Below are 144,179 nucleotides of genomic sequence, written 5' to 3' on the forward strand. Positions count from 1 at the left end.
TGTCATCTTGCTAAAATGGCACAGTCCTCTGGGGCACACACTGTTCAGCTTCTATCCTGCCTCCAGTACTTGACTCAGGGAGGGGACCCAATGAATCCTCAGTGATTGATTCTTCTTGTTGGCAAAAAACCCTGGCTCAGCTTTTCCAACATCCTCCCTTAAGATCTTTTCAATAAACTCAGGAGATGCTGACAGAAGCTGGCAGGCTGGTCAGAAGTGAGAAAAACAGCAGGAAAACCTAGGGCATAGGGACCTGTGTGTCCAGCAAGAAAAGCACATTGGGTTTCCTGATTCCCGGAGGAGGCCCCTAGTGCTTTGGTGTTTGGCCTTGAAAAAATCTTTCTGAAATGTACTAGCTCTGCCATCATTTACCAAAAAACAATTTTAAAAAATGGAATCAAAAGCGTCCATAGGAATGACTTTGTAGCAAAAGAGCAAATTGTTTCCCCAAAAAAATAAAAATAAAATTAAGGGAAAATAAGACAATTGGACACACAGGTTTGTGGTGGGTATATATTGTTAAGCTATTGATCAGAAGACACAGGCCGGAACATGAAGAAATACATGTATAATGATTACAGCTTATTGGATACTTACGGCCCATGTACTAAGCAAAATGTTTGACCTACATGACCTCATTTAATCCTTACAACCTCACAATAATACAACAGGAATGACTCTCCCCCCAGCTTACAGGCTCAGAAAGGTTAAGTAACTTTTCCCAAGATCATAGAGATGAAAATGGAATCCAGGTCTAACATTAAGGCCCGAAGTTTACTTAATATTAACTTTTATTCTTTTATATTATATTTGACTAAATATTGTTTTTTTCTATCTAGCATTAACTTTGGTTAGTTTTAATTTCTTTCTATTGAAATACAGCTAATATACAATATCATATTAGTTTCAGGGGTACAACATAGTAATTCACCAATTATACACATTATGAAAAGCTCACCACATTTAGTTACATGTCTCCATACAACGTTATTACAATATTACTGACTATATTCCTTATGCTATACTTTTCTTCCCTGGGATTTATTTTATGATTGAAAGTTTGTACGTTTTGATCCCCTTCACCAGTTTCACCCACCCACCCTGCCCCCTTCCCCTCTGGCAACCAACAGCTTGTTCTCTGTGTTTGTTTGGTTTGTTCATTTTTTAGATTCCACATGTAAGTGAAATCATATGGTTTTTGTCTATCCATCTGGCTTATTTCACTTAGTATAATACCAAAAAAAAAAAAAAAACTTTAGGTCCATCCATTGTCGCAAATGGCAGGATTTCATTCTTTTTTGTGTGAGAATAATATTCCATTTTGCATATGTACCACATTCTTTGTCCACTCATCTGTCAGTAGACACTTAGGTTGCTTCCAAACCTTGGCTACTACTGTAAAGAATGCTTCCATAAGCACAGGGCTGCATATGTTTGAATTAGTGTTTTTGTTTTGAGTAAATACCCAAATGTGGAATTACTGGGTCATAAGATATTTCTAATTTTTTGAGGAACCTCCATACTGCTTTCCACAGTGGCTGCATCAATTGACATTCCCACTAATATTGTAGGAGGTTTCCTTTTCTTCACATCCTCACCAACACTTGTTTTATCTTATCTTTTGGATAGTGGTCATTCTAGCTGGCGTGAAGTGTTATCTCATTGTGGTTTTGACTTGCATTTCGCTGATTAGTGATGTGGAGCATCTTTTCATGTGCCTGTTAGCCATCTGTATGTCTTCTTTGGAAAAATGTCTATTCAGGTCCTCTGCCCATTTTTTAATTCGATTGTTTCTTTGATGTTGAGTCATATATGAGTTCTTTATATTTTGGCTGTTAGCCCCATATCAGGTACATAATTAGCAAATACAAATCCCACTCAATAGGTTGCCTTTTGTTGATGGTGTCCTTCACTGTACAGGAGCTTTTTAGTTTGATGTAGTCCTACTTTTTATTTCTGCTTTTGTTTCCCTGGCCTGGGGAGATGTATCCAGAGAAAAATGCCTGATGTCCAAGAGTTTATTGCCTGTTTTCTTTTAGGAATTATATGGTTTCATGTCTTACATTTACATCTTTAATCCATTTCATTTTTGTTTGGTGTGAGAAAGTGTTCTGGTTTCATCCTATTATGTATAGCTGTCCTGTTTTCCCAACAGTTTGTTATTTGACTACATTTTTCAAATTGCAGTTAAATATAATTTCTGCCTTAGTACACAGGGTATGCAGAACATGGTTGGGTCTGAAGGTTCCAGACCTCCCAGGCCTCATGGCCCCAGTACACAGGCCAGCCTGGAGCCATACACTAAGGATACTGGACCAGGCCCATCCTGAATGGCTTTTGCTTTGTATTTAATAAACCCGAGCCATCAGCTTACTCTCTTATGATTTAGCTCTTTTCCTAAAGTCCAGTTAATGATACAGCTCAAAGGGCTAATTTCTTGGATCCAGTCATTTCCTAAGAACCAGTAAGAAACAGATTAATAATCTAGTATACTTAATGAGCCAAGGATATTCATAGGTAGCTCACAGAAAAGGAAATATGAATGGTCCAACTTATTTTTTATGTTTATTCATTTATTAGAGAAATGCAAATTAAAACTATAGGGACACCACTTTCCACCTGTTAGAACAGAAAAAATCAGAAAGCTTCATAACCCGTGGAAAGTCCCTACACACTGGTGGCTGTGACAACTGATAACTTCCTCACTGGAGAGCAACTCGCCAAGGCCCATCATTTTTCACACACTCTTTCACTCAGGAGCCCCACTTTTGGGAACCTATCTTTAAGCTGACTTGCAAGTGAAAAAACAACCCACATACACCATTTATTGCAGTAATGGTTGTAATTTGCAAAGGATTGGGAACAACCAAAATACCCCTTCATCCAGAGGGATCTGGTTAAATAAGATCATGGCACATCCATATATCCATGAACAAGCCAACCTAAACAAGAACACAGAAGCTCTGCAGAATGGCTGGAACACTTCAAAATACTGTTAAGTAAAAAAAACGAGAAAAACACAAAAGAAACTGAAGATAAAAGGCAGCCTCTGGGGAGGGGAGGCGGGCTGCTAGGATGGGAGACTTCACTGTACACCCTTTAGTACCTTTTGAATTTTGAACCTTGTGAAATGTTATTCAAAAAAACAAAACTAAAATACCTACACATTTTGAAGCCTTCCTTGTTACTAGCTCTGGCTTAGCTCCAGCTAAGTGAGTTACTGTATTCTCTCCTGCAGTATACCCTGCCTTCTGGACTCTAGAGCAAAACCACGGGGACTGCAGAAACTAGTCGGGTGGGGGCTCTGCCCTCTGTCAGCCCTGGACCCGGGAGGGAGATTCCTAAGGGTCACCCAGGCCTGCACTTCCTCCCTCTGTCCACAGGTGGCGCTATGAGGCCTGCTGCCCTGCAGGTGGCAGTGGCTTGGGCAGCCGTGGGGCCCAAGCTGCTGACCAAGAGGCAAAGAAACAGGCTGGCACAGATTAAGTAACATAAAATAGAAACTAACTTTATTTCTCTGGAAGCAGGTATCCATAGCTGGGGCAGCAACTTTGGCGACAAAGGCTGGTGGGAAAACACGGACAGCACAGGGGAGGAGCTAGGTCAGAGTGTCCCTCCCGGGCAGCTGCCCCCTTGGTCTCCTTCCAACCCAGGGGCTCTGGGCCCTGGTCCCTACCAGAAAACAGTCTGGCACCCTTGCTCTGCTTACTGAGCACCTCAGGCTATTTCCAGACACAAGGTCCTACAACCAGCCAAGTCCCATAATGTGTCCATGACAAGGTGACAAGTCACATTCTGTCTGAAACCCCAACTGCCCACCAGGGGCTCCCTGGAAAAGGGCTCAGCCCTGAGAAGGGCCCGCTGGGTGCTGGTCCACCTTTCTGTGTGGCCAACACATCCTCCCTGTCCGGGTCAAGCCCACTCCTTCCCCGCCGGCAGGGCCTGCGGACACACTCCAGACACAGGCCCAGCCAGGGACTAGGGCCAGAGGCAGGTCAGGTGCAGGGCCTGCCAAGGCCACCCGTAGGCCTGCCTTTCTGGGGCTCCTTCCCCCACTTGGCAGGGGGCACCGAGGGCTGAACTGACATCGCAGGGACAGCACTGGGGGAGGGAGGGACAGGCAACGCAGGGCTCCCAGCCTCCTGCTGCCTTGGCTTCACTGTGCCACTAGGAGCAGCAGGGGCAGCAGGTCCTCCAGGCCTGGGCAGGGCATCTCCCACCCTTGTCAGATGCACAGGCTCAAGTGATTCCTTCAGGGCAGACCCTCTGGCTCTCCAGACATCTCAGCGCCTAAAGGACAGGAAAAAAGCAGAAAGCCCTTCTATCAACAGGAGCCAGTGCAACAGAGTATGGGATGTCCAGTGTGAGTGGGCACGAGAGGTGCCAGGAAAATCAGCTGAAAACTGGTAGTTCTAGGCAATAATTTTGGAACTTATCCTGGGATGGCTTTTTTTCTTTACGTGAATAAAAAAATAAGACAACAGCAGTATTGTATATTAGAAGGGTAGAGAGTGAGCAGTAGAGTAAAGCCTAAGTTTATCTGGATGCGTACTGGTAAGAACAGCCACGAGGTAATAACACCGAGCAATGGCGTCCCAGGTGCCAGACACTCAGTGTGAGCTGACAGATGAATCCCTCATTAATTCTTCTCCTCACTCCGTGAAGTCGCACAATACTACACACATTTTACAGGAGGGACCCTGAGGGATCAGGAAACGTCCCTAAGCTGACACTGTGCATGAACACAGGCCAGGCTCTACTGTATTTACACCATACAGCACTGTATATTACTTACATACATGTTTTGTTAGATGAATTTTTTACAGGAAAATAGTGGTATTTTCTGGTTAAACGTTCCCTTAAAAAAGCATTAAAACTTTGTTACTTTAACCTGAAATATGAAATGAAGAGGTGAAAAATACTCGTTTTAACCACTGGCCCTAAACTGCTGCTCCCTGGAGCGGGCTCAGGGGCTCCTGTGAGGGCCTAGGGAAGCACGCCCCCTGCAGCCATGGAGGCGCCAATTCCCTTTCACTCAGTTCACTTGAACCAGGCGGCTGAAGAGTCTAAAAAGTACACTTAGGAAAAACAGTTTTCACTCAGAATTGTCTGCGTCCTGGGATCAGGGCTGCTGGGTTTTTCCCTAGAGTGGCGTGCTCTGGGACACCCCTCCGGGGACAGGAAGGTGGCAAGGTGTGGGCCTCACTCACTTGTGGTGGGCAGGGCCGCAGGAGCCCAGGAGGTGGCAGCCAGCTTGCTCCAGGTTCCAGTCAAACATCTCCAGCACTTTGTGGCACTCGCTTCGTGGCCGTAGACCCAACCCAAAGAGCTGCTCTACCTGAGGAGCAGAGGGTGGTATCATGGGACACACCAGGCCCGAGAGGCACCAACGGGGTGGGGACACAGGAGAGCCAGAGCCGGGGTGGGCTTGGGGGAGAGCAGCAGAACCAGTCCTCAGGGTCCCTGAAAACCAGAGCAGGCAGGAGGTGTGGTACCTTCAGATACTGGGCAGCCCTCTGCATGCTCCAGCTGTGGCTCTGCAGGGCCGCCTGGCACTCCTCTGTGGTCACCCCATGCACCATAGCCTGCAGCTGGGCAAACCCGCCCACCCATCAGCACCACTTGGGCCCTTGGGCCTTTGCCCCTCCTTGCCCAGCAGCCAGGCCTGGGGCTCACCATCTGGATCTTGTCTGCTGGCCGCGCAGCCTCTGGCCCGTCCCCGGGGCAGCCCCTCTGTGGCAGCCGAGCGGTGGCCCTCAGGGCTGGTGGCCGGGCCCCTGGGTTGCTGTTGGTGAAGTTGGCCTTGGGGTCGGGGGAAGCCTGGGGCATCGGCCGAACAGTGGCTGTGGGGGCAGCAGGGGCTGGGGTGCTGGGTGGGGGCAGTAGCAGGGGCCCAGGCGGGGGGGCAGGCTCCTCGGGGCTCTGGGTCTCACGCAGGAAGCGCTGGTAGCGCTCCAGGTAGGACGGGCGCTCAGGCAGCAGGTAGTAGTGGGTGCTGCTGACCTTCTTCCCATCACGGACAATGGGCAGGATACAGGGGCTGGGCCGGGGGCCAGGAGCCTGGATCACCTGGGGTGTGGCATACTTGGGGTCTGAGGCAAAGCTCTGGGTGGTGGGCATGGTCTTCCCAGGTGAGCTTGAGAGCCGGAGTGACAATGGGGAGCTGCCCGGTGGCACCAAAGGGCTGGGGGTCCTCGAGCCTTGAGGGGACAGGGGCTCCCTGGGGGGCACCTGCGGAGGGGAGGCAGGTCCAGGCCATCGCCCCACCTCCTCCTCAGCTGAGGGGGCTGGAGACAGCTCTCCCCGAGGGCGTGTGGGCCTCGGGGGAATGGGTACCCGAGGGGGCACCTGGGGCTTGTCATCGCCCAGCGGGCTGGGTGGAGGGCCCAGTGAGCCAGCTGGGGCCTGCAGCTGCCGCATGCACTCCTGCTGCAGCGCCTGGAAGATCTCGGCAGTCTGGGCAGAGGTGGGCGTCTTGCTCGCACCCTGGGGCCGGAGGAACAAGTTGTCCTCTAGTGCAGGGAGAAGCTGTGCCTGCTCAGGCACAAAGGCGTAATTGGTCTCACCCTGGCTGGGCCCAGCAGAGACTCCTGCACCCACCAGGGTGCTGTTGATGGAGCAGACCTCAAAGTCATCCTCGTCCTGGGCCACATCATCGTAGGCGGGAGGTGGGGGCAGCGGGCGTGCATCCCAGTCCACCACAGGTGTGGGGTGGAGAGGCCGGGGCAGTGCCCGTGTGGGGCTCTGCGGCGGGGTCTTGTCCAGCAAGGAGCAGGCGTCCATGGCCAGCTGCGCCAGGGAGGGTGCACAGGGCCGTGGAGCCGGAACCACGAGCTCCTCACCGAAGTCGATGAGCGTGACCTCGCCCTCGCCCCCGCGGCCTGCCTTGGTGCCTGGCACCCGAGCTGAGGGCTTCGCGAGCCACAGCCCACGGGGCAGGCCTGGCTTCCGGAGGCCCAGCCTCTTGAAGTCACTGGACGGAGGGTCTTGGTCCTCACTCACAGGATCATAGGTTGGTTCTGCGGTGGAAGGGGAGACCCCACCAGGGAGGCAGTGTCACACAGGGGATGGGCAGGTGGGGTGTGGGGAAGACAGCCAAGTATCCCTACCAACTCCCCACTCCCAATTCCCCCAGAGGTTAGCCCTCAGCTGCCAAAATACCCTATTCAAACAGGAAGGCAGAACCTGCTTGAGGGCTGTTAGCCTCTACATGGGCTGTGAGCCCCTGCCTCCATCTCAGCCGGAGCAAGCAGTACCCATACCCACCTGCCTGATGCCCCCTCCACCAACACAAAACCCCAAATACCCTTGCTCCTGGGCCCTGGTTCATAACCCCTAATCCCCACCCCATGACAGCATGCCATTAGTGCAGGCACGGAGCTGTGGGCAATCCCCACAGCCCAAGAGAACAGGAGCTATCCTTGGAGAGGCCAGAGCTGCTGACCAACTGCCATGAAAGCCCAGCCACAGCCTCTGTGGGTCCCAAAGGGAGCGAGACTGGGCCAGGCAGTGGCGGAGAGGAGCAGAGGCGGCCACCAGGGCCACACACCTGACCCCGAAGCCCAGGCTGGGGGAAAGGCAGGCATGCTGGGCCAGGTCAGCAGCAAAAGCTCACAGCACACCCCCACTTTCCCCCCCGATCCAGCCCACCAGGGCTCTGTACCTTCCAGGAGGAGAGGGATGCGAGGAGAGAGGGGGCGGGGGCCAAGGCATCCAGAGCAGCCCCACTTACTCTGAGCGAAGAAGGCAGGCTGAGGTGGGCGAGGTGGAGGCTCCCCTGCAGGAAAGGCCATGCGGAGAGGAGAAGGGGCAGAGCAGGAGAGACCGGGCAAAAGGCGGAGACAGAGCCGGATGGAGCGGGAGCGTGGAGAGAAAGAGAGAGAGCAGTGAATAGAAGCGAGTGAGCGCACGCACCCCGCAGCAAGAGGAAGCAATGGACAATGGACGGCAGGATGGGGAAAACTGTGTTCCGGAACAACAGGCACGGGATCCAGGAGATGGATGAGGCTCCTGGCCAGGATGAAGCCCGTGGGGTGGTTTTGGCTCAGGAAAGGAGAGCGGGATCAGGGGAATGAGGAAAGCCAGGATCTGAGCTTGCGGGAAGGAGGAGGGAGGGGGGAAGCTGAGGCAAGCAGGCCGACGCAGGGCCAACCGAGGACGCCCACCTCGGCGGATACAGCTGCCTCTTGTCTTCCACCCCACGCCCAGCCCAAGCCAGGGACACAGCTGTGTCCCTGCAGCCCTGACCCACCCATCCCACAGCCAGAAGGGCCGGCTCAGGGTGGCCTTCCTGGGCAGCTGATTCACTAGGGGGCGCTAGGGAGCTGGGCTCTTACTTTTCACCCTTCCCAGATGCTGGGCGGGCTGGGAGATGCTCAGTTCCACACTTAAAAGGTCGGGAGGGTCCATTGGGTTTCCCAGATAGAGTCTGTTGGGAGAGAACCAGGTCAGAGGGGAGGCGGGAAAGGGTGTGGAGAGGTGGCAGTGAGGAAGCCGCTGGAGGAGCAGTTAAGGCTTGCCACCTGGGGTCAGGCAGAAAACAGAGCCGTGAATGTGTCCAGGGGACCATCTCATCCAGGCCCCTTTGCACACGGGTTTGGAGCACTGAACTTTGGACTCCCAGAAGCTCCCTTCTGTAGATCTAAGCCACAGCCACGGGAGAGTAACATGGAGAGAGCACAGAGAATCAGCTCCTGGTCACAGGCTGGGAAGCAAAGGCTGCACGGGCTCCAAGAACACCTGCCAGGGCAGGGCCGGCCCCCTGCCATCCCCACAGCACCCAAGCCACGCCTGCCAGCCCCCTACTGGCACATTCTCTTCTCTCCTGCCAGGTCCAGAGGCATCTGGGCCTCACATCCAGGTCAGGGCGGGCAGGAGGCATCTTTCTGCCCCACTGCAAGGGTGAGGGGGGCAGGGACTGGGCCTGGCTCCAGGGACCTGGGACTAAATCACAGGAGCTGATTAAAACCAGGAGGAATGGGTGCCGGGCCCCACCACTGAAAGCCACCCAAACTCTCTGAGGCCCCCAGCTGGCTCTGGTGAAGCAAGAGGTATAAGGCAGTGGCCCCCCTGGAACTTAGTGTTCTTGGCGGGGCTGGGGAAGGGGGAGGGTAGGCCTGCTTCACCAATCACCTTAGTGTGTCAGGAGGTCCGAGGAGAAACGGCTGCTGAGAGTGGCCTGGCAGGCCTGGGGCCAGCAGAGGCACAGAGGCCTGGGCTGAGGAGTTGCCAGGTGACTCCCAGGGGCGGGGCACCCAGGAAGTGACTAATTCTTCTCCTGTGTCCTCCCCAGATGCCCCCCAGTGACCTCATGCTTCCCCTTAAAGGAGACCAAACTGCCCTCACAGGTACCCCGTGAGCTGCTGCACAGCCTCTCCCTGCAGCCCCCCACCAGGCAGCTCCTACTGTACTCCCCTCTGGGAACACCAGCTCACCCAACCCCCAGCCTGGGGGCCTGGTACTGCCAGCAGGGGACAAGTGCTACACGAATGCGGGGCACACGAAAGGAGCCTCCTGCAGATCTGCTTGCAAGGCTGTTCCCAAGTTCTTTTTCCAGAGGCCAGTATGCCCAGGGGCCTTTCCACCAAACAGAGGTATGGCTCCATCCTCTGAAGCTCTTAACCCCAGTTTTGCCTACAGGGAAAAGCTGCTGGGTAATGAGAGGCCTACTGCTCCACAGCTGGGAGGTCCTTGGAAGCCAGCAGGGTCTGTGTGCCCAGGGAAGGACTGGAGGCCTGGCCACAGGTGGGCCCTGCCTGGTACTCACTCGTCAATCTTGTCGGGGAAGCCCCAGCAGTGGCGGGGGTCGCTGTCGCCATGCCCTGTGTGGATGAAGCTATTCTGCAGAGGCTGGCTGATATCCTGGGCCGACAGGCCGGCCACGGAGGTCACCACATTGCGAGGGAAAGGCCCCACACACAGCGTCCGTGTGTTCTGCCCACGCCACCAGTAATTCTCAGCTCTGCCAACAGAGATGACATGGTGAACACCAGGGTGTGGTGGACAGCCCCAGGGAGTGGGACCCTTTGATACCACGCTCTCTCCAGCCACATCTGACCACCTTGGCATGAGAGCTACAGCCCCAGGACTAGGGTGGTCCACCATCAGCCACCTCCTCCCAGCAGCCCCCTGACCTGCCACACCCCCAGTAAAGGGCCTGGTTATTTGCACACAGCCTTACACTAAGCTACCTAGGTGGGTCAGACAGCTTTTCCTATAGTTTACAAATAAGAAAACAGGTTCAAACAAGTGACATGACTTGCCTACAGTTACCAGAAAGATCACAGCAGATGTAGGATTCAAGTCTAGTTGTTAGTCTGCAAAGCCAGCACCTTCTCACAATGCCATACCACCTCCCTCCTACCCTGGCAAGGCCTGGGCCCCATCCACTTCTGGCCACTGCTTTCACTCTTTAGCCTAGTTCCAGACATCCCAAGCTGCCAGGGCCCAAGGGAGCATGGGGTCTTAGCTCGGGGCCAAGCCCTGAAGCCACACGCCTCCTGCACGCAGCCCTTCACGTGTCTTGGGGTGCCACACCTTCATGTCCCTCCCTCCAGGGCCTTCCGCCACCTCCAGGAGGGGCTGTAGGGTTCTTGCCCTCACCCCTCTCTATCTCCTCAGGAGCTCTTCTCTTGTCTTAAATGGGTCCAGAAGAGAACCCAGCCTTCCAGCATGGCTGGACTGTGGAACCCCCAGCCCCTCACTCTGATCACAAATACAAAATCTCTGTTGACACAGCCATGCCCAGGCACAGCCTGGGGTGAGGTAGGGACAGGCAGGTGCCCTTCTGGACACTTGGAACACCAGAAAGCCCCAGCAGGCCACAGGCTCCTGCATCTGCCCCGGGATCATGCACACCCAACGATGTGGACAGAATCTGGGCAAACGCAGAGGTGGTGACAGCCTCATGCTCCCATAGTGGACACATGGGGCACCAGGCTGCATATGCCCTGTCAATCCCCGTCCGTATGTCACCTGTCCACAACCAACAGCTTACAGAAAGGTGGTCTCCACACTGCAGTCGGGCCGGAGGTGGGGAGACTGGCGGTGGGAAGGTGGAGATGCCTGAGCACCTGGACCCCCCTCCCTGAAATGATGCTGCCCACTGGGGCAGTATGACCCCCAAAAAGCCTGTTCCCAAGACCAAAAGTCCAGGCCCACAAGCACAGTTCTTGGGAAGCCAGGAGGTAAGACAGGGGAGGGGCAAGAGCCCAGCCTCCTGGCAAACAAGGTGGTGACCAGCCCACCAGCAGACACAGCAAGCCTGTGATCGCCACCCTGCCCTCCCCATGGGAAGGGCAGGAAAGGAAGGAAGATGGGAGGACAACACCCAGGAAAGGACAAGGCCCATCCCCAAAGAGCAAGGCCATTCCAAGGAGAGAAACACGCCCTGGACCCCTTCCTGCCCAGGGCTGTGAAGCAGGGTGGGGAGGAACACCTGGCGCCAGGGGACCGCCCTGCTGCTGTCCCGCGTGCTCCCTGGGCTCCGTGTGCCCCTGCACATCACTGTCTCAGACGTCAACCCCAGGGCTGGACACTGGACTCCCCTCCCCACAGCTCTTCAGAGGTGCTCGTGAGCTTGCTGAAAAATACAGCTGCAGTGGAGATGTGGGTCAGAGTAGAGCAGACTCTCGCTCAAGGCCAGGAGTTCCCTGGGACTGCGCCCTCCCTATGCAGGCCCTGAGCAGGGCCAGGCTGGCAGGAGGTCGCTCCCCCACCACCCCCTTTTGCCAACACAGCCCAGCTCCTCACACAGAAGCCTCCTTTGGACCCACTTCCAACAGTGGAAGACAATGTCAGGCCCACCTCCATTTATTACAGGTATGGCGGAGCAGGAACCCCCTCGACTGCTGGGAGTCCTGACCCCACTTCTGAAAACCATCTTGCTTGTAGGGCAGGGAGAGTGGGGTGGGGAGTGTGTGCAAGGGAGGCGCCCGAGGCGCCCTTGGGAACCGCATCCCGAGTGCCCGAGGGAGCAGAATCCCTTCCCAGGCCCACACGGGGTCCCGAGGCGGCCAGCACTGCACGGTGCTGCTCCCCTGCCCCCTGGGCCTTGCTGGGGCCGAGGTGCCAGCGGCCCAGAGTGGACTGAGGTGAGCCATGCCCACCCAGCCCGCGCCAGCCACACCCTCGTCCCCCTCCACGAACAGGCCAGAGTCTCCAAGCAAGGGCCACCCGGCAGTCACAGGCAGACAGACAGACAGACAGGCAGTCCTTGGGAGTGAGAACAGGGCCCAGCACCTCTAGCACCGGCCTCCTATTTCCTGCTGCCTGTCAGCGTCCTGGACAGCAGGATGCGAGGCAGCCCCCAGAAACGCAGGCCTGGGCTGTGAGCTGCCTAAGGCTGCCCTTGCCCCACGGGACCAGACCCCAGAAGCCTCAGCCCCTTCCTAGTCCTGGCCTAAGTCAGTCAAGAAATGGCTGACAAGTGTTGCTTAAACATTCAGCTCAAAACACCAACCCACCCACTTTCCTCAGGTTTTCCAGGCAGCCCCTGGCCTCAGGGGACAGCCCAGACCCTTCCTTCCCCCTCCCCAACCTACCACCGGAAGCAGAGGCTCCAGAGACCAGGCCAGGCCAGGCCAAGGATCCTCAGACAGGTTTCAAGACCTCTGTCCCCTTTTTCTAGTTCTGTAAGAACCGAACACGAAAGTGCTACCACACCAGCCATCCCAGCCTCCATCTAATGCCCCCTGGAAAAGACCAGTCGCTCTTTGTCCCTGGGTCTAGACAGAGCCTCCCAAGTTCAGCGCACAGAGCGCTCAGGGGTCCTCCCTCCACCCACTGCTAGGGCCCGAGAAGCACTGAGCTGCAGAACCAGTCAGAGCTACGGGTAAAGGGACTCCTGAACAAACACTGGAGACAGCTTCAGGGGGCAGCAATCCAAGGCTGACAGAACGGCAGGTTCAGAGAGCTGAGAACCAGCCTACGAGGGGCGGGAGGAAGACAGAGGCCCACGGGGCAGAGAGCCCACCCCCACAGAGACATGGAGACAGAGTCAGCCAAACACACCAGGACATCTGGGCACCCAGAAAACAAGGGGCAGAGTTAAAGCCCTGGTACCACCGACACACAGGCCCTGTACCGAAGCCTCACCGGCTGTTGTGCCTCCTGTCCCTCACCTCCCACCTCCTGGGCAGCTCCAGGGACCAGGGGCTGGCACTGCAGTCCAAGCCGGGCCAGCGGCCCTGGAGGAGGAGCCCGGCGGGCCTGCACTGGCAGGCAGCCGTGGAGCAAGCAGCTGGGGCCAACTGCAGACTGGGACACAGGGGCAGGCAGGGCACGCCCACGGTGGCCTCCCAAAAGGAGTGGCTCCCCTGGCCCCACCTGCCGCCTGCCTGGCTCTGGTGTGAGCAGGCTGTCACCTCCAGAGACTTACACTCCAGAGACACATGAAGCAACCGAGTCGCCCCCTGGGAATACGGGGCCCACCCTGAGAGCAAGGGACGAGGGAGGTAGAGCCGCAGGGGTCACAGGGCACTGGAGGGGTCAGATTTAAGGAACTCTGGCTCCTGAGGGTGGGAATGGCTGCAGGCCCAGAATTCTGACTTGAGTCCCTCCCATAGACCCCAGAGGGGCCCTCACTCTAATGTTCCTATTCTCAGAAGGCTCCCCAGAAAGCCATGCCTACATCCCTTCCCTGGCGCCTCAGCTCCAAACCCCCAGACTCTTCCTTCCTGTCCCCCAGGACAGTCCCCTTCTAGAAGCTTCCTGCTTGTATCCACCACTGACTCCCCAACCCCCAACTCGGAAAGCTTGCTGGTATGTCGTTCTTATTCCTAGATACTGGGTTCCCAGGCTCCAGGGGCCCTGGCCTGGGGAAGTGGTGCCGGGCCACATCAGAGCGGGCATGTCCCCCACAGCGAGCCTGGGCCCCCGGGCCCGCCCCACCACTGGGCCTCAGCCCACAGGCCCTCCCCTCTCACCAACTCTCCATGAGGCACGACTCTTAACCAAAGACCCAGGCCTCCAAACCTGAAGTACAGGTAGGAAGGGCTCTGAGGCACGCAGCCCCACGTTCATCCGTGCCTGGTTCAGCATCCAGCTGGGAATGCAGGGAGTTTCCTCTGCCCGGCTCCTCTTCCTCTTCCGTCACCCCCTACCTCAAGCCTGCACTGCCCCAACCAGTTCCTCAGCCACCCCAGGGATCAGATAACAGAGGGCGGGGTGAGTGGTGGGCGGGGGCTGCAGGTGGGAGCAGCGAGCTGACAGGAGATGCTGCCTGTAGGCTGAGGCACGAGTTGCCAGGCACGGAAGGGGCCAGGAATGGAGGGCCCTGAGAGGGGAGACTAGGGATAAAGGGGCCAGGTGGGAGGCCAGGCACGATGGAGGGGAGCCCAGGAGGGCGCAGTGGGCCCAGAGGGAGGCAGAGGCTGCCGGAAAGGCGGTGGGTCTGCTCTGGAGTACTGAGCGGCACCGGTGGGTAGCCCTCCTGGGCGGGAGTGGGAAGGGAAGACTGGAGGAGAGATGTTCAGGAGTCCCCATCTGTGGCCCTGAGGCCAGGCTGACCCACCTCCTACGCCTGGCCAGAATGGCATTTTGGCTCTGATCCACACAGCCAGGGCAGGAGCCGGCTGGGAAAGGGTGACCTGGCAGCGGAGGCAGGGAAATCTGCACAGCAGCATCTGGCACTAACCCCACGCACTCAGGAGTGGACCCAGGCCTGACCTCCCTTCTCGCTGCAGGGTTCAGGCCTCCGCCTTCCACAGCTGGTGCGCCCCCAGGGGACCCTGGAGTTCTCTGCAGCAGGCCCCTCACCCTGGGCCCTTCGAGGCAGTGCAGGTGCAGCCCTGGGCTCCCTACCTCCCCTCGATGACAGTGATGACATCATTCATCTGGATGTGCAGCTTGTCTGGTTCCTCAAAGTCCTGAAGGGCGCGCATGTCAGTGGGCTGGGCCTGGGGACAGAGACAGATCACTGCCTACCCGGGGAATGAACCCTGCTTGCATACGCAGGCTCCCATGGACCGACCTGCCCTCACCTCCAGCAGGAAATCCCTCAGGGCCAGAAAGGTGGGTCTGTCTTCTGGCTTATGAGCCCAGCACTGAACCATGACGTTGTAGATGTCCTGAGGGCAGTCTTCTGGCCGCGGGAGACGTTCCCCCTCTTTGTCAATCTTATGCAGGATCTAGCAGTGGAGAGGTATAGTTTGAAGACAAGTAGAGCGCCCAATTCCCCCCTTCCCACCTTCCCTCCAGACCGTGGAACAACTGGACATGCAGGCTGCCGTGCTAGCACCCCAAAGAAGAGGTCTGCCTCTGGGGACCTCTGGTCATGTGGCCATGGTAAAGAGCAAGAATATGAATAAGACCCAGCCTGTCCCTTTCCTGACCACTGGGGCCCCTCTCAGGGCTCAGCCATCTGAGAGGTCATGCAATTGTGGAGTGCAAGGCAAAGGGATTCCAGCAGGTGCGTGCCAGTTCCGGTGCCAGGGACCAGGCTGGGCACCAGGGATCCAATCGACACCACCCACCGTTTGGGAAGCACATGCCCAGCCCCTCACCTGGCTGCCATTGAGGCCAATCCAGGGCTCCTGACCATACGTGAACATCTCCCACAACGTCACCCCAAACATCCAGGTGTCGCTAGCATGGGAGAAGGTGCGCGTCTTCAGGCTCTCAGGGGCACACCTGGCAGAGACAGGAGTAAGCAGAAGGCCTCTCAGTGCCCGCATTCACATCAGCCCAGTGGACATAAAGAACTCATTCAACAAGCGAGCTGTTGCCCATGTGCCAGGCTCGATGTAGGTGCTGGGGTCACGGTACAAAGTGGACAGGGGCACGGCTTCTGGACTACGGTACCCGACTTGGAGGGAATCATCTGTGCTCAGGTCTTCTGTTCACATGCAGCCTGAGGCAAGAAAGGATGAAGCTCGCAGGTCAGGGAAGCAAGGAGGGAAGGAAGGTCAGAGGCTCCAGGAAGGGGCTAGGGAGCAGAGCTCAGACTGTTCTCTAAATGTGGTGGGAGGCTGACAATTTCCAGATTTCAGGCAGCATCCTGGGACTTGGGCTATTTCAGCAGGAAGGTGTGGGTGGGAAATCTGGATAGGGCCTGGGGAAGAACCAAAATGGGCGGAAACAGTCACAGTGGCTCCACCCAAATATCCCCACACTCCCTCTAGGACTCTGTCTTGGGTGAGGAAGAGAAACACCATTGCCATTGCTAGCAGAAGCTAGCGGGGGTATTCCAGGACCGAAGTGCAGCAAGGAGGACTGCAACCTGGATGGATAATCAGAGGCTCGCTCTCTCTGGAGAGCTGTCCCTGCCCCCGACAAGGGTGGGACCCAGGGAAAGTCACTCAAGATCTCTAAGTTTCATGTCTCTCATCCGCAAAACAGGAGGAACAGTAACTGCTCACCTCACGGTGCTGTTTTAAGGTGGCTACATAAAAGGTGACCTTATAATTTACCATCCAAACAGGATGCTTGAGTATAAAAGGGGTGGTACTATTAATTACTCCAGGACAACAGACATAACCCAGCATGTATGGTCACTCTAGGTATAAAATCAGTGATTAATTAGGGGGACTCTACATCCTAGACTAGAAGGGTTTCTGGTAAGCAGAACTGGACCGACTCCTTCCACCCAAAGGCAAGACAACCACCTGCTTTGGGTGTCTCCAGCACCAGAGGACCATGATTGTCTCAGCAAAGGATAAGCTCAGAGGGGCTGGAACAGGGCCAGACCCACTCAGGGTGCAGGTGAACATCCCTGGCCACAGTCTACAAGGTGCAACATCGTCTGGCCCTGCCTGCTGCTGGCTCTACCTGGAACACGCTTACCAACCAGTCTGCCTGGCTAAGTTCTGATATTTCAGGAGCTTGGTACTGAGTCCCCCCAGGAAGCCTTTATGAGTCCCCACGGGGGTTATGTACTTATCCCTATACCTTCCAGAACCTGGCACATGGGTCCTGGAGAATTCCTGGATGGATGAGTGAACCGATGGGCACATAAGAAGGGCACCCCAGGGCGGGAAGAGACAAGGGCTACTGTAGATACAGAAGGCCTGGAAGCTCTGAGGCCCAGGTGTGCAGGGACCAGGGCAGGGCAGGGTGGGGTCCAGGCCCTACGAGCCAAAAGCAGCTGCCCCTCACCAGGCAAAGGGCACCTTGCGATGCTCCTGCATGACATAGTGGTCATCATTCTGGGGCAGTGCCCGCATCAGCCCGAAGTCCCCAATCTTCACCAGGTCGCGGGTGGCCAATAGCAGATTTCGGGCAGCCAGGTCACGGTGAATAAAGCGCTTGGACTCCAGGTAGCCCATCCCCTCAGCTACCTGCACGGCGTAGCGGCTCAGAGTGCCCAGGAGGAAGTGGCCCTGATGCTTGCGCAGCCGGTCCAACAGCGATCCCAGAGGTGCCAGCTCTGTCACCTGGGGCCGCAGAGGAGGCGGGAGGAACAAGCCTCGCTGAGCTCTGCCCCTCACTCAGCACCCATGCTGGGCTCCCAGCCCCTCTTCAGAGGCCTCCCCCAACCATGCTCGCTGCTCCTTCCTGGCCTGTCCTCCGGGAACCTCCAGGAGTCCTACAGCTCCCAAGCTCCTCCCTCCAGGCAATGTGGGAAACTGAGGGCCAGAGAGAGGCAACCTTAAGAGGCTAGGGTTAGAAATTCTAACAACTGAACTTTAGGGCTGCCCCTTCTGTGGGTACAACTCTCTACAAATGAGCACAAGCAAAATCCAGAGATGGACACAGGATCCTTGGACGGAGAACCAGACCAGGCCCCTGTGAGCCCCTTTGCCACGTCAGCAGTGGGGCGAATCCAAAGCAGGCTCTGGAAGACTTCTGACCTCTGTCAGGATGGAGGGAGTAACCACACCAGTGGCAGGAAGAGGGGCAGACCTGGGGGCCCAGAGACCACAGGCTTCCCTACACCCGCCCCTCCTCCTGCCAGCGGCTCACCATCTTCATGGGCGGCGTGAGCACCACACCATACAGGCGAATGAGGTTTCGGTGGTCAAGCGAATGCATGGCATTGACCTCCCGGATAAAGTCGTCCATGGCCTCTGGCTGGCTCAGCACATCGGGCTTCAGGCACTTCACAGCCACATTCACCTGCCCAGAGAGGGAACTAGAGGGGTCGGGGCAGGGGGCGGGGGGCGGGGCCCCAACACTCTGCACCCACCTGCTCCCTCCATCTCCGCTCAAACATCCCTACCTCAGCTCTGCTCATCTGCATGGTGAACACACAGGTGCCTGTGGCCTGGCTGGGGGAAGGCAGCTGGCTGACCCCCAGGGGCCATCAGGTGGGCCTCCCCTTCCTGGGAACAATGCCCAGGTTAAATAGCAACCATTAGGTAAGAGATGACCAGTATGATAATAGGGTATTAAAATGTTAAACTGAAATACAGTATTAAAACAGTTTTGGTATAGAAAGCCATTAAATAAAATGTTAAAGAAAAGGAACGTCATTAAGTAAAATGTTAAAAAACTAATCTATGATGACCAAAGTCAGCATAGTGGCTTCCCTTGGAAGAAAGGGGTGCCCAGCGGAAGAGGCCTGAGGAGCCTTCTGTAGTGCTAGGAAGGCTCTCACCATCATGGGAGCCCTATTACATGGGCCCATGTATATTCGAAATTCACTGACTGTACATTCAAGAACTACATGCTTTATTGTATATGTACTATCTATCCCCACGGGGAAAAAAATTTTAAATATAATACTAATACTGAAAGGGCAAGATTTAAACAGTTGTATCCAAAATTTTACGTTAACTAAATTCAACACAATACCTGAGCTGGAAGAAAGGCAGAAATGCTAACTCTGCTCCTCTGAGTGGAGAGATTGCAAGCAAACATTTTTCTTATTTTTTGAACAGTTTCCAAACTTGTATAGTAAATAAATGATTTATATAACTGGAAAAAGAAACCGGTGTGTCTAAACTTGAACATGAACTCCCAGGCAAGCCACTTTGCAATGTCTCCAGCCCTATTCACATCCCAGCAAAGGGTACAAATCCACCTCAGAGGGTCTCTGCCAGAATCTCTTAGGGGCCTATCCCTCTGCCATGCCCCATAGGACCCAGAAAGCTCACCGTCTTCCCCGAGGGGGCATCCCACTCGCCCCTGCGCACCACACCAAAGGAGCCATCTCCAAGCTTCTCGAAGAGATGCAGGTCCTTCTCCCCAATGAGGCAGGTGAGGCTCTGCAGAGGCCCCTCCCCTGTTGGGCCCCCCGGCGTGGGCGAGGTCTTCCGGAAGGTGCTCTGAGAGTGATGAGGGGGAAACTCAGCCTCCAGTCGCTTTCCACTGAACACCTGTTTGAAGGCAGCCAAGGGCCAGATGGAACCCTGAGGCCCCGGGCCACTCACTCAGTTCTGCCCCCAGGGGTCCGGGCTAGGCCTCCAGAGAGGCCATACCTTTGCTGAACTGTCAGGGGGAAGCCTGGCTGGAGGCCCATGTCCCCTCCAGACCACACCCCAAAATGGAACCCACAGCATCAGTGTGGCCTCAGGGTGTGCACCAGGAACTGACTGATAGGCATGTAGCCTGTGGCTGCTGTGGCCCCACACCCCAGCTATGGGGTCAGGGACAGCCCACAGCCACTCCAGACCCACTCCGGCCCCACCCATCCCTCCCTGTACTCCCTACTCAGCAGAGACCCCAGCTCCTAACCGAAGCAGATGGGCAGGAGCCTGGAAGGCCCCCCACAAGCACCTCCCTATCCATTTTTAGCCCTGGACCCTTCTCTGGCTGCCCATTTGGTGCTGTCTGTCTCCACCCTCCCAGAGTCAGCTGCCCTTCATCCTGCCAGCAGAGAGAATAATTTGAGCCTGAGGTCGGGCTGTGAGTGTGGGGGGGTGCAGATGAAGCGCGGCCTTGCTGGGGAAGGGCCTGGGTAGACAGCTGGGCTTCTGGAGGGACGCCGAGAGCTGAGAGCTGAGAAAGAAGGAAGACTAAAGGGTACGTTGCGGTCTGGGCTGGGGAGGGAGGGACCAAAGGTCAGGGGACAGGAGGAAGAAGGCCCCACCACTCTGACGAGAACACCCCCACTGGGGCATCCAAAACCTTGACTTCAGGCTGCAGGCTCTGCCCAGTTGGGCCCCTGCACCCACAGGCTGGCGAAGCCTTATTTGTATGGGGTAGGGGGCATCTGCAATCTGAGGGCCTATTCTGCCTGCTGCTTCCTTTCTCCCAGGAACCGGAGTCCCTTATGATTGCAAGCAGGGTTCAGCTGACAAGACCCTTCACAGCCTTTATCTCAAGGGACCCTCTCCACAGCCCTGAGGTGAACTGGCCAGGTGTGGCCAGTGCTGTTTAACTGAAGACACCCCTGAAGTCTGGAGAGGTTCACGGACTGGCCCCAAACTCCCGGTGTGGTAGATCCAAGACTCCTGGGTCCTGGCGCACCACACAGCTCTTCCCTATCTTCATCTGCCCCAGTACACTCATCCTGCCCCAAAACCTGGGCAGGGGCCAGGACAGTGTCCCCAGAAAAGGCCAGAGGATCCCAAGAGACAGCTCCTTTGCCAGACTGCAGCCAGCAAATCTCTGCTGCCCAATCCCAGTTCAGCTGTTCGGTCCACCCCCCCACCAACCGAGCCCTGAGGCCAGAAGTGGGGAGGGAAGGCCCTGGCTGGTTCACTTCCTCTCCCATTGTCTTCCAGACAATGGGCAAAGTTCCACTGAGTCAGACCAAGGACTCACCACTCCAAAGACCCAAATTAGGGCAAAGGGGAGAGGGGCAGACTGTGTGGAAGGAAGCTGTCAGCAAGGCCAGATAACCAGAGATACCTCAGCAGACTGGGGGGTGGGGGAGGAAGGCAAAGACATCCAGGGTCCAGCAGCCCCTCCCCCCAAACCCCCACCCCGGGCACTGGCCCTGGTACTCAGAGCAAGAGCTCGAGTTACAGTGCACTCGTCCGTGCCCAGCACCACAGCACAGCCACGGCTGCACACGGGCCACTCACGTGCTATCTCTCACAGACACAGACACTTAGCCAGGCAGTCCCCCAAGTACCCTGCCGGATAAGACACTGGAGGAGGGAGGTCTGTACAAAGTGTGAGACTGCACCTGCCTGGGAATGGGAGAGTCTCCTAGGACTGACACCACAGTGGTGTCCCCGCAAGGCTGCCCACCCCAGCTTCTCCTCGTCCACCCACCTTGCTCATCCAGGACTTGCGTTTGCACATGGCCTTCCTCCTCTTCACAGCCTCCCACAGTCGCCGCTGGCCTGTGGGGAAGGAAGGGGAACCTCATGCTGCTAAGGCAGCCCACAGGCTCCGGGGAGGCTGCTGCCCACCTGCAGGCTTCCTTAGTCCCCCTGGGGTGGGGCGACCACCAGATACTGCCCAGCACAATGACACCGAGAAAGAAGCCATCGTGACCAAGCAGGGGCTGCCATTAACCAGATGGTCACTGCATGCCACTTATGAGCAGTGCTTTTCAAACTGGATGGAGGTGTTTGACCACCAAAATTGAACAGTAGAGCTCTTCCAACTTTTAAGGAAAGAAAAAAAAAAAAATCAAAGTAATGAATAGAATTTTCCCAATTTGAGTTTTTCCCCCATAAAATTTTATTATGTCACTGGCATCAGATTCCAACTATCCAGGCCAAATGTAGCATATGTCAAAGTCTACTGAGCACATTATACTTATTTAGCTATTTTCAGCTGAATGCACTAATAAGTTTCTAATGTTCTACAAGGAACACCATGACTTCTAGATGCTACCACCATGGATGGCTTTTAGGATAAATACATAGAAATGAGTCCAATTTATAAAGCAGATCTTTGTACATGGGAAAAAGAAAAAATGAGTTAAGCTTAGAGCAGATCTTTGTGAGACAAAGAAAAAGAAAAAGATAGATTAAGGGAAATTAGCACACCATCTGAGGTCTTTCTGTTCCGTTCTCCACACAGAGCTCTGGACATTGACCCCACTGGTATTCAGAACGGTGAACTGAACAGACTCTGTTCCACATTTATAGAGGAGGAGATAGAGAAATACACCCTGCAAATGTCTGAACAAAAAGGAGTGTGTTTTTAATCCTGAGTAGCCAGAGCTTTAAGTAAGACTTTATTCTCCTCAAAATCCAATTCACCTTTACAACCGCAAACCATTCTCATGCACTCACTGTGCACAAGTGTGATGCCCTTCACCCTGCCTTCGGGACTCTTGGACAGGTGGCGGTAACACCCAGCTATGTCCCAGCAGAGGGCTCTGCCATGTGGTTGGCAGTCCTGAGGATAGAGGTAAGCAGGGAAAACGAAGAGCAAGACAATGTTCCCACCTACCAGGCCGGCCCATACCAATCTTCTCCAGGTCCTCATTCTTGACATACTCAAAGTGGGACAGGCGGGTGACGTTGAGATCATCGCGAAGCCTCAGGAAATACTGTTGCAGCTGCACCTCAGAGAGCAGCTCCAGCAGCCAGCCTGTGCCCTCCTCTGGCTGCATGCCGCTGCTCCCTAGCCTCTGTGGGGAGGGAACAAGGCTCAGGGACCCAGGAGATGGGGCGGCCACAGGGAACCCTGCCACAAGTGCCCTGGCTCACCCACATCCTACTGTGCTTCATGAGGAAGGACTCCACCACCTTCCTGTTCCCCGAACAGCTGTACAGAATAGCCTGCACCCACCTGCCCACTTCCTACAGCAACAGGTAGAATTAGGGGAGATGGGATACAGCCCAGGTCATGGAGTCAGGGTCTTAACTCCCCAAATCTGTGATCCGCAGCTGAGAAGCCTGAGATCAACCTCTCTGTCTGCAGGTTCACCATTCGCTCTTAAACTCCCGGAGTCACAAGCCCTTTGAGAATCTAATGAAAATTGTCAATTGTATCTCCAAAGAAATACAGTCTCACTCATATTTTAACACAAAATTTTGGGGGGTGCAGTGTGCCTTGAGACCCATCCATGGGTTCCCCAGACCTGATAGGCTAGCACAGAAAGAGCTCGGGACTAAATGAGCTCTTGCTAAATTCCTCCCCAAACCCGGTATGGTCAGAGTCTCTCCCCCGATCCGAGCTCCATTCCACGGGCCACCCTGAAGTGCCTTCCGGACCACAGCAACTGGGAGACCTGGGCCAGAAGGGAGGCTGGGGTGGGCTTTCTGATGCTGGCTCAAAGAGGCAGTGCCACTCAGCAATTTTATCAACCGTTGTTACAACAGACTGGCCCAGCATTGACAAAACTTCCCATTTTTTAAAAGAAATACCAAAAATCCGAATTTCTATGTGAAATCTTGTCATTAAACATTTTTGTTAAAAGGTTATATGTGCACATGTAAAATATTCAAAAAGCACATGGGAGCCATAAAGCCTCATCCCTCCCCTACTGCACAGTCACCCAGCTCCCTGTGCCCGAAGCCCCCATGCCCAAAGCCCCATGCTTGAAGCCAGCTCCCCACGCCCCAAGCCAACTCTCCATGCCTGAAGCCAGCTGCAGTTACTGACTTAGGGATGCTTCCAGACTTTTTTTCCCCCTTGTTTCCACTGAACATTGTATCTTTCTTTTGACTTTCTAACTATGCAAACCAATTCAAGTTTGAAATAAACTGGGCCCTGTGCACACATGCGCATACACTGTGCTGGCCAAACAAAACACATGTGCAGACTTCCATCAGCTAAGGGGCCGCCCATATGTAACCTGTGATCTACATTGTCAGGGGCCCAGATGAAGAGGCCAGTGGACCCCCAAAGCTAAGCACCAGACTCAACGGACAAGCCATCCTCGTCCCAGTAAAATGCCTCAGAGCTTAGGGAGTGGGCAGGCCAGGCCCTGACCCATGTTTAATCCCTGCTGAGAAAGACACACAGGAGGGAAAAGGCCAGCTGCGCCATGACCCCCACCTCAAAGGCCCCCAGCCCAGCTCTCCTCACAGGTCACACTAAGAAGAGAAGCAGGCACTTGCAGCCCAGGCCCAGCGTGAGCCTCCAGCCCCCACAGTTCCCAGCGGCACTGCCAGCCCAGTGCCAGGATTCAGACTTTCCCAAGCAGCTCAGGGAAGTACAAAGGATGGCACAAATAGGAATGAGAAGCCTCAGTTCTAGCCCTGGCTCTTCCCCAAGGCGGCTGGGCCGGAGGGAGGTTTCTAAACTGTTTCTAAACCCAGATGGTTCTCCCAAGGGAGGTACAGTCTCCTAGGGAACATTTTGGTTGTCACAATGTTGGGGGGCCACTAAGTGGCATTTAGTGTGTGACTAGGGAACAAGAACACAAGTTATCCTGTAATGCACAGAACAGTCTTCCACACTGTCCCAAATGCCACACAACTTAAGTCATGTGGGTAAAGCATGTTTATAACCATTTGAACCTAGAATCGAATTTCATTTTACATATGAACAAGAAAGTCTTTTTGTAATTTTAATAAATGTTCCTGGATGGAAGTACTGTGTAACCTGAGGGGAAACTGGCCTTTACTTTGTTCAGAACTTAGCAAAAGTTGTTCACTATTAAGAAAACCCACCTTTATTCTCCCCAAATTCCCCTCAGCACTTGCAGATGCTGCCGTTGCAGGGCTTCCGCCTGATGTCTTAGCACCTGAGTGTACTGACATATCAGAATTCATGAAATGTTTCCTTTTATTTCTCCTTTACATTACAGGTGGCATTCTGTTGACTGACTATATATACACACAGTAAACAGGTTATATTTCTATTAATTTTATTTAAGAAGAATAATGATAAAAAGGACTCACACTTCAACACTTACTATATGTTGGGCACAGTTCTAAGATTTTAGCTGTATTAATTCAACTTATCCTCAGCAAAACCATCTATTTCACAAAGAGTAAGAGGCTGTGGGCTTAAGAAGATAGAGCACCACTGCTTTCCAGGAGAAAGCCCCAAAGGTGCACCGTGAAAATCACTGACCTGGGCCTGGCCTCCCCCATCAGTACCCTACCCCTGGGGCAAGGTGATCCCACCAACCACACGGATGGCTCAGCCCCAGGATGAGAAGACCTCCTCCTCTTCTTCTCCAGTCCCCAGGTCCCAGGGCTCCAGATGCCCCATTCCCACCCACCCCTGGAGACAGCTGCTCCTGAGAACAGCTCAAAGCCATGCCCTGGTGGTCAGGGCAGGGGAGACCCAGAGGCCCCTCCCCGAAGGCTGCCTAGAAAGCAGTCACCCTGTTCCTTTTCCCTGAAACACCAGCTAACAAATCTCTCTGTCGGCGGGACACTCCCCTCCCTGCTCCCTCACCCAGGAACAGGGCTGCCCTGCGTAGGGGCTGTGGGAAGACTGGGAAGAACACTGGGACCCCAGTTAGAAGAAAGCAACCAGGGTTCTAGTCCTATCTCTACCCCTCGGCCCAGGGTGACACCGGTCAAGCCCCCTTCTCTCGCCAGCTCCCACCCCCCAGCCCTCGCTTCTTTGTTTGTGAAGCACAGAGCACTGCGCAGCTCCCCCAGCTGGCCTGGCTCCAGTTCCGTGTGCCCGGCCCCCAGCACAGCCCACAGTCTGCACACCTGTGTCTGACACGTGGAGCTCTCGTGGCTGGCATGCACACTTCCTGCACACACTTTTCTAGCGCACTCGTCAACAAGAATGCAGCAGCCGAAGGGGAGAGACCGCCTGGCCCGGCTCCAGTGTCCAGCCCACCACCCTTCCCAGACCTGTGCTCAGCCCCTCAGTAAAGTGCTGGCTCCGAGGAGCTGATCCAGTCCCCAGCCAGTCCGACCCCTGCCCCCAGCCCCCACTCACTGTGTATAGTCGTCGCCGTAGTCTGGCCAGGAGAGGGAAGGAGAGCTCTAGGCCAGGGAACCGACGAGCTGCTGGCATCTCCACGAGCTGGACCCCCTGCTTGGGTCACTGGGGCTCTGGCCCAAAATGTGGGGGGAGCAGGGGCCTCAGCTCCTGAATTTCAGGTTCTGCCCAAAAGGGAAGGTGGCCAGCGGTCTGCCCCAAGAGACCCCAAAATCCCACACCAGGGGTGGGAAATGGGGCAGAAGAATAGGGTGGGCCCTTTTCTTTGCTGCACAGCTGTTTCCACAGCCAGCCCCTCAGGCAGGGAGCAGGTTAGCTCTCTTCTCTGGGCGGGCTGCAGCCTGGGGCCTCTGTCCTGTGTCTCTGTCTTCTCTCCAGTGCAGTGGTCACAGCTCCAACCCTGCTCCCTGGCTCCCCCACCCGACTGCCCGCCAGCCCTCCCTTCTCCCCTCCTCCCTCCCTACCCAGCTGAGCAGCTCTGACACTGGCTGAAAAGGGACCTTTCTGAATCCCTGCCAAGAGGGTGGTGGGAATGGGGGGACTCTTCCTCCTAGCCACCCACACTGACCCCCTGCTTCCCCATACACAAGGCCCCCTGTCTCTGGCTTCCATCCCAGCCCCCACAGTTGCAGACAACTCCTGGGATTTTAGAGTGGGGGCTACGTGTATCAAGCAACAATGTGCAAGAAGGGGATACCGGCCCCCACAGGGGTTTTTCTGGGGCTGTGGTGGGTAGTACACAGCCTGAGTTGGGGGCTTAGACCCCAGAGTCATTCCTGGACCCTGCAGGCAGACCCTTCAGAGACCACCCTCCCCCATCTTCCAGTCCCAGCCTTGGCTGGGCGTCTCCTGGCTCAGGCCCTAATGTGGCCCTGTTACCCTGGTGCCCGACGGAAATAGGAGGCCGGCAGCCTGCCAGAGTGGGGCAGTCTAGCCAAGGGGGGGGGGATCTCCACCCCCTCCCCTGGGGTTGCCTTGTCTGCTGCCCACAACAGCCAGAGTGCCTCCTCCCTAGACCAGCTGGCCAAGCTCCAAAACCCCCTCAAAACAAACAAATATGCCCCTAGACGCTGCTGGGATGCCCCCACCCAAAGCTGCAGGATTCCAGGCTATAGTATGTCTCTTGTATAGCACTCCCCACACAGACAACAGCTCCAGCTAAAGGGAACTAGAGACACTCCATCAAGCCCCTGTGGGCCCCCCACGTTCCTAGAGCTGACAAATGATCCCTCTGCTCCTCCTCAAGGGCACCAGCTGCTCTTACACACCCCTCACTACAACCCCCAGACACACCTGACAGCTGCAGGAAGTCCTCTCAGGATCCCTCAACACCCCCTCCAGCAATACCCAGGGAGCCCCTGTTTCATGCACACTACTCTCTTGTCCCTATCCAGCTGGCCACCAACCAGCTCTGGGAGCCCCAGCTGGCTGGTGGGGAAGCAGCTGCAGTGAGGGAGTTTTGGGGAGTCAACATCCCAGGATCTCTTTCCTTGACCACTCTGGCAGGGAAGTACCTGAAGGGATACCGATTTCCTGGTCTGACCCTGGGGCAGGGACTTGGGGGGACACCCCCACAACAGTCCCTCTTCCCATCCTCATCATCCCAAAGCTTACAGAGAGAGCCATGTGCAGCCTCCCTGAGTCTGAGTGGTTCATCAGTCTGAGGCTTGGGTCAGAGCTAACGGACAAGATGAGGTCGGGTTGAGGTCACACTGGAGCTGCTTTTTTCCCAAACCCCAGCAAACAATGTCCACAGCTCAGAGCAGCTTACTGTCCACCTCCCACTGGGCACCACCCTGAAGGAGACCCAGGAATTGACCTCAGGGGACAATTTAAGCAGGATTATTCCCTCTACTGCAAGAGGGGGGCTGCTAGATTGGAATGGCAGGTTAAAAATTCCAGCCACCCCTGAAGGATGCTCCCAAATCTACCAGAACCCCTTGCCTGGCTCTTCCTTTGGACTTTGGGTAATAACAAGACTCTGTAGCTTGCTTAGCAATCCAGCTGTGGGGGCTGTGAGGAAAAGCAAAGTATGGTCAGGGGTCAGAGCTCAGACCAGCCTGGACCCCCTTCTCCCACCAGCCCTGGAATACAGCCACCATCTTCCTGCCCGATTTGTCCTGTCAGCTGCTGCCCTCTGCCGGCCAGGAGAAAGTGCTTGCTGTCTCAGGAAGGAGAGCGCCCCCATAAATACGGTGATCATATTTTCCAAAGCAAACAGGGACACTTGATTTGACATGCACGTTTGAAAGGCGAATAAGGAGGAATGTCCAGGGCACAGGGATGCAGTGCCCGTAAGACTAAACCCAAATCCTGGCAGTGCTTCCGGGGTTCCCATGGGGCACTAAAGAAAGCCCAAAGGGCAGCCTAATTGGGTCCCAGGGGACTCAGAGACAGACGTCAGCATCAGTAATTCACTAACTCGCCCCACCCACAGTGACCTCCCACACCCACCCACCACTCCTCTTCACCCAGCCTCTCTGCCCCCTTGTCCCGGGGCCCAGGCACCCCTCACTCTTGAGAGGCGCTGCAGAGAGCAGGGCTGCGCCCTTAGCTCACCCGCAGTTGATGGGGTCTAGGGCCCAGCTACCTGGCTCCCCACCCCGCGTCCCCCGTTACCTGCTGTCCCTCCTCACCCCAGCCAGGCCCTGATATGCAGATCTCTCCCCCACAGAACCCAAACTCCAGCGTTAGGTCTACGGAGGGGCGCAGAGCCCTCCCGCGGCCACCTCCCCCACCCCCTCCAGCGGCACCGGCAGCGTCACTGCCCTGCGTCCCGAGGGGCCGGGCCTCAAGCATCCTTCAGGAAGGCGTGCGCTGCTAAAGCACTCTGCCCGGAAGGTCGATCCGAGCGCCACCCCCCCACCCCACTCCATGCACCCTACAGCCTCCTATCCCGCCAGGGCCGGCCGCGTCTCTCCTGCTGGGGCTGCGGCCCGCCCCTCCCCCGATCCTGTCCCCCTCCTCCATTCCAAGGAGCCGCAGCCTCTCTGCAGCGCTACCGGCTGACCCCCAGAGAGAGGGCCAGGTGCTCGGGCCCACCGTCTCTGACCACGGAGCCACAGCTCCCGTCAGCTGCCTCCAGGACCCCAGGGCTCCACAGCCACCAATCAGGTCCTGGGGATTCAAGGGCAAAGGGGTGCATCGAGAAGCCCACAGAAGAGAAGCCCCCATCCTGCCCCGACTTGAGATCTCTCCTCTAGACATTGGGCCTGCAGACTACCCCTCTACCAGCCCAGCTTCCACTTGGCCCCAAGAAGGCGCCCACCTGCCGGGCTCCCTGCAGCTCCACTCCGCACTCCGCGCTCGGCTCGGCGCCCGAACCTGCCCACCCGCTCCCGGCCCAGCCTGAAGGCCCCGCCCCGGCGCCAGCTCCGCCCCCTCTCAGCCCGGCCTTGACACCTGCCTGCAGGCCCCCTACACTGCACCCGGCTGGGCTCAGGGGGGCGCTAAGGGCAGGGCAGAGCATGCGGCTAACTCTCTGGCCTTAGAAAAGTGCCTCGAGGAGCCGCTCCAACACGTGCCCACACGGGGCTCTGCCACCTGTCACGGAGGAAGTCTCTCTGCAGAAGCTCCTCCTCTCCCTCCAGCCCCAAGGGCCCAGGGCGCCCCACGCACACCCTCTCATTCTGATGGCATCTGAAGCATCCACAGGTATTAAGGGCTGAGCTTAGGGCACCCTCACCCCTTCCGGGGCTGGGACAGAGGAAGAGGGAGATGCTGTGACACCCCCAAAATGCGTGCGCGCGCACACACACACACACACACAAAACCTCAAGGCTGAGGAAAGAGACCTCCAGGAGGGCCCTAGGTGGGGTCCCAAGAGGCTCATTCTCTGCAAATCCTTCTCCACCTTGAAGCATGCGGGGTGAGGAATGACCCTGCCAGGCAGGGGGTCTTATTCCCAGCAGAAGCATCTCTACATCCTACTGCTGCTATGTCAGAAACTAGTTAGGGGAGCAGCTGCAAGAACCCCAAGTCAGGAGGCTCTGCAGAAGGAGAGGCTGAAAATTCCAGGCCCACATCTTCCCCTAGTTGCATGAAGGGTCTGATCCAAACCATTCCTCCTTGCTTTCTCCCTACCTCCTCCTCCCATACGCCCCTGACTCCTAATGCCGCCCGACTATAAAATGTCCACAGGATCCGAACTGCTTCTAGGATTTGCGAAACCCACCTGACATGTACAACCCTCTGGTCTATAATTTGCCCCCAGATCTCTAAAGGGAGCTGGCAGCAGCCAAGAACCAGCCTGCCTCTGCTGTCCACTCCCCTCCCCCAGCCTCTCCAATGCCACCAGTGAAGTGACAAATCCACACTGAGCAGCAGACATGACATGTAATTTCCGGCCAAAAAGATTTTTCCAAAACAATCTACCGTATTCTCAGGAATAGATGCCAACCCCACCTCCAAGCCAGCCCTCTCCCACCACTGCCCTCCGTCCTCTCCAAGCCCTGAAGGGAAAACAACATAGTGTGGGGCAGGAAGGGGGCTTACAGCTCGTCTCCCAACCAGAGGATTATCTTGCCTCTACTCACCAGCCCCACCAAGCCTACCCAGCCTCAACTTACCCTCTGTATGCAGGGGCCAAGCTTCTGGACGGAGGCCAGGCTGGTTCCCCTTGGGACCTCATCCCAGAGGGAACTGTACCAGGCAACCCACACCTTCAGGTCTGGGGAGAAGCCTGGCCAGGGGCCAAGGGAGAGAAGCGGGTGATTCAGACACATACCGTGGCTGTGCACACCCTCTCCATCTCCAGGACACAGACTCCCTCCCCAGGAAGCTGGGCAGCTGAGGTCCTGAGGACAGGCAAGGCCGAGGCCAGTCTGTCAGTGATACCAGGCGCACAGGCCCCAATGCCAGCCTGGAGGCCTCTTCACCCTACTTAACTGCTGGTATTTCCTAAGACTTTTGAACTCACCCTTCTTTCTCTTCTCAGTGAAAGGTCCACTCCGTGGGAGTCACTTCCCCTCCTCCCAGGGCTCCGCTTATCACTACGTGCTGTCTGTCTCCATTCCTGAGCTCCTGAAGCTCGAGCCCACGTTTCCCATGTACAGAACAACTCCACCAGGGGGATGCACAGGTACCAAGAATTCTGCACATCCAAGCTGAACTCATCACCACCCCTTCCACCCAGTCAACGCGTACTCCTGCATCCTGCCTGAAAACATCACCAGCCAATACCAGCCACTCCAGCCAGAAACCTCACTCCTGGTCCCCAACTGTAATTTCCTACCTTCCCCCTGGGGCAGGCTATAAAATCTTGTCGTCTCTGCCTCCTTGTTCTTCCTCCCATTAATACACCACTGGGATCAAGAGTCAGGCAGACCTGGGCTGAAATGTTAGCTCTGTCACTTTCTACTTGGGCAGCTTCTGGGCAAATGACTTAACTTCTAAGCCTCAGGGTCCTCATTTTTAAAATAGGGTAAAAAGTACCTCTTCCACAGAGTGCAGATTCAATGAGATAATGAATCGCAACTATTGTTATTATTGTCATCTAAAGTCTCTCCGCTACTCACAACCTTCTGCAACTCCTCACTGAACCAAATACCAGGCTGACTTTCAGGATCTGCTCCTCGCCTATTTGCCTACTTCCATCTCTTATCATGTCCTTCAAATGTCTCCATGTTTCAAACAAGTGAAATATTTCCCTAGACACATTCTCTTCTTTAATTTAATGTCTTTGAGCTATTGTGATAGTCCTCTTCATTTACATCCCTCAAGACCCAAATCAAGTACCATCTCCTCTTTCCATTTCCTACTTCCAAATGGTTATTTTTGCCATGTTTCCCATGTTATTTTGTTCAAACAGTTTTGAAAACAGGATGATATAAACATTTAACAGTACATGTGGGAAATAGCCAAAACAATTAAAAAATTTCAAATTCCATCATGTTCTGATCCTTAAAGGGTCACTACTTCTGTAACACTGTATTAATACATAATTCTGTTGAGGGACCCTATACACACACACCTCTACTGTGGTTTGTACATTGTAAAGTAACCACCTGTTTATATCTGGCACCCTGTCAAGAGATTCTGAAGAAATGAACTTCAAGCCTTTGTGATGGGCACTCTGGGAAAAGGAGGCCTGCCTCTTCTCCAGTGAGCTGGTGCCACCTTACTTCCAGGGAGTACCAGAAAGAAGCCTGGTTGCCCCCCCAGCTCTGGCTTTGCTCCCTCCCTCTTCTTTCTAATCCAGAAAAGCAAGCTCCTTCATGGGAAAAGGGGCTGCCAATCCTATTACAGCCATTCCTGTCCCAGACCCACTAAGCTACTTTGCTCCCACAAAGCCATTTCAACCCCAGGGCAACAGAGCTGGTCCTTAAAGCAGTGAGAAACCTTGAGTCGGACCTCTCCATGAAGGCTGCCTTTTCATGGGGTTCTGGAGGGAGAGCTGGGGTACAGGACACCACAGGGTTGGTGGGAAGGAGGTCACCTAGAGAGAGAGAAGGACAACAGGGGAGGGACAGGATAGGAAGACAGGGTGCAGGAGCAGGGCAGACACACCAAGATACACTGTATACATCTGGCCTATGCCTCATCTTCCTCGACGCAGATGGGGAAGGAGGTGCAACATTCAGAGAAGAAAGGAAGGAATCTGACTAAACACCATGACACAGACCCATGCTGAATTCAACACCTCCCCGAATGTACCAACTTGGCCTTGAAAATATTTTGTAGCTTTCATGTGTGCCAACCCTGACATCCAGGACAAGACCTAGAAAGCTCTAACACATTCCTGGAGCAACCCCCCTGCACACCATCCACTCATGTGTGATAGAGGCTCAACTCCTGCAGCCGTCTGGGCCTCATGCACATGCACACCACGCATGCCCAGCTACCAGGCCTGGGATGCAGGGTACTGCAGAGAGATGCCTCTCGCCAATCCTCTGGCCCAGGCATCATCACGGCACCAAGGCCCAGCAGTGACTTCCGGGAAGGATGCATTCTGGCTCCCAGCTGCCAGTCACTCAAGGAGCTATTCCAGGGCTGGGAGGGGCTGCCCAGCTGGTCATCCTGCCTCGCTGCTCAGGCCTCACCCCATCCCCACCCCCTCGGCGGGAGCACAGAGCTGAAGGGGCCTATTGTTGGGCCCTGGAGGTGGGGTGGGAAAAGAAGCCAGAGCTGTGAGCTGTAGAACATTTACTCTGCAAGAGGGCCTGCTCGTCCCCTTGGGACCATGTCCACACCAGAACTCCCAGGAGCCAGGACCAGCCTGCGCAGGGCAGGCTGCAGGGCCCAGAACGGGAAGGGACTGAACCTGGGAGTGAGAGAAACGCGAGGGACTTCAAGATATTTAGATACCTTAAATCCCACTATATCCTGCCCACTCACTTTAGCAATAAAGGGGAAGGGAGTTGTCTAGTCCAAGGCACTTAACAAGTTATCATAGGGAATGGATCCCCAGGAGCTAGGGGAGATCAACAGGTCAGAGTGATGGTGATTCTCTTCTGGCAAGGGAGGGGCAGCTCTGCCAAGGTCAGGGGTGAGCATTGGTCTCTGGAGATGACACCTGGCCTCATCAGGAAACACAGAAAGCCTGGGACAGGGAGAGACAGGAAGAGCCCAGTGTCCTCACCCCCATCTGAGCCCTGGCTGCAGGGTTCCCAGGAGATGCAGCTGCTGAAGGGAGGGACCAGGCCAAACCTCTCACCAAACCCTCGACTTCAGTCACTCACCATGTATCTACTATGTGCTCACCCCATGCTAGGGTTGTGGGGAAATATGGAGGAGGAGAAATCCCAGTCTGAGTCCTCCAGCAGACACTATGTACAGGTTCTTTACCAAAAACTGTATCTTCATTGCCTGATTAAAAGCCCCCTTATTACCTTACTTTATCCCTGTTTTATAGGTGAGGAAACTGAGGCTCTGCTGAGGTGACCAGGGTTACCCAAAGGGTAAATGATGAAGCCAGGATTCGGTCCATATGTAACCAGACACTAAACTGCCTGGCTCAAGGAGGAGGGCCATGGAGAGCAGAACTGGAGTCTCAGTTGGGACACAGTGAATTCATGGATTCTGTGAGGAAGTTTAAAGAGGGGATAGAGGCTATAGGAAAAGACAGCAGATTGCACATGTGCACATAATCTCACTCCTTCCCAAAACTACAACTGAAAAGAGCAATTTGTTGAGTGGCAGAAGTCCCTAAGAAGGGGAAGAACAGCAGAGAAGACAACCACCACAACAATTTGGAAGCTGGAAAGCAGAGGGCCAGTGACAGCCAAGAGCAGACCTAAGAGACTCACAGACCCCAACTGAGAAGTGCCTGACAGACCCCTAAAGGACCCACACAGTCTTCTAAAGGCTTAGGAATGGGCAGCCCCAGAAACCTCTAGAAGAGGTGTCAGAGGCAAGTGCTGAAAATACAGAGGATTAGTTAAGGGCTGTTTAAGAAGCAGTCAGAGCCCCTACACTTCCTCCCCACCCACCCCCTCACCCCCAGTACAAAGCCACTAGGTGACTGACCCTCTGCCTACCTGCAAAAGCCAGGGATTTCCCAAGCGGGGATAAACTGAAGGTCTTTGGACCGGCACACCAGCCTGGGCTGAGAACGAGGGTGCCACAACAGTCCAAACACAGGAAGCATAGATGTTGAGATCCCAGTCCTCTTCTCTACTTGCTCCTGGGACAGGGAACCAGGCCTCCACCTCTTGGCAGGAGACAAGAGTGTCTTTGCTGGGGATCATGGCCAGGCCAAAAAAATATATCAAGATACCAACTTTGGGAGTTCCCAAAAAATGACCCACCAGGGTCACCATACAAAGAAGTTCTGTCAACAAGGCAATTCAGAGCTGCAGCCCCCCAGCCGTAGTCAAGAGCAATCAACAAAAAGATACCAGCCACCCAGGGCAAGCCTCCACCGTGGGAAGAAAGTGAGCAAAACACACACACACACAAGCAACCAACAGGAAACAGGCTATGCAGGAGAAGAAAAAAGCAGACAGAAAGAGCTCACTAATATCCATAGGGAGACAAGCTGTATCCACAGAATTATAGTAGTATTATTTTCATATTTGGGGTAACAGAAAATTACAAACACAATAGGAGACGAAAAATTCAACAGACCCATGCCCACCCCAATCAGCAAAGTCTGGCCACAGCAGGTGCTCATAAATATTTGTTGAATGGATAAATGAGGTAGTACTTCTCAAACTTGAATGCACATACAGATCACCTGGGGATCCTGTTCAACTGCAGATTCAGACTCCCCAGATATGGGGTAGGGCCTAAGATTCTGCATTTCTATTAAGTGATGATGTACGGGTCCAGCAGACCACACTCTGAGAAGCAAGAGTCTTTGCTCAACTCTGGAGCGGTGGTTCCTTGCCCTGGCTGCACATTAAAATCACCTGGGAGCTAGAAAGGTAGCAATGTGTGGGCCCCACCCACTGAAATTCTAATCAAGTCAGTGTAAGTGACACTTAGGCACCACATCGAAGTCCTTCAGGTGAATCCAGAGAGAGAACCACTGCTCTGGAGAAAGTCTGTGATTGTGACAGTCTTTTGTCCTGCCCAGAATAGTTCCTGTTCTCAGACAGCCTCTCTCATTGTTGACACTGACCACTCTTCCAGAAGATCCTTCTCATTACAAGCCATGAGCATCAGTTTATGGGACTACTTATACAGATGATTCTTCTCAATGTTATATCCCATTCATGCCAGTGGATGGAGAAATCACTTCACTAAGTTCCCAAGAAATTCATTCTGGGAATTTTTCCTTATTAGATTCTCTTACTTGATTTTTTTTTTTTTTTTAACTCTGGACCTCAAAATGCTGACAGCTTAAGACCTTTTTTGGAAGGAGTTGTGGGTTGTTTTTTTTAGTGAAATGTGGATATTTCCCTAGCTAAAAAATCCTAATCCATTCTCCCAATGTTTCTGTTGCTTATGTCAAATTTAGGAGTTCTGTGTCTGTCTCATCCATGGCATACACAGAATAAAATAATATCAACAAACATTTATTGCTACAAAAATTGCTAAAATTAGAATAAAAAGGATAGAGGATAAAGTTCAGGGAATCTGCTGCAATGAAGAGCAAAAGACAAAAAGACTGAAACTTGGAGAGAAAAAAATTTAAAAATCAGAGATTTTTTACCAATCTTTTACCAAAAAAACAATTTTTTACCAAAAAATCAGAGATTTTTACCAGAAAATACCAATACAAATAAAAGCAGCTCTGAAAGGGGAAAAAAAAGGAGATAAAATGATCAAAATAATACAAGAAAACTTCCTTGGCCTGAAGTACATGTTTCCAAACTGAAGTGTACAGCAAGAAGTGAAAACAGACCCACACTAAGCCACATAATTATGAAATCATTAGGAAACAGAATATTAGAGATAAAAGATTCTCCAAACTCCTAAGCAAGGGGGAGAACAAAACATAAGTTCCACACACAAGATTCAGAGTGACTTTAGATTTCAGTGTTAACTCTGGAACCTAAAAGGCAATATCCTCAAGATTCTGAAGGAAAGCAATTTCCAATCAGGCTCTCAATATTCAGCTAATTGAGTGGTCAAGGATCAGGATGGCAAGGTCTCCAAACAGTCCACCATTCATACACTCTCCTCTCTCAGGAAGCTACTAAAGGATGTGCTCTGCTACAGAGTAAACCAACGAAGGTGAAGACATGGGATACAGGAAACAACAGTTCTAACACAGAAGGGCAGTGAAGGAAATGCCCAGTATGCTGAAGGGAGACCCCAGGAGGACAGCGAAGCAACAGTTAGAGAGAGCAACCGGTCCATGATGCTTCAGGGCACAAGGCTCTGGAAAAGATGTCTTCAAAAAAGATAAATCTGATAGAATACCTAATGGAATTGACATCTTGAGAAATTCAGACAGTTACTGGAGAGCCTGACTAGTTGAAAGGTACACAGAAATCTAAAGAAACAAAAAAAGCAACTCCAGGGAGAACAAAAAGTTGTGCAGGAAAGGAAAAATCACTACAGGTTACTATGCCATAACAATGTAAATACAGATAATAGATTGAAGAAAAAATGAGATACAGCTACAGTAGATGGACTGAAAGATGGGAAAGGTGGTGGGGTGGCAATGAGGAAATTAAAAGTCAGATCCTCCCCTCTGGCCAAGATGAAATAACAGGGATCAGATTTACCTTCCTGACTGAAACCACAAAAAAATGGACAAAATATAGAAAATGGCTTTGAAGACACCAGACATCAAGAACAAAGGACAGTGATGCCTATACGACAGAGAACAAAGAAAGTCAGCCCTATGACTGAGCTTCTAGACTACAGCACAAAGAGAGGAACCAGATGGAGCTGAGAGTCTGGAGAGACTAGGGTGGCAAGAGCTCACAGGACAGAGCATTAGAGAAGACAGAGCACCATACCATCTAGAAAGGTCCCCCTCAAGTATTCATCTGAGTAGTGACCCTCACATGAATGTGTGGAAACTGCCCAAGGCTGGGAAAAAGAACCACCCAAAAGGACCAGAAGTAGCTATGCCTGGTACTCACAAGGCTGGGAAAAGTACTGTTCCTACAAGCCAGACTGGAAAAGCTAGGCATTGGGTAGAATACACAGAGAGGTCAACAAATAGGGAATCATTATCCCTAGGTTTAGCATGGCTCTAGTCCCACCTCACAAATCTTAAAAACAATACCCAAGAGAAAGAAACTGTTGCCAAGTGATTTAACTATATCCCAGAACAAAGCTCAAAAATAATTATAGGAGTACAAAAATACCCAGCAACCAACAAGGTAAAATTCACATTGTCCAGCATCCAATAAAAAATTACTAGCTATGCAAAAATGCAAGAAACTATGACCCATAACAAGGAGATAAAGCAATCAATCAAAACCAACCCAGAACTGATATTGTATGTTAGAATTAGTAGACAAAGACATGAGAACAATTATTATAGCTATATTTTTTAAAGACTATAATTGACCTTCTAGAATAAAAACTACACTGTATGAGGAAAGAAAAAATTTAATTGAATGGAATTAAAGGTAAATTAAGACACTGCAGGAGAAAAACTTGTGAACTTGAAGATACAGTACTAGAAACTATCCAAAATTAAACACAGAAGAGAGATTCTTTTTTTAAATGAACAGAGCATCAGTGAGCAGAGGGACATTTTCAAGTGGCCTAATGTATGTATAACTGGAGTCCCTGAGGAAAGGGGAGTTGGGAACAGAAAAACATCTGAAGAAATGATAGCTGAAATTTCTCCAAATTTGATGAGAACTGTAGAAGTTCAGTGAACTTCAAGTACAAGACACATGAAGAAACTACACTAACACACGTCATAATCACATTGCTCAAAATCAGTGATAAAGAGAAAATCTTAAAAAGTTGCTGGGGAGGACAAGGGAGATGTGTTACATACAAGGAACAAAGATAAAAATGAGGGCAGATTTTTTGTAGCAATAGAATGAGAAGACAGTGGCACAACATCCTTAAAGTACTGAAAAGAAAAACACTAACAACCTAGACTTGTATTTAAATGGAAATAACTTTTACAAATAAAGCTAAACAAACTTTTTAAAAATACAAAAGATGAACGATCTCATCACCAGCAGCTTTGCCCTACAATAAATGTTAAAGTAGGGAAATAATACCACATAAAAATATGGATCTATGCAAAGAAACAGCACTGGAAATGGCAACTATATGTGTAAATAGTTATTTTTATCATTTAAATTACTTTAACAGATAGTTGACGGTTTATTATTGTTCAACTGTTGAAGAAAAAGGGCTTAAGAAAAAAAGAGGAAAAAGAAAAAGCATAAACAAGGGTGGCCATGGTGAAAAGAATCTGTGTCACCTACAGGTTACAAAACATAGTTTGTGCATTGGAAATAAGAGATTTGGATTGACATTACAGTCATCCTTTAAAATTTATTAGTTAAAATTAAACTTCAGAAAAAAAGAAAAAAAAATAGTTGACGGTTTAAACAATAACACCAATATAGTGTGGGGTTTATAACATGTATAATTTTTTTTAGAACAATAGCATAAAGAGGGGAGAGAAATGAAAATATAGTATTTTAAGGTTGAAGGCAGACAATGACAAGTTAAAGGTATACACTATGAATCCTGTAGACATTACAAGAAAAGAAAACTATCCTCCTAAATGAAAAAATTTTAACAAATTCTTTAGCAAATAGAATTCATCAATATATATAAAGAATAACACATCACGACTGAATGGAGTTTGTCCCAGGAATGCTACGTTTGTTTAACATTTGAAAATCGATGTAATTCAACATGTTAACAAACTAAAAAAGAAAATCCTATGATCATTTTGATAAACACAGAAAAGCATTTGACAAAATCCTATAGCCATTTCTATTAAAAATCTCAGCAAAGTAAAAACAGAAGGGAGCTTTTACAACCAGTAAAAATCATCAATGAAAATTCCATAGCTAATACAATAGTTAATGGTGAAAGAAAGCTCTCCGCTGAAGATTAGGAACAAGGTATCTAATGTATTCAACATTACATCAGAGGATATAGCCAGTGCAATCAGGCAAGCAAAAGAAACAACAGGCATAAAGATCAGAAAGTAGGACATAAAACTGTATTAGCAGATGACATGACAACCTAAGTATAAAATTCGATCGAAGCTAAAAAAAAGCTACTACAATAATTCAGCTTAGCAAGGTGGGAGGATTCAAGGTCAATATACAAAAATCAATTGTATTTGTGTATATTAACAGCAAATATTTGGAAACTGAAATTTAAAAAAACAATACCATTGTATAGCAGCATTATTGAAAACAGCCAAAAGATAGAAGAAACCATTAACAATGAATAGATCAAATAAAATGTGATGTATTTATACAGTGGTTATTATTCAGCTTTAAAAAAGAAGGAAATTCTGACATGTACTACGAGATGGATGAACCTTAAATACATTATGGTAAGTGAAAAACAACAATCACAAAAGGACAAATACTGTATGATTCTACTCTATGTGCTATTTAGAGTGGTTACATTCATAGAGACAGAAAGTAGAACGTCATTGCCAGGGGGTGGCGGGGGAGGAGGGAATGGAGAGATATTGTTTAATAGTTACAGAGTTTCATTTTGGCAAGATGAAAAATGTTCAGGAAATGAACACATGGTGATGGCTGCCCAACAATGTGAATGTACTTAACACTACTAAACTGTACACTTAAAAATGGTTAAAATAGTAAATTTTGTGTATGTGATTAAGATAAATACATTTATAAAAAATTGAATGCCATAAAAAGTACCACCTACAGTAGCATCCAAAAACTATATACTACTTAAGGATATATCTGACAAAAAATATGAAAAACCTATACACTGTAAAACATGAAACATTGATGCAATTCTTAAAAATATAAATAAATACATACATTATTCATAGGTCAGAAGGTTTAATACTGCTAAAATGCCAATTCTTTCCAAATTGATCTGTAGATGCAATCAAAATCCCAACAGCATTTTCTGTAGAAATTAACAAATTGATTCTAAACTGCATATGGAAGTACAAAGAACAGAGAATAATTAAAGCAGTTTTGAAAAGGAAGTACAAAGTTTAAGATCTTACCCTGGTTTCAAGACCTAAACTAAAAAAGAAAAATCTATAGTGACCAAGATAGTGTGGTACAAGGGTAAAGACAAGATAAACAGATCAAACACAATCCACAAAAGAACAAGTTGGTAAATCTGAGTTCCTTAAAATTTAAAATTTCTGCTCTTCAAAAGAAACGTTTAAAAGAATTTAAATGCAAGCCAGAGACTGGAAGAAAACATTTGCAAATCACATATCAGATAAAGGGTTTGTGTGCAGAATGTATAAAGAGCTCTCAAAACACAATATAAAAAAACCCACACAATTTTAAAAAATTGGTAAACAATTTGAACAGGCACATCACCAAAGATATACAGGTGGCAAATAAGCACATGAAAAGATGCTCAACATTAGTCATTAGGGAAATGCAAATTAAAACCACAACAAGATACTACTACTGACCTATTAAAATGTCTAAAATTAAAGAGACTGATCTTACCAAGTGTTAACAAAGAAGCAGATGAACTAGAACATTCATATACAACTGGTGGGTATGTAAAATGGTACAACCACTTTGGAAAACAGTTTGGCAGTGTCTTAAAAGTTAAATGTACACCTACTATATGATCCAGCTATCCCAGTCCTAAAGCTTTACCCAAGAAAAATAAAAGTACATGTCCACACAAAGACTTGTATAAAAAGTTCATAACAGTTGTATTTATAATAACGAATAAGTGAAGATAACCCATCAATAGGTGAATGGATAAACAGACTGTGGTATATATAAACAATGGACTAATACTCAGCAATAAAAAGGATGAGCTATTGCTACACTCAGCAACATGGATGAATCTCTAAATAATGATGCTGGGTAAAAAAAGCCAGGCCAAAAAAAAGAACATGTGCTGTGTGATTCCATCTACATAAAATTCTAGGTAATGTAAACATGTATAGTGACAGAAAGCAGACCAGCCTGTTATGTGACGAAGGGGGTTAGCAAAGGATGGGTGGGATGGAAGAAAGACAAAGAGGCAGAAAAATTGGGGGGAGCTTTGGGAATAATGGGTAAGTTCATTATCTTGATTGTGTTGGTGGTTTCATGGATACACACATATATTAAAGTTTAATAATTGTATGTTTTAAGTATGCTCTGTTTACTGTATGTCATTATACTTTATTGAAGCTAGTATTGAAAACAAAAACAAAAAAGCACTTCATCTTCCAGACTAGAACAGGGTAGGGGGATACTTGCAGGCTTAGGGGCCAGAGGAAAAGGTCTGGGAGCACTGACCCCTCTTACCCACCATCTGCCAGTCAGGTGGGTAGACTGGCAAAGAAGGGGCTGAACCCTCTGCACCCAGGACTCTCATTGTAGGGAAAGCCATGCCCCCAGCACACAGGAAACTGAAGCCAGAGATGTCACCTTGCCTCAGGAGGCTACACAGCTTCCTCAGAATCCTTCTTCTCTTTACCTACCACAAATTCAAAAAAGTCAACCTGAAATAGGGGGCATGTGTGCTCGTATGCATGTCTTTAGAACAGATTAATTCTCTCCGTTGAAACCAGAGAGCCAGAACCAGTCTGGCCACCCCAGAAGAGCCAGGAACTGTCAACACAGAAGGTGGACTTCCGGTGCATGAGTGTTTGGGGTGGCAGTATGACAGGCAGGCGTGGGACGAAGCTGACAGTCGGGTTTGGGTTTGCGTGAGGAGCAGGCTAACCGGCTCCACCAGCACAGTCCCAGCGTCTGCCTGCCCAGCGTGCCACAACACTACCCCAACCAAGAGAGGAGAGAACTATCTCCAACCAATCTGATTTGGATAGGGGTCTGGAGCTGATTCAGAGCCACACCTTGGACTGGGTCAGAGATGCCTCCCAGCTAAGGCCCTGAGGCAGGCATCAACTCGGCAGCCGCCCCCACCAGCGGGTTAGAGCAGCAGGCACCCAGACAGCGCCAGGTAAGAGAACAGCCGGAAGAGGATGCAGCCCACAAGCTGGCCGACCAAGCCCCAGCTGGTCCAGGAAGGAGTCCTGGCACCCAGGTCGGGGGCGACTCACCAGGAAGTCAAATCTAGCCCCTACCCCTTGCAAGCTGCACCTCTGGGCTGGGTTAGGAGATGACCCTGGCTGGTACAGAATCCACGATGCTACAGCCCAACTGCCCGCCTCCAGGGGGTGTGGCTGAGGTCTGGGCCACTGAGGACGCCAGAGTCCAGCAGTCTGATACTCCTTCTCTCCCAGCCTTTTCAGGCTGGGGTCCTGAGAGCCCATTTGGAGACAGAAAGCCTCACCAGCAGCTCTCTGCCCTTCTACCCACTAATCATCCTTGGCTCTGAGCCCTCGGTATTAATCAGCTGTGACAAGAAGGTGTGGCGGGAGCAGGTCAGGCTCGTGACCAAGTCACTGGTTACAACACTCAGCTCATGTGGCTAACAGGGTTACAAGATAAGGTCCTGGTAACGCAGTGCAGCCTTCTTCCCTTTTTTGGAATGTGTTTTGAGGACCTGAGACAGCCTGCGCTGCGGCACCACGGCAGCTTTGGCATGGAAGCACCCCATCTCCACCAGGAAGTAGGTGGGGGGGTGGCCATCTCCTCGGCAACCTCAGCCTGGGGCTACCCCTCTCTTCCTTCTGCCCGGGCTGGCGGCCACCCAGACAGTCTCACCTCCAGTCTAGACTCTAAGGAAATGCCCCATCACTCCAGTTGGCAAATACAGATCTGCGGAAAGGAGTTCTGCCTCGCTGCTGAAACCGCATTGCTTCTTCCTACCTCTCAGGTTTAAACACAGGGGAGTGAACGGGGCAGTTTAGAGACCACCCTCTCCTGAGGTAACTGCAGCCCCCTGCTTCCCAACACATCAATTCCAGCTGAGAACACACTTGGGCTTCCTTACCTGCTGCCTCCCAGCAGACTCAGCTCCGATGATGTCCAGAGGGGTAGCAGACGAGGATCCAGATGGACACTGCCTGATCTGAGGCAGTGGTCCCAACGCTCCCAGGTTCACAGCGCTCTTCTGCTCTCCAGTCCCCAAGGCCCTACATCTTGAGGTCACCCTGGCCCTGGAGCGATCCTGGTGCTGGGCAGCCGGCCTGTGGGTTTACCACCTCCTCCGCCGCCGGCGCCTCCGGATTCTATGCCCCTCAGGGGGCCCCGCTCCCTCCTGGGCGCGCTTCCCGTCCAGGTAAGTTTCCTGGACAGCCCGCACCACCTGCCCTTCCTGCACCCCTGGCAGCCAATTTGCTTCCTGCACCCCCAAGCGCCCCTCTCCCTCAGGCCCCCGGGGCCCCACAGGCCGGGCCCTCCCCACCAGCTCAAGTCCCTCGCGGCGTACCGGTGCCGCTCCCAGGACCACTGCCTCCCGTCTAAGGTGCCCGCAGCTCTCCCAGTACTGTTCCCCTCGCTGCCCGGAACTTTCGAGCCCCTCCCCACGTCCCAAGGAGCGATCCCCCAACTCGGACAGCTGCTCGGGCTGCTGCAGCAGCCTGCCTGGGCTCCCCTCCCCCCGCTCCTGCACCCCGGCGCGGGCCTCCCCACGCTCCTGCACTGCGCGGCTGCCTCCCCCCTTCTCCTGGTGCTGCTTGCGGGGCCCTAGCCCTTCCTCCTGCACTACAGGCCAGCCCGCGGAGCCCGTCCACGGAGGAGGGCGCCTCCAGTCCGCGCCGTCCGGCGACCCCCACACCACCCCCAGGTTGGGCTCGCGTCCGCGGCCACCCCGCTCCTGCACCCCCGGACCCACCCCACCCTCCTCCTGCACAGCGGGACCCACGCCCCCCTGCTCCTCCACGCCGAGCTTCAGCCCGCGGAGCTGCTGCGGGCCCCAACTGAGAACCCCGACCCTCTGCGGCTGCTGCTCCGGCAGCGCGGGGCTGAGCCCGCCACGCTCCTCCTGCGCTTCCCGCGCGCGGCTCCCCGCCGGTACTGCCCAGCGCACTCGCTTGCCCCCCAGAGGCCGCGCGGTCCCGCCCCTCCAGATGGTGCTGCCCTCGAGGCTCGCTCACACCGCCCCCCGCCCGGCTCCTTCCTTCCCGCCCCCCCGGGGGAAGGGGCTGCGGGGTCGCGTCCCCTCCCGCTCCGCGATCGCCCCAAAGTCCCGGGCCCGCCTCTCCGCCTCGCCTCCCGGCGTCGACGCCCGCCCGCCGGGCGCCGCGCCCTGCGCCGGCCCCCGCAGGTGATGCGGCCCCGCGGCGCCGGTCCGCCAGCCAGGAGCGCCCGCCCTCCAGCTTGAGTTCCTGAAGCCCGCCTGCGCCTGCGCCGCCCCTGGGGGGCGGGGCCTGGCGGGGTCGACCCGCCCTCCTAAAGGGCCAGGTCCCGCTTCCCCTCCCTAGTCCGGGACCCCCTCAAGCTCCCCCTTCTCAATCCCACCCTCGACCCCCTCATGTGGTACCTAGAGGCGGCGAGATGAAACAGAAGGTAGTGAATGAGTTCATCCAGACAATGTAGTCAGCCCCGCCCAATGGAGGAGCACTGAAATAGGAGTCTCGAATTCCAAGTAGCAGCTCAGCTGCTGCATGTGACGATGAAAAACGTCACTTCTATCTGGCCTCAGTTGCCTCATTTCTAAAATGAGGAGGTTGGATTGGAAAGCTTCCAAGGCCACAGTCCAGTGAGTGAGTGACTGCGCAGAGGGTCTCTGGTCCTAATCTTTCAGAAGCAGCTCAGAGGCCTAGGAACCTAGGCCACCCCTACCTTTTCCCTGGGGCCAATGGAGGGAGCTTCAGCCAGGGAGAGCTGGTCTACGGCCGTTGACACTTCTGCTGGGAACGTAGGTAGAAGGGGTCCCAGACAAATGAGGCCTTCCTCCCTCCTGTGCTTCGCCCTCTTGGGCCCTCTCCTTACCATACCCGCAAAGGATGAGAAAATTCAGAACTCCTCCCAGAGAGTGCAGCCTGCAGATCCAGATCTAGGCCAGCTGGACACAACCTTGGACCGTGGAGCTTAAAAACAAAGGCTTACGCCAGTTGTCCCTGTTACTAACTGTACCTCATCTATAAAATGGATACAATAATAAAACAACTCCAGACAGAATTGTCCCCAAGATCAGACATCAGAGATCTGTGTAAGGATGGCTCTTTCTGCCTTCCCATTACCCAGCATTGGGCCCAAGAAAACAGTAGGGCAACAAGAAGGGGATGAGTTCCAGACACCAAGGGGCAGAGGATTTCTGGACTGGAAGGATTTCAGCTTTCTCCTAATTTGGTAACAGTATAACAGCTGCCCTTTGCCACGGAGCCAAGACCACAAAGCAGGAGGTGAATGTACCCTACCTGGGCTAAGATGGGGTCTAGGCAGGACTCCTGACCCTACCTGAACTCACAGATGGGTTAGGGTCTTCTCCCTTGCTGCCTGGCCACAGGGGAGAAAGGGGAAGGAATCTGGTTGGGGGTCCTCCCACAACTTCCCTTGTAATACCTCAGTGACAATTGCTAAGGCTTATGGAGACTTCCTGTGTGTAAGGTCTTGCACGTGGCATTTATTCTCATCCAACCTCCCCACAGCCCAATGAGGTACACATTACTCCCATTTTACAGATGACAGCACTGAGGCTTTACATGGTTAAGTGCCTTGAACATGGGCATACAGCTGGTAGTAGTAAAGCCAGTTTTCTGACTCCAAAGTCTGCTCTAAACCACTAAGGCACAACAAAACAATGCCAAACCCAGGAGCCTCGCTTTGGAAGCATCAGGTCTGACCAGATGTTTGGGGTCAGTAGATGCAAACAACTGATTTGGAGCTGGTAAATCCTGGTGGGTCCTGCTAGGTGATTCTCTGATGGAAACCCAGCTCCCCATTCTCCCACCTCCCCTCCAGTTGCTCTCAGGTGCAGATCCACACCTCTGTCATCCTTCAGGCAGGTTTATCTGGAGCATTAGGCTTACAAAAAAGAGGTCTTCTGCTCCCTTCCCCATTCTGTCTGGTCTGTCCCCGCCAACTCCTGGACTGTCCCCACCAGCACGCTGAGCACTGGGGCTGTGCTGGGAATTGTCTCTGAGGCTGTCTCTTCACTGCTCTGGGACATTACTAGTAGCCAGGAAGACATCCAGTGAGAGTGCTCTGCCCCAAGGGAGCTGTCAGCGTAATGGAGGAAAGGAGACAGTCTAGAAGCAGAGACTCAGCACGTGCAGGACCTGGCTGCAGGGAGAATCCCAACGCTCTAACGTGCCTGTGCCAGTCTCTACCCAGATCTGGAACTTGAGAGCTGCCCGCAGCAGAGTGACTCGGCATGGAGAAGGGCTTGTCAGGTCTAGCACTCAGCGGAGGCGGACAAGCTGCTTGAGGGAGGTTTGTGGTGATGCCTTAAGAATCTCCATTGTGAGATGGTTGCCCTGTCGGCAAGCAGGAGGGCAAGGAGGCAGCCACAAGGTGGTGACAGGCAGTCGGGCTCATGCCTGACAGCAGGTCCTCAGCAAGAGTGGTGGATGCTGTCCAGTGATTGGGCTGAAGGTTTGCTTTTTGCTCTGTTTTGTTTTTTAAAAAAGAGCAATGTTTTTAAAACTAGTTTGACCTTTTTTTTAAATAAAAGAGAACAATAACAGAATAGGAAATATCAGAATAAAATTTTTTAATTTTTTAACTGGAGTATAACATATCATATGTACAAAGAAATGCAAAAACTTGTAATTTTACAAAGAGAATATGCCCAGCACCCAGATCAAGAAACAGAACATAACCAGCAACTGGAAGTCCCCCCAGTGTGATTTTGTAAAGAAATTTTATTACTTTAATCTTCTAACATGCCCTTCATATTCATGTTTTATTAACTTTCTGGCAACCACCACCATCACACCCACCCTCCCCTGCTACACACACACACAGAATGTAAACTCCACAAGGACAGGGGTTTTTGTCTGGACATAGCCTGGCACGGGCACCTGGAACATACCTAGCCTGCAGTAGGTGCCAACAATATCTATTGAATGAATTAGTGCATCACAGATAGTAAAGGTATTGTTTTGGGGACACTTTTGCTTCATTCTCTTTCCACAGGTGTGCTTTATGTCTTGATATAAAATCTATTTTTTTCTATAGGTCACAGGCAAAAACTTCTGGAAGCCACTGCCCCAGCTTGAGAAGGTTATGAGGCTGTGGTTCAGGCCAGGGAAGTGAGCGTGGGGAAAGCAGAACTACATCAATGCTTCTCAAACTTCAGTGCACAACTGAATGACCTGAGGATCTTGCGGAAATGTGGATCCTGATGCAGCACGTTGGTAAGGGATGCTGAGATTCTGCATCTCTATCCAGCTGCTACCCAAGGGGTAGCAAGGCCTTGGACCCAGAAACCGTCAATAATCCTGCACAGAAGAATCCCAGGAGAAGCTTTTAAAATCATGGATGCCCAGGCCCCACCCCAAAACGAATCTCTGGGGTGGAGCTCAGCATCTATAGTTTTTTAAAGCTCCCCCTGTGATTCCAATATGCAACCAGAAATGGCAGGCGGTTGGTTCACTTGTACCCCTAGTGCCCAGAACAATGCCTGAAGGAAACAGGAAGGCAGTGAGGTATGGAGCAGGACTGGTATCTAAGCAAACAATCCAACTTGACAAAGGGCAAAAGATTGCTTAATCAGAAAGAAACAGTTTGACTCTTACTGGAGGTGAAGGGAGGAATTTCTTAAGGAATTCTTAAGCATGGGACTATCTCCTCACCCAGGCTGCGTCCTTCCAGGACCGAGCACAGACCGTGCCTTTACCCTATCGGCGAGCGAGAGCTCCCTGGAGCAGCTTAGGGGGCGGGGCCCTCATGCCCCCAAGCAATTCTGAAGTTTCAGCCCTTACTAGGACGTCCGGAAGAGGCGCTGTCAGCTGCTCCCAAGCACCTGCCCCCTCTGCCCAGCTAGGGAAAGGGCAGAATGAGCCCAGAGATTACAAACTCTGGATCACATGGGTTCTTGAGAATGGAGCGCTGTAGCCCTCGGTTCTGACGCCCCCTGGTGGCCACCAGAATTGAATTTGGTAACCAACAACCGGACGCGTGATACAAGCGCTCAGCATCAGCCGTGAGTCCCGCCTGTGGCAGGCACACCATGGAAGAATGGACCAATCCGCTAACCAAGAAACTGCTAGTGGCGGAGACAAGACTAAACGTATGAAGGACTGGATCCTTTTATGCTTCAGCTATACTCCTCTTTACGTCCCTGAACTCACTGTATTTACTAAGTTTAGAAATGGAGGACCAGTCAGGGCTTACCCTTAAATGGCAAGGTAATTTTTCACTTTGCCTACCTCCCTGCTATTTCTGTTCCTTTGTTTAAAACTCCCCATTTGTAGTGTAGACACAGCCCAATCCTTAACTTACTGCTCCTTTCTCTTCCTGCTCTAATGATGGCGATACTGGGGAAGAAAACCCATACCTGCTGCTTTTTTTGGCTCTGCCCCCTCCTCCTCCCCACACACGTTAGTTAATTAGGCCCGCAGGGAAACAGCACCCTGTGCCTGTGCCGCCCTCCTGGGGGACAGTGTTCACCGATTCACACAGACCTTACATTTGGTCACACCGACCTAAGGAAGTGGCTGCAGAACCCAAACTCTCAAATCTCGCTCTCTCCCTGACTCCCCTGGCTCTCTTATTTGCCTGCAAATGTTACCTATCACCTCCTTCAGCATTCAAGGAACACCCCACCCACTCGCCGGTTTCAGACTGCTGCCTCCTCTCCGTACTTGCTTCCTGTCAGTTACCACCTCAACACAGTTAGGGAGAATCGGGGCCCAGGGGTCCTTCCTTCAAGACACTACTTCCTCATTCAAATGGTTATCAAGCACCTTTGAAATGCCACACACCTAATTGAATTTACTTACCTGATGTGGGACAAACTCTTCATTAGCCAGCCTCTGTTTCCCCTTCCCTGGGAGACTGTGAATATCAGACAACGTAATGCTGTAAAATTTGTACCCTTCAATGGCGTTTTGTAGCAAACGTTTTTTAGATGATCTTGCTGACTTCAGTCTCTGTGCTTCCAAGTGAATTCCCCATTAATTTCCCTAAAACATCGATTCACCATATCACTCCCAACTCAAGAACTTATAATGCCTCCTTAATTGCCTGAGGTGTTCTGCAAATCATAGCAGGTGACTCATCATGGTAATAAAGTAGGAAATTGAGTCCAGAAGGGCCAACAAGCCAAAACTAGAGTCAAGAAAGTTCTGTGGGTTAGACTCAAGGAAATTCTGTTTCCAGAAGACAAGCCAGGCAGTATGTCTGCAATCAGGAAGCAGCTAAAGCACAGATACTAGTCACCATCAGCAAGGACACTGACCTGTAACTACCACAGTGATTGGCTTGCCCAATAGTAAAAAGGCAAATTTTAGTCAGTGTAGTCATCCAAGGTCAACAGCCCCAAAGGAGGTGATCAGATGATGAGCCCAAGAGGGGCACTAGCTGCTGAGACCCAGGGCTCAAGTTCCTAAAGAATGTCTCCAAGATGAATACAGATTAATATATTCTCATCAATAGCACATCTGTGCTAGTGGGATGGGGAAGAAAGGGGATTATAATGGTACTCTAAAAGTATAGAACTAAATCTAGGTTTAAAGGAGGAAACATACATTCTCAGTGGGAGAGAAATTTTATATGAGAGCTAGAAAGGATCTTAGAGAACATCAGGCCTTACTCCTCATTTATAAGGAAAATGAGGTTCTGAGAAGTACAGCAGGTTACCCCAGGCCACCCAGCAATTTACGGGTGGTGACTAAACTTGGATTAGAATCTCCATGACCCAGATACAAATCCACAGCTCCTACCAAATAATTCTCTTTTGCCCAACTCCCTAACCCCTCCAGTATTTACAGATAACACCATGCCAAAGGTGAGCTGCAAAAACAAACAGGAGTGAGACTATTTTAGTCAACTCCAAGGACTTGAATGTAGGGATCATACATGGCCGAGAATCTACATTCTTGGTTGGGAGTGAGGAGACAACACCTCCAGGGATTAGCTGAGAGGCTCAGCTAGATATCAAGAAAGGCTGGCCAGGGTTCTGGCACAGAACAACCTAGACCATTAGGCCTCCCTGGTGTCTTTCAACTCACACATATGTGAACATGTCCACAACTTTTTCATGAATATTGGTAGCTTGGATGAAAAATAGTGAAACACATTTGGATCTGATGAGGTTTCTGGTCCTTAGTGTGAGCAGTTACATAGGATAGACTGTCCAACAGGGGCAGGAGCAGAAAACAGGGCAGCAAATATAGAAGAAAGAAGGAGCCAGAGGAATGAGACTGCATCAGAAAAGTATTACAGGACGTGGGGAAGATGGCGCATGAGTAGGGCAGCAGAAATCTCCTCCCAAAACCATATATATTTTTGAAAATACAACAAATAAAACTACACCTAACAGAGAGACGAGAGGATACAGTACAACAGCCAGGCTACATCTACATCTGCGAGAACATGGCATCTCACGAAGGGGGTAAGATACAAGCTGCAGCCCGACAGGACCCAAGCATTCCCTCAACCCCAGCCACCCGGCGGGAGGAAAGGAGTCGGAGTGCAGAGGGAGTGGGAGCCCAGGACTGCTAAGTAACCAGCCCTCATAATCTGCACTGGGAGCGCAGGCACACATTGCATGGTGTGCTGGATATCAAAGAAATGGAAAAGTAAAATCTGCAAGCAGGTCCCCGCAGCCGGCTCCCCTGGGACAAAAGAAAAACAAGTGCTTTTTGAAAGTCTTAAAGGGACAGGGGCTTCACAGCTGGATGGAATCATGCTGGAACACTCAGCCGAGCAGCTAGGAATACTGGGGAGCTTCAGGAATCCTAACCCCCTGGGCGACACCGCAACTCTGAAGCCCCTCATGGCGATAAACAGCCTGCTGTTCATTCCCCCTCCCACGCAGCCCTGGCAGAGCATCCTGGGAGTGGCCTTGCCCACAGCAGTCGCCCAGAGGCTCCTCCCAGTGCACAGCCACCCAGACCAGATCCAAAAGCCACCTCCAGCAAGCAGCTGCCCGGCGCAGAGGCAGAGGAAACTGGGGCAGGGCATGAAGGGGTGCCGTTCTCACAGAAGAGCACACCGGGTGTGCCTGCCTCTCCCCACAGGACTCAGGGCTGCCCCGCCCATGGTGGCTCAGGAAATTAACCTGGAGAATGCTCAGAGAGTGCGGGTAACCAGCACAGGCAGCGGATAAGGTCAAGGTGACCAGCAAGCACGAAGGGACTTTGTTCTCCCAGCTAACACTCACACTACCTGCCAACAACAATCTCTATTGCCATGAAAAGGCAGAAGAATTTGTTCCAGTCCAGAATCACCCAGACAACCCCTGAGAGAGGGCCTAGGGAGATAGATTTAACCAATCTTCCTGAAAAAGAATTCAAAATAAAGGTCATAACCATACTGATGGACCTGTAGAGAAATATGCAAGAGTTACAGGATCAAGTTGGGAGGATGAATATAGAAATAAAACAATCTCTGGAAGGACTTAAGAGCAGACTGAATGAGGGGAAAGAGGCTGTTCATAGAATAGAAATCAGAGAACAGGAATACAGAGAAGGTGAGGTAGAGAGAGATAAAAGGATCTCCAGGAATGAAAGAATATTAAGAGAACTGCGTGACCAATCCAAATGGAACAATATTCGCATTATAGGGGTACCAGAAGAAGAAGAGAGAAAAAGGGATAGAAAGTGTCTTTGAAGAAATAATTGCTAAAAACTTCCCCAAATTGGGGAAGGAAATAGTCTCTCAGACCATGCAAGCCCACAGATCTCCCAACACAAGGGATCCAAGGAGGACAACACCAAGACATAGAATAATTAATATGGCAAAGATCAAACACAAAGACAGAGTATTAAAGGCAGCTAGAGAGAGAAAAAAGGTCACCTACAAAGGAAAACCCATCAGGATTTCATCAGACTTCTCAACAGAAACCCTACAGGCCAGAAGAGAATGGCATGATATATTTAATGTAATGAAATAGAAGGGCCTTGAACCAAGAATACTGTATCCAGCACGACTATCATTTAAATATGAAGGAGGGATTAAACAATTCCCAGACAAGAAGAAGTTGAGGGAATTTGGCTCCCACAAACCACTTCTACAGGATATTTTAAAGGGACTGCTCTAGATGGAAGCACTCTTAAGGCTAAATAGATGACACCAGAGAAAATAAAATCACAGCAAAGAAAGCAGACCAAATAAATACTAACTAAAGGCAAAAAATAAAATCAACTACTCACAAAAGCAGTCAAAGGAAACACAAAGGAGTATACACTAAAACACCTAACATATAAAGAATGGAGGAGAAAGAAAAAGAAGGGAGAGAAATAAAGAATCATCAGACTGTGTTTATAATAGCTTAATAAGAGAGTTAAGTTAGATGATTAGATAGTAAAGAAGCTACTTTGAACCTTTGGTAACCATGAATCTAAACCCTGCAATGGCAGTAAGTACATATTTTTCAATAATCACCCTAAATGTAAATGGATTGAATGCACCAATCAAAAGAAAGAGAATAATAGAATGGATAAAAAAGCAAGACCCATCTCTATGCTGCTTACAACAGACTCACCTCAAACCCAAAGACACACACAGACTAAAAGTCAAGGGATGGAAAACGATATTTCATGAAAACAATAGGGAGAAGAAAGCAGGTGTTGCAGTACTTGTATCAGAAAAAATAGACTCCAAAACAAAGAAAGTAACAAGAGATAAAGAAGAACATTACATAATAATAAAGGGGTCAGTCCAACAAGCAGATATAACCATTATAAATATATAAGCACCAACACAGAACCACCGACATATGTGAAACAAATACTAACAGAATTAAAGGACAAAATAAAATGCAATGTATTCATTCTAGGAGACTTCAACACACCACTCACTCCAATGGACAGATCCTCCAGACAGAGAATAAGTAAGGACACAGAGGTACTAAACAACACACTAGAACAGATGGACCTAATAGACATCTACAGAACTATACACCCAAAAGCAGCAGGATACACAATCTTCTCAAGTGCCAAGGAACATTTTCCAGAATAGACCACATACTAGGCCACAAAAAGAGCCTCAGTAAATTCAAAAAGATTGGAATTCTACCAACCAACTTCTCAGACCACAAAGGTATAAAACTAGAAATAAATTGTACAAAGAAAAAAAAAAGGCTCACAAACACATGGAGCCTTAACAACATGCTCCTAAATAATCAATGGATCAATAACCAAACTGAAATAGACATCAAGAAATATATGTAGACAAAGACAACAACAGCACAAAGCTCCAACTTCTGTGGGACACAGCGAAGGCAGTTCTAAGAGGAAAGTATATAGCAATCCAAGCCTACTTAAAGAAGGAAGAACAATCCCAAATGAATAGTCTAAAGACACAATTATTGAAACTGGAAAAAGAAGAACAAATGAGAATACTACTCTGATGGACAGAGATTGTAATGGTGTATGTGGGGGGGACTTGGTGATGGGGGGAGTCTAGTAAACATAATGTTCTTCATGTAATTGTAGATTAATGATACCAAAAAAAAGGTATTACAGAACAGTTAAAGATGAGCTAATACCCATCCTTCTTAAAGTATTCCAAAAAGTAGGAGGGAATACTTCCAAAAACATTCTGTGATGCCAGCATCACTCTAATACCAAAATGAAAGACCCTACAAAAAGAGAAAATTATAGCTCAATATCCTTGATGAACATAGATGCAAAAATCCTCAACAAAATATTAGCATCAAAAGGATCTTCCATCACGACCAACTGGGATTTATTCCAGGGATGTAAGGATGGTAATATTCATAAATCAAAAAATAAGATACACCAGAGGAACAAAAAGAAGGATTAAAATGATATGATCATCTCAATAGATCTGAAAAAGCTTTTGATGAAATTCTACATCCATTCATGATAAAATCTCTCAGCAAAATGGGTATAGAGGGAATGTACCTCAACATAATAAAGGTCATATATGACAAACCAACAGATAACATCACACTCAATGGCAAAAAGCTGAAAGCTGTCCCCTAAGATCAGGAACAAGACAAGGAGGTCCACTCTTACCCCTTTTATTCAACACAGTACTGGAGATCCTAGCCACAGCAATCAGACGAGACAAATCAGACGAGACAATCAACAAAACTGGTAAGGAAGAAGTTAAACTGTCACTATTTGCAGATGACATTATAGTATACATAGAAAACCCTAAAGAATCCACACCAAAACTAATAGAACTAATAACCGAATTCAGCAAAGTTGCAGGATACAAAATTAATACATAGAAATCTGTTGCATTCCTATATACTAAAAATGAACTAGCAGAAAGAGAAATCAGGAAAACAACTGTATTTACAACTGCATCGAAAAGAATAAAATACCTAGAAATAAACCTAACCAAGGAGGTCAAAGACCTATAGTCTGAAAACTACAAGGCACTCATGAGAGAAATTAAAGAAGACACCAAAAAATGGAAATCTATCACATGTTCATGGATAGGAAGAATTAATATTACCAAAATGGCCATCCTGCCCAAAGCAATTTAGAGTCAATGCAATCCCTACCAAAATACCAACAGCACTTTTCAATGAACTAGAACAAATAGTTCTAAAATACATACGGAACTACAAAAGACCCCAAATAGCTAAAGCAATCATGAGAAAGAAGAACAAAGCTGGTGGCATTACACTCCTTGACTTAAAGCTCTACTACAAAGCTACAGTATTCAAAACAATTTGGTACTGGCACAAAAACAGACGCACAGATCAATGGAACAGAATAGGGGGTCCAGATATAAATCCACACATCTATGGTCAATTAATACATGATAAAAGAGCCACTGAATATACCATGGGGAAAAAATTGCCTCTTCAACAACTGGTGTTGGCAAAACTGGACAGCTGCATGTAAGATAATGAAACTGGATTATTGTCTAACTCCATATACAAAGATAAATTCAAAATGGTTCAAAGATCTGAATGCAAGTCATGAACCATAAAACAGATAGAAGAAAACATAGCCAAAAATCTTTTGAATATAAGGATGAGCAATTTTTTCCTGGACACATCTCCTTAGGCAAGGGAAACAAATTAAAAATGAACAAGTGGGACTACATCAATCTAAAAAGCTTCTGTACAGCAAAGGATACCACTAGTAGAACAAAAAGGCGTCCTATGATATGAGAGAATATATTTGTAAATGACTCATCTGATAGGGCTTAACATCCAAAATATATAAAAAATTCATATGCCTCAATCCTCAAAAAACAAATAAATTGATTTAAAAAATGGGCAGAAGACCTGAACAGACACTTCTCCAAAGAAGAAATACAAATGGCCAACAGTCACATGAAAAGATGCTCCATATCACTAATCATCAGGGAAATTCAAATTAAAACCACAGTGAGATATCAACTCACATGAGTTAGAATGGCCACTACCCCAAAGACAAGAAACAATGAATGCTGGTTAGCATGCAAAGAAATGGGAACCCTCGATACTGTTGGTGGGACTGCAACTTGGTGCAACTAGTGTGGAAAGCAACATGGATGTTCCTCAAAAAATGAAAAAGAGAAATACCATTTGACCCAGTAATTTCACTCCTAAGAATTTACCTTATGAAAAAAAAAATCCATAATTTGAAAAGATATATGCACCCCTTTGCTTATTACCACACCATTTGCAATAGCCGGGGAAATAGAATGCAATGCATTCATTTTAGGAGCCTTCAGCACACCACTCACTCCAAAGGACAGATCAACCAGACAGAAAATAAGTAAGGAGCAGAGACACTGAAAAACAAATTAGAACAGATGGACCTAATAGACATCTACACAGCACTCCATCAAAAGCAACAGGACACACATTATTCTCAAGTGAACATGAAACATTTTCAAGAATAGATCATATACTAGGCCACAAAAAGAGCCTCAGTAAATTCAAAAACGTTGAAATTGTACCAACCAGCTTCTCAGATCACAAAAGTATGAAACTAGAAATAAATTACACAAAGAAAATGAAAAAGCCCCCAAACACATGGAGGCTTAACAACATGCTCCTAAATAATTAATGGATCAATGACCGAATTAAAACAGAGATCAAGCAAAATATGGAAACAAATGACAACAATAATTCAACACCATAAAACCTGTGGGATGCAGCAAAGGCCGTGCTAAGAGGGAAATATACTGCAATACAGGCCTACCTCAGGAAAGAAGAACAATCCCGTATGAACAGTCTAAACTCACAATTAACAAAACTAGAAAAAGAAGAACAAATGAGGCCCAAAGTCAGTAGAAGGAGGCACATAATAAAGATTAGAGCAGAAATAAATAAAATCAAGAAGAATAAAACAATTGAAAGAATCAATGAAAGCAAGAGCTCGTTCTTTGAGAAAATAAACAAAACAAATAAACCCCTAGCCAGACTTAGCAAGAACAAAAGAGAGTGTACACACATAAACAGAATCAGAAATGAGAAAGGAAAAATCACTATGGACACCCGAGAAGTACAAGGAATTATTAGAGAATACTATGAAAAATTATATGCTAACAAACTGGATAACTTAGGAGAAATGGACAACTTTCTAGAAAAATACAACCTTCCAAGACTGACCAAGGAAGAAACAGAAAATATGAACAAATTACCAGCAATGAAATTGAATTGGTAATCAAAAAATTACCTAAGAACAAAACTCCTGGACCAGATCGTTTCACTGCTGAATTTTATCAAATATTTAGTGAAGACCTAAAACCCATCCTCCTTAAAGGTTTCAAAAAACTAGAAAAGGAGGGAATACTCCCAAACTCATTCTATGAGGCCAGCATCACTCTAATACCAAAACCAAGCAAAGACACCACAAAAAAAAGAAAATTACAGATCAATATCCCTGATGAACATAGATGCAAAAATACTCAGCAAAATATTAGCAAACTGAATTTTAAAATACATCAAAAAGATGATCCATCATGATCAAGTAGGATTTATTCCAGGAACGCAAGAATGGTACAACATTTGAAAATCCACCAACATCATCCACCACATCAACAAAAAGGATAAAAACCACATGATCATCTCCACAGATGCCGAAAAAGCATTCGACAAAATGCAACATCCATTCATGATTAAAACTCTCAACAAATTGGCAAACTCACAGCCAACATCATACTTAACAGCGAGAAGGTGAAAGCTTTTCCTTTAAGATTGGGAACAAGACAAGGATGCCCACTATCTCCACTTTTTTTTTAACGTATTATGATATACACTGAGGGTTTCACATGGAAAACAATGTGGTTACTACATTCACCCATGTTATTGTGTACCCCCCATGCCCCACTGCAGTCACTGTCCATCAGTGTAGTTAAGATGCCAAAGTCACTATCTCCTTCTCTGTGCTACACTATCTTCCCTATGATCCCACACACACCATGTATGCCAATCATAATATCCCTCAACCCCCTTCTCCCTCCCTCCCCACACAACCCTGCCTTTTGGTAACCGCTGGTCTCTTCTTGGAGTCTGTGGGTCTGTTGTTTTTTCCTTGTTTTGCTCCATTGTTATACTCCACAAATGAGGGAAATCATTTGGTACTTGTCTTTCTCCGCCTGGCTTATTTCACTGAAGATAATACCCTCCAGCTCCATCCAAATGGTAGGATTTGTTTCTTTCTTATGGTGGAATAGTATTCCATCATGTATATGTACCAAATCTTCTTTATCCATTCATCTACTAAATGGACACTTAGATTGCTTCCATATCTTGGCTATGGTAAACAGTGCTGCAAGACTCTTGTAGGCAGCATATAGATGGGTCTTGTTTTTTTATCCATTCAGTGACTCTACGTCTTTTGATTTGTGCATTCAGACCATTTACATTTATGGTGATTATTGATAGGTATGTATTTATTGCCATTGCAGGCTTTAGATACGTGGTTACCAAAGGTTCAAGGGTAACTTCCTTACTATCTAACAGCCTAATTTAACTCACCTAGTATGCTATTACAAACACAATCTAAAGGGTTTTTTTCCTCCTTTTTCTTCCTCCTCTATTCTTTTTGTTTTTTAAGGTATGATTGATATACACTCTTATGAAGGTTTCACATGAAAAAACAATGTGGTTACTACATTTACCCATATTATCAAGTCCCCACCCATACCCCATTGCAGTCACTGTCCATCAGTGCAGCAAGTTGCCAGAGATCCACTATGTCCCTTCTCTGTGATACACTGTTCTCCCCGTGATCCCCCACACCATGTGTACTAAACATAATACCCCTCAATCCCCTTCTCCCTCCCTCCCCACGCGCCCTCCCACACCCCTCCCCTTTGGTAACCACTAGTTCATTTTGGAGTCTCTGAGTCTGCTGCCATTTTGTTCCTTTAGTTTTGTTTCATTGTTATACTCCACAAATGACTTCCTCCTCTATTCTTTATATATTAGATAAAGTCTGTACTCTTTCTCTATCCCTTGACTGACTTTGGGGGTAGTTGATTTAATTTTGCATTTGCTTAGTAATTAACTGTTCTACTTTCTTTACTGTTGTTTTATTACCTCTGGTGACAGCTATTTAGCCTTAAGAACACTTCCATCTATAGCAGTCCCTCCAAAATACACTATAAAGGTGGTTTGTGGGAGGCAAAGTCTCTCAGCTTTTGCTTATCTGGAAATTGTTTAATCCCTCCTTCCAATTTAAATGATAATCTTGCTGGATAGAGTATTCTTGGTTTGAGGCCCTTCTGTTTCATTGCATTAAATATATCATGCCACTCCCTTCTGGCCTGTAAGGTTTCTGCTGAGAAGTTTGATGATAGCTTGATGGGTTTTCCTTTGTATGTGATCTTTTTTCTCTCTGGCTGCCTTTAATACTGTCTTTGTCTTTGACCTTTGCTATATTAATTACCAAAGGGAAAGGAACTGGGGAGGGTGGGTGGGAAGGGAGGGTAACAGGAAAAAAGGGAGCATTACGATTAGCAGACATAATGGGGCGGGGCACGGGAGGGCAGTACAACATAGAGAAGACAAGTAGAGATTCTATAGCATCTTACTACGCTGATGAACAGTGACTCTAATGGGGTTTGTGGTGGGGGTTCTTGATGATGGGGGGAGTCTAGTAAACATAATGTTGCTCATGTAAGTGTAGTTTAATGATACCCCCCCAAAAAAAAAGACATATGCACTCGTGTTTATCGCAGCACTTTTTACAATAGCCAAGATGTGGAAGCAACCTAAGTGTCCATCAGTAGATAAATGCATAAAGAAGATGTGGGTACATATACACAATGGATTATTATTCAGCCATAAGAAAGAAACAAATCCTACCATTTGCAACAACATGAATGGAGCTGGAGGACATTATGCTCAGTGAAATAAGCCAGGCGGAGAAAGACAAGTATCAAATGATTTCCCTTATTTGTGGAATATAACAACGAAGCAAAACTGAAGGAACAAAACAGCAGCCTCACAGACTCCAAGAAGGGCCTAGCGGTTACAAAAGGGGAGGGGTGGGAGAGGGTCGGTGGGGAGGGAGGGAGAAGGGGATTGAGGATTATGTTTAGTCCACATGGTGTGAGGGGTCATGGGGAAAACAAGTGTAGCACAGAGAAGGCAAATAGTGAATCTGTGGCATCTTACTACACTGATGGACAGTGACTGCATTCGGGTATGGGTGGGGACTTGATAATATGGGTAAATGTAGTAACCATATAGTTTTTTCATTTGAAACCTTCATAAGAGTGTATATCAATCATACCTTAATAAAAAAGTTTTTAAAAACCTTAATAAAAAGTTAAAAAATATGTAAGTTAAATAAAATAAATTAAAAAGCTTCTGTACAGCAAAGGACACCATCAGCAGAACAAAAAGGCATCCTACAGCATGGGAGAATATATCTGTAAATGATATATCCGACAAGGTCTTAACATCCAAAATATATAAAGAACTCATATGCTTCCACACCCAAAAGGCAAATAACCCTATTAAAAAATAGGCGGAGGATATGAACAGACATTTCTCCAAAGAAATTCAGATGGCCAATGGACACATGAAAAGATTTTCTACATCACTAATCATCATGGAAATGCAAATTAAAGCCATGAGATATTACCTCACACTATTAAGGATGGCCAACATGGAAGACTAGGAAAAACAAATGCTGGCGAGGATGGGGCAAAGGGGAACCCTCCTACACTGCTGGTGGCAATATAAATTGGTGCAACCACTATGGAAAGCAGTATGGAGGTTGCTCAAAAAAACTAAAAATATAAATACCACCTGACCCAGTAATCCCACTACTAGAAATTTACCCAAAGAAAACAAAACCCAATTCAAAGATACATGCATTTCTATGCTTATTGCTGCACTATTTGCAATAGCCAAGATATGGATGCAACCTAAGTGTCCATCAATAGATTAATGGATAAAGATGTAGTACATATACACAATGTGCTGGGAGCCATGCTACTCAAGCTATGTAGCAAAGCTCAGGCTGGAGGAAGACCCCCACAAAGCAGGGGCCTTTGCAGTTGGCTCCATTACCCATCTTGATTTGGTTTTTCTCCATTATACTACTGGCTTTGCTTTTTGCTTGCATTTTTGCCAAAAACTAAGCTAACCTTTGATAAGCAGCACGGAAAGGAGAACATAAAATTCCCAAAAGCTTATCAAGACAGTGCTCCTGAAGAATAGAGCACGCAGGGGCCAGTTGGCAATCTTGGCATAGAATACCAAAACCTGCAGTCAATTAGTCAAACATTTGACTACCCCTTCTCCAGCTAAGTAGGAATGCCCCCCTTGTTTGCAGTGCTAGTGAAATCAGTGATGAAGTTTTATAAGAAAATTAGATAAATAGTTATGAGGGAATATTGAATAGAATAACCCTGACACTTAATCCATCTTCTCATGTTTTCTTCTATTTGCTACTTCTATAGCTTTTCTTCTTCCTTCCTAATTACAGCCCTTTACTAGAATTTGTGCCTCATATGTGAAATTACCAAGTACCGTAATTCTTCTAAGTGATAAAAATACCTCAAGACAAGTGCTGGGCATAGAAGCCACGGGGCATAAATCTGCAAAGTGAAAGGCTAACATTTTCAAAGAACATTACTTCTCTCTTACCAACTTTTGTATTTCCTGGTATGGCCCCGGAAGACAGGCATAGTCGCAAGGGGGCCATCAGGTGAGAAAATAGGGGCCAACAGAGTTGAGGCTTAGAACCTCACCCCCCCAGTTTTGAGAGAAACCTTCTACACCCATGGATGTTTTGTTGCCCTTGTCTAACGTGGATTAATACCTAGTCTACAGGCACAGACCTGATCATCTACACTTGCCTTCTTACAGCACTAAATCATGCTTTTTATCTTTATCTTGCATCTACCTACTATATCAACATTTTATTAGAAACGTAAAGGAGAAAATGTGGGATTCACATATAAAGTATAAAAATCAAATGAATAATCATGTCATATTTGACTTGATTGTTTATAGTTTAAGATTTGTAGTTAAAACAAAGTTTCTATGATATGAATGCCCTTACATTGTTCACCATGTTAAGAACCTGTTTAGTCCCTGCAGTAGTGGAGTCATGGAGACCTGTGTATATGTCAGGGAGATTTTGGTATCCACCCAGAAGAGAAATGTAGATAAGGGGAAATTTAGTTTGCTCCCTACTGTGCCCTAAAAAGGGATGTATAATGAAGATATGAGTTTATGATTTTAGATTGATTATAAATTTATTGAAGCCTCTAAGAATATTTTTGTGGGAAAGAATCCTAGCTAACTGTGGCAGTAGGTGACCTGTATTTCACCCTGAGCCGATAGACACCAGTCACTGCTACATACTGCAGGCTCCTGCGGTCACATGCACTACTTAGAAACTGCGTTGCATAGAAACGTAAAACATAAAAGAGTACATGTTGCTAAGAAAAGTTTCGGTCAAGGAACAGAAAATGATCACCTAACACTTGACCAACCATGAATAGATTAGAAATAACCAATTGCCTATACCAATTAATCAACAGAGCAATAAAAAATAATCATATCCTTGCGCAATATGGTGTAAGTAAAGCTGTCATTGGCACTTTGTCGAGAGACCACCTCCACCTGACCGTGTCCTGTCTCTCCATGCACCAACTCTTGTCTCATTCTTTCGGGCTTCACACACCCCCGCTGGAGCTGGACTCCGGCATACAATGCAATATTGTTCAGCCATAAGAAGAAATCCTGCCATTTTGCAACATGGATGGACCTAGAGGTATTATGCTGTGTGAAATAAGCTAGGCAGAGAAAGACAAATAACGTATGATTTCATTTATTGGTGGGATCTGAAAACAAAGCAAAATGGAAGAACAACACAACAGACTCAGACACCAGGAAGGGACTAGCAGTTACCAAGCAGGAGGAAGGGGATAAAGGGGCACAATAATTCACCATCACAACGTAATCACGGGGTCGGTAGTACAGCATGGGGAATGCAAAGATTCTGCAACACCTTGTTGAGGGACCATACTAGAGGGGGTGGGTTAACTGTTCAACTACTGTTGTATATATTAAACCAATATTAGATTATACATCCACTATACTTCGAAAAAGTTTTAATTTCCTTTGTAAAATTTCATCTTTAGCCCATAATTACAAATTTGCTGCTTAATTTCCTGGATAGTTTCTTACTGATTTCTAATTTACTCCCTATTATGGTCAGAGAAAGTACTATGTATAACTTCAGTATGCATTGTACTATAATGGTGGATACGTGTCATTAAATATTTGTCCAGGCCCATAGAATATGTGTAACACCAAGAATGAATCTTATGTAAACTATGGCCATGATATGTCACTGTAGGTTTACCAATTTTAACAAAAGTAGTACTCTGGTGGGGGATGTTGACAGTGAGGAGAGCTGGATGGGTTAGGAAGGGGTGTGCAGGTAGGGAGTATATGGGAATTCTCTGCTTTCTGCTCAGTTTTGCTATGATACTAAAATTGCTCTAAAAAAATAAAATCTATAAAAATGACAACTCAGTGTTCAAACATTTTATTGAATCAGGTAAGCAATACCCATACTGTTGCATATATACCAGCATGTGTACAATTATAAGGGCATATCATTTGTTTATAAAGATAGCTGAGCAGTTGATTGGGAAGTTAAACAAGCTATCTTTAGCCAAATAACATTTCAAGAACATTCAAAGAGGAAACACAGTATAGGTAGGTCATCCAAGTTCAACAACAGCGAATTATGACAGAGCTCACTCATTTTGTATTTTACCTTTACCATACACCTGATAACGATAGCCAGAAAAAAAATCTGAAGACCAGCAGGCTGTCACTAGTCAGATACACATTTCATTCAGGAATATTTAAGGCTCTTACCAGTTACTGGCTTGTTTGAGTAGAAATAACCCTAACCACAGAAAACTTTTTAAAAGAGATTTACTGCTGCTAAAATATATGCCCATTACTCACATTATGCCTTGAAGTCACTGAGGTTTTATTAAAATATGATAAAGCATGATACCCAAACTAGGGATCCCAGCTATGACCTTTTCACTTTACTATACTAAGTATCAGTTCAAGATAAAACACTGAAACTAAACAGAACTGTGAGTAGCAAAACAATTCAGTGAGGCTGTAATAATCTAGACCTCTTTTGATTTAGGTAAGTGACACTAAGAATCATTAGAGACCCCTACAGACATTTTCTTAGGTGATATATTGAACAACTTTATAATAAACAACTGATCAGGTTTATAACGATGGCTGACTAGAAACATTTTACTCATGTAGCCTCAAACCTATTTGTTCACAGTAACTGTATTTAACTTAAAATCACCATATCCTAATGGGAAGGTAGACACGATCAGAGATCCTTTTGCAAGCTTTGCCTCCCCACACCCTATACTCCTCCCTCCCCCCAAACCTCCTATACAAGTTTCCCCTGCTTTAAGCTAAAAGGTCAGTTCTGGATTAAAACTTGTATGAACTAAATTACAGGAGATAACATGCAAATAAGGGGCTAAGGTTAAATTTATCTGTCACCAACAAACCTTGTAAGTGTATGCTACTATCCTGCTAAAAAGACCCGGAGAAACCACAAATACAATAAAACACTACATTAGGTTTAAAAACAAAGAATCTTGAAGGAAGTAATTTTGTTTTACAGTGGTTGAATTCACCCACCAAATGCTTAATGACCAAAAGATTTTTCTGCAACTAAAACTAAAAGAGAATTACAGGGAGCTGGGAATACATGTTAGATACTAACGATCTTCAAGCTTTGAAGATGTCACTGCATGAAGAAAATTATGGGAAACACTGTTCCCGATAATTACGTACACCCTTAGTGTAACATGGAGATCACTGTCTCCGATATAGACACTGTGGTAGGCAAAAACTACCTTGTTCTGTATACATTATGGAAGACACTGCTCCCGATAATGAGTTAGGCTTGTGACAAAGGTACTGGAAATTTTGCAAATTCTGAATTAAAGTTATACCTTGGATATATTGAGCTATAAAATTTTGCATATATGATTATCAGCATCACCTTTAAGTGACATTAACTTATGACTTGGTCATGATTCGCTGCATTTAGGAGAACTTTCACTTTTATTTGGTTGCCTAAATGTAAGCCTAACTTTGATTAGCAACCTCTAATTAAATTTACTTCTTCTCCAATACTCAGCTTTAATCTTATTTGGCTAGCAACTGTTTTCTAAAACGCCCAAGTATTGACCATAAATGCAAAACTTCCAGTATCTGTTTGGTATTATTAGCAGATGCTGCTTTTATTTTTAAAAAAACGACAGTATAACTGTCATAATTATGGAAGGCACTGCTTCCGATAATTATCTTCTATAAAAAAAAAACACCATTTATAGTGAACTCTGTCACTGATAAATAAACAATAAATATCTCAGTGCCAAAATGATAGAAAGCTTTCCCAAAATTTAACACTTTGGCTAATTTGGCAGCATGTTTTTTAAAGTCTGACAAACTGAGTTTGAAATTCAACACCTAAAGCTAGTTCTCTTCCAAAATACTGGGGGAAAAAAAACTAAATAAAATCTCATGGGGCAGGGGATGATAAAGGAAAATATACTAGGTCTTTGGCTTCTGCTCTACTCTTTTCATAAAGAATCTTGAAGTCAACACATTAAGGCCTTACTCCTGTGATGAACAGTTGAACTTCCTTTTATCCATTGAATGAAGGCTCTCTATTTCAGACCTCACTGGCAAGAAGACAAGTCCCATCCCTTCTTAAAGTTAACTGTTTCATTCACGGATGTAGAAATCAGTTAAATCCTTAAGCGAATAAATTCCATTTGGAAAATCAACAGCTCTACAACCTGTTAAATGCTATCCAGCATCAAATGAAGATGGAGAATCGTACTAAGCTACAATTTTAACTTTCAGCAGTTACGCCCACTCCTCCCATTCAGACACCAGTTCATGTCCTAGAATTTAGGGCCATAGTTCACATTACTGGTTCTGACTTTTTCATGACTGTTAACAAGAAAGAGGCAGTTACCATTACAAAGCACTTAAAATCCTAGATAATCTGGGAAAATATCCTATCATGAACATTTTTACGTGGTCTAACTTGAAGTGCAGGTACCTACCATCCTGTATTAAAAGCTGCTGCCTAAGACATCTAGTAGTACACCAAGATGATCGGGTAGAATTGTAACAATATTAGGTTTTGTGGCCCTACTGAAAATTTAGCAAAATGAGTACAATTCTAGAAACCTAGAACACTTCCCTTGATATTCTTATTATGTGTATCACATTTAAAACTCATTGTCAATGTCCCAAATGTCACCAGAGAGGGCATTTGCAGCTCCCTGAATAGTCCAAGTTGCTAAAGCCAACTGGTTTCTCAACAGTGTTTCATTAAAAGCACTGTTATTTTTCTGACGCAGCTTCAAATGCTCTAGCAAAGCTGACAGAGTGTGAGAGCCAGAGCCCCAGAAGATATGCCGGAAAGGAGAATCTCTTGGAGATACATAGGGTGAGAGAAAGTGATATTCCACCTACAAAAACAAAACATACAAGAGAGCTTAAGTGGTGAACTGTGACTTCTGTTGTGAGAAGACCTGATACAGTAAAACAACTGTCATTCTCACTTCAAATGTTAAGATTTCCCTTAATTTTAGAATGTTGAAAATCAGACTACTAATCGAACATTAAAACTATAAAACAGATTGTCATTTCCTTTGTAAAAGTGGACTCTAATTTTATTGGGATTTTTTTTTGGTTGAAGCATATACATGGAAGGTTTATAACTTTGCTCTAAAATGAGTCTTCTGCTTCTTGCAAGCAGACTAGCATAAAAGCAGTTCAGGGCTGAGTTACACAACAGGAGTACAAAGATGACAGGGAAAAAATGAATGACCTCATCTTAAAGGCTTTTTCAAAGCCTAAAAAGTTAGTACTAGGTTAAATGTCTCTTGTATTTCCAATTTAGATGTTGACATTAGATCTTACTAATAAGAAGAGTTGAAAATCTGTGAAATCTGAAGACTGAATGAAGGCTCCTGGAGGTCTTTCTAGAAATGTTAAGATTCATCAAATAAAAATGAACATACTTTTTAGTTCTCCTTTTCCTAAGAGTTTACTTACTTTCATGATACGGTCATTGATTTCTCTCATGGCAAATTTGTTTGTTTTCTCAGTATTCTTATAATCTGTTGTTAGTCTAGAAGTAGCACGGAAAAAGTCTCCACGAGCAGAATATAGCCATTGCAGATTTAGACCCATCTCCTACAGCAGAGGGACATGATTCACTATTAAGCATGTTCTGAGGCTGTTATTCTACACGCCTTTCTAACTTAAGTGTAGTACCTGTGAGATGGTTCTGATAAAAGGGGGTGACTCAGACGAGCTCAAGACTCAAGAGAAAACCAGATGAAAGCACCTTGTACAGGATATTCCAGCTTAATCATACACTCTTATTCAAGCCCAGCAGACAGTATAATTCTTAGTCTCTAATAAGAAAATTATCCTCGCCAAGAAATTTAACTTATTTAGTAAAAGGAGACAATCCTGTGTAGCATATTGTTTCTGGTTCAATATTCCTTGGAAAAAAACTTCAAACATTTTGGTTCAAGAACTTCAGAATCTAGTTATTTGCTTCTGGTAGTCCCATTTTTTCAGTGACAGTAAGTTTCAAGAAAACCAGAATAAAGATTTCACTATCAGTGATTTTTACACTTAAGGGATCTGCTAATACTGACTTCTAGTACCATAAAAACAGCTGAAAACCACTTATTAATATTAAATTGATTTTATCAAACAGTTTTATGCTAGACACATACTAATGAGACTGTTATTAGTTAGACAACACTAAAGAAGATTGTTAACTACTACTGGCTATGTTCTTTCCATCTGTTTAATCTCCAAAAGGCATAGATGGCCCAAATTCTTAAGTTCAAAGTCATTGTTGAACTTATACTCTCTTTATACTCTCTGGGTCCTATGGGTTGCTTTGAATACATGAACTTAATAAAACACAGGTCTAGATTCTGAAAGACTTGCTGTGGTTCACCCTACATTTATAACCCAGATTCCCAATTTCTTTTTCTTTTTCCAATTTCCTTTGTACATAAGCTATGGATTCTAATCAAAATCATACCTCTGTTCACTTTAAACATACCTTTGGCTCCCACCATGTCAGTCCCCAGGAACAACTGAACATTAATCTTTAAGCTGACTGACACTTGAGCGACAAGAACCTGATTTTAATTAATACTCACTTTTATATCTGTTCTGAATTGGTTCATATCCCTTACAAATGAGAGTATTTTGTCATTATACATCTCATAGTTCAGGTTCAATTCAGCATCATGGGTAAGTTTGATCACGAGCTGACCCGCTATTTCTGCTGCTGCCCGCACCATTTCGCTTAACTGAGGAATTTTCTTACTCAGCATGCCATAGTCATCCATGGTAGTGCCCAAGTAAGGATAATCTGTCTCCTGGAAAACAGAGCTTTTGGTTAATACACTCAGTGGGTTGTAAGAGGCCTGGCATTTCAGCTTCACCATCAAGGTTTCAGTACCTGTACTTCTTCCCTGGCTTCCAGTACAGTCCTACTTCAATTTTACCTCATGTCCTCTACTCTAACAAGAGACCGCTTTGGCTACTTTCTCTGAACATGTCTAGGTTTTATAAAATCCCTGTTCTTCTCATTATGTACCCTGAAGAGATTTCTGGTCAAATTTCTTGAGGTCATAGCCTTGTTCTTTTGTTTCCAGGAAGATTGGCCCATATTAATGAGCAAAGAGGAGACCATGCATGAAATGTACTTTTAATTTATAAAGTGTTACTTTTTAAAACTGAGGTATTGTTGATATACAGTATTATACTGGTTTCAAGTATACAAACAACATAGTGATTCAGCAGTTCTCTGTATTAAATGCTCACCCCAACTAGTGTAGTTACTGTCAATAGATATTGTATTATTATAAAGTGTTACTCTGAAGACTAAAATTTACCTTCCTAATCATGCAGCACTCGATCCACTGACACATCACCATTCAAAGAATGTTTAATGATCTCAAGAACTTCTACTTTCATTAAACAACTTTAGTAAAAGAATTTCTTCAACTCTATTCTCTCCTTGGTAACACTCATTGACAATCCTTTGGTTTGACCTCAATTCTTTACTTTCAGACTGTCCCTGTTATTACCTGTACCTCTGAACCAGAACTGATGGGTTTTTGACATCTAAAAAGTCATTAAGTATTTTAAAAACATGACTTATGAAGGTCAACAGAAATCACCCATAAACCTCCTCAACCTTAGGACCTGACCCCAGTTCTTCCTAACACAGTCAACAGACATCATGACCCACCGTTCCAATACCATTGATAACTGCTGCTCTAGCATGAGGTCGAGGGAATTCGGGCTCTGTTAGTCTCCAAATCCAGATCACTCCCTAGCTTCAGACCTCCATTTTCCCTCCTAGTCCCCAACTAAAACACCCAGTGAAAGTCTAGTGAGGACCTAGACTCCACTCTGCTCTATCAACAATGATGCCAAGTCAACAGCTTCCATCTGACTCCATATTCTAACTCTAGAGAACTCTCTTCACCCCCCTGCCAACTCCCTGAAAAGCCCATGGCAGGGTTGGTTTTCCAACTCTAGCAACTCCAGCACTGCAGCACAGAAGCCCTCATCATTCTGTTTACCCCACCTGGCTTTCAGGATCTTCTAATTGGTTCCTACACCAAGCCAATCTTGTTTTCCTACAATTTGGTCTGTAGAAAATTCTGTCTAATAACAATTTTGTCTCTCGTTTTTGTGCTTTTACCTGTAATCGTTGCTTAAAAGACTCATCACCTCTGGACAAATACCTAGAATGCTATTTCAACAGGTCCTGAGAACAGCACTATCCAGTAGAACTTTCTGCTTTGGCAGAAACACTATTACTTACACTGACAGGTAGCCTTGTTACTAAAACTCTTTACACTTTGTTGAAATTTTAACAAATTCAAATTTTAATTAAGCTGAGATAACAATTCCATCATTATAAGGATATATAAGGGAGTATGCAATAACTGCCTGTGTGCAACTTCATAGAACATTTAATCTAGGAAGCTTGATTAAAGATCTAAGCTGTAACACTTTAGAGTTCCTCAGACTTACCTCACAAAAGCAGAAAGAAATTGCTGGGATTCCAGAATACGCAAGGAAAGGGAAAGCAGCATTATCAAAAGAAAGTTTCTCGCTGCAAGGAAAGCAAGAATGTCTTCAGAAAGCTTTCTAAAGACCACACCGTGCTACCGAACACCCCTATCCCACCCTCAAATAAATTCCTAAATTCCATCTCTCTAGGGATAGGGAGCTCACAGCAAGGTAAGGTTTAGATCTCTACCTAGCATAATGGGTGCTGTTGGGTGATTCTGCTTCCCTATTAGCTGTTCATTCATTTATTCATTTATCTCAACTTACACTTTGTTGACCCAGTTGCTGTCCTGATACAGAGGCAGCCCAGTAATTGGATTTTTCACCTGTAAAGTAAATTAATTATCATTAAACCTTTCTGAACTTATTCAGGCTAGTTAAAATATGTCTCTTTCCATAAACATTTCTTATAAATATTCAATTTTTATTTTATCTTCTTGGAAAAAATTTAAGATAGTTAAAACGATCTTAAATTTCTGAAGTTATTCCTACTAGGCTCGTGTTTTTAGTTCCTTTAGAATGCTTTCCTTCTTAATGAACATTTTTAAATTGGCCTAACCACAATTTTAAAAGCCCTCTTTAGCCTTCATGATATGCCTATCTTGTTTCTGGCTTCTTCCTTCTAGCACATTTTATACTACTGCCAGCCTAACCTGCAAACACCTAACTACTTTTTGGAGACCCTATAGTAACCCCTCATTTCCCGTGGGATCAAAGTCAAGTTATCCAGCCCTTATTTCAGCCTCTCTAATTCTATAAAGTAACTTGTTCCTAATTAAGAACTATGGTCTTTCCCATATGTGTCTGACCAATATTTCATCTGCCCTTCCTATGTATATGTAGTCTTAGGTATAGTACAAGTCCATTTAAACCTTCCTCAACATTCTGACTGACTCTACAGACACTCCCGTGGGCATCTACAGCAGAGCTTAGGCTTCATGGAATTCTGCTTTTTATTTCTAAATAGACTGCATATTGTTTGAGATTAGAGCCCTTCATATACCACCTCCCTCACCTGACATGGTACAACAGAGTGGGGGAAATAAGCCACAAGTTATAGATTTTATCCTGAAATCCTGTTATTGGTTACTTCTAATGGTTTAAATATCAATGTTTTTCATCTTAGGTAAATTAGACAAAAATTAAGTTATACATTTTTGTAATTAGGTGAAACTCACATCTTGCATCGTTTTCTCAATAATCGAATACAACAATGGGCTGGCAGAAACCTTGAAGTTGCTGGTGCCTGCAAAGAGATTTTAACATTGCCCCTTCTCTAGTCAAGCAATTTTTTTAAAAACTGAAGTATAATTGACATACATTTTATTTAGCTTCAGAGGTACAAGACAGTGATTCAACATTTACATAACATTACAAAATGCTCACTAGTAAGTACTTACTGTATGGCAACATATAAAGTTATTATAATATTATTGGTTATATTCCCTATGCTGTATTTTTCATCCCCAAGACTTATCCATTTAATAAATGAAGCTTGTACCTCTTAATCTCCTTCAACTATTTTGCCCATTTCCCCCACCCTCCTCCCCTCTGGCAACCACCAATTTGCTTTCTGTGTTTATGAGTATTTCTGGTTTGCTCGTTTGTTTAGTCAAGCAATTTTTACCCTGCTACTTCTATGATTAAAAATATTTGGAAACAGGGAGACAGTAACCTAGAGCTGTGGCATATACAACTATCCTCTTAATGAAGTAGACAAAAAAGTGATTTAGAATCAAGTTCTTTAATGACTTTAACTCCAATTTGACTGAACTGAAGCTCTTACTCCTTCAGTTTGCACACTTTAATGATTTGTTTGGTACTTCTGCTTCACCCTTGTTATTTTGCTATGATATATTCTGCTGCATAGACAACATAACACTAATAAAGACTTGATTGTAACTTTTTCCTTTTTCCCCCATTGTAGACATTTTACTATTCTCAATTCATCCACTAGCTAGATTTGCACCTTTAATAACATTTAAACTCCTAAATTCAGAAGTTTGATTAATTGGTATTTCTGTCAGTAATGAAATAATCTAACAAACTATGGTAGGGTTTGGTTTTTTCTCATCTAAAATATATAGCCTAGACTAGTGGTTCTTTAATTTATCAGAATCACCTGCAGTGCTTGTTCAAACAGTTTGCAGGATCTGTGCTCCACTTTCTGACTCAAAAGATCTAGGGCTGGGCCCGAAATCTTACATTTCCAACAGTTAACAGTTACTGCTGATTTGGGGACCACCACACTGGGAACCACTGCTCTAAACAAGGCAATCTGTGCACATCCTGTAATTTGATGGACTATTAAAAGGAAGCTAAGTAGTGTGGGCCTCCCCGAGTCCACCATAGCCTCTGACAGGAACCAGTATCCATGTGTCTTGGCCAGAGGCTGTTCTTTTTTGCTTCTGTGACCCTTCCTTATGTCCTAAATCAGGTTCCACTACTATCCCATCAGTAAAAAAAGGTAGCCTGGATCTTCATGTCTGGCTAACTTATGAGTTTACAGAAGCAGAGGAATTCTATCCATTCTGGAATCCTCTGGGAATTACCCAGAAGGTATTAAAAAAACAAAAGTTTCTAAAATAGATGGCATCCTTCTTACTACACTAATGGACAGTGACTTCAATGGGGTATGGGAGGGACTTGATAATATAGGTCAATGTAGTAACCACAAATATTTTTTATGTGAAACCTTCATAATAGTGTATATCAATGATACCTTAATTAAAAAAACAAAACCTTTCACCTGCCAAAAAAAAAAGCTAAGTCACTTTTTTGATCTGGGTATGGCCAGTGTAAAAAAATAACAGGTGCTGCTTTAGAAAGCTTTCTGCTGTTTTATTAGTAGCTTACCTGAACTCATACACAGCTAACTAAAAGGATACCTACCAAGAACAGCTTTGTCCAGGTTAATGTAAGTGAAAGCCTTCAAATGCAAGGAGGAAAGGTAGCCCTAGAAGACAAGAAACAATACTAATGCATTAATATGTATCCATATAATTTATCACACAGATTAGCTATTATTAGGGATTTCTTTTAAAATTTGGAGTCCAGAGACTAAATAAAGGCAAAAATGATATAATCCAATCTGAGAGAACATGGTTCCTGGAGGACAAGTTAAACCAGTCTAAATTCATGTGCCCATTCTGGGTACAGGTGTCACGCAGACAGTACCTCTAGCCATTCAGTGGCACCAACAGCTCCAAAGTCGCCAGCACTCCAACTGGCAAACACAATGCTTCTGCTGGGCTTAAACCCATCTGGAAGACAACAGACAGTTCTTATCTTGAAGAAAGTTAAAAGGTAGGCAACTCAGTAAGATGAAATCAAAAGCTTCTAATTCAAGACAGCAGATTTAAAAATATTTCACCTTGTGAGGCCTTGGTAAGAACAAAATAAGGAATAGGGAATCTACAAAGAACAGGATAGAGTCCCTTATTTTCTGGACCAAGAGATACTTGAAGTCACAGTGCAACTATCTTTGAAAACAATTTGCTTAGATAAACCACTTAAAACACCAGATTACTTTAAAAGCAACTGTTACAAAATAGAATACATTCACAAATTTATGTTATAGGGAAGTTTTTAAATAAAGAAATTGCTATATTAATGACAGCTCTTTTGGAGGCTATATGCGTCACTGTCCTTCCCTGGGATTGTTATTTTGCTGCACCAATGTACTTCGTATAAAATTTAAGTACTGCAACTTATCCTGGGGCCCAAAGATTCAAGAATGTGATGGGGGTACACATGTGTGCAGGGGTGGGCATAGGGGAGTGGCAAACAGCATGGGAGAAAGGCTTCAGAGTCAGTCTTCATATTAAGAATACATAGATATATTACATATTATACTTATAAATCAAATATATCCTTTTGTAAATATAAAACTACACACTGTATTAACACATTGCAATTTTATAGCAAAATTAAAGAACATTAGTAAAGATTCATGGCCACTACTTGCTTTCAAATACATTTCTTAGGGTCAAACGAACAATTAGGGTCCAATATAACACCTTCTAATGTCTCAACAAAATTTGCTAATTCCAGTGCAACAAAGATACTGAATGGGAAATCTATGTCAAGTTAAAGGCAGATATAATAAGAAAAACTGCTTTGTTCCTAAGAATTCAGGGTCTAACATGTGTAAATCACAATATAGGAAGAAGTGAGCAAAGCATCTAACATTCAGAACTATATACAGTTGATAGATGTTTTAAGTTCTCAAAATTTTTGCTCTACCTTTTAAGACCATATCAGAGAATATTCGGGCAAGTTCCAATAGAAGAGCTGTTCCTACACTGGACTTTGCAGCTCCAGGACCCCAGGAATCCCTTTGGGCCCCTACGATAACATAGCGATCTTAAAAAACAAAAACAAAGAGACAAATTATTCAGTTAGCTTTTAAACTATTTTCTAATATTAAGTCTAGAATATGCCTTAGTAGAAGGGTAAAAATGTACATATGCAATAAAGGTTGAGAGCCCTACTTCTGAGATGACTTAATTCTTAGGATTAAAAATTCACCTGACAATGCTTATCTTTTTCCTTATTAGCATTACTGCTCTTTCTACATTACCTATCAAGTTTACTGTAGAGTATTTGTGTTCACTAATTGTTTAATAAAGAACTGAAGTCCAAGGGTTTTCCTTACTAAGTGATATGACCGATTTCATTTAAATAGAATGCCCATTCGGGGGATGGGCAATCCATAGCCTGCAGGCCCATTCAACTCAGTACTGTCTGTGGCTGTTTCCATACTGTAACAGCAGACAGCAGAGTTGAGGCAAAGTTAACAATAGACTGCATGGCCTGCAAAATGTTTATTATCTTCCCCTTACCACTGGTCTGTTCAGTAACTCAACAGATTTTCTAGTCATAATGGTCAGTTTGACAAGTTAATCTCCTAGGGCCTCATTACCTCCCAATCAATAAAACTGACACCTAAACAGGTCAGGTTAGGCTCAAGATTTAGCATTTTAGGACAAACAAGATTTAGCATTTCACAAAACCTAGCTGAGCCAAGGCAGCTTTCCTGCACTCTCTTCTCTGGCCACATCCTTAAGAGCAAGGAAAACAAAGTCAAAAAACAAGGGTCTTTACCTGGTTCTTCAAAACCTTTAATAACTCCAAAGATGTTAAAAATTCTTGTCTCTTTCAGCACATTTTCTACAGTGAGCCTTATATTTCTATTCTGGGAGGTTACCAGCTTACATGAAGACTCTGTTTTCCAAGAAGAAGGGCAGTCTCCTTCCATATTTCTAGGAGAAAACTGCAATCAGTTCTGAGTTACTGTTGCTTCCCCAGGTTTACAAAATCACTTCTCTTTAACTGTTCTGTGAAGTTTTAGGTTCAGAGCGCACATAAAAAGAACATACAAGATTTACTCCTTAGAGGTCAACCATTTGTGTCTCACTCTGATCTGTGGGCAATCATTTGAAAACCACAAGTATTACCTCCTTGTTTTACCAATGCTTTAAAAAAATTTCTCTACCTGTCCCCATGTGATATTTGTCTTTATGCCATGTGATATTTGTTTTATGCCAGAGACTTAACTATAGTTTACACCTGACGTATCAAGATGGACTCAGAATGAAGTACTTATATGAAAGTCCATTAATACATTCTCACATTTCCTAAACTCTCTAACAAGGGTAGTATATATTCTATTCTTATCCTAGTTATAAATGAATTTTCTCATGCTGCTTGTAGTTAGATACCTTCCCCTATCTAATTATTCATATATTGTCCAAATGATGTTCTAAAGGGACTTACTTACATCAATGTGTGAAAACATTATCAACCCCTTTTACACAAGGGTAAGACAGAGGGCTAGCTTCTCAAGTTAGTGAAAACTTGTAGCTGGTGGGAAGAATCAGCTGATCCTAAGTTTGGTAGAAATCAACTATTAGAAATGACTCTTAACATACTTATAGTCATATAGTTATTTCACATGTATGTATCCTACATGCAGATGCCCTTCATTTGAGACAATCACCCTGTTAAGTAGAATATATTTTAGCTACCCAAGTAAGTCAAAGAAACATGGCCAGTGAGGTTAGAGTAACTTGTTTCACATCACACAGCAAATAAATCCTCACGTGTCTGAAACTAGATCTATATCCTATGTGAATACCAGGTGGAAGATATAACCAGATTAATGCCACGTGCTATAATCAGACTGAGTTCTATTTTTAAAGAGGGATATTAACACACTAGAGAGGATATTCAGGACTAATCATGAGTATAAATCATGTGGAAACTCTTATGAGAACTGAAGGTATTCAATCTATATAGACAAGGAAACTTCAATCATCTGTTGCTAAGAAAATCTAGGACCCCTGGATGTTACAGGGAATAAGATCTCAGTTCAACATGAATTCTAACAGGTCTCCAGTAATTGAATGGGTTTCCAAGGCAACACATGATGCTTTACCTCAGGAAGTACTTAATTAGAAGATGCCAGGAATATTACACAGGGGATTCACTTGGTGAACTAAACAAGGGACTCACTGAGTTTATAAATCCAGAATCTATTAAAATCACTTTAGGAAGGAAAAATTTCATTTTCATGTGTATCAAGTTAACAGCTAGCCATTTCCAAAATGTCCCAAACGTGGAAAATTATAGCCAATTGTTAAGATTTTATCAAATCAGCTGAAACAGATTATTATGCCTCCCTAACCATAAGACCTCACCCTGCAAGACAGTTAATAAGAACTTACGAAAACAGCTTTTCTGCACCGGCTCTGGAAATTGTTTGGACAGGTATATTAGGCAATCCTGATGACTGAGATGGTGGAAACTGAGTATGATTGAAAGAAGGGAATCCAGGTGTGTAAGGGTCACCTGTTCCCAAATGAGCCTAGTAAAACAAAAGAATAATTAGCTCTATCAGGCACCTATGCAAGAAATCCCTGTGAGATTCAGATTCTATGAGGCGATAGCCTAAGTTTAGTTTAAGGCCTTAAAGTCTGAAAGTCTTAATGGCTCTACAGTATGTGACTTGTTTTCATATGGCCTATGCCTAATTCTCTCAATTCAAGACACTAACGATAAAGTACATCCAGCAATAAATAACTAGGTCTCAAAAGACTAATTTACTCAAGAAATAAGAACTCACGTGTCCAAAGAGTGGAAGCTCTGCATTAACAATGGGAAATTTGGCCTGGTCCATATATATCAAGACACCAATTGCATTGAAACTTTCAGCATTTGCAACCTAAAGAAAAAGATGTAAAGCTCAGAAAATAACAATCTAATGATACAAAGTTAGAAAAATATATACTGGATTTTATGCTAAAAAAGACAGAGGATGCTATACTGAAACTCCCAAATGTTTCAAACAGCTCATGCTTAGAAAAAATAACTGCCTTAAAATTAATTCATTAAGGAGAGTTTAAACACAAGACAACCACTACCTTTCAATGTGTTCCACGGTAGGTCCTTGTATATGTTTCACTTTTAATTTTCCTCTTTATAGAACAGTTATAACTGAATTCTATATACATAAAACTTGGCTACATAGACACAATTTAAACTGCTTTCATTTAAGCATTCTTTATTACTTTATTTTCAATAAAAGACAATGGTTGCAGACAAAATATTCCAAGTGGATATACCATAGTTTTAGATGTATTGTGTAACTTTAGTTAATTGGTACTATTTGATTTGTTGAACACTTTAATAAGATAAACTACATTACAGGTGTGAGAGTTTGGAAAACTGCTGGTTTTCAGAATATTAAGAAAATTAATAATACCAATGCATTTAATAACTCACACTCACCTTTTCAGCAAAACTGATCTTCCCTGCTCTAACAATCACTAGAGATCCATTCACAGGATACTCTAAATCTTCAAAGTCTTTTTTAGTGCCAAAATTAGCATGGACCAGTTTACCCTAGAATAAAGACATTAGATTTAATGAGCATTATTCGAACAGCCACAGAACCTGAGAGAAAATGGTTTTACAAATCAAACCCAGGAAACAAAACAGGAAAACCACAAGTTCTTAGATTCAAAGACATATGCACCTCTATGTTTAGCGCAGCACTATTTACAATAGCCAAGAAATGGAAGCAACCTAAGTGTCCATCTGTAGATGAAAGGATAAAGAAGAGGTGGTACATATACACAATGGAATACTATTCAGCCATAAGAAAGAAACAAATCCTACCATTTGCAACAACATGAATGGAGCTGGAGGATATTATGTTCAGTGAAATAAGCCAGGCAGAGAAAGACAAGTACCAAATGATTTCCCTCATTTGTGGAGTATAACAATGAAGGAAAACTAAAGGAACAAAACAGCAGCAGACTCACTGACTCCAAGAATGGACTGGACTAGCGGTTACCAAAGTGGAGGGGGGTGGGGGGGCAGATGGGGAGTGAGGGGCATTATGTTTAGTACACATGGTGTAAGGGGTCACAGGGAAAACAGTGTAGCACAAAGAAGGCAAATAGTGAATCTGTAGCATCTTCCTACACTGATGGGCAGTGACTGCACTGGGGTATGGGTAGGGGCTTGATAATATGGGTAAATGTAGTAACCACATAGTTTCATTTGAAACCTTCATAAGAGTGTATTATCAATAATACCTTAATAAAAAATAAAAAGAAAACAGGAAAAAAGGCTAAGGCCTAGAAAAGATGTATCAGAGTTCTCAAGTGAAAACAGATTAGGGTTTGTCAGGTATCAAGATTTCTGGCATATGTTCATGCCTTTCATTAACACATGCTGCCCTTTATCTTATTTATATTGATCTATTTACATTTAATCTATTTCACATAGCTCCAGATATTTGGGGGGAGGAGAAAAGATAATAGGGTATGTTAAAAGACACACCTGGCCAACCCTGACGGCACCCATTACCTAAGGTTCCCAAACTTGAACCTCAGACAACTGAGGATATACATAGGAATAGGTCCGAACTAAAAGTCCTGATAATAAATCTGTCCAAAAATTGTTAAACACTATTTGTACAATAAAGTGATTTGCAAAACTATGGTAAAGGCGGGTCAAGAACATCTCATAATCAGTAACATTTTACAAGTAATTTCATAACTCCTAAGAACAGTAAAAACAATGAGTCTAACTATTCAACAGAGTAAAGTCTCCCGCACCATTTTGCCTTACTTACTGTAACTGTTGTAGCCTTACTGTACGCCACGTATCCCTTAGGATTCTCCACCAGGTATACCATGCCACCACTGCCTATACTCACCACAGTCACCGAGTTTTCAGCATTGCTAAAAAAGATTAAGTGAAAATGAAGCTTAAGATACCTTGGAAAAAACTAAATGGCTTTAATTTATTAAACATTTGACTTACATTATTTATTTTCAAAGTCTTTGCTCTATTTAGCACACCTGAAAATAGCTACTTCTACAAAACAAGTTTACCGTATTTCAGCATACCTGCTTTTGACCTGAACCTTAACAAAATGTTCATCATGCCAGACTCTGCTGAGTTTAAGCTCACGGAATTGCTTTTCAATGAAAAAAGCAAGGCTTTCATCCTTTTGAGATCCAGCCTCACGAGGGACATACGAATTTCCATTCAGCTGCCTGGAAAAAAAATGTCACTATTAAAAGAGCTAAAGTTTAATTTAAACTAAACATTGAACTTAGATACCAAGCAAACTATTTTAAAAGCATGACTCAATATCATCCATCATAGTTAAGGCAAATTAATTGTGACCCAGAACTTCTTTCTGGATTGACCAGACACAGACAAACTTAGAAGAAAAAAAGATTGTGCCCATTATCTGAAGGAATTATGTCTTCAAATTTGTTAACATCTCTTTATCATCTGTAAAGCACTCCTTCAAGAGCCCTGTCCCAATACAATAGATGTGCTTAAGGTAGTTTAAGGGGAAATGAGTAGCTAGCTTCCAGATCTTTTGTAAGCAAAATGAAAGTATTACTGTTGGTGAACTCAAGATGTACAGCTTCAATTTTTACCTATTTTGAAGTATTGTGAACCCCTGGAAGTAAAACTGCTTTGTTCTAATCTCCATGGCTATTTGTAAATGTACTTATCATACTAGTTGATTGATTTTTTTTTGATAAGCTATACTCTCACACTTTACCATACCAGGCTGTGGGTAAAATTGCAGTATTTCCAGAATCTCTCGCCTGGCCTTAGTGCATCTCCATATCACTAGGTGTTTCCAAGGGGTGGAGAGAAGTAGTCCATCTCTTTATCAATAGGTAATTACATGGCTAGCAAGGGCGAGGTTGGCTGGGGTCCCTTCTTCTGCAGATGGGTTGCAAAAGACACAGGAGAGCAGAAGTGGACGACTGCTTTTAATAAATAAATGGGTTTCTCCCACTTTATTTCTCCCTTTGATTTCGGTTTCAAAATTTTGCCCCGGGAATTCCCCCCCAGAGTTACATGGGTGTACAGTATAAACATATTCACTGATGAAATAGAGATGCCAAGATTTCTAATTTACAAGAATTATTGTACCACTGTAGCTATAGGAAGCTAGCTGAAAGGTAAAAGATGAATTTATTCTTTACAGAGTTAGAAGTATATTTAAGATCTTAAAAATCTAAGGACAAAAACCTAAGGATACATTAGGCTATGAATTCATGAGGGTGAACCTGAGGAGACAAAGGAATACTAAGACATTATGTTTCTATATCAAGTTGGACAGTTAATTTAGTCCTTATGTAGAAATTCCGCAGGCTACTAATGTGCTTGTGGATAGTAGCAGAGCTCAGCATGACTTATAAGGGGTTAAGATGGAAAATCAGAGCAGAAGGAAGTTTGACAGCAAGCAATCTACCAAGATGACCAAAAGATCAAAGACCCATTCAGAAAAAGGAGATCTCCATAAAAGTCCTATCTTTCTTCCCTATCAACATAGTTTGAATACTGTACATAGTACTGATTCCTTACCCTCTAGCCAAACTCTCATGTTTTTTGCTTTGCTTTACTACACCTAATAGTTTGTTTAGGTACTGAGATTAAACTTGTGAAGTAGCTCAAACTTACTTGATGGTACTGGTGAACTCCGTGGTACTCAGTTTCTTTGACAGCATTGTTTTGAGATCCACCCAAAATAAACGAGGTGTTTCAGGGACATAATCTTCCGTTTCAGAAGGTTCTTCTGTTTCATCTATCCCCAGAGACTCTGTTCTCTCACATTCAGTTTTTGGTTCTACACGTTTACAATAGCCCAAGTAGCCAATCATAAATCCTAAAGATAAAAAATTTCAGAGCTAGTCTCATTTATTTACAATTCCTATAAAAATTGCTATTATCTCCAGCCAATCCTTGAAAATAATGGTTTTAATCAAATTGTAAGCAGTTGGAAAGTAAATACATCTCAGTTCTTTCCATTTTAAACCATTCTAGCTTTATTTTGAACAGTTTACCTTTTCAAAGCATAGGTACACCTTCTCCCCAGAAGCCTTACTTGAATCCACAGGCCAAGCTTCTACACTATAAATATCTGCTGCATATTTCTACATTAATATTTATACATTACAATGAAATGACTCATGTGTCTTCTACCAGGCTAACCTCAAAGGCAGATACAGAATCTTAGTCATCACTGTTTTCCTAATGCCTGGCACAATGGCATTAAAAAGGTATAAATGTTTGCTGAGCTGACTTAAGAGACTTCCTGGAGTTGGTGACAAGGAACATTTAAAATTTGAATAGCCACTCTTACCAATCAAGAAAAAGATGATTACAGCAATAGTCCCATAGCAGATAAATCCATTAAGCCTTTTTGGTTTTGTGACACTGGAACAATTACCCATGTTATTGTCAACATTTTCTTCTTCATCTACAGCTAGTTTCATCTCCACGTGACTATTCTCGCCACCTACTTGCCGAGCCAGACTAAAACGGGTATATGACAATGGTTCTCCGCCAAACTGAGGTTTAGAAAAAAAAGAGAGAAAAGACATTATGAAAAGAAAGGGGACAGAAAGCTTTACAAGACATTTGGTCAGGTATTAACACTAACTGCTGGACCATTACTGTGACTTGCTATGTCTAATGGAAAAGGAAGCTCCCTTGAAGTGATGTTCTCCCCATGCCCTGCGCTGTCAAAGGCCGATGAGGGCTAGAACCCACACTGGCCTTCATCTCATTCAGCTTCATTCAGGGTTTCTGTTATGCAGGTCAAAGGGTATGTGTATTTTAATCAGTGCTTTCTTTAGTTCATTTTACCTATTTGGCTGTCCCCCTCCTCCCAAAATACCCTGAAACTTCTTACATCATTTTCCATAATTAACTCTCCTAAAGACTGAATATACCCTTCCTTTGTGGGACTGGTTATACCTCAAGACTATTACTTCAAATGTGCTTTGGTGGTATAGGTGAGCATAGCTGCATTCCATTACTTCAAATGTATATGAATACCTGATAACATCAGGTATTACTTCATGCTTACGGGTAAATCATTCTTAATTTTCATTATTAATGTATACTTTATATTCTTGTAAACTGGTGACAGAGAAATACAACTTAAAATATCTTACCAAGCTAGAGAATGCTGATCTGGCTTGATCCATCATTCTGAGCTGCCACACGTTAGAGCCTATTACTAAAACAGAATATAATGGGAAAGATACCATTGTATTAGATTAGTAAGGGTTTTTCATTACCATGCTAGCTTAATTATTATGTATCAAATCAATTTTTAAATATATCATCACCTTATAGAAAGCATCTTTACACATGATATTTAGTTTACAGAACTAAATTTACTGTGATCCTTGATTAGGTCCTAAACTGAGGTGTGGTGGAAGTGGGAACAGCTATGAGGCAGGACATCATCGGGAGAAAAAAGAAACTTGACTAATACTGGATAACAGCATTGTATCGATGTCAGGTTAAAGGAGTGTGATAATGGTACTGTGTTTTTGGAGGGGAATGCCCTTGTTCTTAGGAGATTAATGCCAAAAAATTTAAGAATGAAATAGTGTGATGTCTGTAACTTACTTTCAAATAGTTCTGTTTAAAAAGGCATCTAAAGATTAAAAAAGATATATGCACCCCTATGTTTACTACCACATTTACAATAGCCAAGATATGGAAGCAACCAAAGTGTCCATCAGTAATGAATGGAGAAAGATGAGGTACATATATAATTATTATTCATCCATAAAAAAGAAACCCTGCTATTTGCAACATGGATGGACTTAAAGGGAATTATGCTAAGTGAAATAAGCCAGGCAGAGAAAGACAAATACCATGATTTCACTTATTTGTGGGATCTAAAAACAAAACAAAATAGCAGTAGACTCAGACACTGAGAAGTGACTAGTGGTTAACATGGGTGAGGGGTTGGGGTGGGTGGGGAGGGTGAGGGCCATAAAGGGGCACAGAAATTCTCAACCATATGTAAGCTAGTCACAGGGATAGTAGTACAGCAAGGAGAATACAGCTAATGATTCTGTAACATCTATGTTGACAATAACTGCACTAGTGGGGGTGAGAATTTAATAATGTGTGTAACTGTTGAACACTGTGTTGTACACTTTAACCAATATAAGATTGTATATCAACTATTACTTCAATTAAAAAAAACATTTAATAAATAAAGCAAATGTGTCAAACTTAATTGTTGTATCTAGGTAAAGGGCACCTGGATATATATTGTACTATTTCAATTTTTCCCAAGACTTTTCAAAATTAAAAATGTGAGGCAAACTAGTTAGAAATCATCCATGATAAGTAGATTAAAGTTAACTGAATTTACTAGTCAAGGGAAAGGGACAAATACAAAAGACAACAGACTAGCTTCTAGGAAAAAAAATAAACAAAAGCGTAATTAAGAATGGTCATGCTACAAACATCAGTAACAAAGCATCTCCAATAAGAAAGGAGAGAAAACCTGGTTCTTTTGATTAAGTGAACAGTTCCCACAATGATTTGGTAGATCTTTGGTGCAAACAAGCATAGACAAAAAAAAAAAGCAAATCAGTATTCTATTTTTCAGATGAGGAGGCCAATTATCTGAGAGGTTTCAAGGCTGAAAACTGATAATCTAGAAATGAAGTTCGATGTGTTACTAGGTTTTAGAAATTGTGTTCTATCTCCATAAATTTAAGAAATTAATCTCAACTTTTTTCAAAGCAAAATATACTTTAACCAAGAGTACTATATTAAGCTAAAGTACCGGTACTAAATGAAATCTGATCTTCTAATTTTATTTGAGCACATCTGGGTGCTTGAAAGTGCTAATATATAGAGATGTTTATAAAATGGACATTTATTTCATACTATTTTAAGTCTTTTCTTAATATCACAAAGACACTTACAGCACTTTTAACACCCCCACCAAGGTGGAAAGCAAGTTGGGACATATGCAGATCGTGACACAAAAGGCATTTGTAACCTGGCATTAGAAAAGCCTCCTATCAAAACCTATTAACAAAAAAAAAATTTTAATCCCCAAGCTTTAAAGATCCAGTAAGTAAGAGATCACACTCCGAGAAGCACAGTCTCTTGCCCCATCTGTACAAAAAGCTTATCACTATCACTGCACCAGCACTGTACCAACCCCAATCACTAGAGCCAGAACTAGAAGGGCAGGCCCCACCCTGAACCAATTTAATCACCCTTTTCTAGGAAAAAACAGCTTGCAAGTTTACTCATCTGAACCAGTTACTTAAAGTTTCCAGCTTTACGTTAATTTTAAGACAAAGGTGACAACCCACTTAAGTAAGTTATGTAAATAAAGGATTTAAATAAATTTTAAATAAATGAGTGTGAGTGTTTCCAAGTCTGCAGAAACAGGTAAATAGAACATGAAATTATGATTTTGTGTAATTAAAACCTAAGTATATGTGGTACTAATAAAAATTGTTTCAATCCCCAGACACAAAATTAAGACTAACATAACAGAAATCAAGCCAGAGGAAAAAAATGGTAACTCTGGCAATCTCATCTTACTATTATTTAAGTCCACGTACACGAAGAACACAGTAATTCTATGATATCCACAAATAATTCCTTTAGTTTTATAAACAAATTTGAGTTATTCTTTCAAAATGACTTGACACATAGTAAAAGCTTTTTATTTAAAAGAACCCCTTGACATTTTCTTCTAACAGAAATCACTCTAATTTATGTGCTCTAAAAGCATGGGAGAGAAACTTTTCATACCAGTTATACTAATACTGTCCAGTCTGAAATCAGGTAGCTGTTAAAAAGACTACACCTAAAAGCCAAACAACTTATTTTGGCTTACTCCAACATACCACCCACCACCAGTGTTGATAATTCTATTACAAGAGACAAACCAAACACGACCTTGATTTTTATTCATATCAGCACTTTGTGTATCATTGGTGTTCCCTATGAAAATTAAGGTAAGCCAAACAGAGCTCCATGTGTTTTGAACATGAAACAGGAGGGCATGAAATGTCTGAGTCATGGGGTGGAAGACAGGAGACAGGCAAGGGTTCTAGCTGTAGTCCCCAACCAACTTCTTTAAATTCATATCATCTTATTCTTACTTTCTTGAAATGTGGCTTTGATTAATTAAATGTCTACTCAATCTTTTAAAATAGTTATTACCTTGAGATCTTAAGGTATCTTGTGGAGTTCTCAAAACCAGGGGTCTATACACACAACACATATATGTAGCTAAGGGGTAGGAGGAATCAAGTACCAAAATACACTGTCACCTACGTACAACACACCCAAAGTTGATATTCCAACTTACCTGAAACAAGAACAAGCCACTTGCTTATTACTCACAAGCCCACTTTACAGGCCACAATTCCAAGTTCTTGGAACTCATATAAAATGAAGTCCCTATGCCTGCTTGAGTCTGTTCCAAACATTTTCACTAACCTAGCAACTTCACCGCCCTATTTTCTCCAAAATTAGACAGAAGCCAGCCCCTGCCTTTACCCACTAATATTCTTCCTCCATTCTTGAAGTCCTACCCATTTGTTCCAGGCTCAGCTCAAGGGCCACCTTTCATCTTTATGAAGCCTCTGTGACCGATTTCCCGATCCTGTAATACCTGATACAGAATTATGGATAATTAAAGAGTAAAGACATTTTATTTCCTAACAGCATTGGGGCATGCTTAATGTAGATGAGATTCACCTTTTTCATTTTCGTTTGGAAATGATATGAAAAAAGCATAAATGAAAAACCTCAGACCTGGAATCTTTTCCCATTCCTGTCACTTTACAGGTTTATCCTGAAATCACTGGACAAAGTTTGGATTAATAGGGAGATTTTTCTAAGTAGAAAAACCTTAACATACCTGATGGGCTCCAAGATCAAGCAATTGGGGTATAGAAACCCATTTTGCGAACTACTTCCCTAGACAACAACGTATTTTCACGGGAAAGTAGATTACATGGACTTAAAAAAATACTGCAGGGCCCTCAAAACTCGTATTTTTGCACATACCCAGAATGACGTGTAAAGGGACGGTCAAAGTCTTTCCTAAGCTTTACAAGTAACTTTATGGGCCTAAAATGAAAAGGCAGTGAAGGAAATAAAAACCAAGCAGAATTGTCATTCCTATTCAGTTTCCTGAACAATATTTTCCAACTCAAAGGTCAGGACCTCTTTTAAATCATTTCATCTATCTGTAGTGCTCATCTTGAGCTGACAGAAGGAACATACAAAGAGTTCCAACAGGCCTCAGAGGACCATTTTAAACTAGCTTTGTTTTCACTGTCTGACTCCAGTTTAGCTAGGAACCTTGCTTCATTATAGATAAGTATGTTATCAGAGGCAAATAACTGCCACCCTTTAAGGCAGAGTTAGCAGAGTTCTCTATCACCAGCACATGCTAGATTCACAACCACCATTACTTGACAAGAACATTCCATCAGTAAAAGTCAAAGGGTGCTGTGCTATATATGGACTTCTGGAAAACATTTCAGATCCTTGACAAAAATTGTTTAATTCTATATTTTCTTGTGACACATACTGAGTTTACTATAATCCAAAACTGAGAAAAAAGCAGGGCCAAAAGTATGCTTTTGACAGCCTAAACTTAATTTTCACAATAGAAAACCACCTCTGGAAATCACCCTAAATGTCTTTTTTTTTGGGGGGGGGGGGTATCATTAATCTACAATTACATGAGCGACATCACCTTAAATGTCTTTGTCAGTGACGTTAAACTCCCCAGCTTAGAGACAACTGACTCAGCATCTAATACACCAAACTGGTATCTAAGCCTAGAATAAAGGTATCAGGTCCCAAATACTGCTGCAACAGACCAACTATTTCCTGCTTCAATCCTCTAACCCACTCCCCTACTCCTCAAAAAGAAAAAAGCAGTATACCCAAGGTTGCTACTAGCAGTGAGCAGAGGGAAAATGCTAACCGTAAAGAGTCAAGTCACAATATAGTATTACATTATGATGCACCTTCCCCACTACCACCTTAAAGAGCTGTACACCAGTAACAGTAACACTTGGGCCCCTAGGCCTTTGTCAATACAGCACAGCTCTTCTACCACGTAACTAATTCCCTGAGGGCAAAAGCCGATTCCAATCCAAATATTTTTAGCTTCTAGACTATAGCTTTCACGAATTATGCCTCATTCCTGAGGTCTCCCATCTTCTAGGGAGTAGAGCCCAGCAACCCGAGTGTTCTTAATGTGAACACCTGCACGCACGTTCGGTCGGCTTCTGCCTTGGGAAAACTGAGAACTCAAACACAAGGCCAGGAGGCGTTGAAAGATCAGGTTGTTCCAGAGTTCAAATGCACTGCCTACGGATCCCTACCCAAATGCCCAGGACACGCTCATAGCCTAGTCCAGGGCGGCTCTGTCCTTTTCAGCAGTGACACCAAGGCCCGCGCTGGCGCGGAGAAGTCTCGTATACAATGCGCCCAAGGTCACCCTCGCACCCCGACGACTGCCCCCTCGGTACACTTCCTGCAGCAGCCACGTGTCGGAGCGGGTCAGCGCTGCGGCAGCGTGAGCTGCAGCTTAGGGCTGTTCCAGGAGGGCCGTCACCTTTCGGGGGCGAGCTAGCGAGAGCAGGGATCAGGCTGGTCCGCTGCAGGGAACAGAGTAGTGGCGCGTGGAGCGACAGCGGGGTCGCCCCTCGTTTCGCCCTTAGAGCCCTAACCGGGAAACCATTCGCCTCTCCAAGGACAGCGAATAAAGGAAGAAAAGCAAATGGTAGAGCAGCTTCTCTCCACACAGCGGCTCCGACCGCCGCACCTGCGGCCAGCTTCTCGCGCCCCCGCGGCCCCTTCCCCGCCAGCACATGCGCCCCGCTCCATCCCGCCTTCCCGCGCCTAGGCGCTGCCTCTCCGCGGCCCCGGGACAGCACCGAGGCCGCCGCCCCAGGGACCCCCTGCAGGCCGAGGGGAGGCCCGGAGGGTCAGGGGGCCGGACTCTGGAATTGCGGCGTCACTCACACAAGCGCCTCCTCCGTCCGCCCGCCGCCACACAGCCGGCCACCAGCCTAACCTGTCGCTGTCTGGAGGAATGGCGGGCCACTAAACGGCCGTTTATAGTGTGGTCCCGCCCTCTCCGACCCCCATGGGCGCGTCACTTCCGGCTCCCGTAAGCCTCAGGAGTCACTTTGGAGCAGGACAGCTCGCGGGCAGAAGTGGGCAGGCACCTGGGGGCGTTCCCTGCGCTGGAGCGCCTGCGGGGCGAGGCCCTAGTGAAAAAGGCGCCAAGGTGGGCGGTGCCGGGAGGGGCCGCGGTCCTGCCGCTGCCGGCGTGCTCTTCGCCGCCCGCGTTGGCGCGGACCGCAGCCCCGCAACCCAGAGTCCGCAGTCTAACTTCCACCGACTTCCAGGCCATGCAGTGCGGGGTCAAATGGGATTAGCGTTGGACTTACACTGAAGTGTCCTTGATGGACTATTAGGTAGCTTCTAAAGCCATATGTGAATATGTATTTTGCAGCTTCCGAAATATCTAGGATAAGCAAAAAAGGGGAAAGAATTAAAGGCAAAATGCAAATTTGGACTTAACGTTTGTTAAAGCTGCACATGATCCGAGGCAAGGTGGGGGGGGTGCATTATTAATACCTGAGGGATTGGAAAGGAAAACAGAAACACGATTTATCAGGGTGATAGAATTGTAGGTGAACTTTCATGTTCATTGCCATTATTGTTATGATAGGACTGCGCAATGAATAACAAAATTGGATTCTTGTCACTCTTTGAAATCTCTCCAAGCATACTCAACCCTCTCCCTCAAGTGGGGAACCTACAGTCCAGTAGGGAAGATTAGGCAAATTTACAAATAGCTACAGGAGAAAAAGACCTGGGCCATAAAAAGATTACGGATAAAGCCTTTCCAGGTCAGAGCCCTAAGAGACTCAGTACAGACCTTTAAATGCACATCTGCTTCCAGACCTTTGGCTCCAGATCTTCCTCTTATTTTGCGCTAAATAGAAGTTAACAGGGTCTGTTCACCCCCTGCCTTTTGCGCTGATCTCTAAAATCTCTCCCCCAAGGAGAAATATTTTTAAATCTTGTAAGCAAGAGTACATGTTAGTGGGTCTAGACAGGAAAAACTTAAAGTAAGGAATAGGATGGGTACAGATTAGCTGTGGAGGGGCCGAACTGAAATTAAGACAGTAGGCCAGCTGAATCCCCTCTCCCTTTCCTTGATTGCGGGATCTTAAAAAAAAAGAAACAATGCTAGATCCAGGTGAATATCTTATAGCTGAGGTAGAGAGGGATATGGGACCCGCATCATGATTAATTTTTCCTGCCTATGATGAAAAACGACAAGATATAAAGTATAGTAAGAACAGGAGGGACTCCATCTTAAGACTAAGATTCCATTTTAAAAACCAAGGAGTTAGACATGGTGTGCGTGGGGGTCACAGGGAAGACAGTGTAGCACAGACAAGTAGTGACTCTGGCATCTTGCTACACTGATTGACAATGACTGCAATTGGGTGTGGGGAGGACTTGATCATTGGGTAAATGTAGTAACCAAATGTTTTTCAGGTGAAACCTTCATAAGAGTGTGTATCAATGATCTTAATTTAAAAAAAACCACCACCAAGGAGTTAGGAGATAATAAGATTCCTATATATCTCGTGGTGATTAGTTAATAACTGACCCTATTCTGAGGCAGGATATATGATATGCTCTCCTTATTTGAGGGCAACTATTACCTTGAAGAAGAACAGGACTAATAAATTCCTTGTGTAAGTTTATCTTACAGAACATCTAAAGGACTGACCATGGATGGCGATATAATGACTCTACCACCTGAGAAAGACATCACAAAGTCACATGCCAGCCTACACTCCCCTGCCCCCTTACCCCATTCTTGAAATCCTTCAAAACCCAAATCCTAAACCTTTAAGTGCACCTCTCCTCTGAGGCTGCCCGCACTGCCCTTGCTTTGAGTGTGTATTTTGCTTTAAATAAAAACTTCTTGCTGCTTAGCTTATTGCATTTTGTCCCCAAATTCTTCCAAGCCTGACAGGAGGTTAATAAGAGACCCCTTTCCTGGTGATATGCGTCTTTGTTACTTTGCTACTTCATTCAGTTTTCTACTCTTAAGCACAAGTCCTCACTCTCTCCCTGTTTTACTTCAGATAAGTAGGGAAAGGCTACTGAGATATCTGATGTGGGGCTTGCAAGTTCCCTTGCCTGGATGACCCAAACAGGACTGTGGCTGTACAATCATTCTTTGCTTTGGGAAGTTCTCGGAAAATAATCTCACTCCATCCAGTGCTCATCTGCAGCTCACCTCTACCTACAGGTAGAAGCTGTTTAGTTCCCATACCCAGCAGATTGAGGAAGACACTGGATGCCAGGTGACCTTCGCTTTAGAAGTTGGCAGGGATGTGCCCTATGCTGAGCAGGAGTTCAATAAGCTTCCCTTTCCTCCTCTGATCCCCCTTTCTCTCTACTGCCTGCATGGCTGCACAAATACAGGAGGACATCCGCTACTATTCTTGCTTTAATGAATCCTTCCTTACCTACACTTGTCGTCATGTTCACGAATTCTTACTTGAACGGAGTCAAGAGCCCTCCCCTATCCCAGTTTCCCCTAACTGGTGGGAAAGACCACGCTGGAAGGGACTGCCTGGCAACATAGCCACAAGGAGAATATGGGTTTTGGAGACTGGAGGTCAGGGTAGAACTTATGAAAATCCAAATTAAGAAATTTACACTTACTACAATGAATACATGTCCTTTAAAAGTAGTGTCCTTTAAAAGGCATGTCAATTTTATTTTCATGTTTGAACTTTTATTAGTAATAATAGATGCTACACAACTAAATTCCCTTTATTATCCCTTTCTCCCTAAAGCTTTGCAGATTTCCCTCCTCTACAATTTTAAGTGATAAATATAAATTTGACTTGCTTTGTTGCAGAATCCATACATACTGAGAATAATTTTGCTTTGTCTGGCATGCCATATAAATGTTCAAAGGTTTAATTTTTTAAATGAGTTTTGCTGTTGTCATTCATTGTTGTTGCCCTTGTTACATAGCATTAGCTCCCACTTCTGGAGACTCAAGGATTTGGATGCTTGCAGTGAAATTAGTTTTTGGTAATCTTTATTTATTTAGTATTTTGGAATATAATATATCCAGTATTATATCCAGAAATATCCAGTATAACTGAAAAGGATATTATTCAAGTTCTAACCTCCTCCAGACTGTTACATTGGAACAAAAATTATTGGAGTGGCTGGGGAGAAAAATAATTTTCCTCTACCCTTCTAGATGCTTTGTCTGGTGAACTGATATAAAACAGACTAAGAGGAGAAAATTTAATTTAATTATGTATGTATGGGAGCCCCATAAGAATATGAGACTCAAGGAAAAGTCACAGGAATGAAAGGTACAGCCTGGGGAATATAGTCAGTAATGTTGCAGTAAGTCAGTCAGTAGAGTGACAGATGTAACTACACTTAACGGTGGTGAACATTCTGTAATGTATATAATTGTTGAATCACTATATTGTATACCTGAAATTATTATGTCAATTATACTTGAACTTAAAAAGATTTGTTTTAAATCCTACTCTACTGAAATACTTGATAGCTATACCTTGTTCCTTATATTTAAAAACATTAATCTTTTTGTGTTATGTATATTTTATCCCAACTAAAAATATATATATTAATAAGTCCACTCAGTAATAGAGGATCCAAAACCATTTGCTCTTTCTGGGGTCCTATCTGTGGCCCAAATACTAAAAGGGGTCTCTTAGGTCAGCATTTCTCAAACATTTTTTATTGCACTTCATGGCAAAACAATCACTTTACAACTCCGTATATATGTGTGGGTGTATTCACATGAAACTGAAACAAAAGTTTCTTGAATACCTTTGCTGGTATTATTTGGAATATTCCTCTGGAATTTTCTATTTGATTTTTAAAATGCTGATTTCAACTCATTAAGCTGTGCGCTGTGACCTGTGTTTGAAACCCACAGTTGCAGGGCATCTCCTTTCTGAGAGTAGGTCTTTTCAGTCAACAGGACAAAGGACTTGCTTGAAGTTATATTTCAACTCCCAAGGTTTCTCCTTGTTACTTTGCCCACTGTTTCAACTTTCTACCAGCCTACACTTCAGCAAATATCGATTGAAGTTTTATGAGTTAGGAGGCAGAATTAGAATAGATGAAGTCTTTTCAAGCACTTTCAAATGCTGGCATACACTTTGATCAATCTTGGCTGAACTATGCCTGTCCCACAGAGGTCATCAGTTACCACTCTAACCTACATTCAACTCTGACCACACTCCTTTTTGACAAACAGTACCCATCTTCTTTACCTTGAAATCCGTAAGTACTGGGCACTTACTTTAAGACCAGAGTCATAAAATGAAACTGTGGAACTCTGCACGTTGGAACAGGTTGCATTCCATAGAGTAGAGGTGGACTTGTCAGCTCATATATTTGAAGCTGGTGCTATTTTCCACTTTATTTTGCATTTCTTTTTTTCCCCTTAAAAGTGTACTTGGAAACCTCCAGTTTCCTGTCCTAATAGTGCTGACTAAATTATTTTTTGGTTCCTCTCTGCTTAAAGGAAGCTTACACAGGAGAACATGAAACGAGCAACATCCAGGTTAATATGGAGAAGTTTGCCCCAACTTTATAGCAAGTGGCAAGGGTTACTCTACGCAAGTAAAGGACAATAATTAGGTTTTAAATTAATTACAAGGATATTTATGCCAGTGAGTATAGTGGTCTACTTGGAGTTTTGAGCAGGATAGGAGGTTCTATTTAGTCCTGGACAAAACAGAACTACTTCCATAACAGAATTTCAAATTTGAAACTTTAACCTGTGTACCATCCCTGGCCTATAATAGTTGTTCAATAAACATACAATGAATTCCTTGAACAAAATCCCTCTATTCCACCTCATCAAGTGGCTATTTAGCTTCTCCCTTTTCCTGATGATCACAAACCAATCACTTACCAAAGCAGAGAGTCTTGGGTAGTTCTGACGGTTAGAAAGTTTTTTATTAAACTGAATTCTCTCTCCTTCAACCTTCTATAAATTGGTCACTTCTTGAAGATTGCTCTCAAGTCCATCCATAGCTGCCTTTTCTTCTTCAGGTTAAATATCCTAATCCCTTCTAAGGCCCATGATAAGACAGGATTCCACATCTCCCCACCCACTGATCCCTTTTGGAAGCATGGTCTGACAAATCCAGATGGAGCAGCGCCACCAGTCCTCTGCTCTGGAGGCTACACCCTTTATGAATCCCATCTGTCTGCCACCACATTCACTATCTTGACAGCCACTGAACATTCACTGAACATTGTCAGTGCACGTTGAGCTTTCAGCAGGCAAACAGATTGGTCTGGGACCAATGGAGCAGAGATCTGGGTTCAAAATATAGTTTTTCCATGTACTACCTAATTGTACTAGTATTTCATATTTCTCTCTTTCCTGTGGATAATGTATTATCCACACAGAGTTGCAATCTTATATACTGTACATAGACTATCTGTTCCAGTTCACCACCACTCTAGTCAGAGAATGATAGAAAAGAGTCAAGTCTATTTGGCTAGGGACATCTTTGCTGTTACAGATGAATGACAAGAGCTAAGATTTATTAACTACTCTGCTGGGAAGAATTCTAATCCCTTTATGGTATTAGTTTATGTAATCCCCATAACACTAATAGGAATTAATCCCTTAAGAATAAGAATTAGTATTATCCCCATTTTCCAGATATGGTAACTGCATTATACAGAACTCAAGGAACTTGCCCCAAGTCACATGGCTAATAAGTGGTGACAATTGGAATTCAAACCAAGGCAGTCTAGCTTCTGATCCTGGCCCTAAACAACTCTACTATATGGCCTCTTGAATCTAGCCATAGCACAGACTGACTGCACACATATGTGGCTCTGCAGACTTCTGCTCAAAGCAGAATTCCTGTTAAAGAGGTCCAGAGACCATCCAAGTGGGATAATTTAAGAAGATTCAGTATTGGGGAGATGCATTTATTTTTCATTTCAGAATCTATTTCAAAATTTGGATCCACATTCATGTTGAGGGGGAAATCTCAGATAATTCTAAAGTTTAGACTTTATAGTATAACTGATGTTCCAGAAATATAGATATGTATACGACAGAATTGCAGTGCACTCCTATTGTCCCTAAAAGAGAGATGATTTCTTTAAATTCTCAGAATATATACTTCCTTTGATAACAAGAGTCACTAAGTCACTGAGTTAAAAGAGTTACATTAACTTTATTTCCAAAATAACAGTGAGTCAGTTTCATTTTTCTTACTTTTATCTTCCTCCTTTCAACATCTGTAGCTTGCAACTCTTTTGCTTATATCTGAGTTTCCGTTCCTCTGTGGTGTAAATCTGGCATCTTAAACAATAATGCTTCTGATAAATTGTGTGCGTATGGCTAAACATTGCCAAATTGAGGACTTAAGTTTTTTTTTAAGGCTACAACAGAGACCTTTGAAAGAACATTGTGAAGTGCTGGGTGGCTGCTGATGTAAATGTGGAAAATGGACAAATGTGTAAAGAAAATACTTGCAAATGGATGATTAAAACTACATCCCAAGTCAGCAAATCCAGTGCTCAGAAAAACTACCCTATCATCGGAAATTTTTGGGTTTCTTCAGCTTAATATACACAAGTAGACAAATGTTCCCTTAGTTTGGAAAATGATCCTGCCAAAAATTTTATTTCTCATACGTGGAAATGTGGTCAAGGAGGCAACTGTTTGGTGGTTACATCTGTGAGGGCTGGCCTGGCCTCCCCCATTCATCTTACACACTCCTCCGGGGTAGGGAAGCTGTGTCCCAAGGCTGGCCTTCTCAGGTGTCAGTCCGCTAATATTCGCGAGCCTCTACCCTGCCTAGTTACTGGGCTGGGTGCTTATACTGTGGCATCTTATGTTAGCCTCCCAACAATTCTGTGAAAGAGGCACCATACCCACTTTATAGATGCACAAGTGGAAGTGCAAAGACACAAAATACTTGGCTCCAAGAGGCACAGCTTTTAGATGGCCCACTCTAATTTCAGATCTCTGAGGTGTTCTATGTTAAACCACCTTTCATTACGTCTCAAGTATTGAAATAGCGAGATACTGTCCAGTAGGCAAATGACTGAAGCTCTAGACCCAGAGTAGAGTGACTCACTGTGAGGCTCCAGCCTGGAACTTATAACTGCACTCTTCTCAGGAAGACTTGAGTCTGGGTTATAATTGAATCTGATGGCATGGGCACAAAATAAAAGATCCCAAAATATGAAAGATCACTAGGTGCAGTGTCCCTGGGATAACGATCTCTCAGAATGATTCCTAAAAGCAACCTATGCTAGAGTGAGATTTGGAATTCATTTAACTGGTGACAGGAAGATCTACAGCCCCCAACTAGGTCACCAGAAAGCAGCCAACCTAAAGTGTAATCATGAAAAACCATCTCTCAGCGTGAGATGGTTGCTTCTTAAATGGATTTAAACTAGGAGGCATTCAGAGAGACTCACAGGCTTCTGCAATCAAGTCCAACCCAGGACTCAAAAGTAGGCAATGGCAGCAGAGAGCCCCAAGGAAAAGAGGACCCGGGGAACAGGAGGCAGCCCCGCCGAGCCCAGGCTTTCCCCGTTTCAGGCAGAGACTGAGGTCCCAGGTCCCATCTTGACCTTATTAAAGGACAGGCAGGGTTTCCTGCAGGTGTTAAGACCTTTCAAACTGAAGTGGACTGTGAGATCCAAAAGGAGCCTAGACTCTCGCCCAGGGCTTCTTACACTTTAATGTGCATATGAATCTGGGGGTGTGTGGGGGGAAGTGGGGTTTAAAATGCAGATTCTGACTCAGAAATTCCTGGTCAGAGCCCCATGATGGCACTTCTAACAAGATTCCAGGTGATGCCCAGACTGGGGCTTCTGCACACACTTGAGATTTTAGAGGAAGAAGGGTTTTTATTAGCTATTTCTCCAGCACTCCCCACCGAGAGGACACACTGTGTGGCCAGCTGGCATGAAAGTGGTTTTTGCTCGGCAGCTATTTTTAGGTAGCTGTAGCAACCTGTACTCTACACAGCTTTTCATCGACAAGGGCAATTCCTGGGGCTATCACGGCTTACCCAGAACAGCCCTTAAGCCCCTTCGGCTCCTTTGCAGGCTCCACAATGGCCAGCCCCCTTACTCATCCTGATATTTGAAAAGATTTAACCCTCCTGAGAAGACACCAGACCCCATGTGAAGCCCTGGCCTACATAGTAGTTCTCATTCTCCACACAAATTAATAAGCAGGCTCTCTGAATCACTGTTTTGTGTCCGTGGGTAGCAGGTACCTAATAACTCTGGGTGAACTGATAACACTGCTCCTGAAACTGAAACCAAGGAACAACCTAAACCTGCCGTGAACTTCACTGAGTACCCGGGAAAGACCAGCTGGACACCAGGCTCTGCAGACGGCTCCAGCCCCTCTCCTGCACACTGGGCCAGGGCTGGAGTGAGGCTAGGATTTTCTAGAAAACATTGAAATCCCACCACCAACCCCCTCCCCACCACCACCCAAATGAACAAAAACTTACTGAGAAACTAAAGGAAAACTTATCATTAATACTAAATTAATACTAACCTTATCAATACTAAATCATTACTCCCCTGGGTCCCTCAATCCACTCACACACTCACAAGATAGGAAACAGATCGCGAGGTGTGCATTTGGGAACCTAATTCTGAAGTCTAGTTAAAGGTGGTGAGTGGGGCAGCAGCCTCGACCTGTTGCCTTTTCTTAGCCTCTCTGGGTAAGAAGAGGGAGGCTGTGTCTGGGCAAGGACACTCACTCCTGGAGCTGTTGAGGGTTGGTGCTGGCACGGCGCAGGTGGCACTGACGGCATTGCCCAGGGAATGGGCTCTTGGGACTATCCTTTCTGCCTGGGGTAGACATGAGGCATCCCTGGCCTACCTCATTCTCTCTTCTAGAGACTGAGCCTCTGGGAGACTGATTCCACCCCCAGGCCCTGTCCCTCTGCACGGAGCTTACAGGCACCGCTCCACCCCGTCCGGATCTCTCTGCACAGTTAGCTCCCGGACGGCCAGCCCTCGCCCTGACCCATTTCTCTCTGGCCACTTAGCACAGCCACTGAGCTGCGTCGCAAATGGCCCTACACCAGCCTGGTGCCTGAGGGGCACCGTGCTCCGGTGCTTGTCTATCACGGCATCAGCTCCCTCCGCCAGAGAGACTGCGTTACCTCGTCCGGTTTCGGAGCCAGAGCCTGCTTTGGAGCCATCTGCCAAGGCCCTACTTCCTGTCGGAGGGATACCTCCGATATTCCACATGTTCACACAATAAAAAGATTTTGAATAAGGGAAACTTATTCCCTGGGTTTGTAGGGACCATAGGCAGGCAACCCCTAGGTGTGCTGTTGTGACATGCAGATTATTTCAGAGTTGAGAGCAATCAAGGCCCAAAGGACTCAGAAAGAAACTTTGACCTCCCCCCCAACTGCATAAAGAGGGCTATCACCTTAGACAGCTAAACTAGGTGTGGTAGCCAGGGTGGGATGTGGCTAAATCTGTTAAAATTCCTCTCAGTGCCCGCCTCCCCTCCCCCACTGTTTCTTTGTGGCCCATCAAACGTTTGTTTACCAAACATATACTCCTTTCCTATTCTTTTTTTTTTTTACTTGTACTTTGTTGATTGATCAATTTTTTTAAAATTTTATTTTGTTATCATTAATATACAATTACATGAAGGACATTATGTTTACTAGGCTCCCCCTTCACCAAGTCCCCCCCACATCCCCATTCACAGTCACTGTCCATCAACATACTAAGATGCTGTAAAATCACTACTTGTCTTCTCTGTGTTGCACAGCCCTCCCCGTGCCTCCCCCCACACTATACATGTTAATCGTAATGCCCTCTTTCTTTTTCCCTGCCCTTATTCCTCCCTTCCCCCCCATCCCCAGTCCCTTTCCCTTTGGTAACTATTAGTCCATTCTTGGGTTCTGTGCTTCTGTTGCTGTTTTGTTCTTTCAGTTTTCTTTGGTTCTTATACTCCACATATGAGTGAAATCATTTGATACTTGTCTTTCTCCCCCTGGCTTATTTCACTGAGCATAATACCCTCTAGCTCATCCATGTTGTTGCGAATGGTAGGATTTGTTTTTTTCTTATTCCTTTCCTATTCTTGTGGATTGGTATCCTTTTCCTTTGAAGTCTCAGGCCCCTACCCCCTTCTCCTTGGTTCAGGATGACTTATGTATCTCATTGTCTCTGACTGTCTTTGGAACCCATGTCCAGGCTTCCCTGTATGTATGTAAGTAAACTGGTTTTTTTTTTTCTCCTGTTAATCTGTCTCATGTCAATCTGATTCTTCGACCAGCTAGAAGAACGAACCTCAGGAGGGAGAAGAAATTTCTTTCCCCCAACAGGTCATGTTCTCATTCTTCTCACCTAAATCACAGTGCATTTGATGAATGTTCAGGGGGACCTACTATCTTTCAGGCATTTTGTTGAGTCCTAGTGATAAAGAGCTGCCTCAGAATGCCTCACTCACATTCTCCCGATGACTTGTCCATCCTCCAGAAGTCTGCCATTCTACTTCTACAGCATCAAACACCTTTGAAACTTTAAGAGAAGTATCCTTGTTTCATATTTAGATATCACAACAGACAAATGGCCAACACAGAGGTTCCACGGAGGTGCTACATCATTGTCTATTTCCAAGAAGTTTTGTAAAAACAAGCTGGGCAACAGATGAACAAAGACCATGAATTATCAGAGAGTAGGTACGTGATGAGTTGAAGGTCAGGTGCTCAGATGCTCCCATCTGGGCCCCTACAAGGGGATTCCTTTTGCTCACTGTACAAATACCAATTTGTGTCCTCTAAGTGCCAGATCTTTCTTCTCAGGTGCCTGCTGGACACCTCCACCTGGATGATTCACTCAAATTCAACCTGTCCCAAAGAGAACCAACACCCTCCTCCCCAAAGCTGGTGCTCCTGGCTCCTTTGATACCGTGCTTTACAGATTCAGGGGACAGGCCTGACAGTCCTGGGGACTCTCCCCATAGCTACCTGATCTGTGACTATAAATAAAATAAATAAAAGTTTATTGAACGAAGCTCCTTTGGCATCATTTTTGTTCCTGGACTCAGATGACACCATATCATTCCTTGGATAACTTCCCCAAACCAGTTGCCCTGAATTAGAGACAATCACAAACTGGCCCCTGCTGGTGATTAGCATATAATGGACTCCAGCATCTCTACTTTTGTTTTTTGTTTCTGTTTTTTTATCAGAGCTCACTCTTGGGAGAGTTTCAGGTTTCCACAGAGAGGGAATGGAGACATTGACATCCCCAGCTTCCATACCTCAGCACATCCCCCACATCACTGTTATTCTGTAGGAAGAGTGAAGACTTCACCTGACTTGGTCCATATCACGTGTGTTGAGGGATGCTTTCTCTCAGCAGAGCATCAGGATCAGCTGTGTGGGAGAGGCAGAGACACACCAGGCAAAACTGTGTTCCTAGAAGTATACGGATGTGCATGTAAGGGCATAGGAAATGGTCAAGAGGGAGGCACAACACACTAATGGAGTAATAGGGAAACCAATGTGGGGGACCAATGGGAGCTCTGCACGATCTTCACAATGTCTCTGTAAATCTAAAACTGTCTTAACGAAGTCTATTTGAGAAGAAAAAAAATGAGCAAAAAACTAAAAAAGTGAGTTGTTTAAAGGTCAGGAGTTGCATAACAAACACAAAGACTGAAACTCAAGGCAAGCTAGCATGCTAAGTCATCTGACAAGGGCCTCTGGGAGTTCACAAGAGGGCACACTGTGGCCAGGGAGATCTAGGAGGGCTCCTGGGAGGAACAAGACCTGGGGACTCCTGAAGGTACCACCTGCACAGGCCACAAGCAGGTTAAAGCTGTTCAAAAGAACCTATAGATACAAAGAAGGCAGCCTAGGGCGGAATGTCAATTTATTGCTGTTTAAGTATCTTAGAGATACACGTCTCTAAGTATCTCAACTTCAAATCTCAACCTCTCTTATCTGTAACAAGTAATGTTTATCTCACAGGTTTAATTGAGAAACTGCAAGTGAAGTATTTAGTGGCATGTGGACACCCAGAGGGGCTTGAAAGTGCACCACCAGCTGTAGGGGAGCTGCTGTCAGAGCTTCAGGTCACAGCGCTGCCTACACTGACCGCACCCCCCGTTTCGTCTTCCCACTGCCTCTCACTCTCAGCCTCCATTTGGGCCAGATTGCATTTGCCCTCCTATCCCGACTTTCTAGACTGACTCCCTGCATCTTTTTCCCTCTCCCTCTCCTGTTGGGCCCATGGGGCTCCACCTCAGAGACTGCCCACCCCTGCATGGGTTCCTCCCTCTTGCCAGATAGGTTCTTATTCTTTTTGTCTCTCCCTGTCACTGATCATGGCTTCCTGACCTCTTTCCCCACACTGTAACAAATACCTGTCAGTCCCACTGGGTCTCATAAAGCCAGCGCACCTAATGCCTTATTTATTTGCCTCTAACACAGTTGTATCCTGAGAATCATCTCCAGTTGGAATTAAAAATTAATAAGAAAGGGACCATCTTATCTTAGGACACTTCGACTCAAATGTATACTTTTTCTACTATTAACAACAAAATGAAAAGGGATAGCTAAAGCATTTTCTGAGAACTATGACATCTGTAGTCCTCTACAGTGTGGTACCACCTGGATTGTTGGGAAGTGATGCAAAATACACCTGGCCTGGGGGAAATGAAATCTCACATGAAAATATGAGACTATCAAAAGCCCTTTGCTATTCGCAAAATGAGATGTCCTTGGATATCTTGTGTTTATAAGGTTAGCCATTAGCCAGGAGACTGATAAAATTAATCAAAGGGTCCATATCACCCTGCAGACACACCCTTACTTCCCTGTGGTTTCTTATGGACTTACAGCCCTCAGAGTAGGAAAGAGCAAGATTAGCAAAGGGCCATAAATCTCTATTCTGAGTCATTTTAGCTGAAAAGTCCTCTGTCAGGTCCCTGAAGTTTGCATTTTAAAGGTCCTGCAACATTTTTTATGCCTTCTCCCCTAAGCTAAATGTACCCAGAGGAAAAGAAAAACATTTCAACATAGGTGGATGAATATATCAGTCCTTATTATGCAAATTGAGTTTTTCTAAGACCAGGAATTATGGGGGAGTGTAAAAGCAATTCAAAAAGATTATCTCTATTTAAAATCAAACCATAAAACTCTTAGAAGAAAACATAAGCAAAAATCTCTTGAACATAAGCACAAGCAATTTTTCCTGGATGCATCTCCTTGAGCATGGGAAACAAAATAAAAAGTGAACAAGTGGGACTATATCAAACTAAAAAGCATTGTACAAAAAGGCAACCTACAGTATGGGAGAATATATTCATAATCGATTTTGGGATTAAAGTCCAAAATATATAAAGAACTCATAAGCCTCAACACCAAAAAAACATAAACCCAATTAAAAATGGGTGGAGGACCTGAACAGACTTCTTCCAAAGACATTCAGATGGCCAATAGGCACAAGAAAAGGTGCTCCATGTTGCTAATCATCAGGGAAATGGAACTCAAAACCACGAGAATTCACCTCACACCAGTGAGAATGGCCACTATTCAAAAGACAAGATATAACAAGTGTTGGTGAGGATGTGAAGAAATGGGAACCCTCCGTGGGAATGTAAATTGGTACATCCACTGTGGAAAACAGTATGGATGTTCCTCAAAAAAAAACTAAGAACAGAAACACCATTCAACCCAGTAATTCCACTTCTGGAATTAACCCAAAGAAAACAAAATCCCTAATTTTAAAAGTTATGTGCACCCCTATGTTCATCGCTGAATTATTTACAGTAGCCAAGATATGGAAGCAATCTAAATGGCCATCAATAGATGAATGGATAAAGATGTGGTACATATATACAATAAAATATTATTCAGCCATAAAGAAAAAAGAAATCCTGCCATTTGCAGCAACATGGATGGACCTAGAGGGTATTATGTTCAGTGAAATAAGCTAGGCAGAGAAAGGCAAACAACATATGATTTCATTTATTTGTGGAATATAAAAACAAAGCAAAACAGAAGGAACAAAACAGCAGCAGATTCATAGACACTGAGAAGTGACTAGTGGTTACCCTGAGGAAGGGGTTGGAGTGGGTGGACGGGGAGGTTGAGGGAGATGAAGGGGCATACAAATTCTCAATCATAATGTAAGTTGGTTACGGGGCTAACATGGAGAATATAGCCAATGCCTTAACGTCTTTCTATGTTGACAGAGAGTAACCGCACTAGTGGGAATGAGGATTTAATAATACGGGTAACTGTTGAACCACCATGCTGTGTATCTGAAACCAGTATAATATTGTATACCAAAGATACTTCAATAAAAAAAACCCAAATATATATAACATAAAAAATAAAATCTAGGCCCTGACAATTCATCTTAAAATGCTTCTAAATATTATTTAATAATTAAGACATTTGAAAACAGGACTCTCTTGGATTTGAGGAAAGAAGACATTTAAATATTACCAGGGAAAAGTTTCTCATCACAGGAAAAAGAGAGAAAGGAAGAATTTAGACACTAGAAATTGGTAAATATAATCTTCACAGATATTAAAAACTAGAAAATCTTTGTTTGCGGCTGTTTGTATGTTTGTGTTTGTGTCTGTATTTATATGTTGTAAGTGGGAGATATTTTTTCACCTCTGGTTGGCATTGCTAAAATTAATTGTTTTAAAGACAAGCACTTGTAAGAATTGAGCATTCCCAAACTTTCAGATTCTGATAGAAACTAACCCAAGTATTTTTCAAGACTTGGATAATTTTTGGTAAATTAATGCTAACTTAAATTTGGTTTAATTTAAATAGACATGTCTTTAGAGCTAAAAGCATTAGAATTAAAACTTTTATTCTACCTAGGGTTACTTAAGTCATTTAAGTTGATGTTATCTGGTAAATCTTTCAAAAAATGGCTGACTTTATCTGATGTTTAGTAAAGACTTTGCGGGTAATCAAGTCATGGTTGTTGAGAACAAATAAAGTAAATAGGTGTAGTAGGTGAACTTTTTAGCAATAATTATGTGTTAATGTATGTGTAGATAAAAACTGAACATGTTTTTCAAAAGTTGGTGATGAAACACCAACTTTTGAAAAAGCCTGAAAATCTTTTTGGTAACCTGAAACCTTAAAGTATGCTAATAAGTTCAGAGAAATTAAGAATAATTTGGGTCTGTTAGTAAACATGTTTTATATTTATTGAAAGATTATACTATGAAGAAGCAAATTTCTAGAAGTTATGAGATGTATTCATTAATTTCCCAATCTAAAGAATGCTAGTGTGACAGTTCACAAATGCTTATTCTTTGTTTTCATTTAAAATTAAAGTTTCTAAGGGTTTTAAGTTCTAATTAAGGCTACTTAAAATAATAAGGGAAATACCCTCATATGCAAGAAAAGTTAGGAAGTGTGCTTTAGATAAAAGTAGGTATGAAGAATGGAAATGTAGTTTCATTAAGGGAAAAAAAGGTAATTTTGTCCTAAAGAGAGGCTGGGAAAGAGGTAAAACAGGACAAAAATCTAAAAGTAAACAGAAAGTTAAAATTCTTCATTTTCTCTAGCACCTTGGACTTGAGCAAGAGAGTTACCTCTTTGATTCTGTTTAACTGGAATTATTCCAGATATTTGCTTTTTATAGACTGTTGAGCAAAGATGTCCTCTTCATAGGACTTATATCCAATTCCTATTAATTATTTTATAGTTTAAATATACTTAACATTTTATGACTCAAGTCTTTTTAAAATGGCCCAAAATGTCGATACCCCATTTAACTGCTGAGTATTCTTCATTGGGTTGGTTTTAAAATACAGAATTTGTGAAGAGACCATTGTACTTACTGATTTATCTAGTGTGTTAAGCCTCTAATCTTACTGTTTAAAAACCAGGGCTATTAACTATTCACACAAAGGGAAAAATACCCATCACCAACTTTTGAAAAACATGTTTAATTTTATCTAATTACAAGCCAATTCTTTGAGAGTTAGCAGAATTACAGCAATTGTTTTTCTGAGCAACGCTGTTAAAAATCACCTGAAACTTTCAAGAGATTTGTATTCACTATTGTTGTCTTGTTTTTCAACTTCCTCAGAGTTACAAATGCAAAAAAAAAGTGTTCTCGAAATTATATGAAACTCCTAGAAACCTAATATGCAAACTCTCAGTATTTTTATATTTTATGGCAATATATTTATTTACATAAGTTCAGTAAGAATCTGTTCTCTTTGTGTAAGGACATGATCGGAATGTCATATTTGAGAGATATGTGCATAGACTCATATATGACCAGATGGCTTTAAGGGACTAAGGTTGATTTTATGGACCCAATAAAGCCCCTTGGAAAAATCGGCCTGGTACCTTGTTTACAGGTTTCCAGCAGCCTTACAGGTAAGGAAGGTCACTTCCTGGCAGGCACAGGAATACCTCAGAATTATCTTGGGGACCTGTAGGAGAAGAATTCACCCAAATCTTTAAGTATTGCAGGTGAAATCTGATTGACTGCAAGTCATTGGCTGGCTTTCCTGGCCTTGAGAAGCCTTTAAAGTTCAATCTGAAATTCCTTATGAAAAGTTCCACCAAAGCACATTTCAAAGAGCCTGTGTGATCAATTGTTATTTTTGCTGTACTTATGGAAATAATCAGGCCAAGTGTTTTGAAGCCAAACTTACTTTACAAACATATTAGTCTTAAAAATTAGTTACCTCCAGTAAATATGAGCATGATTATAAAGAGAAAAATGCAGCTTTAGGATTAGCTGGTGTTGGGTAATACTCCAGGTTCAGAGTGATGGTGGAAGAGTAGGTGAGCAGGTCCTGAGCAGCCTGCCTGGCAGCCACACAGGCCACAGCTCCCATGCAGTGTCCTGGTTTCCCCCATGGCTCAACCTCCACCCAAGGGGCAGGGGTGCAGCCTTTCCTTCTCCTTCCCTCCTCAGCAGAAAGCCCCCTTCTCCCCAGGAGAGAGAGTGAGGCGACCAAGGCCATTGCTGACAGGGCCCAGCATTCTATGACATCCGCATGTGTACATGGCACTCTCTGGGGCTGTGCAAGGCAGTCTGGTGGGTGGCAGCAGAGTCTGCAGGATGAGAGAGAGGTGCCCCAAATGAGGGAGCCCAAGCGGCTGCAGTCAGGTGGCCTGGGCTTGGGCAGGGCAGGTGGACCAGCCTTCCCAGCCGTGTGCATCAGCACTTCCCTGTGGCATGGGGGCTGAGCCAGGGGCCCTGGGCGGCCCCAGACACAGAGCTGCCTTGGCGAGAGCTGAAAAGCAGAGCCACTCAGGAACCCGTGTTAATACTGTGAACGCCAACCTAATGATGAGAAAGCGAACACAGCTGTCTTGGGACCACACTGTTGACACCTCAAGCCTTCTCTAAATTCTTCTTTAGCATCCTGTCACTGCCTTCCCTGCAGGACAGTCACGAAAAGTCAAATAAAACTCAATACTGAGCTTATGGTAGGAGCTATTGAGGAAGGTGGCTGGATGGCTCTCAGATCATACACAGTATCTCTCGTGCGACTCTGGGATTTTTCTAGGGTTTTAGTACCAGAAAAGGTACAGGTACTTTTCTTGATCAACTGGGTTGTTTTATTTTTGACACAGTTTTGGATCACTTGTTTCTTTACTGAAGTATAATATCATAAAGTGCACAAACCTAAACATACAACTTTTAAAATGTTCGTCCATGCTTACACCTGTGTAACCACCTCCTGATTCACAGCATGGAACATCCTGGAACCTCCCTAGTCAATACCCTTCCTACAAAACTAACCACTCTTCTGATTTCTGTCATCACAGGTTTGCTTTTACTGCAGAGGAGCTGCTGTGAATCACGTTCCTGATCCTCTTTCTTCCTCTGCTGTAGCGTCAGGAAGTCAGAATCAATTTCTATTCCTATTCCTATTCTAACTCTGTTCCAGCAACTGCACAGGACTTCAGAGTATGCGTTTTGTAGAGAGGGACCCCATCCATCTGGTTTCCTCTTATTTTCCTGTCGTCTCCCATAGGTCTGAATGGTTAAAACAACAGACTTGGAGCCAGTCCGACCTTGACCTTCTGCATTTCTAGTCAAGGAGTGTGTGGCCTTAGGCAAGGAATTTAATCTCTTTGAGTGTCCTTGAGCCAGCTTCTGCCCATCCTGCTACCCTCCCTCCTCTGCAAGCATTACCCGAAGGCATCTTTAAGAAACTTGTGTGCAAATTTCCTATTTCCCAGACACCATTCACACGACAGTTGTCCTTATTTATAAGATATAATAATACCTCACAGACTTGTTCTGAGGATTAAAAAAATAATCGTCAAACAATTACCCCAGACACAGCCTATAGTAGTGCTCAATAAACAGTAGCTAATATAATAATTTAAACGTTGTATTTCTCTCCATTGCCCCCTCAAATCCTCTTTTGGAATGACACAGGGGTAAAACAAGAGTAAAAATAAAACTTAGGTCGTCCAGACTTCTCTCATGCACCTATGCGGGGCATTCTTTTCCTATCAGACAACACAGAGGAAACCAAAACGCAATCAGAAGGGTGCTTGGGGAAACGGATTTAGGACAAGGGAAGTGTTTCTCTGGAGAGTATCAAGGCTGGTGAGAGATGCCCCACCTGAGGTCATGCCCTCCCTATGGAAAGACTTACCAGGCTCCAGGGCCTCTCCGTAGGATCAGCTGAGGCCTTGTTACACCTAATCCCCAGGCCAACCTCTCCCGGTCCTGCTGCCCTCCCTTCTCCACAGGCGTTAATCCTGGGGGCATCTTTAATAAACTACTTGCCTGCAGATCTCCCTCTTGGAATGTCACCCTACCAGTGACAGTTCTAAAGTTGGATTCTTAATTAATTATTAAGTGGCCCACCTCTGACAGTCAATGTGCTCGTCTCCACACTGGGCGTACGTAATGTACCCTCCTAGTTCCCCTGACAGGTACTGTCTCCTCAAGGATCCCTCTAGATTTGGCAATCTGTAAAAACTGATCAAAGGTGACACTGGGAGAAAGTATAAAAATCCTGTTTCCTCCACTCCTACCCAAATAAAACAAAATTTAAAAAATAATAATCCTACTAACCACTAAAGGGGAATAATCCAAATCATACTTCTCAGAAGTACTTACCACTGAAGTCATTTCCCTCTGAAAAATCTGTAGTAAAAACTTGAGTTTTACGTTTTTCCCTGAAGGCTCAAATTAAGCAAAAAGGGAAAGCCTGCTGTTTGTGCTGGATAAGAAAAGGTGCAAAAATCTTCACGGCTAATCAAGATTTTGAATTTTAATGAGTTCCTTAATGGAGCTCTAATTGCAGGGATTCGAGCAGAGGGCACACACACAGAGGTGTCAAATTCCATCTGGCAAAGCGGGAAGCTTACCCCTTGAAAACACTGCCTGAATAGATGTCTGTTCTCCTGGGTAACCCGCAGGTCACAGATTCGGCTGCAGATATGAAAAGAATGGCTCTGTAGGGGTTCGGTTGAGAGGGGTCAGGTAGCAGTAGCTCTTAGAGGACTCAGGGACTATTCTGCATTTCCAAAAAGGGTCCTCAGAAGTCCTGGACATAGTTTATAATTATGTACACATGACGTGTGACTGTCTTTACATGTATCTTTTACCACTTTTTTTAGGGGAAAGGCGTAGTCATAATAGTTACTTACCTGGGTAAAATTTTCCCCACAGAGGTGCTGGCAAGCAGAGGAGCAGACGAGGTAAGTTCTCTTCCTGGTGGACACAGCTACATTTCCTCTGGCCCTGCGGTCTACACTATCAGTTTTGGCTTTGTTTTTAGAGGAACTTGGTTTTGGGTCTGCTGACCAAGCTCTTAATGACATCCTAATGTTAGATGAGAAATGTTCTGATTTCCAACTGGCATCAGGCACAACAGACACCAAGATTCACGCATATAAACTACTCTAGTTACCAAGATCACATTGGCTTTATTTTGATATAACTTAATTTTATGATTTATTTGCTTTGACTCCCACCAGAAACACACATTGGTGCACTTGTGTATGCCCTAGAATGCGCTTACTACTACTGTTGCCGGGGAGGCATCGTGTATTTTCCTTGGTTCTTGTCCACGCCGCGACAAGAATTGAAGGACAGAGACACAGTAGGGAAGCAGAGTAAAAGTTTTATTTAAAGTTACTTAGAAAGTGCAGGCGACCTCAGAGAAGGGCGAGCGCCCTGGTTGGAAAAAGTTAGTTTCGCACTCAGAAAGTGTGGGTGACCACAGAGGAGAGCCCTGAAAGGTTGGGAAATCCCGGGAGCAAAATACCTCTAAAAACTGAAATCAGTTGAAGGGAGAAATAACGCTTAAAATCCATTTATTGCTTACAAACTGCAGTCTAGCCGGTCTCTACCTCCTGCTCGAGAAACAGCAACCGGCCCTCCCCTCACCTCTCAGGTACAGATAAACCCTTCATTGCCCAGGTAATTACCCTTTGATATGGAGATGACTTCTCTCCACCCCTGAGGAATTATGCAAATCCACTAAAGGCGTACTTCTCTCCATCCTTGAGCTCCTGTTGATGTGCAAATATACTAAAACCAGGCAAGATATTCTGAAGATATTATTACAATTTTATCCACACTCCTTTTAAGGATTTTTCAGAAATATGACAAAGGGCTAGGGTGTGGGCTTGTTAAGTGGTCTCAAGTATCTTTGATGAAACATTAAGTTTCTTATCTGTCCTCTAGGTAATTCTGCAAAATTAGCTTAACACAAGAAATTTACTGCTCTGGTCCCCTCCCAGGATAGCAGCTTTCTGATTTGGGAGCTTATCAATCAAGACTGTCTGCCCTTCCTCCAAGGTGGGCAGAGTTATTTGTTTGCTAAAGAGTATATTAGGAATCTTCTTAAACTTCCTGGGTTTTTTTTTCAAAATGCAATTTTGACTTTAAGGTGGGATCTCCCTGTCTTTATTATGCTGTTAATAGGTGGGCCTTTTAGCATGCTAGAGTAAATCTTACAAATGATCTGATTGACACAATGAAGACATGGGCTGTGCTCAGATACTTTTCCTTATCTGGGGAATATTCAAACATTCAAGGCCAAGTTGCCCTTGACCATTTGAACTTTAATTGATTAACTTTAACTCTGAGTCTTTCCTGACTTTCTAGTTTTAACCGGTTAACTGTTGAGTCCTTTCTAGTGGGCTTTATTGATCTTGTTCTCTTTCCACCCACTAATATCTATTTTCCTGCCTAACACTACCTCACTAGGATATATTAGCCATTCCTCTGCGCTATACACATTATTAAGTATGAAACTAGCCTCTTTTTCAAGGAGTTATGTTCTGCAGTGCCTCTACCTCAGTTCCTTTTTATTGGTTATTTAAAAATATATTTTTAGATTTATACCCATAATCACATTTATTTGCCCACTGAGGTCCTTTTGAGCATCAGAGCTAAGTAGAAAGGTCTTGAGTAACCATGTCTTCCCTCCACATAATGTGCAGATGCACAAACTGAGGGCCAGTGAATCCCTTTGAACAGGGAAGGGTGCTGGCACAAGAGTTCAGAAATACTCTATTTTTTGGTAAGATTAACAGTGTTTACTTTTTCTTATGATTTTTTTTATAATAGTATCATCTTACATAAAGTGGGACTTGGCATTTAACTGGATGGAAGAAAGGTTGTGTGGGTAAAATTGTAATATTTCCAGAATATCTAGCCTGGCTTTAGTATATCTGTATATCAGTAGGCATTCAGAGGTGGAAAGAAGTATGGCTTTAGTGCATTTGTGTCATTCCTCAGGGAGAGAAGTTCATCTCCATATCAATGGGTGATTACCTGGGCAACTGAGGGCTTATCTGTACCTGAGATGGGAGGGGGAGGGCCGATTTTGCTTCTGTGGGAGCAGGAAAGAGAGACAGCCCGGGACTGCAGTTTGTGTGAATAAACAGCTTTTAAACTTTATTTCTCCCTTTGACTGATTGAGGTTTTCAGAGGTATTTTGTCCAAGCATTTCCTTTCTCCGGACTTACAGGTTGTCAAACACAACCCAAGGAAAGATAAGACCAGAGGTCTAGGCTAAGGGAGAAAACCCTGGGGCTTCATGCTGAGAGACTTCCTTGCTGTCACTTGGAACTTGATCTGTTACATTTACATTGTTTGAAATTTTTTTTAATGGTTATATCCTTAAAGTCTACCTGTAGGAACTTTGCCACATCTATATTATGCATATTCTACAACTACTTAAAGGAACCTGGTACAGCTCTATATACTGATAGCAAAGCACATACAAGATAAACTCAGTCAAAAAAGCAAGCTGCAATGGGGTGGGCTTTGGGAGGATAGGAAGTGGGGACAGTGGGAGCCGACTGACTATAAAGAAGCACGAGGAAACCTTTTGGGGGATGGAAATGTTAGTATCTTGTTCTGAGTGGTGTTTACATAGATGTACACAATAGTCAAAACTTGTCCAATTGAACAATAAGAACGGAATTTACATAAATTATAAATATTTTTTTGCTTATATATGCTTAAAAATATTTCCTGAAGGACCCATAAGATATTATTGATAATGATTAACTCTAGTGAGTGGGCCAAGGTGCGTATGGAAAGATAAATTTGTTTTTCATTTTACAGCCTTCTATAGTGCAAGGCTGGAGGCACCGGAGGGAGGGGTGAGCACGTCAGACGAGCGCAACCCTCATCAATTAAAGGGGGCAGCAAAGCCCCCAACCCTGGCCTAGTAAGGGAAAGAGACCAACAGATTCTGGCCTGATGACATGCCAAAATCCCTGGCTGCTGCCCCCTCCCAACCTGGAAAAAGGAGTAGTAACATTCTAGTACTTTGTCTACTGTAAGGGCCAATGACACGTGCCTTAGGCTAGCCAGTCCCCGTGCCACTGTAGATCTATGCTCTCCCTCCCCCTAACTTCTTTATAAACTCACTGCCTGCCCTGCTGGGCGCGACTTCTCCAGCCTGTGACTAACCAGACTGGTGAACATCGTCCGGGATTGCGCCCTATTAAACTTTTGGCTCCTTTGTTGCCTCCTCGTCTGGTCATTTCGGCTCGATTTTACCTTACATATAGTATGAGATGTGTTTCTTTCCCTCTTATCCATATATTGTATACTAATATATGGTACTTTTTTTGAAGTACCATTTTGTTACAGTAAGAGTCTGGCTGCAAAGGCCTCAGATGCCTTTATTTAAATCCTCTAATAGTGACTTTAAAACAAAAGGAATTTTTCTTATTCTGTGAGAAAAAAACTTCCCTAACTACCTCTGTTCTACAAATTCAACCATGATGGACTATCAGCCTTGAGTAGTTTTTCTAGAACAGTGATGGCAGCTTTATAGTAAGCCAACTGCCTGGACTTAATAACTCAAACGTGGCCCAACAGATTTTAACCAGGCTTACACCTAGTTTTTGAAGCATTTAGCCAAATGGTTATCATACTTGTTTTTAAACACCTCTCTCTACTTGTGAACAAAATAAAGGATTGTTGTAGGACCTTACGAAAAATTTCTGGACCATAGCATAGCTCTGTGGAGAAAGATGAGTAAGGAAATAGAATGTGAACAAGGACCCAATCCCCCCACCACATCAGTGTTTCCCAGACTCATTTCAGAAGAAGTTAGTTTGGGAATCCCCAATGGCCCACAGAACCCACGTAAACCTCTTCGTATGAGAAAACAGTGAATCAGAAAGCTAGAAAATATGGGGTGTTCTCCTTAAGAATGAATTCCTAATTAATGATTCAAAACTTTAGCAATCCATAACTTCCTTTTTTTTTACTATACAGGGCCTACTTCTACACAGGCCCACATCAGATACTAAATAAAATTTTGTAAAATTGAGGTAAAAGAAGCCTTGTTTGTATAGTTCCTGTGTAAATTTAGAGAACACATACATTGTCTGTTACTTAGTATGATAGAAACCACAAGCATTATACCTGATGTCATGCTTAAAAAACAAAACTCATAAATATAGAGAACAAACTGGTGGTTGCCAGAGGGGAGGGTGTGTGGGTGTGTGGGTGGGTGGGGGTGCAAAATAGGTGAAGGGGATAAAAGGTAAAAAAAACAAACAGAACACCAGGATTATTCCCAGAACAGGTGGCTGGGGTTAAGTGGCCTTGACTGTGGAAGGAAGGAGTAAGAGGTACTGATGGACGGCACTTGTCTACTAGGCTGCCTCTTACATAGCCCAAAAGAGCAACTCAAAAGTTATAGCTCCTGTTCTTCCACTGGTGGGCTGGCTCTGAGGCAGGAGATATTTACTCCAAATAACACCTCCCACAATGAGTCTCTGTAGAGCGTCAAGAGTGACCAGTCAGGCCTGGCCTGGAACTGGGTAGGAAGAGGGGGCTGGATTCTGGGGGTGAAAAACATACTCAGTGATGCGTAGTCACCTTGTATTTTTAAATAAGAGAAACTGATTTACAAAACTCACTAGGCCGTAACTCAGCTGCACTGAAACCAGGAACTCTTTTTCTGAACAGGTTTGGCTTCTGAGAAAAATTCCCCCAAATTTTTGGCCCATTTTTAAATTGTCTATTTTGCTCATAATCACACTTCAAAATGTCAAGTAAGATAAAAACACAAAAATGAAAAGCAAGGGAATGACCAAAAAAAGGAATGGTGTGAACAGGTTGGTTTCAATCCCAGCGCCTGAGACCATCAGGACCAGGCCAGCTGAGAGAGCACAGGGCTCCGAGGGGCACTTCCTCCCGGAAGGACCAGCATCGGAAACGCCCCCTCCCTGGGGGACTGCGGAGCCAGGAGCCCCCTCCTCTGGAGCCTCTTAATGAAAAGCTGAGTGCCCAGTGGCTGGAGGCGGGTGGGGAGCATGGACAGCATGACTTCCATGGAATGAGCACAGTACTTATAAGCCCATTCTTTTCTTCCTTTTTTTTTTTTATTAAAGCATCGTTGATATACAATCTTATATTGGCTTCAAATGTACAACACTGTGGCTCAACAGTTACCCATGCTATCAAATCCTCACCCCCTCTAATATGGTCGCTATCTATCAACGCAGTAAGATGTTTCAGAATCATTAACTGTGTTCTCCGTGCTGTACTATTGTTCCTGTGAGCAACTTACATTGTGATAGTGAATTATTATGCCCTCTATCCCTTCACCCTTTCCCCCCACCTGCCCCAACCCCTCCCCCATGGTAACCACCAGTCACTTCTCAGTGTCTATGAGCCTACTGCTGTTTTGTTCCTTCTGTTTTGCTTTGTTTTTATATTCCACAAATAAATGAAATCATACGGTATTTTTCTCAGCCTGGCTTATTTCACTGTGCATAATGCCCTCTAGATCGACCCATGTTGTGGCATATGGTAGGATTTCTTTTCTTTTTATGGCTGAATAATATTCCATTGTGTATATGTACATCTTTATCTATTCATTTTTTGATGGACACTTAGGTTGAGGTAAGCCCATTCTTATCTGAGCCTGTGTCTGAATTTTTTATTAAAGTATAGTCACTACTCCCTCTCATTCTAGGGCTTTTTGAGGAATCATTTACTTGTGTAATGAGAGTTTTAGGTCAAGGAAATTTGGTTCCTCTCTAAAACACTGAGGGAAAAATGGGCTTATTGTAAATGGTCCAAGCAGCTCTAGCCCCAAGGGCACAAGCCATGCAGTCCTAGTGCCCCAACGGGACATGGTCCTCAGTGGGGACAGCGGTTCTACCCACATCCGCAAGGGCTCACAGGACCAGGTGGGGTCAGCAGAACCTGTTGGGGGAGCTGCTCTGGATCTGCTGGACTGTAGCTTGGCGAGGGGCTTTGGGGAACCAAGGCAGGACCAGAGCAGAAGCTCATGCAAATGCTCTCCCTCTTATGCCCTTGTAACCCTCACTCAACTGCCACCTTGGCTCCCAACCCAGGCAGGCCCCTGGGCACAGCAAGGTCAGATGGGCACAAAGGAGAAGGGGCTTCCATCCAGGATAGCAGCTGATGGGGAGCCAGCCAGGTCACAAGGGAAAGCTCCCCTCCCTCCCTGGTTTCTCAAAATCTACATGGTAAACGTCTACAGGCTGCTTCGGGAAATTTCATGACAGGAAGTTGATCCATAGAGGCATGGCTTGGCAACTTCCTTCCTATGTGCCTCTGCCAACATTTGGCCACTCTTCCAGTCTTTATCTAACCCACAAAGTATTGCCTTCGCTGTATTAGGAAATGTATTGCAATACCATTCCCAGCATTACCAGCAAAACCATTCTCTTTATTTTAGATCTTTAGTTATCTCTTTCTGCCAGGTCACTAAAGTAAGATCTGAAGAATTATCCTCCAGAGACCAGTCCCTGGTTCCCAGCTAACTGGCTTTAAAGCAAATGCCAAGTCATGCCCCAAAGACAGAACAATAGGAGACATATTCAAACGCTGATATTTTGGGGGATGGCAAAATCTGGAACTTCCATTAGAATTCCTGTAGAATTATCCACCATACTGTTCCCAGTGGATTCTTTCCTTGGTGGTTGTATTTGGAAGTGATGCCCACAGGCACTATCCCAGGATAAAATGATCTTCAGTTCCATTCCACCTTACTTTCAGAAGTCAAACAGCTCAGGAGAAGTGCTGTTTGGTAGAAGTATAATGCAATTCATATGCATAATTTTAAATGTCTAATAGCCACAGTTAAAAAGACAAGAAACAGGTGAAATTAATTTTAATGCAGAATGATCTCTCACCCAACATATCCCAAACACTATAATTTCTACCTATAACCAACATAATATTGAGATATTCTACATTCTCTTTGTCACATGCAGTCTCAAAATCTGGTATTTTACACTTACACCCTATCTCAATCCAGAATAGCCACATTTCAAGCGCTCGTGGCCACATGGGGCTAGTGCTTAACCATGTCAGACAGTAAAGATTTAGAACATCAAGTCTGAATTTCACTATTTAGCCTTGCAGGTCCTTCCTAACTTGACCTCTGTTTATACATTCAGGCATGTTTCCCTTATGCCCAAACAGAGAGAAGAGATCTGTGGGGAAGCTGGGGTTCCTATGGCCAGGATCCTCACTGAACTTAAAGCACCTGATGATGTAACTGGCCTGTTGCTAGGCTACCGCTTCCATACCTGTAGGCAATAAGCTATTACTGTGCTTTATAGAGAGCTCGGCCCAGTGCTCTGGGCAGAGGCAGAGATGCTAATGCTCGACCTACCACTGGGAGAATAAGCTGGGTAATAAACCCTTTCACCCCAGAGAACGTTCACCGTCATTTTCTTTGGTCACATTGAATCCATAGCGAACTTGCCCGGGGCTGAAACCCATTGTCAAGGCAGGATCTTACAGAACTTCTCTCATTTTACATCTAACCCTTTATGAGCCCAGACATGCAAACTGACTGGTCTGAGGTCACACAAATATTTAGTGGCGACACCTAGGATTTCCTAACTTCTAGAACGAGAGGAACTGTCTGAGCCAGTTAAATAAAGTACAACCACCTACAAAAAAAAAATGTTACCGGGAGAATTAACAAACGCATGGTTTCCTCTCTGCTGTGCTGAGGGTTTTAGTTGACCCCTAAACTTCCCAGAATTAGTCCTCCCTACAGCCAGCCCCATGACTGTCCCAGACTGGGATGGGCTTTGGATGGCTATAGAGTAAGTTGCCTTGAGCTCTACAGGCTACAGGGATTTGTAGATGGTCACCCTTGGGCAAATCTGGAGGCTCCAAAGAGGATGCACCACCAACTCCCTGTTCCAGGTAAATTCACAGCAAGGCCAGGGTCTCCCATGAGCCAACACCTGTTGGCTCAAACCAGAGAAAGAGAGCAAAGTGACATCCAGACATGCAGAAAGCTGGGGCAGGCACACAGGCCCCTGGGATAAGCCTTGGAGGGAGACATAACAGCAGTTCTGGGAGACCGGGGGATCAGCGGGGGCCTGGCTGAAAAGGGGCCAAAGCCCCTCCTCTTGGAAATGCCGTCAGTACCTATTTCAGGGGGCCTGTCCCAATGCTCCTCAAACTTTAGTGCTTACCTGAATCCCCTGGGGATCTTCTTGAACTTCTTCCCCAGTAGGTTTCGGATGGGGCCTCAGATTCCATCCTGACAATTTCCCAAGGTGACAGCTCCTGCTGGTCCAGGGGGCACGCTTAACAGCAAAAGACTATCCTACCTCGCTGCAGGTGAGTGGCCAGTGCCTGAGGAGGCCTGAGCAGGCTGGATACAGCTGGGCTGTTTCTCCCCACCAAGATTTATGGAACTAATAATGACCACTACTAAGCGAGCTGCAACCACTGCTCTAAGCCCTTCCACTAACTCCTTCAGTCTTCACAACAGCCCTGCGAGCTGGCTGCTAGATTCTCACCCTTCTTTACAGGTGAGGATGCCTAAGCACAGAGGGGTTATTAGCTGACTTGCCTACAGCTGGTAAGGGATGAACCTTGGCTCTGAACCCAGGCATTCTGGGCAGTTCTGCACATTCGGGCCACGTAACACAAGCAGTATCGAGAGACTCTGAGGGTGGCGTGTGTCGGCTCTGCCAGTGGGTGACAAATACACCTGTAGACAATGGTCAGTTAGCAGAATCCTTTCAAACTGTGATGAGCTCTCCAAAGTTAGTTTCAAAGGATCTGTAAGCCTCCTCTTCACCAGCCTCGGCCCATAAAATATAGTTGACCCTTGAAAATGTGGGGATTAGGGGCACTGACCCCATGCAGTCAAAAGTCTGAGGATAACTTCTGACTCCCCCAAAACCTAACTACTAATAGCCTAGTGTTGACTGGAAGCCTTACCAATAACCTCAACAGTTAATACAGATTTTGTGTGTACTATATACTGTATTCTTACAATAAAGCCAGAGAAAAAGTTTTTTCAATTCATCACAAATCTCCTCCCAGTTGCCCAGTGTATTTATTGAAAAATTCTGCACGTAAGTGGACCTGCACAATTCAATCCCACGTTGCTCAAGGGTCAATTGTACTTCTTAATCTCCAAACAACTTCAAAGCTGATTTATATATTCTTTTAATGATAAAAGTTTAGTTTCTTAAGCATCCTAAAATGGCATTAAAAGCAATCAGTATGGGCTTGAGGAATTTTATCTTTAACTTCCTCACTCTAGGGGACAGGCCCTATTAATACACTTCAAACACTGTTGATCTGTCTTCTCTTTGGGGGGCTGGAGGGGCTGGGTCATCCTGCTGGGCCCAGGGACTTCTCATTTCTCCTGTTTGATCCACGGCCATGTGTAGTTCGGAGGAGCTGAGAACGGTGGGGCTGAGTGCTAGTCCACAGACCAGACTAGCTGAGTTCCAGGCCTGCTCTGCCTCCCAGAAGCCCCGTGGCCTGGTCAGCTCACATCCCTTCTCAGGGCTGTTTCCTCATTCGTGTCACGAAGTCTGGCCAGATACTCCAAAATGCTAGCCCGCGACACACTCTTTTTCGTGTTCCTGATCTTTGTCAAGCTTTTGCCAACAGCTGCTGATTTTCTGTGTGATTGACTGTTTGTTCCTACCATAAGGGTGACTGGTTCCTGCAAAACAAGAAGTCCCTAGAGAAAGCCCAAAACCCAAAGTGAGAAATTCTTTGGTGAAAAAGTCCTGATACTGATTCTAGCTTCCTCTCAGTGGTCTGGGTCCCTGGGGCTTGTTCCTAACAATCTCTCTTCCTCTTGGAGTCCAGCCACCTGAGTATTTTGTAACCTGTCTGACTTCTTCCAGCCCTGCTTAAATTTCCTCACTGGCTCCCTATTGCCCACTCAACCCCGCCCACCTGTCTTACCCTGGCTGCAGTGCCCCTCGTGCTCTGCCTGTGTTCCTCCAGATGCCTTCCGGGAGTGACCCCACTACCCTGCATCTTCCTTCTTGCCTCCATGCCTGTCTCATGTGCTGTCCTACTACCTGGCATGCCCTTTCTTCTCCTGCCTTCCTAGCAAACTCTTCCTCATCCTTTAAGACCCTCCTCAGAGGTGTTTTCTAAAGAGTCTTTTGATCCACCTGGGTAAAACAAGCCATCCATCCTTAGTGCTTCCAGTGTATCTTATGCTGATTAGAATGAGCTTTCATTTTATCAGTCTGGATACATGCAGTTGCAAGAACACCTGACTAACAGTGGCTTAAACAACAGAAACATTTCATTATCTCTTAGAAAACTGATGATAGGCTTTTCAAGGTTGGTTCAGCAACTCAATTCTGTCATCAAGGACCTAGGCCTCTTCCCTTCTGTCATCCTCTGCATGTTGGGTTTGTCTTGCCTCATGAACACAAGATGGTGGCTGTAGCTCCAAGCATCACATCATCGCACCTCAGCATCTAAGAAGGAAGAAACGTGGTGGAGAAAATGGGCCTTTTGCTCCTACACTTGCTCTTGGCCTGCTGATGGTTATCCTTTCCTATCCCTGGTCTCTGCACTGTATCAGATGCTCCAGTTTTATGACTCAACCTAACCAGTCACCTTTAAATGTCCACTCTAGACCTCACTCTATTAAGTACCAGAGGTCAAAAACCTCTTTGGTATTTAAAAAACAAAAATCACATCCATGGTCTGAAAATCTTAAAAGGTTTTGACTGGACATTGATTCACTTCTGAATAGTTCTGCTGTATGTGTGGCTTTTATTATGAACTACCTCAAATAAGTTTTGGAAATAGGTGTGGTTTAAATAATAAATAAATGAATGAATATCTGGAAATTTGGCTGTTTTTATTTCATCTTGGAAGAATGTGGTTACCTCTGTGATCAGCCCCTCTAGCTAAGAGCAAACAGGATGGCCCTGCCTCTCTCTGGAATCTAAAAGCTTCAGCTGATATATGGAATAAGACAAGCAGTTGTGAGGAGGGGGGACTTTGGGGACGTTGCCTTGCTTTTTGGTGTATGATTTTTGCAAAGAGATAAAATCTGAGGCCTTATCACTGATCTCATAGGAGCTCTGTGATGGAAGGATCCCTCCTCTCTAGGCCTCAGCTTCCCAAGTATATGATGAGGATTTGAGATGGATGGCCTCTTAGTGTCCTTCAAGCTTAGCTGAGAGATATGTACTGGGGGAAGGTGTCCATGAGGTGCTTTCCAGAGGGGTGGGACTGCCCACTGGGGACGGGCAGTGGGGTCACCTCTGCAAAGTCACCTCTGCCATGTGATGTAACATGTGCACACTTCCGGGCATTAGGTCACCGGCATCCTTGGGGACTACTATTGTGCCTACAACAGAGAGGTTTCAAGAACTATCACTCAGCTGGTAAGTGGCAGAGGTGGAACCTCAATCCACATCTCTGACTCTAAAACATTTATTTTTTCCACGCCATCCCAGCTGTCTCAGGAATTTTGGGGGCATCATTTAGTTCATCCTGTTTCTTTTAGGTAGAACACACCCAACGGGGCCCAGGAAGAAAAGCAGCACCAGAGAGAGTGACTCTGGGCCCTCAGTCATGCGGACTGGCACCTCACTCCCTGGGACTCAGGAGGTCCTCTGAGGTCAGACCTCAGTGGTCTGAGATGGGGGCTAAGGCAGGCCACACGGCTTCCCGGCCTGCTGCTCTCAGAAGTCTCCAGCAGGGCCTTGTATCGCAGGCAGATGCACAGGGGACACACCAGGCACACTTCTTCCCCAGTCCAGACTGGACACGGGGAGAGAATGAGCCAGAGATTCCAAAACAAATTGGGAGCTCAGAGGGTGGCGGACACGTCCCACCCTACGTCTGCCTCTGGCCCCAAGTAAACATACACTTGTTCTTCCCCATCAGGAATTTCCTCCCATAAACAGAATTCTAAATACACTTTTGTTCATTCAGTATTTATTGCGTACCTGCTTTGGGCTGATGGTTGGGGGGCCATTCTAGACACTCAAGATTTATCAGTGAACAATAGAGACAGAGGCCCCAGCCCCGTGGAGCCTACATTCTAGGTGGTGGGGGCTGGACAATAAAAAGTAAACCTAATGAATAAGTATGTAATGTTAGAAGATGATAGAGCTATTGAAAAAGGGGATAGAGCAGAACGGGGGAGCTCAGGAGTGCTGGAGGGAATGCACACCTCAGTATTAAATAGGGGGACAAAGTAGCCTCATTGAGAAGGTGAGGTTTGAATAGACTTGAGGAGGTGAGGTCGCCAAATGGATACTTGAGATGAGAGCATTCCAGGTAGAGGGGACAGCTGTGCAAAGGCGCTGAGGCAGAAGCATGCTTGATATATTATAGAAACAGCCAGAAGCCCAGTGGATTTGGAGATGGCCATTAGAAGGACTGGACTTGACTCTGAGTGAAATAGGAAATAACTGTGGGTTTTTGATCACAGGAACATCCTGTAAAAAGATTTTGCATTTCTGTGGAATGTTGATGCAGGGGGCCATTGTTCCTTTGTGCAGGGTACTGTCTGATTATGTCAAAAACAAGAAAGCATGTTTACAGGGGCTTTTACAGTCTTATTCCTAACTCTATGTCCTTGCCCTCCAACTACTCTCTCCCAGGAGAATTTAGTCCACAGCTGAGAAGTCTTCTTCCTTAAGGGTTTTCAGGACAGAGGTACCTACTCTCTACTGGGCAGGTACTCCAGTCAGCCATCTATTGCTGGGGGCCAAACCCTGCTGGGGGAGCTGGGCCCAAGGTATGAGGCTGGGGGGCCTTTCTCCAGGGACCTTGGGGAGACTGCACTCTTGGTGGTAAATGAGATCAGGACCCCACAGCGGGGACAGAGGGTGATGCCAATTACACCTATGTAAATGGCTAGAGAGGTTATTAGCTGTAGAAGTGTAGAAGGAAATGTAAAAAAAATGAGTGGTTGTATCTCCAGGGTGTGGGTTTATCAATGATATTTTTCTCCTTATAATTCATATTATTTCCAACTATATGTACTTTTTTTTTTGCTTTTTAGATGCAAAATTTATTTTTTAAATTCTACTTGCTGTTTTTTTTTTCTTTTTATTTATTTTATTATCATTAATCTACAATTACATGAAGAACATTATGGTTACTAGATCCCCCCCTTCACCAAGTACCCCCCGACAAACCCCATTACAGTCACTGTCCATCAGCGTAGTAAGATGCTGTAGACTCACTATTTGTCTTCTCTGTGTTGCACATCCCTCCCTATGCCCCCCCCACATTATACATGCTAATCATAATGCCCCCTTTATTTTTCCCTGCCCTTATCCCTCCCTTCCCATCCATCCTCCCCAGTCCCTTTCCCTTTGGTAACTGTTAGTCCATTCTTGGGTTCTGTGATTCTGCTGCTGTTTTGTTCCTTCAGTTTTTCTTTGTTCTTATACTCTGCATATGAGTGAAATCATTTGGTACTTGTCTTTCTCCGCCTGGTTTATTTCACTGGGCATAAAACCCTCTCGCTCCATCCATGTTGTTGCAAATGGTAGGATCTGTTTTTTCCTTATGGCTGAGTAATATTCCATTGTGTATATGTACCACATCTTCTTTTATATGCACTTTTACGTCTTTTGAGTATTTTATGATCAACGTGGTAAAAAATGAAAATAGTGTATCTATAACTACAGTGGCAGAAAGTATAAAGAACTCCCTGAATGGGAATTGACATGACAAGGGTCTCCAGGGAGGAGGCTTTGCTGCCTTTCCATCCCTGTGAGGTCAGACATCCCATGCCTAGAAAGGCTGACCCTTGCTTGGAGGCTTGGGGTGAGGGGTTGATCTCTACCGACTTGCCACCCCTCAAACAAACCCTATGGTCCTGAAATCAATTCTACATTTCTAATCACCTTATACCTACACCTGGCAGGCTAAGGCTTGTGTGTAATGAACAAACACTAAGCTGATTAGTTAGTCGACTGGATTTCAATACCTGCCATGTTCAGGGAGGGTTCTGTTTCCTCTGAGGATAGACAGGGACTGAGGTCTCTCCCTTGGGGGCACTGCTCCCTGGAACCCCACATGCTTCTCCCTTTATCCAACTCACACCTGCCAGGTCGTACCACCTAATCCCATCTCTAGAGGATAGCCTAGATCTTATTGATCCTTATTTTCTTTTCATTATTATCTAAGGCAGTTATTCTTATTGCAGAAAATTTAAGAGGAACAAATAAGCAAAAAGGGACAAAAATCTGTAGGCCTCCAACCAGACATAACCAATGTATTTTTGTCTCATTCATAGGTATAAAACAGTCAAAATGAAATTGTATCAAACATATGGTTTGGGAATGTGGTTTTTCATGAAATATACATCTTGAGTACCTTTCCAAATTTGTAAATATGTAGGCCTACATATGCATTAAAATTTTTTTCTTCTTGTCATATGCATGTTAATAAGTACATTCTATTCCATCATGTGACTCAGTCATTATTTAACCATTACCCTCCGGCTGGACAAGCTTTCTGTCATCATCAACAATGCTGTCAGCATCCTTGCCCTCATCTCGTCGTTATTTGCTTAGGCCAAATGCTGGGAGATAAATCTCTGGTTTGAAAGGAATGCAATCTAAAATCAGGTGAGATCTAAAGCCTGACCTTCCACCCCCTCCCCACCCCTTCCTCCCATACTTCCATGAAGTCAGAAGCTGAAGATGTTCATTCTGTGTTGGCCTCGCTGAGCTCAGAGGCTCCCTCCAGCTCAGTACCTCTGATTCTAGTTTTTCTGTAGAGTCAGGGCTGCGGCCACCTCTCCAACTCCAAATCCTGTGATTGCTGTCCCATTACCCCACTCACCTCTCATCTGGGTTTAAAGGGTTTTGACCACTTGCCAAAGAAGTGTATTTCCCTCCCTCTCCCAAACTGTTGCACATACAATTTCTCCACCTATTCTACTTCTGAAATAGTTCCCCTGGCGCCCTGCTTTGCTCAGCTCTGCAGGTGTCTATCACGGTCCTGCAATACTTTCATTCATGCAGATAATTCAGTAAACAGTCATGAGGCATTTAGTCTATGCTAAGCCCTGGGAAACACAGAGGTGAATGATAAAGTCCCTCTCCTCATGGAACTTGTAAAGACTAAGAGAATTTCAGAGAGTGATACATTATGTGAAGAAACAATAGGGTGATGGGAGGGTCAGTGGTGGTGGAGAGATGCTATGGCCTCATGCATCCTCTCTGCAGAGGGGACACTTGAATGGAGAAAGTATTTTATTGCACTTCTCTATTGATGTGCCTTCCTCCCTTTGTTAGATGGAGACTATGTCTTGTGTGTATCACAGAGGTAGAACAGAGCTCGGCACATAGAGTTCAGCAGAGTGCGTGGAATGAATGAATGAATGAGTCAGTGGAGGTGATGGTCCCCCATCCTCTGCACCATTCAGACCCATGCGGAGCTCTGAGCCCAGATCCAGGACGGTGGGCTCCTCTCCAGGGCCCCTCATTGTGTTACCTGAGAGTGAGCAGGAGACCAGAGGTTAGGACACTCCATCGACACCCAAAGCAAGCCGTGGGGCAGAGAGGCACCCAAGTGAAGAGCAGAGGTTGAATTTGGCTCTGCTCTTTACCTACTCTGCTGCCTTGGGCAAATTATCCAAGTCTGATGAGTCAGTTGAGAAATCTAGAAAATGAAGTTAATAGTGCCGCCCTCACTGAGTTGTGAGGAATAACTGAGATAAAGTGTTTAGAGTTTGGCAGGGAGGCAGGCTCAGCAAAGGGGAGTGGCCTGCCTGGCTGTTCCTGTGGTGCCCCAGGCACCAGGGCCTGCTGGCCAGTAAAGGGAGTGAACCTGGCTGGCTCCCTTCAGGATTCTCCCAGGCAGGGGGGCGTGGGGAGGGTGGGCAGAGGTGGAGGCCTGGGCAAGGCTTCAAGAGAGAGAGGAGAGGTATGCAGCCCTATTTCCCAAAATTAAACTCATTAAAAAATTATTCCAAATTTTTAGCCACATCTTGCTTTCTTTTTAAAAATAGCTAGAAACAATATAAAGATATTAAAGGAAATTTTAAAGGAAAAATAAATCACCTATGATCTTTGCAGTGTAATCCCAACAAAGTTATTTTACTTCTGTCTGGTGTCCTGTTTGTCCAAATACATACGTATTTGGTATCACTACACTGACAGTCATCTATTTTATATTTTACATGTCACTTGACATTTTAAAAACAGTCTCTTCAAATTGCTATAGTCTTCATACTTAGAATTTTTAACGGCAGATTGACCTTCCATCAAGTTGATGAACCATCATTTATTTATTCATTTTCTTATTGCTGGATATTTAGGTTGCTTCTTTTTGCTATTAAATAAACACATATTTGTTTGTAGCTTTTTAATTCTTTATAGCTATCTTCTTCCCCAGTGTGACAATTTATACTTTTCTAGCACTAAATAAGCACCTCTCGACCAACTCTACAGAGGGCTTTTGCAATGGTGTTAATATGACTGCATCTGGTTAGCTTAATCTGGTGAAGCGTGGTATTTAATTACTTAAGCTCCTCCTGAATGAAATTCAGTCCATGTTCTTTGCTCATAATCAGTCTTGATTAGCTATTTATGAACCTAATTTTTTATCTTATTTGCTGTATACCTTTTCTCCAGTCTATCATCTTTTCTTTTTTTTTAAATCATATTTTTAAAAAATTATAAAAGTAATACATACTCATGATAGAAAATTTGAAAAATAGAGTGTTAAATGTTATCACTTAAAATTAACCTTTATTATCCTGTTTCAAAACCAAGTGTAAAATATATTTTTGAGTCTATTGGAAATGAGAATATGGACTGGTAACATGATGGTCAGGGATTGTTGTTAATTTTTTGGGTGTGTAATAGAGTAAATACACAATTTAAAAAATGATCTCAGTTAAGATGCTTAGTGGAGGGGTTACAGGAAAATTGATGCGAAATCTCAGATTCACTTTCAAAAACCTCAGGACAAAAAAAGCAAAGAAGGGATTGGGGAAAATTACATAAAACCAAATTGGCAAATTGCTAATATTTGCTGAAACTGGGTAATGACTATGTAGGGATTCATTTCATTATTTTTTCTTTAACTTTGCATATCTTTGAAATCCTGTGATGAAAAGTTTAGAAAGTTAGCTTCTCAGGAGGTCTTCCAGGCTTGCCTACCTAAAATTCCCACCTCATCCCCTTGACTCATTTGGCATTTTGTATCTTGTGTCTCATCCCTGATTTTTGTTTTTTTTCCTTAACATCATATTACTATAGCCCAAGCTCAAATTCCATCTGGTCCATTTGGCTTTGCTCTCTCCCAGCTGGAATGTAAACCCCACCAGGACTATCCTCTGTTTTGTTCACTGCTTTTACCATCAGCAGTGCCTGGCTACTCAAATGCTTGTCAAATTAAAAGCAACATCACTGATAATGTCTTAAAATTACAGATACTCATTTTTAACATTAAATTTAACAGAAGGAAAAAAAGGTCCTGTAGTAGAATGAAGGAATTGCTAAACATCAGATTATGGTTCCTGAAAGACCGTTCATCGAGGTTGGAGGCATTAGATTTCTGCGTGTGTGTGTGTGTGTGTGTGTGTGTGTGTGTGTGTGTGTGTGTGTGTGTGTGTGTGTGTTTACTGCTCATTTCTTAATGGCTATGAATTGAAGTTTACAGGCAGTGAAACTTAGTAAGTGCTTCACAAATGGCAGAATAGACATTATTAATATTTAAAGAAACAGACACACCTTTCTTTTTGTACTTACACATACACTAAGAACAAAGCAGAAAACAGTCCTACTCTTAGAGTGATTCTCTAGACAAAACAAACAGGAAAAGGCTGATCTGTGAGCAAAATATATCCTCTGAAATATCCTAGCTGAGGAGAGAAAGCCATGAATAAGTAGAGCTACTGTGTTTCCTTTGTGGTTTTCTTTATTACTTTTTAAAAGAATCCATCACAGGCCTTCAATCTGTGGCCAGTCTGGAAATGGATGTACGTGGACAAAGTCAAGAAGCAGGAGAAAAACGCCTCTTGCTTCCATCTTGGACCTGCTGCTTCCACCTTCTTGCCCTGTTTTCCCCACCTTGGCCAACCTGTCTTCCCCCAGTGGATATGGTTCCTGCTCCCTCTCCCAGCTCCTTCCCGCACCAACACAGTGGCTTCCAGCCCTGGGGGTGGGCTCACCTGAGAAGCTGTGAAATCACAGAGCCTGCGCCTGCCTCCTTGGGCCCATCCCTGCAGATTCTGCCCTGCAGGTCTGGGACGAGGTTGAGAGTTGTGTTTCTTGAAGCCCTCCTGTAATTCTGATGAGCAGGTTTAGGGAATACCTAAAATATGTGATACATTCTTTGTTACATACCCCAGAACCTACTGCAAGGTCGGCAAGTTGTAGGTGCTTAATAAATATTAATGAATGAAGTAACTGGAGGAAAAGAATTTTAACATCCTTGTATATGTGTACAAAAGACAGCATCACCTCTTTTGATTTTCATAACCATTTTGGGAGGCAGAGAATAAAGTGGGTATCATGGTCCCCATTTGGCTGAGGCTGACAGGTAAAGGGTCTTCCCCAAGGTCTCTCCCCCAGGCCATTTCCCAGGGGCCTAGTGTGAGGGGCAGAGTTAAGGAGGGAGAAGGGGATTCCTACCTCCACTACATGGTGGGCAGAGGGAAGTGGAGGGAAAAGGGAGAAAGAGGAAAAGAAAGAACAGAAGGGACCAGAAAAGAAGTAGGGGAAGGTTAGAAGTACCTAAAAGTAAGGAAAAGGAACAAGACATCACACAAAAAAAACAAAAAAGTAAGACTTCCATGCAGACAAGGGTGAAGACTGGACAGGGAAACGGGGGACGTGAAGGTAGAGACGCTTTTCCAAAGGAGGAGGTGAGAGAGACAGAGTAGGTTGTAGAGGAAGCAGCTCGGAGGGTTTTAGGCCACAAAACCTATTTCTGGGGAGCAGGCATGCGCCCTTGGTCCCAAGTTTGATGTTTCCCTTGGGATCAGAGCATTGAGTGCTAAGTCCATGTGAAAAACACATCCTTCTGCTGGCTGTGGCTTCTGCCCCTTGGCTTCCTCCACTAGGACTGTGCATTTAGGCAGCTGCACTGCATTTTTAGAACAATTTTTACCTTGCAAGCTATATGTACCCAACCAGAATGGCTGCCCAAGACCAGTTACAGAACGTTCTCAGACCTTCTGGAGCCAAGGGCAGTGGCAGCTTGGCCCGTGTGGGCTGGGCCTAGTCAGGGAGAGGGCAGAAGGTAAAGGGAGGGGTCCCCTCCCCACATGGGGGTCAAGCCCTCCCTAGAAAGGAAAGCTGAGTGGGGCAGGACCCAGTCAGTCTTCCCTCCAGCAGCCTTAAATGTAGCTTTGTTCTGTTTTAAGGCTTCCTGAAGCTATTTAGGCTAGATCTAAGGACCTCACCAATGAGGATCTGCAAAATGTTGCATGAATCTTTGAAGGTTCCTTCTGTACCTATTTTAAGATTATCTCTGTAGAATAAAGTTGTCCTTCCCAGAGCAGGGGGATGAACTATGTAACTTCTGAAAGACTTTGTCTAGCTGACAGTTCATAGTGTGCTGGGGACATACCAGGCCAGGGCACCCCCTTCTAGTACCTAAGTGCTCAGCTGAGAACAAGATCAAGCTTCAAAACAGGTTTTTAGAATTAAGGTGAGGAGCTGAGCTTACTGCCGCCTCTGTAGCAACCCAGGGCAGGCCTGAGCAGAGGGAAGGAGGGCATGTAGACAGCCATAAGGGTGGCTGGAATGCACATTACAGAAAACAGCCTGGGGCCCACAGAACCTGGAGAGGTGGGTAGAAGTTAGAATCCCAGCAAGCCAGAGCTGGCAGGGGCTGTGGGGAGCAGCTGGTCCAACCTCCTCACTTTATAGACAGAAGACAGAGAAGTGACTCACTTGCCCACAGTCACGTAGAGCAGGGGGGTGTGATGAGGCTGAGAGATCAATGACAGGCAGTTAATTCAAGGCCTTAAGGTCTTCTATGAACTTCTAGTTCTAGTTCTGAAGGCTGCTCAGGTGGGTTCAGGGGAATACTTGAGAAGCCCCTGCAGACTTCTAAGCCCAGGGTCTGGGGCTGAGCCTTGGCTGCAAGCCACAGGTGGGAAGGCATCCAAGAGGTGTGGAGGAAGAGCAATCAACGGGACTTACAGTTAGACCTCCGGGGGCCAACCAGGGACCCAGAGTGGCAGCTGACATCTCCAGCCCAACCTCCCCTCCCAGGCTTGCAAGGTGGCCGCCCAACCCTACCAACTTTCCCAACTTCCCAGGAACAAGACCTTGTCTGCTCCCCCATCTGCAGTCAGTCAACAGGCTCCCACAGAGCCTGCTCTGGGCCGTGCAGTCCCTCCCTCTACTCACACCTCTTTCCTCTTCCCTTGCTCCCCTCCATTCCCCTGGCTCGGCTCACCAACAGGCTGAATCCCTTTTCACTGGCACTGTAAAAGCCCCACTGGGCATGTTTACCTCGCCCCAGATCAGCCCCCACATTCACCGGGACACCTGCCACCGCCTCTCACTGGTCCCCCGCCTCCCGCCTCTGCTCCTCCAGTGCTCCTCCACTTCGCCAGCAACTAGAGAGTGTCCTGAAACACAAACCAGGATTCCCAAAGGCCAGGTCCTTGCGTTTCAGTGTTACAGAAATGAACACTGAACTTGAAAGCACGCAAGCAGGTGGAGCTTATTAGAGACAGCCTGTCTACAAGGGAGCCCACAGACAAAGACAAGCCAGGCCCCAGGGAAAGGGCACGGTGTGGGGTCCATAAAGGCAGACTTTGAAGGCCCAGGTTAAGAGATAGGACAGTGACTGATCTTCCTGATGTTTTCATGCTAATACATCTCTGAGGCACTTAACAGACATCAGTTTATATTTTATTTTACATTTTTAAATTAAGGTATCATTGATATATAGACTTATGAAGGTTTCACATGAGCAACATTGTGGTTTCAACATTTACCCATATTATCAAGTTCTGCCCACCCCTTTGCAGTCACTGTCCATCAGCGTAGTAAGAGGCTATAGTCATTACTTCCGACATCAGCTTATAATCCCACAGTCTTTGGGCAAAAGGTTTCTTTTGATGCCCTAGAACAGATGCTTTTAGAAAAAAAAGAATGCTGATAATAAATCACCACAGGTTAAGTAAACCTTAAATTTGTGCTTGATCAGAGCTTATTCTGAGAACATGTTTTCAAGTTGTGTACACGTCCCAAGATGGAGGCTCATTCCAAGGTGGGGTCCCTCTCGTTCATCCCTGTCTGCTTCAGTCTCACTCCCCTGAATGCTATCCCACTCTCCGGAGCCCCCAGGACAAGGCACTGAGTCCTTGGGGAAGGCCTGCCCTCTCTGGCCTTGCATCTCACCCCTCTGCCCCCTGCACTGCTGTGCGGCTCCCAGAACCCCGCCATCCCTTACACACCTCTAGTTTCTGTATACTTTTTCTTTGCTGGGGATGCTTTTACATACTGTGGCGCACCTGGGATATCTCCCACTCATTTTTCAAGTCTGAACCCAGAGCTGCTTCTGGGAATCCCTCCCTGATCGCCTCAGGCAGAGGCTTGCATTTCTTCTCCCGAGCACCTGCAACAGCTGCTCTGGCCTGCGAGGCATGGACACCCATTGGCCCACTGTGGTGGGCAGCCTCAAAGGACGGCTCCCAGGATCCCTGCCTCTCAGCATTTCTCCTGTGCAATGCGCTCCCCCTGAGGGTCACTGGGCACACTGACACCCCTCTAAGAATATGGCAGAAGTTAAGGATGTCACTTCTGAGACTGGTGCTGAAAGAACACCTGATGTTTTGAGCATATGCGGGAGAGTTTGGACTGGATTCATAACAAATATACAGAATGGTAAGTAGAGGAAAAAAGTAAGACACTTAACTCCAGCAAGAACAAAATGTTGTGCAGGAAAAAGTACTCAGTGTACCACACGAGCTGCGCATAGAGTTTACAAAATAAAAAATGTGAACAGTGAATACTGATCTAACCAAAATGACAACGTAATCACACCGGGAGGAAGAGGGGATGGGAAGTGCACTGTGTAGTGGGGACAGGGAGAGCAAAGATGAGCGAGATCCTAATCTTCCACAGGGAAAAATCAACAGATATCAGCTGAAAACACTGAAAGTGGTTTCCTCTGAGGAGCTAGAAGTGGGGTCTGAGTCGCAACAGACGGTTCCTTCTCATAAGCGTCACAGAACTATTTGGCTCGTTAGACTGTGTGCAGGTGTACATCTACCACAATTTCCACAAATGGATGGTGCTCATTGAATGCTAGGCATCACAATTCCTCCTGCATCCCATCTTCATCAGACAGCTTGCGATGCCTGAAGTGGGTGTGACGTTAGGACCCCGGACTGCCACTGCAAAGCCTTGACTCAGACTGGTGAAGGCACAAAGGGGGCCTGCATTGTGGCACGGCCCAAACAAGCTTCGGGCATGGCTGCCCCGGTGTTCACGTGGTGCCAGCGGAGCTCTTTCTGCCTCCACACCTTGGCTCTGGTTCCCGTGCTGACTTCACTCTCGAGCAGGCTTCTCTCACAGCTGGCCAAGCTGGCTGCTAGCACCTTCAGGATTCTCCTGTACCAACTTTGAGGTCCCATCAGAAGGACAAGGTCTCTGCATGGTGGGAGCAACAAAAGCCGGGATAGATACTCACTGGTCTGGCTTGGGTCATGTGCCCTTCCGCAAAAAGACCGCTATGGCCAGGGCACTCTGGCTGCGCCAGAGTCACATGCTCACCCCTGGAACCATGGACACAGTGAGGGCGGAAAGGTCTTGCAAAGGACATCTGGGTTCTGTTAGTAGTAAAAAGAGGATAGATGCTGCAGAAGCTGTGCCCTTGCCTGAAGCCCAAGACAGCTGCTTGCCATCATCAGGGCGGGAGCCCTGCGTGGGAACCTTCCACGAGAACACTACACAGCTGGCCCATCCCCTCTCCAGAAGCATGTTCCATGTTCCCACATCTTCTCATCTCTGGGGAAATGAGCCCAATCCCCTAATTTCCTTGCATGGCAGTTTCTGGACCCCTCACTTTCCTGGCTTTCTTTCCCTAGATGCTGAGTAGTATCACAATACTAAATGGGGTGCGGGGAGCTGAATGAAGCTCCAGATGTGGGCTGACCTTGGGATGTGCGTGCCATTTCTCACTATCATTAGACCACCTTAAAGGTGCACTAGCTTTATTAATGATTGCCATACGCTGTTGGCTCGCACTCAGCTGCAGCCAACACCTGCCATTATATGAGCTGTCATCAGGCCAGTGGTTCCTCATTCTGCATTCATGCAGTTGGCCCTTTGAACCTAAATAAAAGGCTTTCTCTTTTTAAATTCAACTTCTAAAATTTGGTCCATGATGGCAGTTCACTGAGATGTTTTTGAATGTAGATCCCGTCTTCAGTACTAACAATCTCTCCAGGTTTTGCACAGTCCACCTTTTTAACTGGCAGACATTCTCTTTATTTCAATCCAAGGGGATAACAAAATAAATCAGGGTCAAGGACAAAGCCCTCTGTCCTACTACCCAAGTCCACATGATAGGCTGTGATTGCCTAACTAGCTATGGAGCAACCAGCTCTCCGTTTCCTTGGGCTCCCAGGTCACATTGCCACAACTGGGTGGCTTAAAACAACAGGAATTGATTCTCACTCTGTCCTGAAGGCTGGAAGTCCCAGGGCAAGGTGTCAGCAAGGCCGTGCTCCCTCCCAAGACTCTAGGGAAGAATCCTTCCTCGCCTCTTCTCAGCTTTCGTTGGTAGCTGGCAATCCTTGGCCTTGCTTGGCTTGTAGCTGCATTGCCCCACCTCTGCCTCCGTCCTCACAAGGCCTTCACCCCTCTGGGTGTCTTCTTTGTGCTCCATGTCAAAATTTCCCTCTTCTAAGGACACAGGTCGTTGGAGTTAGGGCCCACCCTGATCCAGGGTGCATCCTAACTAGATGACATCGGCAAAGACCCTATTTCCACATACGGTCACATTCCCAGGTGACAGGGGTAAGGACTTTATGTCTCTTTTTGGGAGGGACACAATTCAACCACTACACAAGCCATATCAGTTTCCACCTCTCATGTCTCCTTGCCCTCCAGGCTCTGAAAAGTATCTAATAAAAGCCAGATGGCCATGGCATTCCATGCACCCCGGCTTCCGTGAGCCAGTCAAGGTGATCTCCGGACCCAGTCTAGAGCCGTGGCTTCCACCACATGTGGCTGCCCTCTCCCTTGCCACTTATCAGAGATCCTGATAGACTCCTCTTGGCGGGGAGGCCAGAAAATCCTAGGGTGGAGTGGGGAGGTGGGGGAGGCCATAAAGCAGCATGGTAAAGAGCTGGGGCTTTGGCATGAAGAGAGATGGGGCCTCTGGGCTAACTCACTCAACCTCTGCATCCTCTTTTCCTCCTGTAACATGTGGGTAATAAAGCACATCACCCTTATGAGGATTCAGTGACATCCCAGGGTAGCTATGGCTGTTCCTGTTGCTGCTGTTAGCAGCTTGGGATTTGGGTGAATAGAGATCGGAACCCAGATCTTCAAAGGACCCCGGAGGCAAGTTTCTTAACATCACTGATGAACACGTTTCAGGTTTCTGCATCTACGAAATGAGAAACCTGACTCTGAGTGTGTTGCGAGCTCTGAGTACACCCATCACAGAGCCTGAGCACAGGAAAAGCATCATAACAGTTTTCTTCTTTCCATTCTCCTGGGAGCAAAGGAAATATGTTAGTCTGACGTGCCCAATGCTCAGGAAACCCAAGGTGGCTGCTCCAGCATCACTCTTTTCTCTGCCCTTGAGGAAAGACCTTGAATTTGATTTTGATCCTGTCTTTAGAGAGACTCTAAATTGTTTTTAAAAACAAAAGGCTAATTATAACTAGCATAGGTGTATCTTTGTCCACCAGGCCCCTTAGTTCTTTAGGCAGCCCTCTCAAGTCACGATTTTGATATTGCCCATTCTACTCAGGGTACCTGGAGGTTAAATGACAGCCCCGCAGCCATGTAGGTTCGAGGGCTGAAGCAAAGGGCTTCAATCCGCACTCTTGAACCCCCATGCCCTATGCTCTGCCTTTACCCAGAAAGATTCAGACTTTTAAAAATAAGTTTAATCACAAATATAAGTGAATTTTCTTTTAAAAACTAGAAGACTGCTGACAAATCTAAAGTTTCTTTGTCTATCACCTTCAATCCTGGTCCCCATCTGCACAGCCCTGGGGAGAATACTGTTTACGAGTTTGATATGTATGCTCCAGAACTTAAAAAAAACATATAATACAGGAATGGAAATTCCTGTATTTATATGCAAGCCTGCACACAATGTGTTGTGTTTGTGAGAGTATTTTCATATAGATGGCATCATGCACCACACATGGTTTAGCGACTTGCATTTTTTACTGCACAGCACATTGTGAGAGTTCTCCCTGTTGAGACGCATAGATCTGGTGTGTTCCTTTGCTCAGCTGGATTCCACCTTCGAATATTCCTCCCCCTGTTGAGAGCCCCGTGCTCTTGCCCACTTCCCCACAGCTCCTGAGAGCTGGAGGCTTCGTACAGCAGGTCCTAGGAGCTTCCTGGAAGCCTCCTGGCTCACAAACTTCCTCAGCTGGAGAGGCCACAAGCACGCAGAGTTCACTTTGAAAGTGGGGCCACCCGCAGACCCTAACCCTCTGGGTTCAAGATCAAGGACTTCCCCCAGGCCACCTGCTGCGGGGGCAGGAAGGCCCAGCAGAGCCCCAAGAAGCTAGCTGCTGCCCTCAGTTCCTCCCTGGTGGGCCAGCCCTCCCCCAGGCAGACTGGTTACCAGTGAAAGATAAAAGAGAAGTAAAGTGCATATGATAAGTACTGAGTAAAATGGCAGCAGTAAAACAATAAAAATAAACCAACTGACCATAGTGCAAATATGGCAATGAGAGATTAAACCCTGTTTGACAGGCCTTCACCTAAATTAGGGCTCTCCAAGAACAAGGCCTGGAGGCAGAGGCGGAGGGTGGGAGGCAGGGAGCACATCCCTGTGGGTGCATTCCCTCTTTCCTGCAGGGATGCATCCTTCCTGATGGAATTAAGGCTGTGTTCCTCTTGAGGCATGTTGGGGGCCATCTCAGTGGACTCCCGCCCTGAACTTCTTCCAGATCAGTGGCCACACATTTGATTCACCCGGGATGATTTAAAACAATATCCTCATGGTTGGGAGTAAATAAGTTGGATGGAGTGGGGAGCTGTGAATTAACAGGACACTGAGTTGTAGTTATTGCTGATTATCATGATGTAAATACTCCAACGTGGCTGATTTGAAGCTGCTAATGGCTTACCAATCAGCCTGAAGATTAATCCATTCAGTGTCCAAAACAATAGCATGGTGTTTGGAACCGTTTGTAGCTTTTCTCATTTTCCAAGAATTTATAATATACACCACGATCACTGAAAAGTCAGCCAATGAAAATTCAGTAAATTATTTACAGCCAAAGAATTTATAAGGCAAGTTTCTTAAAACTCTTTCAAAAGTTTACAGCCAAAAGATATTTAACATGGACTGCGGGCATGATGTTCTGTATTTGATGTGATGCAAGGGAGGCTTCCAAGAGGAAGTATTTCCAGGGCCTACCAGAGAGCGGAGGGGGAAGGAGTTGCTGTTGTGGGGAGGGGACTAGGGGAGCAGCCACTGACTGCAGAAACCCTCCTGCAGAGTTCACAGAGCACTTCACAGGGAAGGAAGCCGAAATTCCCAGAGATAAGGCAGTTTCCTCAACTGCCAGGTCTCAACTCAGGACTTCTGAAACCAAAAATAGCCCTCTTTTCAAAACATACTGATGCCCCCCTAGTGGAGTCTGAGGCCCTGACTCAGGACCGGAAACTTTAAAGGTGGGGTACCACTCCCTTTACCCCTCTCTTGACCCTCAGCCAGGCTCTGCAGGGGCTGACCTGGAGGACCACAGGCTCATCCCTCCTAAGCCATGAGTGCCCAGGGAAAGCTTCACCCAGGAGAACACCTTAACTACCCATCTCCTGGCCACCCCCAGCAAGACACCCCAGGACAGGAGAGGTGTGGGGGGGGCAGGAGTAGCAGAGGCCAGAAAAGCCTTCAGCTCTGTGAAGGTCAGGAGGTTCTGCACCCCATGCGGTTTAGGAGCCAGGGCTGCTGTTCCCCCGGGGCAGACCTCACAGCAGGGGCAGCTCCATGTAGCCAGGAAGTCAGCCAGAGAGGGTGGCGGTTCCCAGGAAGAAAGCATTCCCATGTGGGAGGGGGCCAGGCCCCCACCCCCTGAGGTGAGTTACCCTCCCAGGCACTGCTGGAGGCTTGACCTTTCCGTGGGAAAGCTACCATCCCTTCCCTGCATTGTGGAGGGCTGGGGCCCCGAGTGAGTCAGGGACTCTCAGTGGAAGCGAGCCAAGGCAGAAAAAAAAGAGTGGATTCCCTCAAGGATCTGCTGCCCTGGCCTGCTTGAGGTGGGTGGGCCTGGGGAGAGAATCCCGAAAAGCCCTCGGGGGCAAGGGGGTCCTGGCCTCCAAGGTCAGCCTGCCACTGGGAATCCCAGGAGGCTCTGCTCTCATGCCTTTCTCGGTGCATCTCCTTGGGCACAGCGGGGGAGGAAGAAAGGGCAGGCAGGCTCGGTGCACTGGCCAGGGTGGCTGGTCCCCTGGCACCTCTCCTGTCTCTAAAATTATACGTGGATTAAGAATACTCCGTCTGGCAGGAGCAGATGGAATTGGGCAGAAGCATAATCAGGACACTGGATTTCAGGTCTGTGGCTCTCCACATATCAATAAGTCAAAAATAAAAGACAAAGAGGCCAGGACCTAAGTGTATGATGTGTGTGTATGTGTGCGTGCGTGTGTGCTAGTTCATGTGTGTGTGCAGGTGTGTGGCATTTATGTGCCACGTGATGTGGGGAGTGAACATTGACTCAGTGTGTGTGACAGGAAGGTGGTTTGGGGAGAGGGGATTAAGCAAAAGAAATGGGAAATTGAGGTCAAAATAGCAGAGGAAACTGAAGAATAGGGCAAACTGAAAGCTAAGTATGTACTTAAGGCTCCCAGAACACAACAAGGTCTGACAGAAGTTTGAACCTGGAGAGGACAGAAGTCCTGTAACTGGTCGAGTTCCTTGAGGGCCTGAGGGCCTCCCTTCCACTGGGAGACAGCACACAGAGTAAAAGCAGAGGAAGTACTACCAATCAGTCTAGAATAAATAACACGGCTATGAGCAACAGAAACCTGACTTGCAGGCACTTGAACAAATAGTGGTTGTGTCACATAATAAAATCCCTGCGGATGGGCAGGAGCTGGTGCTCAGTAGGGTCAGGGCCGGCATCTCTGCAGTTCTCTCGGCCTTTCCCCAGGTTAATACAGCTACTGCAGTTTCAAATATCAGGAATCTTTCCAAAACAGCAAGAAAAGGGAATTGTGCCAGCCAGCCTGTCCTAGGAGTTCTCCTTCCGTGTAGGTCCCATTGGCCGGAAGTGGTCACATGGTCTCTCCCAGCCACAAAATAGGCTGGGAAGGCAGGGGGCTGATTGCCATGACCATGGCTTAGCCATGCTGGCCACTCTGTGGCCCCAGACAAATCAGGGCTCTGTTGGTAAGGAAGAGGGGGAAATGGCTATCGGGAAGGCAATCAAGCCCAGCGGTGAGACCCTGAGGGGCAAATATTTCTGGTAAAGACTGAATTAATATTCCAAAATTGAGCTGAAAGAATTCCCAGAAAACACTGACACCCCACTGTGGGACTGGTAATCCAAGACCCCAAAGTCCGGCCCCTTGGTGCAAGCATCTCCATCATCACTAATTGCCTCGATGATCTTCACAGAAACCCCATGAGGTAAATGCTATTATTTCCCCCACACTGCAGACAAGAAAGGGGCATTTAATGCTTTGTCTGTCTGACAGCACACTCTGCCGTAATACATCTGAGTCAAGATTTTACTGCCTCTATTCAGATACTCCTCAGTCTTTGGTCCTAAACTCTTCACTCCTTAAAGGAAGCTGTCCCACCCATGCAGTTACTGATCTCTGGCCCTTCCACAGGATCAAAACACCTATCAGGAGACCTCTGAAGCCAAACAGACCTGTGTTCAAATCCCCATCCTTCTATTTGTCCGTGTGGCCTGTCTGTGAGCGAGCTACTTCGCTTTCTGGGCCTCTTAAACTTCCAGAGATTGTAGGGTTAAGTAGGAGGTGATGGACTTAAGCACCCAGCACAGTGCTTAGAAATAGAAGGTGTTCAAAAATATCAGTGCCTTTCTAGAGATGCAGCCATGTGCACCAGCTTGGGTTTTGCATAAACTAAGATCACATTATTACCCACACACTTTCCTGACAAAAATCTAATCAGGGGTTGTATGTTTCATTCTCCTTTGCCATGAAGAAGCTGACTTGACTTGAGGGCTTCAGTAGTTACTGCAACTAATATTTATTGAGTGCCCACCAAGTGCCAGGCACTCTGCTGCCCGGAGGCCTGGTCCTTGTCTCCTGGGAATTCAGTCTAGTTGCAGAATGGCAAATGCAGGCAAATGACTCTAAAACAAGGCAGGGCATAGTCAGAGACGCATAGTGATAATTCAAAATGCAGAGAGGCCGAGAGTGGTGTGGTCTTGGTCTTGGCATTCCTTCCTTAGGGAGCAGCCATCCAGGCTGCCATGGAAGAGGTGCCGCCAGGGCCAGCTACATAATTTGCAAGACCCCTTGCTAAAAAATTAAGAATTTCAGTGACAGCAGAGCCTTAAACCAAATGACGGGTCCTTTTGCACATGGGCCCCTCTGTGACTGCATGGGTCACATGCCTGTGCAACAGGCCTGGGTGCCGCCATACGCTGACCCACTTCTGGCCCCTCAGATCCTGCAGAAAAAGCAGCTGGCACACCCTCTGGGAAATGGACCGGCAGGCTTCCTCCAAGCTAGTGACCATGTGTCACAGCTCCCCACTTCTGCCTGAGGAGAGGAAAGTCATTTCTGCGTGATGAGAGTCACCAGGGGTGACAGTAGGTTTCCACAAGCCAAAACCGATGGCAGTCTCCCCAGTGTGAGAAAGAGCCACTCCTTGAGAGTCTCAGGGCAGTGGACTGTCCCTCGTTGTGTTTTCTGCCTAACCACAAACCACCAGCAGAAGGTTCAGGAGCCAGAAAAAGGGATGAGAGCCACTGATGCTGACAATCCCAGATAAAGGAAGCTCCAGGGACCCTCTGGTCTCACAGACAGATGTCACAGACAGGAACAGAAATAGGAAGCATGATAAGCTGTATTGCATGCATAAATACTTATGACAAGCACCAGCACTAAAGTGAAACATCAGGTGACATCCTTGGGCTGATTAGGTTCTCCAGAGGTCAACTAGGCCATCCCTCTGCCTACAGCTACTGCAAGACAAATCCAGGAAGCTCTGTGTTATGGAATATCTGGGTATCAACTGCCTGGGAGGCCATCCTGCAGAATTGTCCGGAGATGCACAGGGCTGACCTCACTGTTTCCCGCCTCCTGCTCTGCTGCCCACTTAGGACTTATGTTGACCCTTGTCAGAGCCCAAGAACAGATCCCCAGTTTGACTGGGGACCTGTGTTTCTGTGCACTGCCTGTAGGAGCAGCTCTGACTGGGTGCACCTCGGCCCCACTCCTCCTGCTTCAGCCCCAGAGGGCAGGTCAGGAAGACAGGAGGCCACGTATGGGATTCTCTTGGCAGTGATGCTGCAGCAAGAAAGCCAAAGGCGTGCCATGGTTAACCCTGATGGGCTTGCCAGGCCAGGCCTGCATGCACCCCGATACAGCCCATTGTTTCAGAGTGGGTGACCAACCCTCCCCCCAGCTCAGGCCCAGCTTTCCCAAGTGCCCCTTCTTGGAAATGAGTTTAGGGTTTGTGGCCAGGTCCCTCCAGTGGGGTCCTCAGTGATGAGTCACAGCCCAGGCAGGTCTCTTGGCTGGTCCACAAGCTATACAACACAATGCTTCGACAATCATATATGGCCTGTTCTCTTCTAAAAACAACATTTTTGGCTATTACAAAAAAGAAAAAAAAACAAGAAAACAGAAAATAACAATATTGGGCAGGCTGTATAGAAACTGGAACCCTTGTGCACTGCAGATGGAATGTAAAATGGTGCCACTACTATGGAAAACAGTATGAAGGTTCCTCAAAACATTAAAAATAGAATTACCATATGATCCAGCAATTCCACTTCTGGACATTTATCTAAAAGAACTCAAAGTAGGGTATTTGGACAAGATGTTCATAGCAGCATTTTTCACAAGAGCCAAAAGGTGGAAGCAGCTCAAGGGTCCTCTGACAGATGACAGATAAACAAAATGTGGTAGAGACAGACAACAAAACATTGGTCAGCCCTAAAAAGAAAGGAATTCTCTGTAACATCTTTTTATGTTGACAGATAGTAACTGTGCTAGTGGGGATGAGGATTTAATAATATGGGTCACTGTTGAACTACTGTGTTGTACATTTGAAACCAACATAACATTGTATATCAACGATACTTCAATACAAAATAAATTAAAAAAAAAAAGAAAGCAATTCTGGCACATGCTACTGTAAGGATGAAAACTAGAGGCCATTATGCTAAGCAAAATAACCCAGACACATGGATGGAGCTAGAGGGTATTAGGCTCAGTGAAATAAGCCAGGCAGAGAATGACAAGTATCAAATGATTTCACTCATCTGTGGAGCATAAGAACAAGAAAAAACTGAAGGAACAAAACAGCAGCAGACTCACAGAACCCAAGAATGGACTAACAGTTACCAAAGGGAAAGGGACTGGGGAGGATGGGTGGGAAGAGAGGGATAAGGGGGAAAAGGGGGCACTATGATCAGCACATACAATGTAGCGGTGGGGGGGACACGGGGAAGGCAGTACAACACAGAGAAGACAAGTAGTGATTCTATAGTGATTCTACAGCATCTTACTATGCTGATGGACAGTGACTGTAGTGGGGTATGTGGTGGGGACTTGATAATGACAGGAGTCTAGTAACCATAATGTTGCTCATGTAAGTGTATATTAATGATACCAAAAAAAAAATTTGTGAAATGTAGGTGAGTTACCTACATACGTATGTTAATAGCAAATCATTTTTTTGTAAAAGCATGAACAAATAAAATGCCCTTTTACATAAATTTTAGCAGTGATGACTAACTATAAAATTTAAATAAAACGAACCTGTTCAACCAAAAAAAAAAAAAAAAAAGCCAGACACAAAAGGACAAATACTGTACAAGTCCACTTTTATGAGGGACCTGGAATAGTCACATTCACAGAGACAGAGTAGAGTAGTTGCCGAGGGTGGGAATGGAGAGTTGTTCAGTGGGTACAGTTTCACTTTTGCAAGATGAAAAGTTATGGAGATTGGTTACACAACAATGTGAATGTACTTACCACTACCAGTCTGTATGCCTAAAAGTGGTTAAATGGTAAATCTTATGTATATTTTACCACTATTAAAATGTTTGCCACTCTTAAAAATAAAAATCTTAATGACATTTTTGTTGTTTATGTGCATATAAAATAAATATTAAAAATCTTGAACTTAGACAAAACTCTGAAGAGGTAAAGATGTAATATATCTCACATATTACATGTAAAAACTCCTAAAGAAATAAAAACTGCCCATAACCCCATTACCCAGAAACAACTGCGGCTACTAACATGATATACTCCCTTCTATGTTTTGAATATATACATTTGTGTACATCTACCTATCCATCCATAACTTATATCATTCAGAAGAGACAATTGTACATACTACTTTTTCACTTAATGTATTACAAATTACCAAAATCTCCAGAATCTCCTATAATGTGGTTCTTAATGGCTTCCTGGTATTTGATCATGTGGACATCATAAAATTTACTCAATTAGTCTTCTATTTCTGAGCATTTTTAAAAAGTTTTTCAATATTTTAAACAATATTATTATAAACATCCTTATGTATATGCTATTATACATATTTCCAATTTCCTTAGAATCATTTTTCCAGAAGTGAAGTTATTGAGTCAAGGGCTGGATATTTGGAGGCCAGGGGCACACACTGATGGGGGCTGCTTCGATGCCCTGTTTTCCCAGGATCATGGCCCTCCTGGAGCTCTGTGCTGTCCCTTCCGGGGCTCATAAGGCCCCCGACTTCCTCTCCTTCAACTTGTGCTAGATTTGCCTCCTGCAGTAGTAGGGGGCTAAATGCTCTGGAATTTAAGCAAAGTAAACCAGCACCCCTGTGTCTCTATCAGCTAATTTTATGAGTTAAATAACATTTTACAAAAAGTCCAGAATCTCTGTTGCTGGAATGGACTTAGAGATATTATCCACCCTGTTATTTTACAAAGGAGGAAAATCAGGTGCACAAGGGGGAGTAATACTCCCTTTTCCTGACGGCAGGACTGAGCTGACACTGACCTTGTCCACTGCCCCAGGGAGGGCTGGGGTCACAGAGGAAAGTAAATTCTTTCTTTCACAGGAGTAAGGGCCAAGTGCCAAACAGCTGCAGGGTCAGTTGGGGCCACCTTTTGACAGCCTGAGTGACTGCTGCCTCGTGGCTACATCCTGGCACTCAGGAGGAACCGTAAAAACTCACTCCAGGAGAGTGGCTCAGATCCTTCTCCAGCAGTCAAGCCAGAAAGCCAGGCCTCAGATTTACAGCACAAGCAGGCATGTGGGCCTGTGGTCTGCCGTTGACCAGGGAGACAGAGAAGACCCGGACTTGCCCTGTGCAAGAACTGGAGTGGGAAAGGGGCAGGGAAGGGATCCTGTCTTCACTGAGCACCTGCTGTGCGCTAGGCCTTTATTTCCTGTGGTTCTCCACACTGCCCTGGAAGGTAGGCATCAGCCCCCTTTTGCAGTTGAGGCTTGGAAAAGGTAAAGGACTTGATCAAAGGTCAAAGTGATAGCAAATGCAGTCAGGATTCCATCCGGGGGTTGGCCACCCAAGGGCTGCAATGTTCTTACCACACCACTCACTACGCACAAGGACCTGAGCACACTTCAGCACACATAATAAGAGAGAGACATAATCGTGCACATGTCTGGAAACTGGTTTCAGATCACAGTAAGATGCCAAGTGAGAGGCAAGTTCAGTCGAGTCAAGAGGTAGCAGTGTGGTCCTTCCCAGCTCCAAGGCTCTGAGAATGCCAGAATTCTGGTGGGAGCGGGGGGACCAGCCAGAGGGCCGTCCAAGGCCCCTGAGATGGCCACAGAGAAAAGGTAAAAGGTAGGCTGTGGGGGAGGAAAGGGCACTGCGCTGGGGGTCAGGAACCAGGGTGCCACTCCCAGCTGAGCCAGGCCAGTTGGGTGAGCCTGGGTGAGCCACTGCATCTGTCCCAACTCAGCTCTTCACCCGGACCTTGGGAAAACTTCCCTCATCCTCCTGCAGCCATCACTCCACTTCACTCCTTCCCCTGCAGCAAGACTCCTTCAGTGTTGTCTACATTTGCCTCTGAGTCCTTTTCCTTGATTCTTTAAAAAAATTTGCAATTATGAATTACTTTTTAAATAAAAATAATATATATTTGTTAGGAAGAATATTAAAACAAACCTATGTACCTGCCAGTCAGATTAACAGAGGTATCTGAAATCCCAGACCGCGTCCCTCTCCCCTCCACTCACCAGTAACCACTAGTCCAAATTCAGCATATATCATGTCCTTCCTTCTTATTCAACTTTTAAATGTTGGTATACCCCTATACTTTATATAAATGGTATCTCATTATACATATTTTGCTACTTTTAAAATTTGTTAAGGGGTGAATTGTGCCCTCATCAAAAAAGACTGTGTTGTGAATCCTGACCCCCAATACTTCAGAACGGGACCTTTTTGAAAGAGGGTCTTCATAGAAGCAAGCGAGTTACAATGAGGTAGTCAGAGTGGGCCCTCATCCAGTATGACCGGCGTCCTTATACCACAGGGACACCTGGATACAGGGAGAATGCCGTGGGAAGATGGGAGGGAGGCTCCCACAAGCCAAGGAACTGCCAGGAACTAGGAGGGGGGCCTGGAACCCCTCCTTCCCTAGGGCCTTTGGAGGGAGGGCAGCCCTGTCGCACCTTAGTCTTGGACTTGCGGCCTCCAGCAGTGGGAAGGATTATATTTGTTGTTCAAGCCACCCAGTCTGTGGCACTTTGCTACAGCAGGAAATGGGTACCTCATTCAATTCTGTATTCTTGAAATATACTTGTTAATGAATGAAGCTGAGGTTGTACATGTCCTCTGCCGTGTTCTGTATAGACAATACACAGTTCACCCATTTTACTTTGAAAAGCTATGTGGCTTGCTTACAGGGTTTTGGCGCTGCCAACGGTGCTGCCCTGCACCTCCTGCAGGGTGTACCTACAAGGGACTGCCACTCAGGTCTAGATGGCAAACACAAGCCTTGATGGGCAGCAACAGTCAGCACAGTAATGTCTTCCGTGAAGTAACTCTAATTGCTATCCCCTTTGCCAGTCTGGTGGCTGTAAAATGGCATTTCCTGATGTGTTCAATTTGCTTTTTCCTGCTTACTAATGAAGGTAAGCACCTGTTCATATGTTTATGAATGTATGTCACAATGCATGTTTTCTCTTGCAAAACACCTAGTTGTATTTCCCTTATCTTTTCTCTTATTTATTTCTGTAATTCTTCATGTACTCTGGACTGCATTGGTTATAGGTTGCAAGTATCTTCTCCTATTTGCATCTTTTTGCATTACTTGTAGCGTCCTTTGAGGAACAGAAGACTTTTGTTTTTTTCTTTTAAATGGACTGTATTTTTTTTTTGGTATCATTAATCTACAATTACATGAAGAACATTATGTTTACTAGGCTCCCCCCTTCACCAAGTCCCCCCCACAAACCTCATTACAGTCACTGTCCATCAGCGCAGTAAGATGCTGTAGAATCACTACTTGTCCTCCCTGTGTTGCAAAGCCCTCCCTGTGCCCACCCCACACATTATACATGCTAATCGTAATGAATGGACGGTATTTTTGAAGGCAATTTTAGGTTCACAGCAAAATGACAGAGCAGAGAGTACAGAGAAGAGAGTACATACTCCCCTGCCCCCATGCAGGCACAGCCCCCCTCCCTGCCAACATCCCCAACCGGAGTGCGACATGCATTATAATCGATATACCTACACTGATACATCATCAGCTTTTCACTTTAATGTCATAGATAGAATTTATTCATCTTTTTCTCAACACTTAGTGTTTTCAAGAAATTCTTTGTACCCAAGGTCACGAGATATTTTCC

General features: G+C 45.5%; 2 protein-coding genes and 2 long non-coding RNA genes across 28 annotated transcripts in view; 2 read left to right on the forward strand and 2 right to left on the reverse strand.

The window, feature by feature from the left end:
- Positions 1 to 3,487: 3,487 nt before the first annotated feature.
- TNK2 (tyrosine kinase non receptor 2) lies at positions 3,488 to 43,428 on the reverse strand. Of its 22 annotated transcripts, none has more exons than XM_036926270.2 (17): positions 43,054 to 43,428; positions 25,645 to 25,760; positions 22,237 to 22,417; positions 21,103 to 21,173; positions 19,035 to 19,256; positions 17,902 to 18,054; positions 17,095 to 17,372; positions 15,504 to 15,630; positions 14,982 to 15,128; positions 14,803 to 14,897; positions 9,767 to 9,961; positions 8,337 to 8,428; positions 7,664 to 7,777; positions 5,677 to 7,019; positions 5,496 to 5,591; positions 5,211 to 5,338; positions 3,488 to 4,290 (listed from the first exon to the last, which is right to left on the reverse strand). In XM_036926270.2, the coding sequence occupies exons 2-17, from the start codon at positions 25,720 to 25,722 to the stop codon at positions 4,284 to 4,286; spliced, it is 3,327 nt and encodes a 1,108-aa protein (XP_036782165.2). In that variant the 5' UTR covers positions 25,723 to 25,760; positions 43,054 to 43,428; the 3' UTR covers positions 3,488 to 4,283. The 22 variants fall into 22 exon arrangements, 21 of the variants coding, with proteins under 21 accessions (XP_036782165.2, XP_036782157.2, XP_036782169.2 ...); XM_036926262.2 differs by lacking the exon at positions 25,645 to 25,760 and adding an exon at positions 34,125 to 34,295 and having other exon boundaries at positions 43,054 to 43,257; XM_036926274.2 differs by lacking the exon at positions 25,645 to 25,760 and having other exon boundaries at positions 43,054 to 43,421.
- LOC130684092 (uncharacterized) lies at positions 19,263 to 20,501 on the forward strand. The gene is made up of 2 exons (XR_008998230.1): positions 19,263 to 19,902; positions 20,138 to 20,501. It is a non-coding gene; the product is annotated as an uncharacterized LOC130684092 (long non-coding RNA).
- A 3,514-nt stretch (positions 43,429 to 46,942) lies between the features above and the next one.
- TFRC (transferrin receptor) lies at positions 46,943 to 88,292 on the reverse strand. Of its 3 annotated transcripts, none has more exons than XM_057503768.1 (19): positions 88,150 to 88,292; positions 82,275 to 82,339; positions 81,458 to 81,665; positions 80,776 to 80,980; positions 79,191 to 79,340; positions 78,914 to 79,022; positions 77,560 to 77,673; positions 76,895 to 76,993; positions 76,497 to 76,636; positions 74,875 to 75,032; positions 74,014 to 74,133; positions 72,946 to 73,031; positions 72,661 to 72,724; positions 70,947 to 71,014; positions 70,036 to 70,094; positions 69,730 to 69,811; positions 67,836 to 68,057; positions 66,703 to 66,843; positions 46,943 to 47,449 (listed from the first exon to the last, which is right to left on the reverse strand). In XM_057503768.1, exons 2-19 carry the CDS (start codon positions 82,308 to 82,310, stop codon positions 47,441 to 47,443), a joined length of 2,070 nt encoding a protein of 689 aa, XP_057359751.1. In that variant the 5' UTR covers positions 82,311 to 82,339; positions 88,150 to 88,292; the 3' UTR covers positions 46,943 to 47,440. The 3 variants fall into 3 exon arrangements, with proteins under 3 accessions (XP_057359751.1, XP_036782176.2, XP_036782175.2); XM_036926281.2 differs by lacking the exon at positions 46,943 to 47,449 and adding an exon at positions 63,100 to 66,113 and having other exon boundaries at positions 88,150 to 88,291; XM_036926280.2 differs by lacking the exons at positions 46,943 to 47,449; positions 88,150 to 88,292 and adding exons at positions 63,100 to 66,113; positions 87,439 to 88,092.
- Positions 88,293 to 142,078: 53,786 nt separating this feature from the next.
- The window catches only part of LOC130684091 (uncharacterized), a 3,702-nt gene continuing 1,601 nt past the window's right edge, over positions 142,079 to 144,179 (forward strand). Inside the window, exons 1-2 of one of the 2 annotated variants that reach the window (XR_008998227.1) lie at positions 142,106 to 142,157; positions 143,395 to 143,459. This is a non-coding gene — a long non-coding RNA (uncharacterized LOC130684091). Of the gene's footprint in view, positions 143,460 to 144,179 lie in introns of both variants that reach the window. The other variant, XR_008998226.1, reaches the window with a different exon arrangement.

This window comes from Manis pentadactyla, chromosome 1 (assembly GCF_030020395.1).
Source record: "Manis pentadactyla isolate mManPen7 chromosome 1, mManPen7.hap1, whole genome shotgun sequence".
Taxonomy (NCBI): domain Eukaryota; kingdom Metazoa; phylum Chordata; class Mammalia; order Pholidota; family Manidae; genus Manis; species Manis pentadactyla.

Bases quoted from the DNA above. Each gene is read 5' to 3' on its own strand.
- TFRC (XM_036926281.2), bottom strand. From the start codon at position 82,310: ATGATGGATCAAGCCAGATCAGCATTCTCTAGCTTG. The intron at 77,674-78,913 runs GTAAGTAAGGCA...TCTTTATTCTAG, and splicing joins GTAAGGCTACAACAGTTACA to GGTAAACTGGTCCATGCTAA. The intron at 66,114-66,702 runs GTAAGTAAACTC...TTGTTTTTGTAG, and splicing joins TCAATGACCGTATCATGAAA to GTGGAATATCACTTTCTCTC.
- TNK2 (XM_036926270.2), bottom strand. From the start codon at position 25,722: ATGCCAGCAGCTCGTCGGTTCCCTGGCCTAGAGCTCTCCTTCCCTCTC. The intron at 21,174-22,236 runs GTAGGTGGGAAC...CCTTCCCCACAG, and splicing joins GATTGGTATGGGCCGGCCTG to GCCAGCGGCGACTGTGGGAG. The intron at 8,429-9,766 runs GTGAGTACCAGG...CTCTCCCAACAG, and splicing joins TTCCCCGACAAGATTGACGA to ACTCTATCTGGGAAACCCAA.